The sequence below is a fragment of the Aythya ferina genome, assembly GCF_964211825.1.
Source record: "Aythya ferina genome assembly, chromosome: 18".
Classification (NCBI taxonomy): domain Eukaryota; kingdom Metazoa; phylum Chordata; class Aves; order Anseriformes; family Anatidae; genus Aythya; species Aythya ferina.
In genome coordinates, this window is record NC_140317.1 from 335483 (window position 1) to 479661 (window position 144179).

Here is a 144179-nt window from a genome sequence, read left to right on the forward strand (position 1 = left end):
TTGAAGGGTAGACCATCCAGTGGATAAGGTATTTGCTCAATGGCTGCACCCAAAGAGTAGTAGTCAATGGTTCTATGTCCAGGTGGAGGCTGGTGACAAGCAGTGTCCCTGGAGGTTCTGTCTTGGGACTGGTGCTTTTCAATGTCTTCATCAATGACATAGATGATGGGATTGAGTCCAACCTCAGCAAGTTTGCAGACAAAATAGAATCATAGAGTCATAGAAACACAAGGTTGGAAAGGACCTACAAGATCATCTAGTCCAGCCATCCTCCTATCACCAGTACTACCCACTAAGCTACTAAATCATATCTTGTAGCACCTTGTCCAGGCACTTCTTGAACACTGTGAGGGACAGTAATTACATCACCTCCCTGGGCATGCCATAGCAGTACCTGATCACTCTTTGAGAGAAAAAGTTTTTCCTGATATCTGATCTAAATCTCCCCAGGTGCAACTTGTGGCCATTTTCTCGAGTCCTATCATTAGTTATCTGAGAACAGAGGCCGACTCCCTCCTCATCACAACCTCCCTTCAGGAAGTTGTAGAGTGCAATGAGGTCTCCCCTGAGCCTCCTCTTCTCCAGACTAAATAATCCCAGCCCTTCAGCTGCTCCTCATAAGACTTGTGCTCCAGACCCCTCACCAGTTTTGTTGCCCTTCTCTGGACATGCTCCAGGGCCTCGATGTCTTTCTTGTAGTGAGGGGCCCAAAACTGAACACAGTACTTGAGGTGAGGCCTCACCAAAGCTGAGTACAGGGGGATGATCACCTCCCTGGTTCTGCTGACTACACTATTCCTGATACAAGCCAGGATGCCATTGGCTTTCTTGGCCACCTGAACACACTGCTGGCTCATGTTCAGCTGAGCATCAATCAACACTCCCAGATCCCTTTTCTCTTCAACATGAAGCTGAGTGGTGCAGCTGATACCAAAGAAGGAAGAGATGCCATTCAACAGGACCTGGACAGGCCAGAGAAGTGGGTGCCTGTGGACCGCATGAGGTTCAACAAGTCCAAGGTGCTGTACATGGGTCAGGGCAGTCCCAGACAGGAGGACAGACTGGAATAAGAACTCATTGAGAGCAACCCTATGGAGAGAGACTTCTGGGTTCTGGTGGACGAAAGGCTCAACAGGAGCCAGCAGTGCGTACTTGCAACCCAGAAGGCCAATTCAATCCTGGGCTGAATCAAAAGAGGTGTGATCAGCAGGTGTGATCAGCAGGTCAAAGGAGGTAATTGTCCCCCTCTACTCTGCACTCATGAGGCCCAACCTGCTGTGATACATCCAGGTTTGGACTCCCCAGCACAAAAATGTGTGGACCTGTCTACACCTGTGTGAGTCTAGAGGAGGGCCACAAAGATGACCAGAAGGCTGGAGAACCTCTCCTATGAAGACAGGCTGAGAGAGCTGGGCATGTTCACCCTGGAGAAGAGAAGGCTCCAGGAAGATCCCATTGCAGCCTTTCAGTACTTAAAGGGGTTTTATAAAAACGATGGAGAAGGACTCTGTACTTGCATAGATAATGATTTGACAAGGGGGAATGGTGTTAAACTAAAAGAGAATAGATTTAGATTAGACATTAGGAGGAAATTCTTCACTGTAAAAGTAGTAAGACACTGGAAGAGGTTGCCCAGAGCTGTGGATGCCCCATCTCTCTAAGCATTGAAAGCCAGGTTGGATGGGGCCTCGGCCAAACTGATTAGTGGATGGTACCTTCCAACCCAAGACATTCTATGATTTTATGATCCTTTAGCAAGTTCCAGGGAACTTTCTACAATAACTTGCCAGCTGGCTGGACACAGCCTACCCCATTCACTGTTCAGAGACGCCATCTTGTGTTTGTTTTGTTCTAAAGTGTCCGTAAGTGCTTAGAAGTTGTAAATAGGTTAAATGCTAAATTAATGACAAGGAGAAAGAAATGGCATTGCTCTTTCTAAAAATCATGTGAATGAAGTGATGGTGCACAATGACCATAAATTAGCAGTTATAAAGCTAGCAGACTGCATATAACTTAACTCCTTAGGACATAATGATACTCTTAAGTTCTACACACCGAGATGCTGTTTTAAAACAGGAGCCAACAGTTGATTGTAAGAAAATATAGGCTGATAAAAAGGACTTTATTATACTGAAAATAGAGAGCAAAACTTGAACCTTGAAAAATGAAGGCTCATTTGGTATATGAGGTATACAGAAAGAAGCATTCAATATTAAGGAGAACAGAAAAATTGACTTTTCCTAGGGGTCTCATTGGGAAGATTCACATAACAATGAAGAAAAATTCATGCCCAATATAATTGGTACATATGATTCTATATCACAGGGAAGCTCCAGGATGAAGCCAAAGTAGAACAGCTGGGTATGCCTGATTTATGAGGACTAAAAACAATGCTACTTTCCCATCCTTAATGTGACAGTAGATTATTCTTAGACCAATCAAATTTTTCTGACTCTTTCTGACACAGTTGTCAGAAAGATATATAAAGAATTACATATGTGAGTTGTGTGATGCCTACAACCTTCCAGATTTCCAATTATCTTCCCAGCTTTTTCAAATGAGTACTAATTACAATGAAAACTCCTTCCTCATATTGACCTTTCTTTCACTTCACAGCAAAACCTACCCATATGCTTCAGGTGAAAACTCATGACTCATAAGCTGTAATACACCAATTTTCCTGGAAAGATTATACTTTTAATAACAAACTTTTACAAGCCATGAAGACATGCACAACATGTGAGCTGCTTTATTTGCTGCCCTGCTGTTGGTGGGGTTTCCGGTGTGGTGGTTTTTTTTTGTTTGTTTGTTTGTTTTTTGGTTGGTTTTGGGCTGTGGAATTGTTGTTGTTGTTGTTTTGTGCTAATAAAAAAAATAATAAGAGAAATCCATAGTGCTCTGAAATACTAACAAACTCACATACCTTGTATTAGCAGTTAGACTGATTAAAAATCAGAGGAGTAGAGAACTTGTATCATTGTTTTTTTGTTTGTTTGTTTGTTTTTTGTTTGTTTTGTTTTTTTCTGAACTACAACACCTGAATCTGCTTTTCCCACACTAAGACTTCCTTGAAACATCCATGGGAATATCTATTTTTTAATTATTATCATTAAGAAAAATATCCAATGCAACACAAATGTACATTTTATTAGTTAATACTAGTTCATTCTGATCTAATATTATGATTCACAGGATGTCTTGAGATATGGTTCAAATTTACAGAACTGAAATAGTGGCCAGGTGATGCAAGTCTTTTACTGGGTGTGCAGGGTCCTCTGTAGTGTTGTGAAAAGAGTTCACATACACATTGCAAGCTTTCTCTGGAGCTGCATGATCTGGAAACTTGTATTTAATCTTTAAGCTCCTTTCCAGTGTTTTTCTTTTGTGCTTGAATTCCAAAATAGTTTTTGTATATTTGTTAATAGTGGTGACAGCTGCAGCCATACAGCAAGCGAAGGAAGCCCATGCGAGGCTATAAACAAAAAGATTTATTAGAAATTAGCAGAACATTTTCATATCCAAGATCTTCAAGTTTATTTTAGAAAATAATGCACACAAGTGATTGTATCGGTTTATATTATGGAAAGAGGAGCATGGTCAGGGAGGAAGTCAGACATTTGGTTAATGACCATCCATATACCTGACTTACAGAATGGACCTCTCTACGCTTGTAACATTCACATTTAATATTCTTGTTTAATGAAACCCTGACTCTAATTTCTCTGTTTACTCTGTTTAGGGTTCAATATCAGTAAGAGGAACTGAGTAAAAATGGGAATACTTAAAAAAAAATAAATTGATAGGTGCAGTTACTGAGTCTAAAAATATCACAGGTGCCACTGAGAAATAATGTGTGCCAGTTATCCAGAAATATTAAAAAGATGGTACAATTTACTAAAGATGCAGGAAATGTCTGCACCACTGAGTGGGCAACACATGCTAGAGGTGTAAGATTAGCATGCAAAAGTATGGTCACAGTAGAATGAATTAGAGTTTACAGTGGAGAAACTTACCAGAGTCCTTAACATGGCAAGGTCAGGATAATCAAAATGTGTCCATTAGTGGAGAAATCAGTATAAGAAACTCTTGTTAATTTATCATTTGCCTCATAGCTGTTTGTTCCCATATCCTTGCTGTAGTTCAATGAACTCATTTATGTTTTCTTTTTAAATAACTCTTTCCTTCTTTATTTCTTTTTTCTGTTTGAGTGTTATTTTTAGCCAAGATTGGTTTCCAGGGTAATCAGACATCCAGATGTCTTGAGAGAGTTTGAGAGCAGTGGATTATGGCATGTAGATATGTAGGACCTCTAGGAACAGGAAGAAGAGGAAGCAGCTTAAGCTATATTTTCTCCTGAAGTCAGCCAAAATATACGCTGAATTACTATCTCAAATCTGAGGATAAGTGGAAGTGCTCTTGTAACAAAGAAATAGCAAGAATAGGGAAAAGCCAGCAGAAGCAGACAGAATGCTTCATCATTCAAACAAAGCACAGATGGGACAGCAGACCTACCTATGGTTATATGTAACCTATGGCTTAAAACAACCATGTTAGAGAGGAGTTGAAGATGGCAGCAATGACACCAAGTTTTAGCCCCTGAGATTAGATGAAAGTGGCAGATCTGCAGTAGGCCTGACTCATGTAGCAGGTATTTTGGCTGAATAATTGAAGCACTGTAGCTTTAGTAGTCAAATTGATATAACTGATACTTCGTGTTTCATGCACAGCTTTTGTTAAAGATGCTGTTCCTGATCAATCTGTTAGAGCCCTTTGAAGGATCCAGTGAAATAAAGGGAACAAACTGCTTTCAAGAAAACTTTTAAAAAGGCCTCTTACCAAAGACTGAATGAAATTAAGCTCTTATGAACAGGTGCTCCTATATACCAATGCTGTGTCAAAATATACAAAACAAAGGACAGGAGTAAATTGTTTCTTTTGACAATGCAAAGAAGGTATTGGTGGGATTCTTCAATGTTTTCACCAGAACTTTTTATTTTCCATAAACAGTAAGGAAAAGAAACATCGACTAAGGAGATCCAAGGAAGGACATAAGCAAATGATGTCACTGAGAGAGGCAGAGGATAAAGTGGAGTTTGGCTGCAGTGGAAATTTAGCTTCAAGAAGTTAACTGTTTGAACTCTGCTCAGAGACCAATGGCGAAGGGGAGATCAATCAGGTCAACTGAAACAAGAGTAACTATTAAAGAAGTAACTAGTTATTCCTCTGGAAAAAAATAAATACAGATAGAAGCTCAGCTGGATTATTTTTCCTATCACTGCACAGAGTATCCCATTTGAAGTATGTTACAGGAATTTAGAACAGAGCAACTCTTTAGAGAGAAAATGTCTCTTGATGTAAGGATGCATTGATGTGAGAAACACAAGGAGATGGAAAGACTCACCAATAACAGAAATATCTTCCAACCTCCAGGAAAGCTACCAAAGAATAGAAAGAGAAATATGAAGAGATTTATTGAAAAGACATTCAGGGCCACCAGAGACTGAGCCTACCTGTCACTACCAGTTCCTGTGTTTTAAAGGAAAAAGGTCTTCATGCCTTCTGAGCCAGGTGGAAGAAAAATCATCGCTACATCGGCTGGATGTGGAGAGGGGGAATCTGTAGCAGGTGGAAGATCCATGACAGAAGATAAACAGTTCTCCTGGGCATAGCTGTTCCCCTGAGTCTGGTGGTTGAGATGAAAAGCTGCTGCCATTGGCCTGATTCCCTGTTTTCCTTGACTCTTAGGAAGGTGATGTTAAGAAGTTCCCAGTGGTAAAGCAGTAAAGTCTTTTCCTGTGCCATTGCCTGTCCATGTCCTTGTCATGGTTTTGGTGACATTGTTGGCCACAAGTGGATGCCAGGGTGATTAGAAATGGAGTGTTAGTTAAAATCACTAATGCCCATGTTTTGATATCTGTTCTCTTTCCTTGCATAAATAGTGTAAGAAACCTTCCCCTTTCCTTTCCTTTCCTTTCCTTTCCTTTCCTTTCCTTTCCTTTCCTTTCCTTTCCTTTCCTTTCCTTTCCTTTCCTTTCCTTTCCTTTCCTTTCCTTTCCTTTCCTTTCCTTTCCTTTCCTTTCCTTTCCTTTCCTTTCCTTTCCTTTCCTTTCCTTTCCTTTCCTTTCCTTTCCTTTCCCTCCCCTCCCCTCCCCTCCCCTCCCCTCCCCTCCCCTCCCCTCCCCTCCCCTCCCCTCCCCTCCCCTCCCCTCCCCTCCCCTCCCCTCCCCTCCCCTCCCCTCCCCTCCCCTCCCCTCCCCTCCCCTCCCCTCCCCTCCCCTCCCCTCCCCTCCCGTCTCCTCTCCTCTCCTCTCCTCTCCTCTCCTCTCCTCTCCTCTCCTCTCCTCTCCTCTCCTCTCCTCTCCTCTCCTCTCCTCTCCTCTCCTCTCCTCTCCTCTCCTCTCCTCTCCTCTCCTCTCCTCTCCTCTCCTCTCCTCTCCTCTCCTCTCCTCTCCTCTCCTCTCCTCTCCTCTCCTCTCCTCTCCTCTCCTCTCCTCTCCTCTCCTCTCCTCTCCTCTCCTCTCCTCTCCTCTCCTCTCCTCTCCTCTCCTCTCCTCTCCTCTCCTCTCCTCTCCTCTCCTCTCCTCTCCTCTCCCTCTCCCTCTCCCTCTCCCTCTCCCTCTCCCTCTCCCTCTCCCTCTCCCTCTCCCTCTCCCTCTCCCTCTCCCTCTCCCTCTCCCTCTCCCTCTCCCTCTCCCTCTCCCTCTTCCTTTTTTTTAAAACTTTTGTTTTAAAAACAAAACAGCCATTGGGAGAGTACTTATGGGAGGCTGGAGATAAAGGGTCATGCAATAATAAGGGAGGTCTAAATGTAGGTTATCAGAAGAGGGACAATATTACACATGGAAGGAGATAAGAGGATAGAAACCAAGGAAGACAACTGGAGGGAGGAAGTGAGGTACCTCTATGTATGGTTTTATTTTCTTCTTAGATTATCAAACAGGGTAACATAGCTACCATTTAGGCTGAGTAACAGAAAGAATGTGAAACTTGATAGAAAAAAGGAGCATGCAATTGGTTATGAAAAAAAAAGACAACAGAGACACCATCTTCCTCAATGTCTTTCTGTATGCATGTACTGATGTCTTGGAAAGTTTCGTGATGGTACAAGCATTTCTTTGGGCATTCAGTGGTCCTGCATAGAGTAACTAGAAGGCAGCTGTGAAATCTTCATCTGCTAAGTATGTGCCATATAGTGAAAGGACAGGTGCTCAGGAGGGGAAAGCTGACTGTAGTGGCAGAAGAGGTAGATGTGACAATGTTGGTGATAGTTCTGACAGTTGAGCTGGTACTGATATGTAGACAATCAGCCTGAGCTGTGCTATAGTGACCCAAATGATTGGGCCTGATGGACATCTGAGTTAACCAAATACAGTTGTTCCTATTATTTTTCTCAGTTATGGCTGGGAAAATGACAGCTGTTTCCAGCTAGTGCCATAAGAACATTCAAATGTTCATTATTGATCAAATTTGAATGGATTTCCAAAGGTACAACAAAGACATCTCTACAGGAAAAATCCACTTCATAGTCCTTGTTTTTAACAAGTTCACTAGACCTCCTCAGAAAATGATGCAATTATTTACAGGGTCAAAAAAAATGTACTTTTACCCAAGTCTGTTCGTAAAAATTTGAATAATTTTGACTGCAATGTTCCAAATACAACAACCTGAGGCATGCACATGCTAAAGAAACATTCATCCTAAATGGATAAGGCCAGCAAAGTTCTAAGCAACTTATACAAGGTAGTCTTCCTGGGAAACAAAGGTACCGAACCTGGGTCTTATAAAAATGGGTAATCTGATGTGTGTGGAAAAGAACCTCTGCTTCACACAGAACAGTCAGAGGTCTAAAGGATGTCTAAAAGTACTGTCTAAAGGATGATAAATGCAAAATTCACATGCTTATACATTTGATGCAATAATCTAAGACTACTGAATTTGGACAAAAACAGCTAAATATTGAACTGTGTTCCCAGGACTGAAATAACATAGACCCATTCATTATAGTACAAAAATGTCTTGAATATAGGATGAAGTGACTGAAATGTAATGGAAGAACCAAATGTAAACCAACAAGTACCAAAAGGACCAGCCATAATCCCACGTGTGAGGTCTCCAGTCTTCAGGACCAAGATTTACAGTCATTTGAAATACAGTTGTATACATCATGTGAGCAACCATGCCCAGAAGACCTAAAAAATATAATGAAAGACTATTAGAAAAGGTAAACTGATGACATTCTTCTTAGTCGATTTATTGCAGTTGTCCCTTGAACTCCTAAAGAATATTTTACAAAGAACCTGTAAGACACTGAAAAATACAAACTGTATTTATGTGTCATCGATTTACCAGTACAACCACTAGTACAATCCTTTGACACGTACTTTGTATGCTTTGAGAATCTACGGGAGCAGTGGGACATGCAGTCCTTAGATTTTGAAAAACAATAAAGTTATTTGTTATCACCATCTGAAAACCTACTACTTAGTAATTCAGCCCTAAGCAGGAATCAGCCATAACAACAAAGTCTCAATCAGTTGCATTGCATAGGTCACTTTTCCCTCATTTTCCTGTCTTTCAGTGGAAAGATTTTCAAAGGCACAAGTAATGTTTGTACCTTTGTAATGCTTGTACCTGCACTTTTGCAGTACATTAAATGCAACAAGATTTATCAACATTATTGAGGTGAATGAAAAATTGAAGATCACTAAATGACTATTAAAAAACATTGAAAGGCTCAATTGTGAAAGTAGCATATTTATTAATTTAATTTTCAAAATTCCTACAAGGTCTCTTCATAAGCCTAACATTTTATTTTCCAGCAGTGAACTTCCCTATGAACTTTTTTGTTGTTGTTGTTCCTAGCTACATTTACAAATCCATAATGATCTTAAAATTATCAAACATCCCACTGTCTAACATACATGAGCTTCTCAGAGCTGACAGCCCCCCACCAAACTCACAAGACCCAATTTGTTAGGTGTTCCCAAAGTAGATCTTTTTCATGAATTCTTACAAAACAAAGCAATTGATAGTACACAGAGGCTCTCAGTCTAGTTCATAACAAGTGAGGACTAACCATGTTCTGTCTTCAGTAGTCACTAGGAAATGTCCTTCCCTGAAACACTGGTACTCCTTGAAACAGGCAATCAAGACAGCTCTTCTATACAGTATAAAGCCAAAGGGCGTCATAGTGTGAAACACAACTTTGGTAGTTAGCTGACACCCTGATACCACATTCCTTAATAAACTGAAGAAAGATGTTAAACTGTAGATGTAGGGATTAGAGGACTGATGTCAGCTATAGAATCAGTAAGGTTGGAAAAGACCTCCAAAATCATCTGGTCCAACCATAAGAATTGTTCATTTCTCACCAGAAAGATGGCATATCATAGTCATTTCTGAGTTAAAACAAATATTTCTCCTAAATCACAGAATCACAGAATCACAGAATTTTCTAGGTTGGAAGAGACCTCAAGGTCATCGAGTCCAACCTCTGACCTAACGCTAACAGTCCCCACTAAACCATATCCCTAAGCTCTACATCTAAACGTCTTTTGAAGACTTCCAGGGATGGTGACTCAACCACTTCCCTGGGCAGCCTGTTCCAGTGCCTCACAACCCTTTCAGTGAAGAAGTTCTTCCTAACATCTAACCTAAAACTCCCCTGGCTCAACTTAAGCCCATTCCCCCTCGTCCTGTCACCAGGCACGTGGGAGAACAGGCCAACCCCCACCTCGCTACAGCCTCCCTTGAGGTACCTAAAAAGAGCGATAAGGTCACCCCTGAGCCTCCTCTTCTCCAGGCTGAACAAGCCCAGCTCCCTCAGCCGCTCCTCGTAGGACTTGTTCTCCAGGCCCCTCACCAGCTTCGTCGCCCTTCTCTGCACCCGCTCAAGCACCTCGATGTCCTTCTTGTAGCGAGGGGCCCAAAACTGAACACAGTACTCGAGGTGCGGCCTCACCAGAGCTGAGTACAGGGGGACGATCACCTCCCTAGCCCTGCTGGTCACGCTGTTCCTGATACAAGCCAGGATGCCATTGGCCTTCTTGGCCACCTGAGCACACTGCTGGCTCATATTCAGCCGACTATCCACCATCACTCCCAGGTCCTTCTCTGCCTGGCAGCTTTCCAACCATTCCTCTCCCAGCCTGTAGCTCTGCTTGGGGTTATTGCGCCCCAGGTGCAGGACCCGGCACTTGGCCTTGTTAAACTTCATGCAGTTGACCTCAGCCCATCGGTGCAGCCTATCCAGATCCTCCTGCAGAGCCTTCCTACCCTCAAGCAGATCGACACACGCACCTAACTTGGTGTCATCTGCGAACTTACTGAGGGTGCACTCAATGCCCTCGTCCAGATCATCGATGAAGATATTAAAGAGGACCGGCCCCAGCACCGAGCCCTGGGGGACGCCACTAGTGACTGGCCTCCAACTGGACTTGGCTCCATTCACCACGACTCTTTGGGCCCGGCTATCCAGCCAGTTTCTAACCCAACGAAGCGTGCGCCAGTCCAAGCCAAGAGCAGCCAGTTTCTTGAGGAGAATGCTGTGGGAGACGGTGTCAAAAGCCTTGCTGAAGTCAAGGTAGACCACATCCACAGCCTTTCCCTCATCCACCCAGCGCGTCACTCTGTCATAGAAGGAGATCAGGTTTGTCAGGCATGACCTGCCTTTCATAAAGCCATGCTGACTGGGCCTGATCGCCTGCTTCCCCTGCAAGTGCTGCATGATGACTCTCAGGAGGATCTGCTCCATGAGCTTTCCTGGCACTGAGGTCAAACTGACAGGCCTGTAGTTTCCCGGGTCTGCCCTCCGGCCCTTCTTGTAGATGGGCGTCACGTTTGCTAGCCGCCAGTCGATTGGGACCTCCCCTGATAGCCAGGACTGTTGATAAATGATGGATAGTGGCTTGGCCAGCTCCTCTGCCAGTTCCCTCAGTACCCTTGGGTGGATCCCATCCGGCCCCATCGACTTGTGCACATCTAAGTGCCGTAGCAGGTCACCAACCAGTTCTTCATGGATAATGAGGGCCACATCCTGCTCCCCATCCCCTTCCACCAGCTCAGGGTACTGAGTATCCAGAGAACATCCGGTATTGCCGCTAAAGACTGAGGCAAAGAAGGCATTGAGTACCTCCGCCTTTTCCTCATCTCTTGTAACTAAGTTTCCCCCTGCATCCAGTAAAGGATGGAGATTCTCCTTAGTCCTCCTTTTTGTGTTGATGTATTTATAGAAACGTTTTTTGTTATCTTTAACGGCAGTAGCCAGATTGAGCTCCAGATGAGCTTTGGCCTTCCTAATTTTGTCCCTGCACAGCCTCGCTACTTCTTTAAAGTCCTCCTTAGTGGCCTGCCCACTTTTCCAAAGCTTATAAACCCTCTTTTTCCTCCTAAGATCAAGCCACAATTCTCTGTTGAGCCAGGCCGGTCTTCTTCCCCGCCAGCTCGTCTTTGGGCACGTGGGGACAGACCGTTCCTGCGCCATTAAGACTTCCCTCTTGAAGAGCGCCCAGCCTTCCTGGACCCCTCTGCCCTTCAGAACCACCTCCCAAGGGACTCCACCAACCAGTGTCCTGAGCAGCTCAAAGTCAGCCCTTCGAAAGTCCAATACAGCGGTTTTACTGGTCCCCTTCCTGGCCTCGCCAAGAATAGTGAACTCCACCATTGCGTGGTCACTCTGCCCGAGACAGCTCCCGACGATCACGTCCTCCACCAGTCCTTCTCTGTTTGTGAAGAGAAGGTCTAGCGGGGCACCTCCCCTGGTAGGCTCACTAACCAGCTGCGTCAGGAAGCTATCTTCCACGCTCTCCAGAAACCTCCTAGACTGCTTTCTCAGGGCTGTGTTGTGCTTCCAGGATATGTCAGGGAAGTTGAAGTCCCCCATGAGTACAAGAGCTGATGATTTTGCAACCTCTGTCAGCTGCCTGTAGAATTCCTCATCCGTCTCCTCATCCTGGTTTGGCGGTCTATAGCAGACCCCGATCAGGACACTAGCCTTGTTGTCCCTGCCGATCCTAACCCAAAGGGACTCGACCTTGTCATTCCCAACCTCGAGTTCTACAACCTCGAAAGACTCTCTAATATAGAGAGCCACACCACCACCCCTTCTATGCTGCCTGTCCCTTCTATAGAGCTTATAGCCAGGCATTGCAGCACTCCAGTCATGAGACTGGTCCCACCACGTCTCCGTGATGGCAACCAAGTCGTAGCCTGCCTGCCGCACGATGGCTTCCAGCTCCTCCTGTTTGTTACCCATGCTGCGTGCATTGGTGTAGATGCACTTCAGCTGGGCCATTGCCTTATCCTACGGCCTTGCCATTGTTCCCCCTGGCACAACCCCAACAATCCTAGCCTCAGCCCCATCCCCCTTCCTACCTAGTTTAAAGCCCTCTCAATGAGCCCTGCCAGTTCCTGGCCCAGGATCCTCTTTCCCCTAAAAGATAGGGACCCGTCTGCGGCCATCAGGCCAGGTGCTGAGTAAAGTGCCCCATGATCAAAAAACCCAAGATTTCTGCATTGGCACCAGCCCCGGAGCCACGTGTTTAACAGGTGGGCTTTCCGTGTCCTCTCTGAACCCCTCCCTGCCACCACAGGGATGGACGAAAACACCACCTGCACTCCCGCTCCATCCACTAACCGACCCAGTCCCCTAAAGTCCCTTTTGATAGCCTTGAGGCTTCTCTCTTTGATGTTATCACTGCCCGCCTGGACTATCAAAAGGGGGTAATAGTCAGAGGGGCGTACCAGGTTGGGAAGCTTCCTGGCAACGTCCCTGACCCTGGCCCCAGGGAGACAGCAGACTTCCCTACGGGTAGGGTCAGGCCGACAAATAGGGCCCTCTGTTCCCCTAAGAATCGAGTCACCAACAACAATAACCCTCCTGTCTTTCTTGGTGGAGGCAGTCCTGAGGCGCGGAGTCGACCTCCTCGCCCCAGGCATCCTCCTGGGAACATTTGCTACCTCTTCCTCACACACCGGCCTCTCAATCTCTAGGGCCTCAAACCTGTTGTGTAAGGGCACCTGGGAAGGTGGGGCCGGAAGAGGAGAGCATCGCCTGCGATGTCGAGCAGGGACCTGTTTCCATTCCTCCTCAGCTCCCAGATCCCAGTCTGGTTGCCTAGAGATGTATACACTTGAGTGTGAACATGAGATCTTTCACTGGAGCTCCCTCCTTTTAGCTCTTGTATAAGAATAAAATTTCACACTATGACTTTTTTTAGGTCAACATATTCTACATCAGTTAGAACATACATTATACATTTTATACAGTCTGAGCTAAAGACTGAGGGAAATCAAACACTGGCACACAATGGTTAAATATTATAACTGTTTTCTTAATATGTGTGTTTTCACAATAGTTAGAATTATGTAGCTACAATTTCCAGTAGCTGAATTTTAATTTGCATTTTTGTGCTAGAATAAGGAACATGTCATTATAAGAAATCACATCTTCATTTCAGATTAGAGTGAAGGAAACCTTAAACCCTTTCCTTGATAAGGCAACTAGATTTGATTTATATTTACAACAGATTTAAACAACTAAGACATGTTTTTCAACTTTGTATTATCTCAAGAAATGTTTAAAATCAGGGAACATCTGAAATAAACAGCATCCAGTAAAATCTTGCTGTGTAACCCTCCTCCTGACCTTTTCTCAGTGCAACAAGGGATAATAAGAAAGGAAGGCAGCTACACACACGAATATATAGGAACACAACCCTTACTGATAAATTATATGGGAGGCAGTGATAGAAACCAAACCTGGTCAGTCAGATTCATTGATGAGGGCATGTGAGAATATGAACAAAATTATTCCAGTAAGAATATCTGATGGAGGAGATTGTCAACTGGGAAACTAATAGAAAAGGTAGAAACCAGAAAACAAAGTACACAGACTTGACAAAATAAATATGGAGACAATGACAAGGAACAAACCTCTCAGTCACTCTAACTGATTAGCTATCAAGAAACTATAGGTGCCACTTCAAGAAGGTCAACTGGGACTTTGCAACTGATGATCCTATAGACCAAGGGGCTCAGGACTGGGAGGGGTGTGGGATTGGTAAAGCTCTGCAGAACCATGACAGTATGTGCATGGGAAGGAGAACCAGTGAGTAGCAAAAGGGTGGGGGGTGGTGCAGACTGTAGTCAGGCTGTGTGTGAAATTGGGTCAGTCAAGTGTGCTTGTCTGGCAGAGCCCTGCATCTGATCACTGCAGTCTGTCCTACCATCTTTTCATATGAAAACTTTCTCTTATGTATCTCTCTGTATATTTACAATGTCTATCCTGTCTGTATGTGGGCTGCAAAGACTAAGTGCCAGCTACGCGGAGGTCTGTATGTATGAGTGAAATTTGGTGCCAGCTATTGGAGTCAAGCATCTATTTGATGCTTGACTCCAACAGTCAAGCAGCTATTGGAGTCAAGATGGAATCAGGCATCCCTGTCTGTGGTGCCAGCTACAGAAGTGAGTGACAGTCCTAATGTCAGTAGCTGGAGGGGCCATAGCTCTCTGGTTCTAGGGAGGGTCCTACAGACTTTGAGCCCCAGGTGCAAGCTACTGGGGTGACCAGTGTGAATGAACTGGGTGCCAGCTCCTGGAGTCAGAGCGAGGGTATGGGTGCCCCTGACCTGTGGTGCCAGCTACTGGAGCCTGTGGGGGTCCTTCACTACCAGCTACTGAAGCAAGAATGATAAATGTTCCCAAAAACAACTGTCAGCAGAGACAAATGTGACTGTAAGCATGATATGTGTGTGTATATGACTTGAAAGGATTAAGTACCAGCTTCTTGGAGGCCAGTCTGAGTTGAATTTAGTGGCAGCTACTGGATTTAGGCTGGGGTTGTGGGTGCCTGGCCTACAGAGTCAGCTACTGGGACCAGTAGGGTCCCAGTGCACCTGCTGGAGTGAATAGGGTCTTCTACTCCCCCACACTGGGGCAGGAGAGGTGTGTGTTCCCAAACCAACCACTGGGGAGAGCAGGGAGGGGGAAAGGAAAGGGGCTGACATGGGTCAGGTGAGAGCCAGGTTCTGCACTGGCAGCCAAAATGGGGCTATGCATCACAGCCTCTATGCGTGGTGCTGGCTTCTGGGGGCTGAATGCACAGACAACCTGGTATAGGGAGGTTGTCCATGTGCATTCACCAGCAGACTTCAAGCTAACCCAGTCAGCAGGACCTCAGGTTTGGGCTGAGGTGTAAGGAGAGTGGAGAGTCAATGCTGGTTCTTCCAGGGATATTGCAAAGTTGGAATGTGTATGAGAGCTGCATGTTAGCTGCAAGCATCAAGCTGGACCAGCCAGTGAAGAGGGGAGCCATGATATAGGTAAGGGGGTCAGGGATCTAGACTGGCATGCTGGACAGACAGAGGGGCTGTACTTGGAGACCCATGAGTGTGTGTGTGCTTGCAAACCTAGAGAGTGCTGTATGTGTGACTGCACAGGTCCTGTGCCAGCCCAAGATGAGGAAAGGGACTCAGCTGTCTGTGTTTATGTTTTATGTGAGTCCTCTGTGGAGGACTGCCTTGTTCAAGGCAGTGCCTTATCTGTGGCTGTGTCAGTGTTCTCTGTGTGTCTGTGTGTGTCCTGTGTGTCTCTGGGGCACATGCTTAGCATTGCTATTGGCTGAACCTGCAAAGGGGAAAGGCAGCTGTGTCTCTTGGTCTGAGCAGACACTATGGGTCTACGGGCACTGGACTAGGCTCTGCTGGCCAAGATGGTGGTTTCCACTGCCAGAGCGACTGGAGGAGGTCATCGCGCTCTTTACATCACTTAACAAAGCTTACTATCCTTTCTTTCAAAATAAACTTGACAATGGATCAAGAGATACAGGTAGAAATGTTTCTCTGAAAAGGTAGGCTTATTTAATCTATTATTATTACTGTTATTATTATAGTCAAGTTAAAAATCATACTGTTTTACTAAGTCTATAGCTGAGGTTCAAAATACAGAAAATCTCTGATCAATAGGAGAAAAAATATTTTAAAACTGTTTTTCAGGGAATCTACTGATAAATCACTAGTCAAGAAAGATAATGGAGACTAATTTGAGTAATTAGTAGAATTGGTGAGAAAAAAAAAAAAAAAAACACACATTTTTTTACCACCTAGACACCTTTCAAGAAAATCATTCAGAAGAAAGGAGATGTTCCAGCAGGTTCTCAGAAATCATAGAGTTTGGGTACCACTCTCTGTCCTACAGGGAGCTGAGATAGAAACATGAAAATGTGCAAATGTTACTAAAAAAGAGGAAAAAATGACCTGCTGTCTGTTGCAGGTGGGAGCCTAAAAGAAATTATGAAAAACTGTAGCAGTTGAGACTTTATATGTGGCATGAATAAGCATTTCCAACAGTAAAGCTTGGATTACTTTTCCCAGAAAGGTCACAGAAATTTTTTTTACTTTTATTTTTTTTTAAACTGCAACTTTCCTCAGTAACAATTGTTTAACATAGACAAAATTACAGAGTAGTTCAGGCTGGAAGACACCTTTGCAAGTCTTCAACCTCCAGAGCTCAATAGCTCAATGCATGGTCAATGCTGAGTTCAGGCCAAATTGCTCAGGTACTGATATATTAACTTCTTCACCATGAGGACAGACAAGCAGTGGAATAGACTCCCCAAAGAGTCTGCAGGTTTTTAAGATCCAGCTGGATACAGTCCTGCTCAGCAAGCTTGTCCAATCTCAGAGCTGGCCCTGCTTTGAGCTGGAGGTTGGCCTAGGGTACCTTCTGAAGTTTCTTCCAAACTGAATTTGCCTAGATCTCAGTGATTAAATAGCACTGGATTAAGAAGTAACATGGATAAATGAAACAGTGTCTCCATAGGTATTGTTATAGTTTTTAATCCTGGACACTGTTATTAGTCTTCAGTTAGAAATCTATCAATGTTGAATTTTCTTGATGTAATAAATTGAGATATTATACTGTACCTGCAAGTATGGTGACTACTGCAGAAAAGGCGTTGATCTTTAGCCCATCAATGACACTATGATAGCAACACATTTCTACTGACATAAGAACAACTCCGGTCAGAAGCAAAATGTTATACAGTAGCTCTGCTACAATAGACAGCCATAAAACCCCTGTAAAACCAAATTAATAGCACTGATATTATAAGCAGTCATTCAGTATTTTCAACATTTATTTCTTCTTCTTTTATATTGTTTACACAAACTTAAACAAATGGTCAGAGACTGTGAGGTTGTTGTTGTAACATCTATAGGAAGACAAACATGGTCAACACCATAAATTGTTATTCCCTCTGCAGATTTGGCCATTTAGAAGAAGAGCACTTGCATGTTCCTGCCGTACACTTAAGTTTACAGTACAAGGTCAGGCAGTAAATTTTTTATACACAGTAGTTACCCTAAAATTAACTTGAACAAAATTAATTTTAAAAAGGGGGAAAATTTTTAATAAATGTTCATAAACAAAAGAATTAATTTCCAGTTATCTAGTTGTTGACACCACAGCTACTGTGTCCAGACTATACCAAAACAGAAGACATTCATCTAACAAACTTCAAAGGCCACATGCACAGCCACATGGCCTGAGGGTCTAGTCATTAACTAAAATATTCCTTTTGTGTTTAGTTTCTCACCAGGTAAGCTCTTGTTTTTGGACAGAGAAGCCTTCATGTGCCCAAACGCTCTCCAGATTTCACTGAGATTCATGGTTCTGGGTATTGCTTAATTCAGTTCTCCCTGGATATCTGTTGATTACATCTTACTCAAGAAGTTAATCTTCCTTTGAAAGATTATTAGCCTGCTGTTTTATTATTAACATGATAATGTCCCATTGGCTGGAGCAGGCAGTCTTCTTGTGTCCATACAGTAGCAAGAGCTGGCCAACAACTGATTGCTGAATCTCACAGACCATCTTAAGAACAAATTGGTATGTCTTCAGACGTCTAGTTGTAGATTCAAATAGTGATCTAATATGCATTCATATGCATATATGTACTAGGTATATATATATGCTAACAATCATAAATTTAAAATGAAAACATTGCTAAGATGTAATTTATAAGTAACTACTATGGATTATTATTGTCAAGCTATACATGGGCAAGGTCTATTTCTAAAACAAATTTTTGTCTCAGTAAAAAAATAAAATAATAAAATAAAATAAAATAAAATAAAATAAAATAAAATAAAATAAAATAAAATAAAATAATAAAATAAAATAAAATAATTTTGTTCAGGAACTCCAGATGTTACATTGTCCAGCAGTGTGGGCTTCCCCAGCTATGAGAACTTGCATCTAAATATTCTTGAATAGTGAGCCATTGTTACACATGCACTGGGTAACTGTGATAACACCTGTGTACATTGCCTTGTCTAAGGATGATAAATTCAGAAAAAGTGAGACTGATGCATCCCAAGTCTTGTGTACACTGCAGTCATACACCTTTGCTGATCACAAACTCTTTTCCTTTGTGCAGGACAAGAGCCTTTATTTCCACACAGTAATTCACTGCCCAGGGTTAGCTTCACAGTGTGGTTATCAGGTACCAAGGTGCTGTATTAGGTCCCTTGATCTAACTTTTGGATGCCTGTGGCCACTCTCCTGGTCACAGAGATAATTTCTTCTCTGTGCCCACCAGTGGTTTCATGTGTAAGTTGCTCTCAGGCCAGGGCCCACAATTCACCCCTCCTTTTCCTTTTAGAAGATCATGACTCTGTGGCTAAGAACCATACTATATGGTTTTTCATACTATAAACAGCTCTCATACAATAAACAGTTATAATTATTTGTGTATAGTGACATAGATGCAATAGAGGGAGGGAGAGCTAGCTTTCAGATATCATCTTTTTTCCCCAGGGGTTGAAAACGTGATCTAGAAAGTAGTCCAGTGCCAGTATCCTGGATATGCAATTTCAACCCCATGGGGAAGAAGGAGGATTTTTTTTTCAGGACACATCACTTCCAAAACGATTGATTTAACCATTTAAATTATAAGGATTACATGGGAGGGTTGCTCTTTCAATAGTATCTGCAAGCATGCATTGTAGGAATAGGAACTGTTATTTGAAAGAACAAGGCTAACTCTATGCTTTTAGGAGGTATCTCTGGGTTGCAAAACCTTGATGAATGGAAATTCTTTCTTATAGTTCTGTGTAGGGTGCAGGAAGAGGATTCAGACTGTCATCAAGATTGGCTCAGTCCACAGTACTTCTCTCCGAAGTCCCCTCAGCACATTGCCTGGCCTTTTTCACATGCTGCCTATCCTTCTGCCCTCTCCAGGCAGTATAGTGCCAACCCCAAAGTCCTAACTCTGAATTTGGAGATTTGAGGAGAGAGGTGGCAAAAACTCAGAAATCTTGATTTTCAGTTCTCATAATTAAAATATACATTTTTTAAATTTCCCATTCAAATTGAGTAGATTTGAAAGACATTGACTCAGATTTCAAGTCCTGTGGACTTTATTTTGATGTTTAAAAACTAAATAAAGGACAAAAACTGTGTGGGATTAAAACACACTTTTTTTTTTTTTTTTTTTCAAAACAACATACGGAGTATTTATATTGGTTAATGTGATCAGGAACATTTTATTTATATTTAAAAATTGCATATTTACCTCGATCAGCAGCTGGAGCTAGACTGACAAAACTTCTACATTTCTCACCTAAAAAAAAAAAAAAAAAAAAAAAAAAGAATTAAAATAAAACATACTTTTAAAATAAAATTAATTATGATTATATATTCTGTATTGATCTAAAGAAACAGATTAATAGAATGCAGAAAATAAAAAATATATCACAAACATACAGATTAAGATGACCACGATAAGCTATTTCTGATGTGTGTTTGTACACACAGAGTCCCTGGTACGTGGACATTCTCCTGGAGCTCAGATCTTTATCCATTCAGGCTGTTTCAAGGCAGAAACAGAGTCACACTTTTGTGGTAAAGTTAGAGAAAGGCTTATAATTTTATTTTTTTTTATCCAGAAGGTTGTACCTGTGAAAGTCAGAACTGGAAAACTAATGATTTACAAAACTGCATGCCATCCTGCCTGTGAAGGAAGAACTGTTTGCCGTACAGCAACAAGACTGATGCTCACACAAATTTCTTACAAGCTTGACTGCTTTGTTTTTTTGTGTGTGTGTTTGTTTTTTTTTTCCTATAAGCTTTGATTTTCAAACCCATGTGACCTCTTGACCCCTGTGCAGCTGCTTTGAACAAAGCTCTTGTAATTAATTTTGCTCTGCTCTGAAAATACAGGGTGGTTTGTTGTTTTTATTTTTTCAGCTGCTAACTGCACCATGTATGAAAATAAGAACTGCCGTAGCAGACAGACCAATTCCAGACGGATTCCATGATCCCAGCAATATCCACCTAAAAGATGTCTTCACTGGTAGATGTCTTGCTCTGATCTATGACATCTACCCCCTTAAAACTGCATGATGTACAAGATCTTCTGGCAGAACTGGTCCTTCAAGAAAGTCAACCATTAAAATATTTTCATTTTGTTGCACAGATAGCTGACGACTCCTCTGAAGTTTCATTCAATTTGCCACTGCTAAACTAATCAGAATGATAAGTGGAAAAATCAAGTGCTGATTTGTATTTACCATACAAACACTATTTCTAGAACCAGTTAAGCAATTCACATACACAAAGATCCAAAATTAACTTGAGGTTCTCTTTTATGACAATTTGCATTCATTCCACTGATATTTACATAGCAAGAATGAAACCCAGTCGAATGCCTTCTTTCATGATTAGTGAGTCTCCAAATTATGTTATAGCAAGGTGAAAATAACCTTCTTGTGCTTCCCTTTATTGAAGGTGAGATCACAGTAAGAAAATGAAAATACCTGTGCTTAAGAGGAAATCCATGAAAAAACTTAGGTATCACAGAATTAATTGGTCAAATGAAAATCCATTTTTTAATATATTTTTTTTCAAAGAAGCATATTGTGCTTTTAATGTTGCACCTGTAACATCATTCAAGACAAATATGTTCACTTTTGCCTAGAGGAGTAACAACATCAGAAAGAATAAAACACTTCCCTGTTAAAGTAATTTAACTTGCTGTTTTATCTAGAAGTGTATGACGTTTTTCATCTGTACTATAATCTGTCACTATAAAGTTCTTTACAGAAAATAATATATATATTTTTTTTTAGGAATTGAACAGAAAGTACTCTCTAAGATCCCCCTTTCCAGAGTAGAGCAACTTTTTAAGGATACTTTTTCTTTTAAAATACATACATGATATTGCAGGAAAGAGGAAACTCACACCAAATAAATAGAAAAATCTCTGATTAATTTCTGAAGTAAATGTACATATTTCTACTTACCTTCCCCATTTATAATTTCTTCACAGGAATACCAGATCCCAGCATGAAACTTTCGGTCAACAAACTTGTCATCTCCTGTCTCCCAGATATATTGCACAGCATTACTGTTGTTGGCATCAGGGCTGTTAAAGCGGATGCAGTGATCCCCTTTGTTCTGTTCTGTACAGAAAGGTTTGGCAACTTTTCTTGTCCCTTCACACCAGTAACTGCTGCTGAATGCTGTAATAGAGAAAACTAAAGAGAAAAGACTGAGAGAAAATGCTGCTGAGGCTCTCTGCTGTCTTGCTGTGCCAGGGTCTAAAACTGGCATCCTTCAGGACTGCAGTATTAATTATTCTAGAAACAACCTATTATAAAGCTATGTCTGCCTGGTGAAACACCTGCCTGTGTTTACTATCCCAATCTTTTTTCCTGTCAGCAAAGTGTACCAGCTTAGTAGTTAAGACAGAAAATAGAGATATGGGCATAAGGAGAAATCATGTGGCAGAAGAGATTAAGGATATAGGACAGTGTAATTTGGCACTAATATCTTGTGAAAGAAATACGAGGAGAAGAGATAAATTATAGTTTGGCCTATGAATCATAGGAGAAAAAACACAAAGAACACAGAAGCATAGGAAGTACACCAATATACGATCAGAAAAAAAAATATTTACAGAAATAAAATTCACATACTTACCTCGATCAGCAGGTGGAGTCAGACTTATGAAGCTTCTACATTTCTCACCTATGAAAAAAATAAAATTAACCTTGCAGTTCCAAATGCTCCTGTTACACAGAACATTGAATTAAATAGAATACAATCAAGAATCCTACTTTAAAGAAGTTCTTAAAGAGATGAAAACAGTTGCTAAGTTAGAGCATTTCACGGCATTACATCGTTTCCCAAGACCACTGGGAAGGTGAGCACACTTGTCTGAAGTTCTACCAGTTACAAATGAAAGTCATAAGTTACACATTTTAGCTAAGGACAGTATTCTGGGCACTGGCCAGTTCACCTCCATGAACACATAATTGAAACCTTGATACTGTTAGGTGAAAGAGTAGAGAAAAGGCTGTATTGTCTTAATTTTGTCTGCCCATCTGTTTGTTCACTCTGTGAAACAGCTATTTTTTCCTTCACCTAAGAAACATTTTCCATCTTGACATGTTAGAGATGTGTCTTTTTCTGCCTATTTGATAATGCAAAGGATTTTAAACTTTTTCTTATGAAATGAGTGAAGAATTTTGTGAAACCTTGTGTGGAACAGTTGTTGCATAATGAGATATTAAAAAAACATTTGTGCTAAAAGGAACAAGGGACAGGGTCCCTGCAAAACAATGCACAACCTACAGGAACATGAACAGGTCAAATCCACCTGTCCCTGCTGTGTAAGTGTATGAATATTATTATAAAAACATGTGATGAAAAAAAAAAAAAAAAAAAAAAACAGAAAGAGCAGGAGTGTAATTAGATTATCACTTTGACTGTAAGGTCAAAAACATTCACTAAGGGAAAGTGACACCACAGGACAGAGGTGTATCTTTTAACAAAACCCATTCTAATTTTTAAGACAAGAAGCTGCTGGGGAAATAATGAGTCCATAAAACATCAGTACTTAGTCCTCCTAAAATTTGCAGGCAGAGGTATATATATGGCCTCTTATGTCATTTGTTTATTCTTCCTATCATAGGATTTCCACTTTCTTTATGATTGTGGGAGTGATGCACATAAGCAAAGGACTTTGAGGACCTCCTTAGTTGTTTTGTAGCCTCATCCAAGGCCTAAGAAAAATGGAGGGAATGTTTCCACTCCCCAGCTGCGCAGAGTTCCTATTTTCACTTATGAAAAATTAAGCTTGAGGAAGTAATCAAGATTGCTGGTCAGGTATCTTCCTTTCTTGAATATTAGCACTTAACCATTCATTAATTAGTGGCATTTCCAAAGAGAGTTTGTCTTTAGATCAACTGTAAAATTACATCTGGAGTGAAGGCAGGAGCATGTCTTAAAACAAAATTGATCCATATAATTGCTCTTTTTTATGAGCCTGGCTTACAGATTCCTTTGTATTCAATGTATCTGACAACTTGAACAACAGAAATATTGTTGCATTCTTAGTACCCATTGATATATTGATATGATTATGTGACAAATACGGAGCATTTTTTTTTTTCTTTTTTTTTTTTTTTTCCTTTGGCACAAATCCCTTTTCCTTGTACTGAAAGTCTCCTAAAATGCCATTATGTGCTACAGAAAGGTGTAGTCAAGATGAAAGATGCTGAAAGCAGAGTTTAGTATATGCCCTTTCTTGCATTGATAGATCACCTGGAAACCATATTAGCACTACAAGAGAGGAAGGCACCTGTTTACCATATTCTGGATTATGATTTTGGGGTTTAGTAGAGCACTCCAACAAAACTGATGGTGTTAGAGGTATCAGGAGATGCAAAAACAGCAAAACCATAAATGATGGTGCTGAGGAAAGCAGGAGACACAAAGGTGGACCTTGGTGTGAGAGCAAAAAAGAGATACAAAACCTCGTAATGTGGGTCTCCTTCATTGACCTAGCCCTGGGTATTTTTAGCTCTAAAGAGAGACCACAAAGCTTGATCAAGCATAAATGATGATTTTAGAAAGTGAATAGGTAAAAACAACTTGTAGAAGTTGAAAACAGAAAACAGACCACTAGCTGCCGGGTACCAGCTATCAGTAGAGCAGATGGGAGGTATTGCACGGTCCTGAAAAATATCAAGGATGTATTGTAGAAGATCCTGTGAATCTGCTCATTTAGGTTCTAGGTATGCTTCATGATTTCTTTAGCATCGAGATATATATGGTGGTCTCAAGAGAGCTCCAATGCCAGAGCATTATTCGGGTTTGCTGTTTGTAACCTACTACAGAGTTAGTTGATCTTACTCACATGACAATTAGAAAATCTGCATTTATCGCTTGTAGCAATATACAGCTAAACAGTTGCTCTGGGTGTTGTGAGGTGCATCTTCCTGGTCCTTATAATTACTGTTAGGTGTGGCTTTGGGAGGTTGTATACACAGAAGAACAATTCCTGGACACAGGCACAATAGTGACAGCAGTCAACGCCCTTGCTGCCAGGCCTCTCTAGAGTAGGATGGTCCATTTCCATACTGAAATGTTTGTCTCCAGAGCACTTTCTCGTTCCATGTCCCAGCATATTTATGTACCACATCCAGGTTTCATATAAAGATTGCATATGGTTATACATCATACCCTTCCACCCCTTGATTCATCTAGACAAAACCTTGGGCATGTGAGTGGGTAGTGAGTCAGGACACACCCACTGCTGATAAATATTTAATATCCTTATCAATGACATAAACAATGGGGTCTAGTGCACCCTCAGAAAGTTTGCATATGACACCAATTTGAGTGGTGCAGTCAACAGAACAGAAAGAATAGATGCCATTCAAGTGGACCTGGACAAATTTGGACCTGGGCCCATGTGAACCTAATGAAGTTGAAGGTGCTGTACCTGGGCTGGGTCTTTGCCCACCATGAGTACAGACTAGAAGAACTCATTGCGAGTAGCCCTACTGAAAGGGATTTGGTGGTTCTGGTGGATAAACAGCTTGACATGAGCCAGCAGTGCACGCTTGCAGCCCAGACAGCCAACTGCACCCCGGGCTGCATCAAAAGATCAGTGACCAGCAGGTTAACAGAAATGATTGTATCTCTTTACTCTGCCCTTGTGATACCTCCCTTGGAGTACTGCATCCAGGCCTGGGGCCTCCAGCACAAGAAGAATGTGGATCTATTAAAGCCACAGAGGAGGTCCTCAGAGGAGGATCACAAAGATGTTCAGAGGGCTAGAACATCTCTCCTATGAAGAAAGGCTGAGAGAGCTGTGGTTGAACAAGAGAAGGCTATGGGGAAGCCTCATTGCAGTTTTTCAGTACTTAAAATGGGCTTATAAAAAAGATGGAGAGCAACCTTTTGCTTAGGCAGGCAATGGCAGAACAAGAGGGAATGGTTTTAAATTAAAGAGGGGAGATTAGATATTGAAGGGAATTATTCACTCAGGGTGGTAAGGCACTGAATCAGGCATCCCCAGGAAGCTGTGGATGTCCCATACCTGGAGGTGTTTAAGGCCAGGTTGGATGGGGCCTTGGCCAACCTTGGGAGGCATCCCTGCCCATGGCAAGGAGTTGGAACAGGATATCTTTGGTTTCATTCTACCTAAGCTGTTCTATGATTCTATGGTTCTATGATTCCATGACTGCTGGACAGGTTGAATGATTGTATTACAGAGTTTAGATATAGCCTATGTCTAGTGTTGAAAACTGGGCTACCACTGGCTCTATGGTCTTAGTGGCATATCTCTGCCCCTTCTTGCTCAGCTGTATGGGAAAGGTACATAGAATCTTCCTGTACCAATAGCAATTCTGGAAATGCAGAAGAAGGTAACACCTACCTGACTCTCCATGCTGTCAACTCAAAGCATAAACCAGACATGAAAATTATTGTACTGCAAATGGACTTTTTTCATTTCATGAGGCTACATATCATATAAAGTTATTAATATTTTCAGGCTTTCCTCTGAATCTAGAAAAGCTGCAAAAAATGTTTTGAAAATTCAAGCTGAAATTCATTGGCAGCTTCTCAAAACTTGCAGCTGACATTGTGAGAAAACTTTGAACATTACAAAAACTGCAGTAAAACTTGAACTGCTGGTTAGATTAGGTTTTGTATATTTAAAATCTCTTAGAGAAATATGTACTGGTGGTACATATTTGATGAAGTATGATCAGAAATGATTAAAACAGCTATTACTGAGCAGCTTCCTATCAACTAACTTGATTCAGAAACCTTCCTACATTTTTTTTTTTTTTTTCATTCTGGGTCATCTTTTAATAGTTTCATGTGGTATGTATAAATATATGTATATATTCATGGAGCTGTATTCCATTCTTGCAAAACCACTGGCAAAATTCCCATGAAGTTTCAAGGGAACAGGATCAGCCCTTTAATGTTTTAATAGTTTTGTGACTTCTTATTGGCTAAGGGACAAGCTGCAGTAAGCAGACTTTCTGTAAAGTTTAGAGAAAATTATCTGTGCCTTTAATCAGAAAAAATACAAGACTTAGTCGGAGTCCATCAAGCCTAGACATTCTTGTAGACTTCCAGGCTTGTTTGTAAGAAGATTCTTGAAACGGTTACACTTGTAAAAGAAGATAATTTTTGTTGTTGTTGTTGTTTTGTTGTTGTTTTTTTTCTTTTTTTCACAGGACTGGGTGATATATTTGATCTATAGCAGAGGGAAATAGCAGCATATTGGGTACAAAATTATTAGAATGGGCATGATGACACTTTTTGGTCTCTGCTCCACCATGGGGCTCTGGTCCAGAATATCTGCTGGACCTGCCAGCTCTGTCATGATATTATTTCTAGTTAAACAGGTAAGCTAATTCAATAATTAATAATTAGCAGTATAAAGCTATCACACAGTATTTTAACCTTCACTGCATGTTTGTTTCAAAAATAGTTCTGATATAACAATTAATGTTAAAATGAGTTATGAGAAATGTTGACTGAGAAGCTGTAGAATTTTGTATCGTAACTCATTCTGAATAGGTAGTTTATTACAAATTTCTGCTATTAACATTGATTCATACAGTGAATAAGTTGTGTTTACTTGTGTTTATACAATTTCTTTTCATAACAATATTGATCATTATTATTTTTATTTTACAGCTTGCCTCAGAGATCAATTTCATTCTGAAATATGTTTATTTTCTACTATTTTTTGCACTTGTATTCTAAAGTCACCTTAGGTTTGTTTACAGAGCTACAGCTTAGCCTTTTAGACATATATGAAGAGTGAGTGTTACATCTCCAATGCAAGTCGAGGTTATTGGTGTTGTTCTGCACCTCAGCTTCTTAAGAAGGCTAGCAAAAACTATATACAATATTTACTTTTATTTCTTGTGGAGCTTTAGCAAACTGTTCACTTCTATTTCTTATAAATCTATAAAAACTTAAAAGCATGTTTCTTCATCTATATTGTCTTAAAATTTTAAGAACTTTCAGTATTTAATGATAATATCTCTGTGTAATTCACTTAAATGCATTTTTCTTTTTCTTTTTCTTTTTCTTTTTCTTTTTCTTTTTCTTTTTCTTTTTCTTTTTCTTTTTCTTTTTCTTTTTCCTTTTCTTTTTCTTTCGCTTTTTCTTTTGCTTTCTCTTTTTCTCATTTTCATGTTCATTAATGTGTACCATTAGTTCAGTAACTTTAAAACAAAAAATCTTAAGATGTTGTAGTAAGTTCCAATTTGTCTAAAAAAAAAAAAAATCTATATAAATTTAGGGTAAATTTATATGAAATAACTATACAAGAAAATGAACACAATATATAGATTTATGTTAAACCGAAAGTAGTAAGTTATTTCTATCCACTTGTCCTACACTTAATTCCACAGGAAATATATTTGCATGTGTATGTGCTGTAAAGACTCTAATTTTGCTCCTTTTCCTTTTTTATCCTGAAAAAAAAAATTACCAGGAGACACATATTTTGATATTTTATTATTATTTTTTTATTAGAAAATATTCTTATTGCTTTGGGATAATTGAATCTAGAACTTCTTTCATATAAATGAGAATAGAACTGAAGCATCTCTCAGTTTTTTGAGAAGCTTTGAATCCATAGTCTTGACCTAAGTGCTGGTGCCATCAATATTAACGAGAAAATCTCCCAATGAGTTTTGTGAAGTCAAAGTTTTACAAGACTATAAATCACCGTGAGTTACTTTATTGTAGTGTTTCCTGTAACTTGTTTACAACAGATCATGTAAAGAAATGTGTATTTTTTTATATTTAACAATAAAGAAAAAACAATAGTCATATACCACTATATCCACATGTTCTAGCAAACACCTCTAGAGATATGAAATCAGAGTAAATCAGGATGATGGATGAAAGAATGAATAATCCTTTGAACTCTTACATTATTTCTAATTCATTCCAAAATTTTATTATTTTTTTTCTAACCATAATAGCATTGTCCAAATAAACAAACAGAACCATTTCATTTTATTGTTGGCTTAGTATAAGAAATTTAAAAGGTGAAATCCTGATTAAAATGTAGTCAGTTATTTAAAAAAAAAAAAAAAAAAAACAGATTTAAATCAGTCCATTTGCAACTTTGGAGGTTTATTATTTTAATCCACCTTTTAAACAAGAGCTTCATGCAATGTTCTCTGCTTATTTTTAAGCAGCTGTGTCAACTTTGTGCACCTTGTGTGCTCTGAGTGAACTAAATGAACTTAAAGACCCTTCCAGGAAAGTCTGATAAAATTTCAGTGCCAGTGAACTTTGGTGCAAGCGTTTAGGACTAATGTGGTTTATATATTACCAGCAAATTGTCAGACATTCTGAAATGAAGAAATGTCCAGTTTAGGTCAAAAGGTCACAGACTTTCTGAGCTTCTGTCTTGGACTTTGGTATTCAATTTCTTCTGAGCTTAAAGTTCTGTTTAAATGCTAGAGTGCCTTAATGTCAACTGAAATGTAAAACTGAGACAAAAAGCCATGTTTAGCTGCATGTTGTCAGAAAGTGAGATCACTTTAAATTTACCTAAAAGCTTGAGAGCATGCATTTAAGTTTTGGTAGCAGAGTAGCACAAAATTTAAATCACAATCAAACCTCATTGGGATCTCTAATCACAGACCCATTTCAGATGCAGAGTGATGTGTCATCTCTTTTTAGAACACACCCAGAGAACTAGGCCTTCACACATGGTGAAAGCAGGAAAAGTCCCTATGATCACAGCAGTTATTGCTGTACTCCTCACATTGACTCAGGCTGTAGATCTTCCTCTTTCTGAGAGAACCTGCACTCCTTTCTGAAGAATATTAATGACACAAATATAAGATACAAAATCTGTATCCTTGTCCTGTCTCTTTGATATTTTTGTTGAATCCTTTTCACTTAGCTAAACAGATACAGGACATCAAGGTGTCTCACCTCCTTAATTTCCCTTAATTTATTTACTTTTATCAGAGAGTCTTATGGCAGAAAACCAATCATCTCACAGACATTTACATCAATAGTGACCGGGTATTGAATATCTGACTCTGCTTATTGTTTTGCAGAGAATGACAATTGCATTAGGAAAGGAAATGAATCTGCACTTATACTTAATCAGTTCCTCCATCTTATTAACTGAGTTTCTTCATGCCAGCTTCTCAACTCTTTCTCTAGTAATGGAACCAAACAAGCAGCCAGGTCGCCATTATATGGCTTTTTCTGTTTCCTTATCTGTTTAATGCATTTGTTTATTAGAAACAGAAGTGCTATCTCTTAAATCAAGCAGTCTTTTCCACAAGTGCGTCATCTTCTATTTGCCTCTTTGAATGAGGTTCACTGACCCAGGAGTGTACAAAGAATCTCCCCATGCTTTCAGCATTTTGAGACCCACATGAGGGAAATGTCAAGATATTTATTTTGGAAACATGCATTCCTTTCTCATAGCTGATGTAAATATTCTCTCCTTATCTTACAAACCCATCAACTGAAGAATAATTATAGTCTTTCTACTCCCTGGAATTTAAAGCACAGTGTCTGGAAATTAGCTGAGCTTCTCAAAGCAAAGCAGAGAGCAGGCAACGTCTTACATAGCAAAAATATGCATAGGGTGTGGTCTCATATAACAAGTAGCTAATATTCACCAATGTTCTTGTTTGAAAGTAAATAAATACAATATTATTTATTTTCCAACAAACTTAGCTTCAAAGAATAAGGTACAGGTGCCAGTCCTTGGTACATCACCTAGCTCAGACAAGCCCAATACAAAAGCACAGATGTGAAAGGCAGTTTCCAAAAAGGGGGTAGTCCAGACAAAAGGAAATGGATTTTCCCTGGTGAGCTAAAAAATATTGTTTGGTGTAAGGATAATTGCTTTTTTGAAAACTTGTACTTAACCCACTATCCAAATTTTGAGACCACTTCTAAAGTATTGTGTTCAGATTTGGCCCACATGCTCCAAGGAACCCACTGAGTTGCTGGAATGTGTTCTGAGAAGAGCAACAAAGCTGGTGAAGGGACTGGAAAACAAGACATATGAGGAGTAGCTGAGGGAACTGGGGTTGGTTAGTCTTGAGAAGAGGAGGCTGAGAGGAGACCTCATCTCTCTCTACAACTGCTTGAAAGGAGGCTGGAGCAAGGTAGAGGCTGGTTTCTTTTCTCAAGGGACAAGTGGCAGAATGCAAGACAACCACCTCAAGTTGCCCCAGGAAAATCTTAGATTAGATGTCAGGTGGAACAGGCTGCCTAAGGAAGTGGTACAGTTGCCATCCTTGGAGATATTTAAGAGATATATGGATGTGACACTCAGGGATATGGTTTAATGGTAGTGTTGGTTGGTGGGTGGACCTGATGATCTACTGGGTCTTCTACAATCTAAATGATTCTACAATTTTGTTATTTAATGTGGTTCTGCAGCTTCTATGCTGTCCATATAAATGAAACTATGTTCTCTCATGCAGCCCACCAGGATTTGTACATCAAAGTGCTCATTTAGGGAAAGGAACAGCCAAGAGGACCAGATGGGGTCTTGACATTGCAGAAGGGTTGATTTTCCAGGCACTAAGAGGGGAAAGTGCAGAATTCACTGTCACCAAACTGAATAAATCCAAAGTTGAGCCTATACTACACTACAATAGTAAAAGAGAAATTGGTTTTGAAGTGCTCCTCTTTCTATTCTCTTTAAGCAAACCACATAAAAGTAGTTATTCCAGATTATATTCTCCAGAAATCTAACTTTTCAGAGGAGACAGTAAAACTGTACCATCTCTAGGCAAAGAGGATAAGATAACTAAGATGAATGATTGAGTGTTTTTCAAAATGCTTAGGAAAATAAAAGTGTCTATAGCACAGTTGCAGGTGTTGGAGGAAGAAGTGTCTGTTGAAGTGCTCAGGTGGAGCACAAAATGCATTGCAGAATAGATAACAGCAGCTAAATATTATTGTTTGTTTATTATACTTTCAAATTATTACTGAAGTACTGAAGTAAGGTTGATTATCTTTAAAAAAGCTGTAACAATAAACAGCCCTCAAAACTGTTATAAATCAGATTCATAAATTAGTCTAGCAAAAACAGAAACATAAATAAGAAACCTACATGAGAACGGTTAGCTGACTTTGGCATAAAGTGATTGTAAAAGGCTTGGAAAAACTGAAGAAGTTTTGAAGATCAGCACACATTTTCTACAGTGGAGGAATTGTCTTTTTTTCTTTTTTTGGTGGTGGTGGTTTCTATGGTAACAGAGTACCATGGCAATACATTTCTTGCTCAGGCAAAGAAAACAACTAATGAAATTTCAGTAAGAGTCTCCTAGAGAAGGAAGGCCTTTTTCTCCCTGCTTACCTAACTTGTCTCCATTCTCCTACCCTCTCCTCTCCTCTGTTCATAAATTTGTTACAATGGAAGGAAACTACCTCAGTAAAACACCACAAGGCTCTGATTTTCCTCATGCAAGGTGTTCTTACTCACAGGCCAAAGCATCTCTGCTGGAAAAAACAACTACTGGATGGAACAAATATAAACAAGAATGCTTGAAAATGCTACAGGAATCAACTGTAGATGCTGGTAAGGAAACAAGCAGAACAATCAAAAAATGTGTTAAGTAACATTGCTGAATATGCAAAATTCAAATTATTTTACTTGCTTTGCACAACCGTGTGCCTCTAAATGTAAATTCTAAATGTAAACAGTCAGCCGTAACTAGACCTACAGACATGCAGTCATGAAGTTAATGGCTGTTTTTGTCCTGAAATATATTACGTTTTTATATATAAAACCAGATCATATACTGAAAAGAACTACTGAACAGCTGGTCCTGAGCTACCATTATGATATGTCACAGAATACACAGTCAAGAAATGGCTGCTACCCATTACTTGGATGAAACACATCATTTAGTTGAAGGAAACCTATGTTCACTCCCCTTTTCAGCCTGAAGGAAAGTCAAAACAATATTCCTGGAAACTGTAATAGCCATAAGACAACAGGTCATCAAGGGAAAATGAGATGACTCCCATTTCTCATTTAGAAACTAAGCCATGGTAGACAAAAACACAAAACAAATGAGGTAAAGCATAGTCTGTTTTTTGCCTAGTCAAGGCACCTGGGGCCTGCTCTCTTCTCACAGGACTGCTTATGCTTTTTGCAGTAATGTAATTAGGTTAATAAACTAAGGCACAGTAAACAGGTTGCCCCGTGATCACCTGGCACCTGTAACCTTTAGCTTGCAGTTCCTTATATATTCTCCCAACTCTGTAACTCGGATTCTTAGCTCAAGAGCAGAATAGGTTCAGAGGACAGTGTCTTCTCCTGAAAAGTGGCAGAGGGAGGACCTGAGTCCATGTCTCCTACCTCTGTGTGTGAGCTCTTTATTTATTTTTTTAATTATTTTTTATATTTTTTTATTATTATTTATGCTCTTTAGCAAAAGGGGAGCTCATAATCTGCAATTATTTTACACTAAAAGTATAAGTTCTGCTCAGCTAGGTGTCTGTCTTCAGGAGAGGATGACACAGGCTCTGTCTGAGTAGTGAGTAGTTGGAGAAGTTCCAACTCCTCTCCTCTCCTCTCCTCTCCTCTCCTCTCCTCTCCTCTCCTCTCCTCTCCTCTCCAATTTTGTGTCCCTCACGAGATATTGGTGAAATGAATGACAAAAATGCAGCTATAGATGTTAACAACTATTCAAGGCAAATAAAGTCACAAGTTCAGCCTCAAAAAATATTATGGAACTATTAAGAATGCAAATATTGCCCTTGTATTTTAGCAGAAGCAGGCCATAAAGTTTCTGGTGAGATAGCCCACAGCTGTATTTGTTGTTCTCTATATTCTTCTTCCCACCCAAGATTCTCAAAGTATTGCTGAGTGTTATGGAAAATGAACCAGGATATATTCTTCTACCATGGATGGGCAGCAAGCTTTAATGTTGAGAGAAGAGAATTTCAACTTACCCTGGAAAAAAAGACAAAAGGACAGAAAATAACCAAGAAACTAGTGCAGTCATTAATGCATTTTATTTTATCTTACTCTAACATGACTGAACTATTTCACTTCTGCATTTTAAAGTGGTGTATCTTAACCTTAAGTCCTGTGAGTGACATGACATCTTAAAAATGACTGAGTTTTTCTGAGAGATTGTAAGCTCTCTATCCTCTAGTTCCCCAGGTTCACTATCAGAGAAGTTTATAGTTTTCTGTGCTGAAAATTGGTGTCAGAGCAGTCATGAAAAGTAGAATATTTTCCATTTATCAGCTAAAACTATGTGGCATGTACAAACACAGTGGCATGTACAAACACAATTCACATACCTGGAATCTGTTACATTTGGACAACAGAGGCCCCAGGCTGATTTTGAATAACACCCTTAGTTCATAATGAAGCGTGTAATACCTACTGCTGTTTTGTACATCCAGGGAAGGACAGCAGCTATTTCTGCACTGTGCACCAAACACTGCACTGTGAATGCACAAAGTTTATGTTAAATCTAAATAATTTCTGTCTAGAACACGGGTCTCTATATGATGGGATTTGTATCCACTCCACACAGAATGAGCCTGTGTGATTGCAGGTTGTGAGAAACACTCTGTAGCCAATAACTTAGGCTCAGGTGAGGATCTCAGTGAAGTAGTAATTTATTCGCGATTGCAATGGCGGGTGCCCCACAAGCAGAAGAGAGCGCATCTACTAGTTCCAAAACACAGTTTATATACCTTTTGATGACAGGACCCTCCCCTGTTTCCCCACTGAGTGGGTAATCCAGATTCACAATCTATCTGATGCTTCACAAACAATGCATGGCCTTCAGTCGCCGGCCTGTTAAATTTCAAATTTCTTTTGACATTTTTACTGCTTGAAGTGGTAATGTTTCTTCACTTATCTGACTTGACTTGACACCATGATTTTCACCTAATTGTCCTAAGGAGTCTGATTGTCTGCATTTTACAAGGTCGCCTGCTAAACTTTCTTATCACTGTAAGCATATCTCAGTACCACATTCCCTCCTTCTAAACAATGTAACTCTGCAAAAACAACATTTCTATTCCCACAATTCCCCCCTTTTCTTTTTTTTATAAACTGTTGATTTGTGCAAAAACTCTTTTTATTTTTATTTATTTATTTATTTATTTATTTTAAGTGTAATTTGGTAAATATTTTTCTCTTCTTCACTTTCTTTGCTCTCCATTTCCTCTAATATCATTTTATCTGAGTAGGGTGGTGGATCTATGGTCATTTGTTTCAATAATGCGGTTTCCATTAACCACTGGACAAGTCCCCTTACACAGGGAATAATGCAACAGCCAATAGCCGTCAAAACTCCTGCTACTACAATCAAGGATGTAAATATGGACATTACCATTCCTTTCCATTTACCAAACCAAGATTTCAACCATCCTGTAATGGAAGTGTCTGCTCCCGAATTTTCTGCCAATACATTGGCAAGGGTGGTAAACCCTTGCAATGCTCTTGTTACTGTGCCATCCGGGGCAGTATTGTTAGGGATAAAAGTACAACAATGGTTGCCCAGCATCACGCATACACCACCCTTCTCCATGAACATCATATCTATTGCTATCCTGTTTTCCCAAGCCATTTTGCTGATGGCATCTAGTTGTTCAGCGATTCCTCTCATCGCATCCTTGGTATAATTGATGAATCTCTGCTGATTATAATAGAAATAATTAATCTAATCCACATTTTTATTGATTGTTACCCACCAGAACAGTAACTCAAACCCTGCAGCAATTTAATTTCTGGCTTTATGTTCATCCGGAACTCCTCTAGGTACCCCAATAGAATCTATGTATACTCTATCATCAAATGATATTCCTAAGCCTCTTTTACTTCTTCTGGGTATTTGTGATGTTTCTCTTTCAAATGCCAGGATGAAGGGTATAGCTAATTGAACAAGTGCACAAGTGCCTTCCCAATTAGATGGTAGGGTGGACCGTAAGATCTTCCCTCCACCGTACCACCAGAGATCTGCCCTGGGGATCTCTAGTCTTGAGCAGTTTCCCATCAAGTCCTTGGTAGCACAAGGCAAATTCTCCCAGATGCCAGGTAGCACTCACACCCTGCCGTGAGAGGCAAGCTGTATGGTTACCTATAGCTGTAGAGAATGCAGGGGGAACAGTGATATTGCTATCATGCAAGGAACAGCAAAGAGAGACTTACAGGCCTCATTTCCCCAGGCAGTCTTTTCTTGGTACAATGCAATCATACATCGCATCCCTTGGGAGTCTTCGGTTCACCCCCATGGGAAGGGCACTATCTGGGCAATGGGTCATCCCGAGGCACAAGCATAGCAGTAGCTACGGTTGAGACTCTGGACAGTATATTTGACCCATTCTATCCAGGCATTCATATCCCCATACCCTGTTTGAATCTCAAATGTTTGAACTGCCACATTTCAGAGGGCCTCCTGTTTTCTCTCCTGTTTTCTCCTTGAGTTTCTCCCTTTCTCTGATGGCAATAGAGGATCATTTCCATACAGCTATTCTCAATCTGGCTGTTGGGTCTCTCCCAGTTATTTGTTCTGTCTGCTCAATTGTCGTTGGGCATTTAAGTCTCCACAAGCTAACACCTCAGAAACATCAAACGTGGCAGATTGTGGTACACAACCCTCTGTCACAGTCACCCATATTTTGATGGGGTATCCCGTTTTTGCTATTATTTGGTCATGCCTTTTCCAAGTTGCCAATTGACCGAGGCCTTCTCTGAGGCCTAGAATCACTAAAAACAAAATTAGTAATCAATTTTTCCCTGTCATTATTTTTAAACCTTAGGTTTCCAAATAATTATCAATACAAAGAATAAGATGTACACTACTACTATAACAACCCCCCCTTGGGAGCACTGCAATTTGCTATAGGTCTGTCCTTTCTCTCAATCACAAGTCACACTCGTTAGTTATCTGTGAAAATAAAAGGTTAGTTTACAATTGTAAGCTCTTATCCTGCTCAGAGTCCACTATGAGATTTTTCTCTTCAATTTCAACTTCCAACAAGTCTTTTGTAGGAACAGCTTCCCAGGTACTAGCATCGACGGATGCTTTCACTCGAGTATAGTGAGTCCAACCTTTTTCCGCAGTTCTTACGGCTGTTTCAGTGGTCAGTAATTGTCCTTCCCATTCAGGCCGGAGTTGACTCTTGCCAGGTCCGAATCAGGACCGGTTTCCTGGGTGATGGTGGTGAATGGGAAATTCCAAAGGTGGGGTTTGAGCCAACAACCTACAGGTCCTGAGAGATGACAAAGAAGAGGACAACCCCAGAATACAGTTCTTAAGAAAACTCTCTTATTTTGAATTGTGGTATCTCATCCCTTTTGCCCAGATAGGGCAATCTGAACAGCATCTCATATGGTGAAATTCCTATATCCTTTCTTGGTGCTGTTTAAACCTGTAGGAGTAAGCATTTTACCCAAGGAAGTTGGGTTTCTAACACTAGTTTAGTTAATTGCTTCTTTAATGTCTGATTCATTCGCTCCACCTTCCCAGAAGAGGAGGGGTGCCAGGGGCTGTGAAAATCCCACTCAATCTCTAAGGCCTGCTTTAACCCTTGCAGTAAAGCTTACACCCATCTAGTCGTGTGGTCAATTAGGACAAACAAGTAACTCAGTAAAGTTTACCTGTGTACTTTGGAAAGGTCAAACCCCTGGCTCCCGTCCCCCTCTAGATGGGTTACAGAACACCTTTTTATTTACCTTTTGACATATGGTACATCCTCTACATACGTGCTTCCCTAAAGTGTATATTCCTACACAGACATACTTTCTTAGCACAACATCACACATTGCTTGCACCTCCTAATGACTCTTCTGATGTAAAACAGTTAATATTTGCCTCATTATCACTTTATTCAGCATTTCTCTCCCATCAAGGAGTATTGATTTTCCTTCAGACTTCATGGCTCCTGATTCCTTAAAAAAATCTTTCTTTTAAAACTTTTTAGTTCTTTCTTAATTTTCAACAATTCCCTGAATCCTCTCTGCATTTATTCTTTGTTTTCCTTCAGACATTAGATGCCTTAAATACCTGACTTCTCTTTCTCCATATTGTAATTTATTTTTCAATAATCCCAAGCCCTGCTTTCCCAGAAAGTTGAATAGCTTGTTAGTAGCTTTCTTCACAACTCTTTTCTCCTGTCGTGACAATAGAAAACGATCCACATATTTGTTAACATTAATACCTCCTTGGGAGGTTGTAATTGCTCCAAAATATTTTTTTTTTTTTTTTTTTTTTTTTTTTTAGAACTTACCCAAACGGATAGGTGGCCCTATAAACCCCTGAGGTAAAATTGTCCACCTGTATTGTTGCTTCCGCCCCCATTTCAGGGTCTTTCCAGTCAGAGGTGAATATATGTTTGCTCTCAGGGCCAGAGAGCACTCCATTAATAACGCTGTTATTCCAGTCTAACAATTTCCTATTTGAATGCCCAATTTAATCATCAAATCCCTTCCCAACAAGTTAGTCCCTGCCTTGGGTACATACAATAATTACCCAGTGATCATTTTATCCCCTAGTCTCAGCTTGGTATCCCCCCAAAGTGGCACTGTTATCCCAGCCCCTTCTGCCCCCATCACTTTTTAGGGTTTCATTAGTTAATTTAATCCCTGATACTTTACAAGCCAGTAATGACCTAGCTGCCCCAGTGTATTGGGTTTGATGGCAAGGTTCAGGGGGTGTGAGGGGTGTGGGGGTGGGAAACTGCAGTGGCAGCCCCCGTGACAAAAACCCAGAAGCCTCCCCGTGGCAGATAAGGGACAATTTCATCTGGCCCCAAAGGGGCCCACTGCTGCCCAGAGCCAAGTCATGAGCAATACAGCCCGTGCCTCTGTGAGAGCACATCCACGAAAACAAACAAACAAAGAAACAAACAAATACCTGCTGCTCAACAGCAGTTGGGAGAGTGAGAAACCCCCCCGCAGACACCAAAGTCAGTGCAGAAGGAGGCGGAGGAGGCGCTCCAGGCACTGGAGCCGAAGCCCCCCTGCGGCCGCTGGAGAGGCCCCTGGTGGAGCAGGCTGTTCCCCCCTCCCCGATGCTTGGGAAACTGAACAAACACCACAGCAAATATGCAAATATACCAAAACTTCTAGACTGTTACTTAGATAATGCCTACATCCTCTTTCCCTGCTCATGCAACTTCAAACAGCTCTGTTAAATACTACATGCCACACCTTTAACACCTTCAGCAACCCTTTTAACACTTCCTTCATCTTTCTCCAGCCTGTACTTTTCTAATACCAGCACCAAAGGCTCAGTCAGGGTCCAACTTAATTCCATACCTTTTCTCTCCAAGATACTGAAACAACATATCAATATAGCATATTTCATCCCATTTTCCTTCTTTCCTCCTTCTTCCACTCCAGATATTCCTATTCGAAGTTGCCAGCCTGGCCACACTTAAAACATCTTATGAAAGCCTGTCCCTGCTAGGACTCGGGCCACAACACAGGCAGCCTTCTTTGCCTGCCATTCCTTCATCTCTCTTCCTCTCCTTTCCATCCTGGCCCTGACTCCCCCTGAAGATTTTCTTCATCTTTCTCCAACCCTCTGCCTCACTACCCGCTGCACTGTCAATACCATTAGTTTCGATCTCTTTTTTTTTTTTCTCCTTCTTATCTCCCCTCCAGACACACACCTCCAGGGCCTCCCGCAGGAGGGTCCCCCAGTGACTGTTCACTACATCCCCCCACCTTCTGAAGCATTTTCTGCATATTTTGCCAGGCTTTAATCACACAATGAACTTTCAAGAGCCCTTGGGATACCAGGTCCTTAGGACTCATCCCCGAGTACTTTCTCATTCTGACCCCAAGTCTCTCATATGATTTCTGTGTTGCACACTATTATTATTTCAGCCAGGATTGGCAAGTGGGTATTTCTGCCCTGCCGGTATTACCCCTGGTCCTGGAGGATGAGCTCTTTCCCATTCTTGTATAGCAGCTCTCCTCCTGATCATTCCCATTTCTTTCCCTGTAAACAACATACTTATAGACATAATTCCCTCCCCCAAGAGTATAAATAAGGTTGTAGGAACTGGTCTAATTGTTCAACTAGGCTGTTGGGGTCCTCGAATAAAGACTTCCTCTCCTTCTTAAAAGTCCTAACCTCTCTGCTAATAAGGAGGAGGGGGTAGTTCACCTAAGAGGATACACAGTTAGTGTTAGTACTGTTAGTATCAGGGAAGGCAAAATTCTCAATATATCTTCTACCTTGTTCTAATTCTTGCCGGAGCCTAGAGTACGATCCTTCTTTAGGGACAGTGTTAATTACAGTCCCTGTCTCCCTTCCTGGAGTGACTGCTGCTGCCACCAGTTCAATATTAAGATTATAGGGAGCATAACTTGGCTCCTTCTCTGAAAAAGGAATCTTATTGTTTACACATAAATTTAAAGCCTGAATTTTCATCAGACCCGTATTTTGGCCAAAATACTGCTGTTTCCTTAATTGGTTCTTTTGTCCAGACTGATACACAATATTTAACCCCCCTTTTTTTTTTTTTTTTTTAATTATTTTTCTTTTACAATCCCTCTAATTTTGGGATTATGTTTCCAATTTCTTATCATTCTTCAGGAAGAACTATTAGTAGGCACTCCCCCAGGGATATCTCCCTGTCCCCTGGAACTCATATTTTCCCATTTTTCCTAACCCTCGCCAGTATGTGCTACAGAAATTTCCCTTCTGCAGTGTACCACACACCAACGTACTGAAAAATGGGGTTGTACCGCAAAGCACTTCCCCGTGCAAGCGTTACCGCACACCTATGAGTTTACCAGATTCCCTGGAACTCGCACTTCCCATCTTTCCTAACCCTCGCCAGTATGTGCTACAGAAATTTCCCTTCTGCAGTGTACCACACACCAACGTACTGAAAGATGGGGGTGTACCGCCAAGCACTTCCCCGTGCCAGCGTTACCGCACACCTGAGTTTACCAGATTCCCTGGTGTACTTTCAAGCACTGCCCCATGCAAGGATTACCGTACACCAGATTCCCCTGGTGTAGTGCCAGCACTTCCCCGTGCAAGGGCTTACCATACACCAGACTTCCTGAGACTCTCCACAGAGTCTCACCCGACCCCCAAGGCAATACTTAATATTTCTTACCTTGGTCTGTGCACAGAGTTACCGGATCGATTCTTAAAAACCTGGAGTGCCTACCTTCTTCCTTTCCCCACTACTTCACGGATCCTGCCTCTTTAACCAGTCTCGGGCCCTCTGTCAGCTTTCCGCAGAACCGCCACCGTCGATGCACAGGACCGCTGAAATCAGCGGGGCATGCCTTCCTGCTGCTGCGGTGGTGGAGCTCCCCAGTAGGTGACTGGATCCCAGACGAGCCCCCAAATTGTGAGAAACACTCTGTAGCCAATAACTTAGGCTCAGGTGAGGATCTCAGTGAAGTAGTAATTTATTCGCGATTGCAATGGCGGGTGCCCCACAAGCAGAAGAGAGCGCATCTACTAGTTCCAAAACACAGTTTATATACCTTTTGATGACAGGACCCTCCCCTGTTTCCCCACTGAGTGGGTAATCCAGATTCACAATCTATCTGATGCTTCACAAACAATGCATGGCCTTCAGTCGCCGGCCTGTTAAATTTCAAATTTCTTTTGACATTTTTACTGCTTGAAGTGGTAATGTTTCTTCACTTATCTGACTTGACTTGACACCATGATTTTCACCTAATTGTCCTAAGGAGTCTGATTGTCTGCATTTTACAAGGTCGCCTGCTAAACTTTCTTATCACTGTAAGCATATCTCAGTACCACATTCCCTCCTTCTAAACAATGTAACTCTGCAAAAACAACATTTCTATTCCCACACAGGTTACTCAGTATTCATTGTTTTTCATGATTATCCATTTCCTAATTTTTTTTAAAAATATTTATTTCACAGAATCACAGAATCACAGTGATTCTTGGTATTTTCTTTTCTCCCCAGGAATACATTGCAATGGAACATTTGATCAGTTTGTTTGCTGGCCTTACTCACCCCCGGGAAATGTCTCTGTTCCCTGTCCTTCATATTTGCCATGGTTGGAAAATGGTAACGTGAAAGTAATAACTTTTCTTGGAATGTATGTTGGGAATCCAGATATAGGACAGATGGTTCTGGTCTATTTTGTTCCTGGCTCTTGAATCACAAGGCGCAAATTCACAGTAAGGTTCCTGCATAACCACTTTGAGGATGAGTTTATCAAGTGTGACCAAACTTCTCCCTAATGCTGATGCATAAGAACTGAGAATGTATTTTTTCTTCTCTCCCACTTTGTGTGTCAGATTGGTCAGTTTAATGCCTAGAGAGCTAACCTGGCAACAGAATGGGACCATATCACAGCAGAGCAATTTCTCAGGAAGTTGGTCTGTAACTAACACAGACCTTAAGATTCCTCCTGATCTGACCTTATCTGGAATTCCAGGATCCTTTTTTTTTTTTTTTTTTTTTTTTAAATTAAAAACAAACAAAAAACACCACCAAAAAAACATCTTGTATAAATTATGTCCTTCAAGAAAACCTTCCTCTCTGTGCAGTGTGCCAGATTGCCAGTAAAAGTGGAAAAGCCATTTTCTGCCTGGGGAACCTGTTTCAACTCCACTACTTGTTAGACCACACAAACTACACTGGGCACGGACAGCAATCCTGCCACAAAGCTCCTGCTGTCAGAGCAATGTGTGCTCTAAAAACAGTTCTCTCAATTCCAGTTATTCTAAATAAAATGAGATATTCTGGTGGTTGCTCCAACACATTTTATATATATTTATTATATTTATAATTAAACACTTGTGAATTCAAGAATGAATGAAAAAGCTCAGGTCTGATTAGAAATCATCTAATGATTTAGGAAGGCATCTGTTGAAGACAATCTTAAAATGAGGTCAAGAGGCTAAGAGAGAAAACATGGAGAAAATGTGGAGACACTGAAAAACAAACATCAGCCAGAATCTCCATACCATTTTTCTGATGTTATGGGCAAATTCTAATTTAGTATAAACTACAATACACTGAAAGCCAAGAAAGTTCCAGCTGCTGATAGGGTCCCAAAGCGCGTAAATAAAACATCAACCACAGGTGCTTTGAAATTCAAAAGAAAGATAATTCCCCAGTTAAGTCACAGTCATCTTCATATAATTTTTGCAGCACAGCATAGGCAGTGTTGACGGAACTTAGGAACATAGTGAGGAAAAAGAATTAAAATGAAACGTGGGCTTATCTTTTGGATGGAGTAACCATGTTTTTTGTAACGATTGAGTATATATTGGGAACTGATTTTTGCAATATTATGTTCCAACTTTCTTCTGTGTAAATATATTAAAAATATATTGTCAAAAACAAAGTAGAAGATGTGGGTGTTTTTGGTGTTTTTATTTGATTTTTTTTTTTTTTTTAAGGTACTATTGCTATGGTATGAGGGAGAAATCCTTGAAATGTGCATGAAAAATTATATCTTTATTTTGACCTTTCAGACTAAACCTCTGTTTACTTTCAGGAAGTGCAGGAAATGTATACAGAGTCTGCTTGGATGAAGGAATTTGGCAAACAAAGGAAAACTCCACAGACATTTGGCGTGATAGTTCAGAATGTTCTGAGGAAAATCATTTCAGAAAAAAAGTAAGTATGATGTTTTATATTATGGTTTAATACTTTAATCTTCTTAATCCCTTATTGAATAACTGATAAAACATTTCTATTGAATACCTGCAAAAGATATTCACATTTTATTTAGATTACCAAGTAGGAAACCTGCTTAGAAGAAGCAGAAGAGGAAAGATTAAGGAGGATTCCTGCTTTAGATGAAACAAATTATTTTCTGTTCAATCCACTGTTCACATGTGCTGAATTCCTCCTAATAAAAGGGAAGGGAAGGGAAGGGAAGGGAAGGGAAGGGAAGGGAAGGGAAGGGAAGGGAAGGGAAGGGAAGGGAAGGGAAGGGAAGGGAAGGGAAGGGAAGGGAAGGGAAGGGAAGGGAAGGGAAGGGAAGGGAAGGGAAGGGAAGGGAAGGGAAGGGAAGGGAAGGGAAGGGAAGGGAAGGGAAGGGAAGGGAAGGGAAGGGAAGGGAAGGGAAGGGAAGGGAAGGGAAGGGAAGGGAAGGGAAGGGAAGGGAAGGGAAGGGAAGGGAAGGGAAGGGAAGGGAAGGGAAGGGAAGGGAAGGGAAGGGAAGAACCCTGTGACTTTCCTAGCAAGTAGCTTAATCTCAGAGGACCCCTGTTCTGCCAAAGTCAGGCAGCTTCATTCCCCACGGCCTCCTGAGCTTTTTGGTACTTAATGAGCTGTTAACTGGTCAACTGAAAAAGTTTGAAAAGCAAACCCTTATTTTCCATTTGCCTGGAATTTCACCTCATAATCTAGCTGGCAGCAGACTGGAGGATTTAACATAACACAAATTCCATCCTGCTTGATACAGCATACAGCCCCAGCACTGGGCTTTGACAGAATGGGAAATTACTATCCTGGGCTGAATATAGAGCATAGTGGAAATACCTTGACAACACTCAGCTCTTAGTAGTGAAGATAAAATTAAAATATTTACTAATCAGCTTTGGGTTTTGAAGCTGGGAATCATCCTTACTACCTCTGTGTTTGCAAAGAAGCCTGGCTGCATGTTCTCTGTGAGAAAACACTTTGCAACTGCATATGCTCGCGTTCAGTTTTCATGTTATGTTTTAAGCAAAAAGGAGTTCAAACAGGAACCCAGGGGTCAATCCTGCTGCCTGCTTGCCCAACCATGCAATGACGTGCAACAAATGCAGCAGAATTTCAGATAACAATAAAGTATACAGTTTACCTCATTTCAGTTTCTTGTAACTTCTTTTGCCATAAAGTTCAGCTTTACTGATGTCAAAATAAAGTCTCCTAGATGAACACTATTACCATTGAATGCTTTATAATTCACCTTTTGTTACTTTGGTGAGCACTTTAATTTTTTATTAATTTACTGACTATATTATTAATTAAGAATTTATTGATCATATTATTTATTGATTACTTTATTAAGCACTGCTATTTCAGGATCCACATGTTACCAAGATCTTAGTAAGCTATAGTGAGTATATGGATTTCCAACCTCACAGTTTATTCAAGTGCAATAAAATTCCATGAGTACTGAGGGCTTTCCATTGTCTATTGACTGTTCTGGATTGTAACTTGTGGGCAGAAAATTACCACATTAAGTCATCATGTGTGAGGTTTCTCTGAAGGCTTTCCAATCAATTCTAAATGTGGATGTTAAGCATAACATGCCAACATACCAGAGCTAGTATCCACCCACAGTGGATTATTCACCCTGATTTCATATACTTTGGTTTTGAAAAAATGTCATAGCCAAGGTGATAACTCACCCTATTTCTTAGGTTCTTGCCTGTTTGAATCTTCTCATAGAGCTGAGTATGGCCATGCACCCACATTGTTCTTCCTGGGCACTTGCACTCCTTCCAAGAGAGTTTCTACCAGCAGGCACAGCTCACTCTGCTATCCAGATAGTACTTATTAGCATAAATTCATCAGAGACAACTAACTGGCAGGAAGAGAGTGTTAAAATCTCTGGCTGAACAAGTAGATAGTTCATATAGGAAACAGAAAAAACACTAAGGAAAAGAGACAAGTTCCAAGAAAATCTTTGTAGGGCAGATGTGGATTATGAAAATAACATATTCTGCATCTCCATGTCCTCTCTGTAGAGAAGCTTTTATTGAACTAGAAAAGCAAAATGAACATATGAGAGGCAAATACACAAAGAAAAAAATATAGCAGGAACAAATATCAAAAGAAGCGCTTCCCTTCTTTCTCTGAGGTCTTGCTCATGGCATAGAATCATAGAATCATAGAATGGTTTGGATTGGAAGGAATCTTAATGATCATCTAATTCTATCCTCCCTGCCCCATGGGCAGGGACACCTTCTACTCGACCAGATTGCTCAAAGCCCCATCCAGCCTGGACCCTAGTTTCCAGGGTCTTAATTTTTTCCCTTTTTAAAAATAGAGGTTATGTTTTCTCTTCTAGTAGTAGGAACTTCACTAGACTGACACGACTTCTCAGATATGATGGTGTGAGATGTAGCAACTACATACGCCAGTTCCCTCAGGACCCATGGATGTATCTCATCAGGTTTCATGGACTTATGCACCTTTAGGTTCCTTAGCTGGTCTCAAACCTGATCTTCTCTTACAGCGGACAGTTCAGCATTCTTCCAGTCCCTGAATTTGCCTTCTGGGGCCTGGGCTATGTGGCTGGAGCTCTTGTCAGTGAAGACTGAGGCAAAAAAGTCAGTAAGTATCTAAGCCTTCTCCATATCCTGTGTGACTGGGTCCCCTGTTTCCTTCTAGAGAGGGCCCACAATTTCTCTAGCCTTCCTTTTATCGCTGATGTACCTATAGAAGCCTTTCTTCTTGCCCTTGATGTCTCTGGCCAAATTTAATTCTAAAAGGGCTTTGGCTTTCCTAACCTGATCCCTGACTGTCCAGGCAATATCTCTGTATCCCTTCCAGGGCATCTGTCCTTGCTTCCACCCTCTGTAGGCATCCTCTTTCTGCTTGAATTTGGTCAGGAGCTCCTTGTTTCTCCACATAGGCCTCTTGGTGTTTTTCCCCAACTTCCTCTTTGTTGGGATACATCTCTCCTGAGTTTGGAGGAGGTAATCCTTGAATATTAACCAGCTTTCTCGGGCCCCTCTTCCCTCCAGGGCTTTGTTCCATGGTATGATACCAAGCAGATCCCTGAACAGGCCAAAGTCAGCTCTCAAAGTCCAGAGTACCAAGTTTGCTGTGCTCCCTCCTTGATGTCTTCTGAATAAAGAACTCCCCAAATTCATGATCTCTGCAGCTGAGGCTGCCCTTGAGTTTCAAATTCCCCACCAGTCCCTCTTTGCTGGTGAGAATGATGTCCAGCATAACATCTCTCCTCATTGGATTCTCTATCATCTGAAGAAGGAAGTTGTCATCAATGCATTTCAGGAACCTCCTGGATATGCCCTGCTGTGCTGTCCCTCCAACAGATACTGTGGTGTTTGAAGTCCTGCATGAGGAAAAGGACTTGAGGATGCGAGGCTCCTTCTATCTGGCTACAGGGGGCCTCATCTGCTTGGTCTTCTTGATCAAGTGGCACGCAGCACTCTCCCTGATAATGTTCCCTATCCCTACAATCCCTTTAATGCTGTCCCATCAGCTCTGTCAGCTCCTCATCTAACCACAGGCAGAGCTGTACACACTCCAGAAGCTCATTAACATAGAGGGCAATGTCCCTTCCTCACCTCTTCTCTCTGTCCTTCCTAAAGAGCCAGTATCTTTCCATCTTTCCATCCATTCTTGGGATCTGTCCCACCATGTCTCAAAGACATTCAAAGACATGCTAGTAAACAATAATTAAATCATTCTGTTTGTTGTGAAAGAAACGTTCATGGCAGAAGTCAGTCTATTTCAATGACTCAGACACAGCTGACTCTGAAAACTGTGCACACAGGACTGTTATGTAGCTGTGTCCTCAGGCCACACAAATAATAATTGCATTTGATTGCACAGGTGGAGTCAGGTAACTCTGCAACTATTAAACCAGTAGGATCCTTTTGTTGCAAGTAGTCGTGGCAATGACTAGCTGTAATTAAGACTCATGATGGTGTTTGTGCAAGATCTTTCTGGAAATTAGACCTTGAGTTCATTCTAATTTGAAAAGAAACTAAGGCTGTTCTCCATTTGTGTCTTTCCTGGAACGATTTCATGAGGATGTGCAGGGAACAGACACCAGAAACCCTCCCTGGCTATGCTGCAACACAAAGTTGGACTCAAAGTTTTCTAAGCTGTGTTCTTGCCCTGCTTACCTGCCTGCATGTATTGTATAGATACATTATCTTTCTTTTTTGTTCCTAGGAAGAAGAACATCAATTACTTACTACACTACAGCTGTTGTACACTACAGGATATTATTTTTCTCTCATCTCACTTGTATTAGCTCTCCTTATACTTTCTTTGCTCAGGTTAGTACAAATTTGCATGCATTTTTAAATTATAGACCACAGTATGCACAGTCTTGTTTTCATATATTTGAGTTTATTATTTAACTTCTGATACAAATTTATGGGTTTTTGTTTGTTTGTTTGTTTGTTTTTTCTAATAATAAGCCTTACAAAGGTAATTCCTAATTAAAATCCATTAATGGCAGCAATATGACTATAACAGTATTTAGTTGTTGTTGCTATTGTTTTAATTAAATGTATTCCAAAGGACTGATATATTTTCTTCCTACAGAAAACTTCACTGCACAAGAAACTACATCCATATGAATTTATTTGTGTCTTTTATCTTGCGTGCCACAGCAGTTCTTATAAAAGACACTGTAGTTCACAATATTTACTCCAAAAGACCAAATGATGAAGCTGGATGGATATTATACCTCAGTCCTGAGGTAACTTTTTAGTTCATTGCTAATAGTGAATGTGTGCTGTCAGTAGACATAACAGTTATGGTTTCAGAAGTTTGCCATGTGGCATCAACATTTCAGGTATTTGTTAGTTGATATTCAAATGCTAAAACTTTAGTGATAAAGCTTAGGGTAATCTGAAAAAAAAAAAAAACCACCTGTTTTGATAAATTATAAAATATTGATTTTATTATAAAGGTTTGTATAGAAAAGAAAAAAAAAGAATAAATATATATATTTAGAGACCTACATAAGCAAAACAATTTTATTACATCTGTAGTTTTAGGAGGAAATCTATACATTTATTTTGCACTTTCATATTATATTTATTTGCTCTAGATATGCATAGCACAATGCAATGCACACAAATCTTACTTGTGAGCAATGTTATCAAACTATGTACTTGCACTGAAAGTAAGAGGAAAATGTACTTTAAAGGCTTTCTGGAGTAGGAAAATATTCTAATTTTCTTACGCTTCTATACATAATGGAATAACAATGTCTTTCATTGCCACCACTGTGGATATATTACACTTTTATGATGTATCTATATAGTTTGCCCATGTTAGCAAGCTAAATTACCTGTAAGATGTTTATCACTTCCTAGCACAGGACTTCTGCTTGGAGACAATTGACTTAATAGCTCATCAGTAAATCTTACATGTATGATATGCAGGTCATGACAAAGAGCACATACCACAGCGTACACTGTCAATATCCTATCTCAATTATCAGCTCTTCTCAAACTTTGTGGCCATCCAATATAGAAACCTTCAAACAGTTACACTCCCTTCCAACCTCTCTCAAGTAACACACAGAGTTTCAGAAGTACTACAAGTTTTGTTTCTCCTCATTTCCTCTTAAAAGTACTGAATGCGGCTTGATTAATCTCAGATTAATTCAGTAAGTCCTTTCTGGTTATTGGTACATAAGTTTGGAATATGTTCGGATGAATCATATAATCATACAGTATCTTGAGCTGGAAAGGACCCACAAGGATCATCTAGTCCAAATCCTGGATCCACAAAGGACCACTCAAAAATCAGACCGAATGTCTAAGATTGTTGTCCAAATCCTTCTTGAACTTCAGCAGGTTTGGTGCCATGACCACTTTCCTGGGGAGCCTGTTTCAATGTCTGACCACCCTCTCAATGAAGAACCTTTTCCTAATATCCAACCTGAAACTGCCCTGATACAGCTCCATGCTGTTCCCTTGGGTCTCAGGACCCAAGGTCACCAGAGGGATCACTGGTCACCAGAGAGAAGAGATCAGCACCTCCCCTCTGCTTCCCCTCATAAGGAAGCTGTAGATCACAATGAATTTGAAATTGTAACCAGAAATTAATCAGAGTAAGTATTGAACAAAAGAGCCAGTGTAGTGTCATTTTCTCCTGACCTACTTGTGTACTAGCAACACTTTTCTACAGAGTATAATTCATGAAATGAATACTCCTCAATTCTTCCCCTTGCTCTTAGTGTCAACCCCTGACATGAACAGGAGCCGCTCTGCCTTCAGCTCCTTTTTCCTCCAAAGAGCCATACACAGTCTAACTGTATCACAGGTTCTTTACTCTCAGAAAGCCCAGATCTCCCAAAATAACAGCAGCTCAGTATCTTGAAAGATATCTGACTGAAATACATATGTACCAAAACCACATGCTGGTTTTAAAATGGTTGCTAAACTAACATAAATAAAACAGGATTTGTCAGAGTTTTTATACATTACAATGATGACTGGTCTTTCATTCCTACAGATTTTAATAATTTGCAGGACTGTCCAGTTTTTCATGCATTACTTTGCTGGGGCAAATTATTTTTGGCTGTTGGTAGAAGGAACTTATCTCCATACATTATTGATTACTGCTGTACTCTCCGAAAGGCGACTGCTACAGACATATATTGTGATAGGATGGGGTAAGTACCTAACAATTTCAAAGTTCTTGATTCTGTGGCATTTTTTGTAAGTTATTGGTGGATATTTTGTAATGAAGAGAGAAAAAAAATGACTTTTTTGTTGTTTTGAAGTCAGCAATTGTTAATAAAAGTATATTAGAACTGACACACTAGCTGCAGGTTTGACCTGCAGGTACAGAAAATGGGTTAAATGTTTTATAAGATAAAATAGCTTAATAAACAGAATGAGAATAAATTTTTACTATATTTGACCATTTTTTCTGTCATTGCTGAATATTAAAGCACTATCAGCACCTTCACTTTCTTCCTTTGTAATAGAGCACCTACATGGTGAAGACGTCTGTACATTAAGCAATTGGCTTTTATATATCTACCTTGCTATCTCAACAAGTTCTTCAACTTCTAAAGTATGCTTTAAATTAGAGGACAGTGTGAAACTCTATATGATATGGGTCCTATATTTCAGGCATATTTTAACGCAATAAAGACATTGTAAAGTTAGTTACAAACATTTGAACAATTTTGTGTAAATTGTACTCTTTTTCTTTTTGTATGAGAGGTGTGTGTAATCTGATAGTTGTATTTGTTGCTCACTCAGAGAACATAATAATGGACAAAACTATTTGCGTGGACAAAGGGGAAAGTCAAGGCTTCCTAATTCCCAATTGTCATCTAAGATCTACCTGTACAACTTGCAAGTCTTGTAAGGCTTTAAATTAAGATAAAAAATGTACTTTTAGACAATACTTGGGTTTGGTGCAAGAGTTATTGATTCATATTCAGTGGCCTGACTTGAGGAGGATGGTAGGATGAAATGCCATATGAATAGCTTCTGACCATATAACTTTTATCAATGTATAGTTTTACAAGCTTGTTCACTAATACCCTTATATTTTCTAAAATTGCATTAAAAAAAAAAAAAAAAAAAAAGAAAAAGAAAAAGTGATTAGACTATGGTGGATGATTACATAGTTATAAATAAATTATTCCATATTTGCTCTGCTGTTCTGCATGCTAAAATTATCAACCCAGGATAAAGAGGAAAATTTTAAAGATATGTTTAAACTCAAAAATAAATGAAGCAAATGTCAGCTAAGACTAAAGTTACACTGATTACAGTTGGAATGAAGAAACATCTACATGTTTAAAATAATTTTTTGTTGATTGTTACTAAGACTGTAGAAAATTCCTTGTCAATTTGACAATAGTTCATGTTCTAGCTGTCTTAAAGTTGTACAAAGTTATTTCACAGATAATTCTGAGATTTTAATTGGATAGGATCTAAACCAAATGGACCACTGGAAGAAATTATTAGAATTAAGTGAATTTTAGATAAGGTCATTCTTCATACCTTTATAGCTGTATTTATTAAATAAACTGCATTTATTGAATGAGAACAATTGCTGTAGAAAATACCAACACTTTGAGAAAGATCTGAAACAGGGCTTCAGCATCAAATATACCACACAGGAAATCTATAAAAAAAATATATATATATACTAAATAAATTCAAAAATGTAATTTAAAACTTGTTGAAGTAAGTGTGTCGATTAACTCAAAATTATTTTATTCAATTTAATTCAAAATTATCTCACTGTGTAACATATCCTGACATTTTGATGTCAGATCAGAAAGAAGCTTTAACAAAAATCACTGCTTTCAATTCAGGAAGAATGTACAATGGGGAAAGGCAAGTTTTATTACATACTTGGAAGAAACTTTTTTTTTTCCTTTTCTTTTTCCACCTCTGAAAGAGAAATATTGTTATACTCTTCAATATAAATTTGTTTAACTTCATTAGATTAACATGATTAAAAACTTGTTGGAAATAGGTAGTTAATACTTATGATGAAGATTATTATTATTATTTACTGTACTGATTATTTACTCATCAATCATTTGGAACACAGTGCCCCAAAGTAAACGCCAGATACTCAAATGCAGTTTTTCCAGGTCCCAAGGCAGATGTGAAATTTCACATAAGCAATCCTTTTGTAACAAATTCACTCACACATTTGATCTGAGATGGATATGTGCAAATATTCCAACATATTACAGCTCAGATTTGGTGATGAAACCTAGGTACATACAGAGACATCTCTGTGCATGTTTTCTCGAGAGTTCATAGGGCACATAGAAAACAGAAACAGAAATATTAAAGACCTGCATTTTGGTATCTGGATAGAAATTTGCTGCTTAGAATTGTCTCAGAAAATTGGTCTTGCTCCAGAAAAAGTCTAGTTTCTGAGGGTAAATGATCATAACAATAAAGCAGATAAAAAAGATTCCTGCCATCTTCTCTCCATAATCAATGAGGAGTCCCAAATACTCTCAACCAATTTCCTTGTGCTTACAGGGAAATCAAGTAGTTAATATTAAAAATAAATAAACAAGTCTTTCCTTATTATCTAACCATGAAGTCCAGCTCTATATGATTAAAGCAGAATTCTATTTATTTTTTATTTTTTTTTCTATTCCTGTGCCATCTCCCAAACTCTGTTGTTCTCTGGTCCCCCAGTATGATTTTTGCTTTGTTTTTTTGAGGCCCATGCTCTAAGTACTGTTTCACTTAAGAGTTCCTGTGAGTTCTTAAAATCAGGTAGAATTTAAATCTTCAAATTTAGTCTACCTTATACAGAGTGAGATTTATTTTATATTATGAAGTTAAACTTAGGTAACTAATATCTAGACTCTTCCTAGAATTAAAAGGAAAAGAGAAGTACCTTTAAAAAATGAATTTTAATGCTTAAGAGAAGTAGGATATTCTCTTAATCTTTTCATGTGTGTAACTGTAGATATAGTCAAATAAGAACTTGTATTTCCTAAAGAACCCTTTTCTCTGGCCTTACCTGTATCCATCCAGAATGCTGCTATGAAGATTATTTTTCAGGGTTGAAATTTTTAACATGCTATCCAGTTTTTGGCATATTTCCTTTTCCTCTTTTAGTTATTCCTCTTCAGAAATTAACTACTTCCCTTCTTTTTCATGCTTGTTCCCATCCTTCTTTATCTATAAAAATTTTCTGTCAAACGATAACACCACTCTTCAATGTCCACTGGCATATAACTTCTGGGCTGTCTCCTTTATTGCACTTTATACTTTTGAGGTTCATTCTCACCATTCATTACTTGATTTCTCTGTTCTGTCTTACATTCCTCTTTAAAGATCCCGGTGCTATGATAGCTTTTAAAGTTTATGGTTCTGGCACACCAAGACCACTGTCTTTCATGCTGATTAGTGTTCTCTCATTGCTGCCTCTTTCTTTCCACCTCTCTGAATGCCATTGCACTGATCACCAGCTCACTGGCAGGTTTTGTTACTTGAACAACTGCAATAGGACAAGTCTGTTAAGAAATCTGATTACCAATGTAAGAGTATAAGAATTATCTATTTGTAAGTTCCCCTCAATTGTTCTCATTCCCATGTCATCATCACTGATTTCATAATGGCTTTCTTCCACTATTTTGCTGTTTCTTATTTATATTTATTAGAATTACTCCTAAGACAGGAGATCTGGTCCTTCACTTCTTACAAACATTTGAGCCAGCAGCATGCTTACACTTGCAGCTGCACACACCTCCTCAGCTAATCCCCAGGAACTGCACTTGATAATGTCCATTCATCCTCCCTGGCATCATCTTTCCCCACTGGAAAACTCCATATTCCCCTGTACATGTCATCTCCCTTCCCAAGTAGTCCATGCCCTGATTGTTCTCTCAGACCTACCTTCTACAACAAAATAAACTTACATCTAAGTGAGATGGTTTCTATCTCCATCCCCATATTAGCCATGCAGAGGTCTATTTTCACAAAAACATGGACTGGCTGAGGCAAGAAGGGACCTCTGGAGGTCACATGGTCCAACCTCCCTGGCTCAAGCAGGGAGACCTAGAGCCTGTTGTCCAAGACCATGCCCATGACCGATTTTGAATAACTCCAAGGTGGGACACTCTTCAGCCTCTCTGGGCAACCCATGCCACTGCTTTGTCACCATCAAAGTCAGTAAGCGTTCCTGATGTTTAGATGGAGCCTCCAGATTTTCAGTTTGTGCCTATTGCTCTAGTCCTGTCACTGGGCGCCATTGAAAATAGCCTGTCCCCATCCTCTCTGTACTCTCCCTTCAGGTCTTACAGACTTATAAGACCTCCCCTCGAAGCCTTTTTTTCTCCAGACTGAACAAACCCACCTCTTTCAGCCTTTCCTCCAGTCCCTTCAGCATCTTTGTGACCCTCCAGTGCACTCTTACTACTATTTTCGTGTCTCTCTTGCACTGGGGTACTCGGCACTGGACACAGTACTCCAAGTGTGGCCTCACCAGTACAGAGTATTACCTCTGAGAGTATTTTGTATCCAACCCTTTCTACACACTGCTCCCTCCATTCCAGCTCTCCTCACAGCCTTAGCTAGCATTCCCAGACTCATGAATAGTCCTTTTTCTGACTCATATCTCCTCTTCATTCCACCAGATAATCTGTCCTGTGTTGTTGAGCTGAGAATCCAGCTGAATAGATGCCTTTTGTAGTTCACATTGCCTTGTGCTTGAAGCTTGTACTTGCACATTTATAGGCCACTGGAACAGTGTAGTAATACTTAATTCAATATTTTTTTCACTCTGTGGTCTATGATCTCCAAGAGGGGGGCAACAATAGGGGAATGGGGACCATGGATTAACTTTAAGGTGTCCATGAAAGGTAAGTCAGAAAAACAAGCTTTTGTTAGTTGTGTTAACTAACCAGATAGAATTCTGTCTCCACTGAAAATTGTTTAAGGTTCAACAAATGAAAAATGTTAATAACCAGTACTTTAGGTAGTCTGTGATGCCTCAAGTGCCGATTGTTCTGAAATCTCATGGCCAGGGACTTAGAAGATTAAGACTAGTCAGGAGTGTATGTAGCCGTGTATCTTTGTGTGTATATATATATTCCAGTGGTGACAATTTCTATACTGAAAACAGGATATTCAACTGTAGAATGAAATTCCTTATTGTCTTTAAGCTCCAAATGGGGAAATACAAGAACAGGTTGATTTTTGTACAACATCTAAATGGAGTACTGAAAACCACATGTCTTTGCACCACACACAGTTGTAGTGTATCTTTATTTTATATGAATCATTCTGTAAGCTTGGCTGTAATCAACTCCTTTTCTTTCCAGTTGTTCCTATTCTGTTTGTGGGCCCGTGGGGAATAAGCAGATCAAAATTGGAGAACACGGGGTAGGTTACTAAAGGAAAAATGTCTTAGAATACAGGTTTTCAGTTGTGTTTTTTTTTTATTATTTATTTTTTATTTTATTTTATTTTATTTATTCTGGAAACCTTTGACCGTAATTGACACTGGTGTTGACAACTGGATTATATGGGTTATATTAAGATTATACTACACATATTAATACTTGTTAGATTTTCTAGGTTCATTTTAGTCCTTTCACAGTAAACTAGTAGGAATTCATGGGTTCACAAGCATAAATCAAGAAAGAAAATGAACGTTCACTGTTTCTCAAATGCAAACTATTTTATTCACTGTTCATGAATATGAACATGGAAATTACATGAAGCAAAATTTCAACACAAACATCTTCACTAAGAGTATCTTGTTAGCAAGAAATGAAGACCAGTGCTTTCATTGGAGACCATCTGTGGTTTGAGTTTAATTAACATTCACTGCCATCATTTTGGAAGAAAAAAAAAACAACAAACAGTCATAACAGAAAATGACAAAACTGATATTCACAAAAAGCTGTTATTAGATGAATGTATTTAATATTCTGTGAATTAAATAGTAAGAGTAACCTGCACCAGTAGGCATCAGTTTTCCAGTCTTATGGTTTTCAGCATTTCTGTTAATGGCATCACATAGACTTTGTCTTTCATATATGATTTTCTTTGTTTTATTTCCCTATTTTATTTGTGGATCCTAGAGAGTTTTGTTTGAAATAGCAGTATAGTTATTAAGCAACATAATCAGGAACTGAATCAAATTTGCCCTCTCATAGAGTTACATGTTATATAGACCATAGTCCCACAGGGTTACAAGCTAATTAGCAAGAAAGAACATTTTCATATGAAAAATTAGAAGGTTGAATCAGGAGAAAAGAAGACATTTTCCTGCTGACAGGAAGTTAGTGAATGACTCAGTTTCAGGGTCAGTTCTATTCATCATTTTTACCAGTAATATGGATGCAGGATTGTAATGCATCCTCAGCAGTTTTGCTGATGATATTGAACTGGGAAGTTCAATATCATCAAAAACTCAAAAACTCCCAGGAGGGACAAGAGCATGAAGAGGGGTCTAGTTAGATTGGAGCAGCGGGTGATTAGCAAAGGCTTGAAACTCAATAAAAAAAGTGTAGTGTTCTGTGCATGGGACAGTGTAATGCCAGACACAGAAACAGACTGGGAGATGAGTGGCTCTAGAATGGCCCAGCAGAAAGGGATCTGGGGAGTTTTGGTCAACAGGAGGTTCCACATGAGCCAGTAGTAGTGTGCCCTGACAGCCAAGAGGGCAAACTGCATTTTGGGGTGCATTAAATACAGCATGGCCAGCCAGTAAAAGAAGTGATTCTCCAGCTGTATTTAGAATTTGTGTGGACTCAACTTGAATATTCCATGCTGTTCTGGCCTCCAAAATATTAAAAGGATATTAAGGTCTTTGAAAGTGTCCAGAATAGAGCAACAAAGCTGGACTGGAAGGCATGTCATATGAGGAAAAGCTGAGGGCACCTGTGTTATCTAATCTGGAAAAGAGAAAGCCAAGAGGTGACCACATTGCTCTCCACAGCTACCAGAGGAGAGGAAGCAGGGATGGAGGTGCCGGTCTCTTCTACCTGGCAACTGATGACATAATGAGTGAGAATTGTACAAAGTAGTGCCATGGAAAGTTCATGGGAGCCTGTTCCAAAGTGCAACCACCCTCACAGTGAAGAACCTCTTCCTGATGTCCAGCCTGACCCTCCCCTGTGGCAGCTTGACACCATCCCCTTGGGTCCTACCGCTGGTCACTAAAGTTCACACCAGATATAAGGGAAAAATTCTTTACACTGAGGGTGGCCAAACACTGGTTTCCTAGTGAGATAGTTGATGCCCCGTGCCTGTCAGTGTTCAAGAGTCATTTGGAAAATTACCTAATTAATATACTTTATCTTTCAGTTAACCAGGCAGTTGGTCTTAATGGTCTTTCTAGATCCTTTCCAGCTGAACCATTCCATTCCATTCCATTCCATTCCATTCCATTCCATTCTATTCCCAGAGACAGGATGCATACTTTTTAGTTAGTCAAAAAGCAGTCACAGTTTGCAGCTTATCCTTTTCCAGTTTATGGATTTAAATGACTAAATTTCAGTAAGATTTATCCCACTACGAAGGTTCAGTGCCACATAAAGTTATTGTGGGGATCCAAAGAATCATAGAATACCCTGGGTTGGAAGGGATCTTAATGACCATCTAGTTCCAACCCCCTGCCGTGGTCAGGGATGCCACCCACTACATCAGGTTGCCCAGGGCCTCATCCAAACTAGTCTCAAACACCTCCAAGAATTGGACATCCACAACTTCTCTGGGCAACTTGTTCCAGTGTCTCACCACTCTCATAGTAAAGAATTTCCTCCTAACATCTACTTTAAATCTCCCCACTTTCAGTTTAATCTGTTCTCCCTTGTCCTATCAGTACCTGCCCATGTAAAAACAAAAACCAAACAAACAAAAAAAACCCACCCTACATCTTTTTTATAAGACCCCTTTAAGTATTGAAAAGCTTCAATATGGTCACCATAGAGCCTTCTCTTCTCCAGGCTCAACTACCCGAGCTCTTTCAGCCTTTCTTCATAGAATAGGTACTCCAGCCCTCTGATCATCTTCATGGCTCTTCTCTATCAGACTCACATCTTTCTTGTGCTGGGGTCCCCAGACCTGGAAGCAGTACTCCCAGTGAAGTCTTACAAGGGCATATTAGAGAGGGACAAGAGTTTGCCAAGTACACAACCTATGGAAACTTCTCTCAAGATCCTAATGGAAAGATTTTCAGAAAACATAGCAGTTGTTGGTGAGACTCCGCCTATTTTAATTCAATTGCTCCTGAATGTCACCTAAAAAAAATAAAATTTGTCAAATTCCCTTTGAAATATATACATTATTTCAGCTTTCTAATTTATTTATATGAAAATAATGTAATTATCATTCAAATTATTCTGCAGGTGCTGGGGAACAAATGATCACATGGGAATCTGGTGGATCATCCGAGGACCTATGTTGTTTTCCATTACAGTAAGAATTATTTTATCTTTTCCAATATCATACACAAATACGGCTTTTGTGACGCTTTCTCCCAGTGTAATCCAATCCTTGGACTGGAGGACATGAGATAGAAAAGACTGTAGATGAGATCTCTTACTTCGTGGGGCTAGACATAGCTTCACTTTGTCTATCTGTAAGCAACAAGAATTTCAGTAATAGTCTCTCAAAACACTGCTGTGTATCTATGCAGTGAATTCTGCACAGTTCTGCACAAACACAAAGCCTTTTGCTGCTCATAATTTTAGCCTAACTTCATGCAGTGAGCAGCTGACTTTGGAGAGTCCTACAATGTGGTGAGCATCTACAGAGTAAATTCATGTGATAACAAGGACAGAGAGAACTAGCAACAGAAAGTAAAAATGGTCATGGAGAGAAAGCTCTTATCAGGCATCAGAAGAATGGAATAAACTGGAGCATGGCTTGATAAGACTAAGGTACAGTTTAAAATAATAATAAAATTGCACAGAAGACTAAACTTGAAATTGGGTGATAATGAAGAGATGAAAAAAGCATGAACAGAACAATTCATGAGGACATAATTGTGAGCACAGATTTTTGATAGGTGGGGCTATGGTGTCTATCCATAATTATCTTTTTTTTTACAAAGCCAGCAAGGCATAAAAGGATTAGAGGAATAGGTGATTAGTTTAGCATATTGTTAATCTTTCTGAGATAGCAAATGTACAGAAGAGATGTTCTTTACTTATGCAAGGATTGCTCAAAGTGCAATACTGAGGCACTGATGCATGTGGAAAGAACATTGTTTTCTGTTACAATGGAGAAAAGCTGTAGAAATTATTACTTTTGCAAAGAAACAATGGACTGTTTTGCTGCTGCTGAGTTGGAGAAAGCCATAGGAGAGAGAAAGTGGACATAGATGTGAAGCAGAGAAACACATTTAACAAGCAGTCAATGAAAAGTAAATAACTTGAAGGGCAATAGAGCTCTTTGTCTCTGTCTGTCTGTTTATCTCAAAAAGACAGTGGAGAGAAGAGCCAGAAAAGAAAGGGAAGAGGCCTGATTGTTGAGAAGAGACACAAGCTGAAAGTGTTCAAGACTGAAACTGCCCCAAAACTGAGTGAGAGTTCAAGACAGACAAAGTCCAAAACTGAGGGGATCTGAACCTATTTCTTCCTGGATATGTCTAATTCTGAAGGAAGACTGGATTGCCAATTTACATTTTTGGAGCTTGGGTAGAAAATAAACAGCTAGTGGAACATAACAAGCAAAAACAAATACTAGAATTTCTATTATATTAAAGAGATCCAAGAGTTTTACTTTTGTTGTAAGAATGTTACATTCATTGATGTTAGTATGCTCAACCCAGAGCAAGTTCCCTGAATAACATGAAACTAAACAGATCTAAGAGTTAGGAATGAATTCATAAATAATTTGAAGAATAGCACTTGGATGGAGAGTATCAGTAGTTTAAAAACACCTTTTAATAAAGATATTTCTGCATGATTTCCTGTTAGCTAGTGACATGGTAGGGCATAATCTTTGCTGGTGTAAATCAGTGCAAAGAACTGAGGAACTGAAAAGTTTGCCAATGACACTAAGCTGTGTTGTGCAGTTAACAGGCTGGAGGGAAAGGATGGCATCCAGAGGGCTCTTGACAGACATGAGAGGTGGGCTGGTGAGAACCTCATTATGCCCCTGTGACATAATGATGACTCTTTTTCCTCTGAAAAAAATCAAACCAAACCAACTTGAATTACTGAGATCTTACACTTTGGAACTCCATCTATTTATGTTTCCATTTTCAGGTGTCTGTTTTAAAGAGAATAATATCTCCTTATCGCCCTTTGATATTTTAAAGATCTATCTGTGCACATTTGTAGAGAACAGTATGAAAAGTGTATGATTTTTTATACAGGACAATAACAGGACTATACAACAAATGAAGACAAGAAAAGTAGTCCTGAATAAGTGTCCATTGACCAAATTGGGAAACACCATTCCATGTTAAAATTAAAACATAATTTTGTAATGGAAGATCACAAATCATAACATACATGTAAATCAGGCTGAAATAAGGCAATGTTAAATTTCCTAACTGCACAACTTGAATTATTTTTTTGTATAGGGCTTTTTGTTTGTGGAAGTAAAATAGTTAATGCTGTAAAGGCCTTTGCAGGCCACACTAGATGGGAAATATTGTCAGGTTAGTCTCAGTCAAGTCAGAACAATTTTATTAACATTGAGTTATTTGTAAATGGATGCACTGCCCAGAGCTTCCTTATCTGGTTGACTAGAAAGTACTTATCTAGAGAATTCCAAGTGCTGCTGTTGTTCAACCACATCCTGCCTATCTGACTAATTTTGGTGAAAAGTTTTATAACTTAAAGGTACATTAATGCTATAAGTGTCTCACTGGGAGAGAGCACAGCCTATCAGCATAACCTGTCACTACTGCTCTGTGCTCTCTCCCAAGGCTGTACTAATAACCTGCTTCTGTTCTGACCTGAACACAGTTGCATTCTGGTTATTTAACATCAGGTTTTACAAATATTTAATGCAAATTTTATGACTCTTTTATAGCCATATGAATAATGACATCAAATCTTGTGTAAACAACCAATATATATTTTCTTTCAAGGTTAATTTTGGCATCTTCTTAAAAATTCTAAGGATGCTGATTTCCAAACTGAAAGCCCAGCAGATGAGCTTTCATGACTACAAATACAGGTATGTAATAAACACGAAGAAATCCTAGTCTTTTTTTTTTTTTTTCTTTAATGCGTCAGAATATTCCCAATGTGAACTTGCAAACTACACATTTACCTACCACCACCAATGTAAAAGGTATTCAGAATTTGATATATGAAAGCCAAATAGGGAAACAGGTTCCACAAATAGTTTCTCATCTGAGTAAGGAGGATAAGTTATTGCCTGTGTGCTGAGCATTATGGGTATTTTCTCAAGGAGTTTGCAACGCCATAAGACTTCTGCACTCATGTAACTAGACTATACAAAGATAGTCTTAACTGCTGTGACGCTTTTATTTTCCTTGATTGTGACAAAGGGCCCTCAAAAGAAAAGGAGGTTCAGAAGATTTGTGGGACATTCCTAGGTGACACTAGCATTTATGTCTTTTTCACAGACACAGACACCATTGATTGAAGAATATCCCTCTTCTTCTTGTAAATCCAGATGAGAAAGCTAGCCTTAGTCTGCACTCTTGCTAGCCTTCCTGTGTTGTTTCCTAGCCAGAGTCTCAATGGTGCAGCATGTCTTACATGAAGTCCTAGAACTGACCTCTGCACGAACATGTTCCCACTTTATGGGAACATCAAGGACAGGTTGCTCAGCAAGAGCAGGTGAACCAGAAGCAAAGGACGACAGCAAGGCAGGCAGGAGCAGTGATCTAATTGACAAGGGGCATAGACTCATAGTACTATAATGATCAGGGCAGGTCCAATGAAAGTAGTCAAGATAGTCAGTTGTCCAGTGGTCATCAGACAAGTCCATAGTGAAGGACAAGAGAGCTGCAAGGTCAAGCCAGGAAATCACATGTAATATGAAAACTGCAATTAAACAAATGGAAACCAGAGGATATGCTGTTTTACATATTTAATCTCTTTCCAATTCTTAGTATCATTTGTTATTAACAACTTTGTGAAGCCCTGTCTCCTACTACAGTCCTACCTTACTTATATGAAGTATTTTATTGTCTAATGCAACTTAGGGGATATGGCCAACCTTTTTAAGGGATATGGCCAACCTCTTTTTAGTGGTCTGTGGAGACAGGACAAGGGGTAATGGCCACAAAATGGAGCACAGGAAGTTCCACACCAATATGCGAAGGAACTTCTTCACAGTGAGTGTGACAGAGCACTGGAACAGGCTGCCCAGGAAGGTTGAGGAGACTCCTTCTCTGGAGATATTCAAGACCCATCTGGACGCTTACCTGTGCAACCTGCTCTAGAGAACCTGCATTGGCAGGAGAGTTGGTCCCAATGATATCTGGAGGTCACTTTCAACCCTTACAATTCTGTGATTCTGTGAACTGGATGGGGGGGGAGTGGGAGGCCATTCCAGTATTAAGTTCCTAGTAAATTCCAATATTAAATCCTCAACAAGGAACCTATTTCCATATTCCATATTCCTTCCCATCAGTGCTGAGTACTGAGGGACAATCGCTTCCTTAGTCCTGCTGGCCACACTATTTCTGGGGCAGGCCAGAATGGCATTGGCCTCCTTGTCCACTTGGGCACACTACTGGCTCAAGATCACGTGTTGGCTGTTGACCTAGTTTACTCCTGGAAACTATGCTAAGGCACATGGAAAATAGGGAGGTGATTGGTGACATCCAGCATAGCTTCAGAAAGGGCAGGTCACGTCTGCCAAATCTGATAGCCTTCTAGTAGGGCGCTAAAGCATTGGTGGACCTATCTGAAAGAGCAACTGACATCATCTACCTGGACTTGTGCAAAGCATTTGACACTGACCCACATGAAATTCTTGTCTCTAAATTAGAGAGACATGGAATTGACGGATGGACCACTTCGTAGGTAAGGAATTGGCTGGATGATTGCACTCAAAGTGTTGTGGTAACTGGCTCAATGTCCAAGCGGAGATCAGTAACGATTAGTGGTGTTCCTCAGAGGTCAGTATTGGGGGACCAGCTATAACATCTTTATAGGTGACATGGACAGTGGGGTAAGTGCACCCTCAGCAAGTTTGCCAATGACACTAACCTGTGTGGTGCAGTCAACATGTTGGAGGAAAGGGATGGCATCCAGAGAGACCTTGACAGACATGAGAGGTGGGCCTGTATGAACTTAATAAGGTTCAATAAGGCCAAGTGCAAGGTCCTGGATCTGGGCCAAGGCAATCCCAAGCACAAATACAGGCTGGGTGGAGAATGAATTGAGCACAGCTATGAGGAGAAGGACTTGAGGGTGTTGGTTGACGAGAAGCTCAACATAAGCCAGCAGTGTGTGCAATTGCAGCCCAGAAAACCAACTGTATCCTGCGCTGCTTTCAAAATAAGCATGGCCAGCAGGGCAAGGGAAGTTATTCTCCCCTTCTGCTCTGCTCTCGAGACCCCACCTGGACCACTGCATTCAGCTCTGGGACCCCCAGCACATGAAGAATATGTACGTATTAGAACGAGTCCAGGGGAGAGCCACAAGGATGATCAAAGAGATGGAGCACCTCCCAAAATATTTTATGATGATTCTGTGATTCTATGACTAACACTCCAGGTCCTTTTCTGCTGGGCACTTTTCCAGCCAGTTGTGCCCACATCTATACTGTTTGGTTGAAAGTCATGAAATTGGATGCAGCTCATCAGTGTAGGCTATGCATATCTCTCTGAAGATCCTTCTTAGCCTCAAGCAGATCAATGCTCTCACACAACATGGTGTCAGCTGCAGACTTACTGAGGGTGCACTTGATCTTCTCATCAAGATCACTGCTTAAAACGTTAAACAAAACTGAACCAAATACTGAGCCCTGAGGAACACCACTAGTGACCAGCTGCCAAACAGATTTAACTCCATTCACAACAATTTGGGCCTGGCCATGCAGCCAGTTTTGTACCCAGCAGACAGTACATCCATTCAACCCATGAGCAGCCAGTTTCTCCAAGAGAAAGATATGGGAAACAGTACCAAATGCATTGCTAAAGTCCAAATATACAACATCCACAGCCTTTCCCTTGTATTGTTGTTCAGGTTAGTAAGGCAGGACCTGCCTTTCATAAACCCATGCTGACTGGGTCTGATAACCTGGTGGTCCTGTATGTATTGTGTGATGACATTCAAGATGACCTGCTCCATCACCTTCCTTTACACCAAAGTCAGACTGACAGGCCTGTAATACCCCAAATCCTCCTTCTTGCCATTTTGTAGATGGGCATCACATTTGCTCATCTCCCTGGTTAGCAGAAAAATAATTTCTGGAATATTTTCTTTGTAGATTAATTTTAACCTTTTACAAAGGATGTTAAATAATACCATAATCAAACATTTTCTTTTTAAGATTGGCAAGATCTACACTTGTTCTGATTCCATTGTTGGGGATTCATGAATTTATATTTACCTTCATCACTGATGAACATGTGCAAGGACTTTCAAGATATATCAGACTTTTCATTCAGCTGACAATGAGCTCATTTCATGTAAGTACTCTTTTGCAAGTACTTTTTAGGGGTCAGATATCCACATATGTATGTTGTTCACATGTAGATACCACAGACATATAGTATTATTTTTTAATGTTATACTCCAGCCTGTAACGTCTTTAAATATATTGTAAGACTGAGATGATGAAAAATTCACAGAGAGAATTTCACATGTGAAAAATCTTCTGGAGTTCTGGTGAGATTTGTCAGTAAGCTTTCATGGGTGAAACAGATAGATGGACTAGCATCTGCAGACAGAAAAAAAACTCCCCACCTTGGAAACAATTTTTCCACAGTCAGTGGAGTGTTTTAAAGATATTTGTGCACTTGACTCCCTTTTAGAACCCTGCCTTTGTAGGGTGTAAGTATGAACAAACTTGAAGCAGTGAAGGAAAGTGTAAAGTTCTGGCAGCTCTGCACCCTTGTATCTTGGGCTGCAAACATGAAGGTGTGAAGGAACCACACTCAATTACATTGGTTAATGCTAAGTAGTCCAAATTCCACAGCTAGCTATTACTGAAAATGAATGGTGTTTCTTAGATAATCACTTATGCACAAGTACACATATTTGACTGTAACTATTTGTTTTACAGTTCAAAAATGACAAAGAATGAAAATGCCAGTCATTCAGGACTGTACATTGCTGTCTGCTTCAATATGTATTATATAAAGTTGCTGAGTAACGAGTATTTTTTTCATGTAGTACTCCTGTTAAACTACCTTCTTAGCAAAGTTGTCCTTTGCCCATGAAAGATGATATATAAGAGATCAGTGAAAGCACTCTTACCCTGCTATATCTTCCTGCCTTAAACATCTTGGTGATATAGGACAGTTATCTTCAGGTCTCCTTTCTTTAATGTGGTGCTAAGGAAGATCTCTACCCAGAAATCCTTATTACTCACCAGTTCACTTATTTTTGACATACCTGTGCCCTCTGCTATTTTCTGAGACATGAAGACATCAAAACGCTTTCCCCACAATTTATTGTAATATTTGCATTTAACTTGTCAGTATGCACTGGTGGATGGTGTATGCATCAATGATTTGACACTGTTACTGAACCACTAATGAAAAATTTCGCACATAGTTTGAAGGGGAAAACCATCCAGGCAGGCAGAAGGGAGTTCATCTAGAACCATCCCTAAGAGGACTGGCTGATATTGTGTGGAAGTGCATGTTCCTCAGATAAACATATCCTTACTTGGAGAGATTGCAGTGTCTAGATGTTATTTTAAGCAACACAACCATATTAAGTGAAAACTTTATTTACTGGCTTTTAAAATAAGACTGATATAGAAGAGAACTTACTCAACCCTGCTAGAAACTTCATTTCATTTAGAGAAACATGCAGATGCTCTGACATATGGCAAGTTTAGAAGAAAAAAATTACATTTGTTTAATCTGTATGTCTTCTCAGTAGTTTTAAAGCACAGTTAAACTGTTTTGCTAAATAAAACAAGTTATCTGGGATCTCATCTGGAGGTTTTAACTCAAACATTTTCAAAAATCAAAAAATAAATTCTAAATAAGAGTTCTTTTCTAGCTATCACACAGAATCACACAGAATTTCTAGGCTGGAAGAGACCTCAAGATCATCGAGTCCAACCTCTGACCTAACGCTAACAATCCCCACTAAACCATATCCCTAAGCTCTACATCTAAACGTCTTTTAAAGACTTCCAGGGATGGTGACTCAACCACTTCCCTGGGCAGCCTGTTCCAATGCCTAACAACCCTTTCGGTAAAGAAGTTCTTCCTAACATCTAACCTAAAACTCCCCTGGCTCAACTTAAGCCCATTCCCCCTCGTCCTGTCACCAGGCACGTGGGAGAACAGGCCAACCCCCACCTCACTACAGCCTCCTTTAAGGTACCTCTAGAGAGGTCACCCCTGAGCCTCCTTTTCTCCAGGCTGAACAAGCCCAGCTCCCTCAGCTGCTCCTCGTAGGACTTGTTCTCCAGGCCCCTCACCAGCTTCGTCACCTTTCTCTGCACCCGCTCAAGCACCTCAATGTCCTTCTTGTAGCGAGGGGCCCAAAACTGAACACAGTACTCGAGGTGCGGCCTCACCAGAGCCGAGTGCAGGGGGACGAACACTTCCCCCTGGCCTGCTGGCCACACTGCTTCTTATACAAGCCAGGATGCTGTTGGCCACCTTGGCCATCTGAGCACACTGCTGGCTCATATTCAGCCGACTATCAACCATCACTCCCAGGTCCTTCTCTGCCTGGCAGCTCTCCAACCATTCCTCTCCCAGCCTGTAGCTCTGCTTGGGTTTATTGCGCCCCAGGTGCAGGACCTGGCACTTGGCCTTGTTGAACTTCATGCAGTTGACCTCAGCCCATCGGTGCAGCCTATCCAGATCCTCCTGCAGAGCTTTCCTGCCCTCAAGCAGATCGACACACGCGCATAACTTGATGTCATCTGCAAACTTACTGAGGGTGCACTCAATGCCCTCGTCCAGATCATCGATGAAGATATTAAAGAGGACATTAAAGAGGACCAGCCCCAGCACCGAGCCCTGGGGGACGCCACTAGTGACTGGCCTCCAACTGGACTTGACTCCATTCACCACGACTCTTTGGGCCCGGCTATCCAGCCAGTTTCTAACCCAACGAAGCGTGCGCCAGTCCAAGCTAAGAGCAGCCAGTTTCTTGAGGAGAATGCTGTGGGAGACAGTGTCAAAAGCCTTGCTGAAGTCAAGGTAGACCACATCCACAGCCTTTCCCTCGTCCACCCAGCGCGTCACTTTGTCATAGAAGGAGATCAGGTTCATCAAGCAGGACCTGCCTTTCATAAACCCATGCTGACTGGGCCTGATCGCCAGCTTGCCCTGCAAGTGCTGCGTGATGACTCTCAGGAGGATCTGCTCCATGAGCTTCCCTGGCACTGAGGGCAAACTTACAGGCCTGTAGTTTCCCGGGTCTGCCCTCCGGCCCTTCTTGTAGATGGGCGTCACATTTGCTAGCCGCCAGTCAACTGGGACCTCCCCCGATAGCCAGGACTGCTGGTAAATGATGGACAGTGGCTTGGCCAGCTCCTCTGCCAGTTCTCTCAGTACCCTTGGGTGGATCCCATCCGGACCCATCGACTTGTGCACATCCAAGTGCCTTAGCAGGTCACCAACCAGTTCTTCATGGATAGTGAGTGCCACATCCTGCTCCCCATCCCCTTCCACCAGCTCAGGGTACTGGGTATCCAGAGAACAACCGATATTGCCGCTAAAGTCTGAGGCAAAGAAGGCATTGAGCACCTCCGCCTTTTCCTCATCTCTTGTAACTAAGTTTCCCCCCGCATCCAGTAAAGGATGGAGATTCTCCTTAGTCCTCCTTTTTGTGTTGATGTATTTATAGAAACATTTTTTGTTATCTTTAATGGCAGTAGCCAGATTGAGCTCCAGATGAGCTTTGGCCTTCCTAATTTTGTCCCTGCACAGCCTCGCTACATCCTTAAAGTCCTCCCTAGTGGCCTGCCCACTTTTCCAAAGATTATAAACCCTCTTTTTTCTCCTAAGATCAAGCCACAATTCTCTGTTGAGCCAGGCTGGTCTTCTTCCCCGCCAGCTCGTCTTTGGGCACGTGGGAACAGACCGTTCCTGAGCCATTAAGATTTCCCTCTTGAAGAGCGCCCAGCCTTGATGCTATGATGCTTCTTTATTTCAGAAAGTGGGGCGATCTCATCATCTTGGCCACCTGGTGCATATGGACTGCACATGATAAAATACTGGCTTATGGTATATTAAAGACAGTTATTTAATGAGACATTTATCATATTTTTATTGCCATTAGAACTGGAGGACAATTATGAGGCTTACACATGAATGTACCCTTTCCTATTGGATAGCATGCCAATGAATATTTCTTATGAATTTCTGCTGCTTCTTTTCGCTTCATATTCTGGTCGTTTAGAAGGTGTATGCCTTGGAAGTCATGAAATAGAAGAAAGATTTCTAAGAACAAAGTTCTATGTATGGCAAAGGAAGAAGCATTAAAAATATCAGGATATAAAACAAACAGCAAACATGAGTACACAGCTGAATTTGCCATCAACTAATGTGAATTTACTGTGTTTCTCCCTGTCATTGCATGTTCTACTTTTGCAGCAGCAGTGGATTTAATTCACACAGAAATTTATGAAACGTTGTTCAACGTAGAGGTGCCATCAGTACTCATAAAGCTTTCTCCTAATTTGGTGACTTTCCACATTTCTGGTAATGGGTGGTACAAAGCTTGTGACATAGCAGCACCAAGTAATTCGGCTCCTATTTCTGCTTGTGGTGCTTGTGGGTCCAAATTCAGAGCTCATGCTCAGAATATATACGAGCAAACAAACAAACACGGCAGAGAACTGTATTTTCATGGAATTTCTACCCAAAGAGAGAATAATTTCTAAAAAAAAGGCTGCTTTTTAAACCACTTAACTTGTTTTTATGCATCAGAACCTTTCTCTGTGGAACAATATTTAGTGATTTTTTTTTCATATTTCTGTGAAATAACCCAGATGCAGAGAATTATTTAAAAGTTACATTAATAAATGGTATAGCAAAAGTACCTAGATCTTGCAACCACAATCCAGGTGAAGCACGAAATAGGGTAGAATTAAAATACAGGGATAAAGCAATTGCAACTGCTACTTCTCCTGCCTTTATTTCACTGATGTGGCAGACAGACTGTTCTTTTTCACACTTACTGGACATATGTTTAAAGAATAGGTGGTTCCAGACTTTTCAGGATTGCTAGAAAAATTCACTGTTGGCTCAGACTGTTACAGGTCAATGAATAAAAAATATTGAAGCTGCTGTACACATTAATTTCTTTTTAAGATTTTATATGAGAAAAACAGAAACACCTCTGGAAAAAAAAGTATGAATGTGAAAACAGATGAATGATATCAACTGGTTATGACACCTTTTTCCTTGTTATATGAACATTGCCTTGGGACTGATAGTCAACAACATTTATTCTCTTCATCAAAATCTGTGCGATAGATGTGTTTAGACATACTAAAGGAAGTTCATTTCCTGAAGCAATTGCCATAAATCTGTACATTTGTGCCAGACTGTTAGTCTGAGATGCATACACATAATCTGTTTTGATTTGAGATCAAAGACAGGGAGGAGGAAAATGGGAGGGGTAATTTTTGGCTTATCTTAAACAAGTTTGATTTCTAAAATTTCAAATCTTTTTTTTTTTTTTTTTTTTTTTTTTTTTTTTTTTCTTAAGGTGTTTACTTAAATCTGTTTCACAGGAGAAATGACTTTTCAAAATAGTCAGAACACACAATATATTTGCATTTTTGGATACAGGTCTAATAAGTCTAAAAGTAGCAGTTTCAGTATAACAGTGGTAGTCTTAAAAATAATGTTGTAGTAAAATGTAGATAAAATGTAAGATCAGATAAGGTTGTATAGACTCTGTTCTTTAGCATCTGCACCAAAACACCTGCAATTGTGCCTTAATTTTGCTAAGGCACCATAGGAAAACAAGTTAATAGGTACTTCACTAATAAGAGAAGACAGATAGCTAGTTTCCATTCTGAAAATTAGGAAATGTTGTTTATATTTATGACTTTAATACTAATGACATCGCTAAACTGAGACTTCAGGTATCTAACTTATCTTTATTGTCTGTCTCTTACAGGGTTTTTTTGTAGCAGTTTTATATTGCTTTGCCAATGGAGAGGTAAGAGTCACTTAATTATATGTTTTTAATCGATAAACAAAATATACTGACACCAAGAAGGATGAAAATACTGACTAGCTCTGATTATTTGGGAACATACTTGCATTCTTTTAAATTGATGTAAATATTTTGAACAAAGAAAGCAGTAAGGCCTCTCAGGTCTGTATTCAAATTTAAGGTATTAAATTTGAGGTATTAAAGGTATTAAAGCTTGTGTTATTATGTGACACTGTGGAGGTATAAATGTCTGTGAAATAGCACTAAAGGCTTATTATCAGGTACCTAAACCCCATTCATTTACACAGATGAAATCTCAGACTTTGTGTTTGACTCTTGCCTTGCTTACCCCTGAAGTCTAGGCAAAGATGCAAAATTTGGAGTGCTTTAATATTAAAAAAGAACAAGTTGAAAAATATATTTTCATATGTGCACTTCACAGGACATCTCTAAATTTGATATGAGGCCATTTCTTGGCTGGAGATTGTCTTTTGCTAAGCCTCAAGAGTAATATGGGGGGGGTTGTTTACTCCACTGCAGAATTTAGGCTGATCAATAATGCCAATTTTGCAAGGATATGCCAGCAGAAAATCACAGAACAAGTCAGGAAGGGGCTTCAGGAAATACTTAGACCAACTTCTTGCTCGGTGCACTGTGAAGACTGAATTCAGCTATTTATCCTAATGAGCTTTGAAAATCTCCAAAGAAAGGTTCTACCATCTCTCTTGTCCTCTGCTCTGGTGCTTCACTGCTCTCAGAAGGAAACATATTTTCTGTAGTTCCAGTTAGAACTTCTATTTTCTTTTACGACTGCTGGTTCGTATCCCTACAAAGCAACTCGGAGCTCAAAACCAAATGCAGCATTCAGATGTGGCCTGTGGTAGTTTTATTCTGCTGGGCAGCTGAGCTCTACCACAATTACTCTCTCACTCCCCCTCCTCAAAGGGAAAGAGGGAGAAAATATGATGCAAAGGGCTCAAGGATTGAGATAAGGATGGAGATCACCCAACAATTATCATGACAGGCAAAATAGGCTTGGAGTAGGGAGGTTAGTAATTTTTTTTTTTTTGCGTATTACTAGGAAACTAGAGAAGTGAGAAACAAAGGAAAGAAGCCAAAAATAACTTCCCCCCATCCACTCTCTTCCACCTGCTCCCCCTGAGCAGTGCAAGGGAATGGGGAAATGAGGCCTGCAGTCTCTGCTGCTCCTTCTCAGTCACTCTCCTCCCCTGCGCTGTGGAGTCCCTCCCATGGGATGCAGTCCTTCCTGAACTGATACTGCATGGGCTTCCCACTGGCAGCGGCCCTTCAAGAACAGCTCTAATTTTGGGTCCATACCATGGGCCCATCCATCAGGAGCACACTGCCCCAACATTGCTTCGCCCATGTGCAGAAGCTCCTGCCAGGTCAACAGCTCCTGTGTGGTCCCCTCTCCATGGGCTACAGGTCTGGCCCAGAGTCTGCTCTCGCAGGGGTTCTCCACAGGCTGCAGCTTCTTTCACGCAACATCTACCTGCTCCACTGTGGACTCCTTCATGGCCTGCAGTGTGAAAACCTGCTCCACTGTGATACTTCATGGGCTGTAGGGGGACAGCCTGCTCCACCAAGGGCCTCTGCACAGGCCACAGGGAAACTTCAGCTTCCATGGCTGGAACATTTCCTGCTCTCCTTCTTCAATGACCTGGATGTCTGCAAGGCTATTTCTCTTTCCTCTATCTCCTGGCTGCTGTTGTGCAGCATGATTTTTTTTTTCCCCTTTTCTTAAATATGATCTCACAGAGGTGCAAACAAAATTGCCTATTGGCTCAGCTCTGAGCAGCTGTGGGTCCCTTTGGAGCTGGCTCAGACTGGCCCTTACCTAACATGGGGCAGCTCCTGGATTCTTCTCACAGAGGCCCCCCTGCAGCTCCCTGCTACCAAAACCTTCCTGCATAAACCCACTACATGGCCTTACAACTACTGAGAAAAGGAGGATAATTTCTTCATTCAAATGGTTGTGCTATACAGCCCAGTGTACTGGTATCATAGAATCACAGAATATCCTGACCCACGGACCCATGAGGATCGAGTCCAACTCCTGTGTCCCCAAAGGGCCACCCAAAAAATCAGACCAAGTGACTAGGTGTCTGAGAGTGTTGTCCAAATACTTTTTGAATTGCAGCAGGCTTGGCACCATGACCACTTCCCTGGGGAGCCTGTTCCAGTGCCTGAACATTCTCTTGATGAAGAACCTTTTCCTAATATCCAGCCTGAACCGCCCTTGTCACAGCTTCAAGCCATTCCCTCAGGTACTTATCAGAGGTCACCAGTGAGCAGAGATCAGCACCTGCCCCTTTACTCCCCCTCATGAGGAAGTTGTAGACTGAAAAGAGGCCTCCTCACAGTTTTCTCTTCTCCAGGCTGAACAAACCAAGTGACTTCAGCTGCTCCTGATACATCTTCCCCTCCTCTATCACTTCCCCTTCACTATCTTTGTAGCCCTCATTTGGACACTCTCTAACAGTTTTATATCTTTCTTATACTGTGGCACCCAAAACTGCACACAGTGCTTGAGGTGAGGCTGCACCAGTGCAGAGTATAGTGGGACAATCCCTTCCCTTGACCAGCTAGCAATGCTGTGCTTGATGCACCCCAGGATACGGTTGGCCCTCCTGCCCTCCAAGGCACACTGCTGGCTCATGTTCAGCTTGCTGTCAACTGAAACCCCCAGATTCCTTTTTGTGGGGCTGCTCTCCAGCATCTTGCTCCCCTCCTTCCCCAACCTGTATATATAGCTAGGGTTGTCCCTCCCCAGGTGCAGAATCCAAGACTTGCTCTTGTTAAACTTCATGTTGTTGGTGATTGCTCAACTCTCTTATTTGTCTAGATCTCTCTGCAAAGCCTCACCAACCTCGACAGAGTCAACAGCTCCTCCTAGATTGGTACTATCTGCAAACTTGCTCAAAAAACCTTCAAGTCCTACTTCCAAATTGTTTATGAAAACATTGAAGAGGACTGGTCCTAAAACAGAGCCCTGGGGAACCCCACTAGTGACAGGTAACCAGCCTGAGGCAACCCCATTTAGAAGAACCCTCTGGGTCTGACCCATCAGCCAATTGTTCACCCATCTTATTATGCTTTTATCTAACTGTATTCTGGTCATTTTGTCTACAAGGATACTGTGAGAGGTGGTATCAAGTAATGGACCAATATTATCTCTTGTCCTTTTGCTGTTAACATACTTTAAAAAGCCCTTTTTGTTGTGCTCCACAGTACTGGCCAGCTTCAACTCTAATTGAACCTTTGCCACACAAATTCCCTACCTACAAAGGTGAGCGTCATTCTTGTAGTCCTCCCTTATCTCCCTATATTGCTTCCAGTAGCCATACTCTTTCTTTTTCCACCAAAGCTCTTGAAGAAGATCCCTGCTCAGCCAGGCTGGCCTTCTGCGTCTCCTGCTCAACTTCTGACATTTTGGAATTTCTTGTTCCCGCACTCTTAGGAGGAGGTAGTTAAAAACTGACCATCACTGTTGGACCCCAATGCCTTTAAAATCAGTTTCCCAGGAGAGCTCACTAGCTATTTCCCTGAGCAGTCTGAAGTCTGCTCTCCCCTAGTACAGGCTTGAAGTTTTGGTGTCAGTTTTCCTCCTATCACCAAAGATTTTGAATTTGACTACATCATGGTTGCTATGACCAAGCTGGCAACTTCACCACAAAGACCCTCCCTGTTTACAAGGCACAGGTCAAGGAGGGCACCTTTCCTAGTTGGCTATCTTAGTACCTGTACCAAGAAGTTATCATCAAGGTGCTTCAGGAATGTCCTGGACTTGTTTGTCTCAGGTATGTGATATTTCCAGTTGACATCTGGCAGGTTGAAATACCCCATAAGGACAAGGGTAGCTGATCTAGAAGTATCTCTCAGTTCCTTAAAGAATAATTCATCAGTGTCATCATCCTGGCTAGGTAGACTCCCACAGTGACATCTCCTTTATTTGCTTGTCCCTTGATCCCAGAAGCTTACCCAGAAGCTCTCAATTGCATTGTTGCCAAGTGCAAGCTCCATAGAATCCAGTGATTCCATTACATAGAGTGCCACACCCCTGCCTCACCTGCCCTGCCTGTCCCTTCTGAAGACACTGTAACTGTCCACTGTAACACATCAGTCACAGGACTCTTCCCACCAGATTTCACTTATGCCAATGATGTTGTAGCTCTGGGACTGGACCAAGGTTTCTAGATCCTCTTGCTTGTTTCTCATGCTGTGTGCTTTTGTATAGAAACATTTCAGATGTGCTTCATTGAACCCAGCCCCTCATGGGGCAGACTGAAGGGTCTTGCTAGCTTGCAGTCTGTCAAATGTTGGCGTTCAGTCTTATAAGTGGTGGACCTAGTTTTGTCCCTTTTCCCCTTCAAATCTAGTTTATAGCCCTATTGATCAGCTCTGCTAACTCCTGGGCAAAAATCCTTTTCCCTCTCTGAGAAAGGTGCTCCCCACTGGAAGCCAGTATGCCTCGTGTCATGTAGACCTTACCATTGTCAAGAAACCCAAAATTATACTGGTGGCACCAGCCTCAAAGCCATGTATTGATCTGCTGGGTCTGGCTGTTCCTTTCAGTATTGATTCCCACTACTGGAAGGATGGAGGAAAACACTACCTGTGCACCTGATCCTTCAAGCAATTGCCCCAGAGCCAAAAAGTCCCTTTTGATCACTCTTGGACTTCTCTCTGCTACCTCATTACTGCCAATGAGAAAAAAAAAAAAAGGGGGGGGGGGGGGGTAATTATCAGAGGGCTGTACCAGTGATGTATCATCCTTGATTGCTGTCACAGTTGTATGCAGCTTTTACCATTATCACACTGACTTGCTACGGGCCACTTCAGGATATGAGGCTTATGTAGGCTGTGGAATTCATCTCACAATTTTAAATGTTTTCCAACTTGAAGCCCATTGTTTACACTTCCCTTATAGTCCACATGGGTACAGATATCCACTACTTGTGCTAAACTGACACTTATCCAAAATCCGTAGCATTTAACAGCCTGGCACAGCCAGCTGATGTGGTACACATTACACTGACATTTGAACACAACATTGGACACCTTCTTAAAGGCAACAGAGGAGATGAGCTATGTAGAAAAAGTAGGGTGTATGCTCCTAATATTTAACAAGGAAACCTGGAGCAATTTCTGAACTGCTAAGTAAAACAGAGAGCCGACACTTGTCTGCAGCACAAGAGCACTTGTCTAACATTTATGGAGGGCACAGACCTACTAGCATCTCTCAACATCAGTTAAAAGTTGTTCTTTGGGGCTTTTAACTCCTCAGTCAGCTGAGCCCTCAGGCCGAAGGTCCTGCTGGTAAAGCAAGGGGACATTCAGTGCAAGACATTCCGTACTGAGAATTTAAGGCAAGCTGCCAAATAAAAAGCAAAACAAAGCAAATATTCAAGCATAACACTCCGGAAAAGCGGCATGGTCCTCATTTCCATAGCCCTTGGACTTGTCTCCTCCTCAGCTCATCAGGTAAACATGAAAGTCAATTGAGTTCTTCCTTTACACACACATCAGGATCACAGTATATAAAATTACAGAGAGAGATTCAGAGGCTACAAAAACCTTTCCTAAATTAGAGTGAAGAAGTCTCCAGGCTGTACTCTGAAGATGGACAGCAAACAAGTCCATTTCTGCCATACAAGGACCTCAAAAGCTGTGAGGTGACACCCAAAGGGGCAAAAACACTTCCACAATCCCTCTCATTTTATGATTAGTGTTTGGATTAGCAGACTGCAGGGTGGTTACAAGTCATCACCATGGACGTACATTTTTTCTTCTTCCCCCAGGTGAAAGCAGAACTCCAGAAACAGTGGTCCCGCTTCCTGCTAGCAGAGCCCTTTGGTTGTAAACTCTGCTTTCTTGGAGAAAACATAAAATACCTCAGGAAATGTTCACAGAAACAGAAAAAAAAGCACCCCAACAGCAAACACTTGTGCCTGGAGGAGAGTGAGCCCTGGGGCATGCAACTCCAGCAGGTTCTGGCAAACCAGAGGACAGATCAATGCTCAGAGCCAGGCTGTAGGCTTCCATCTCATCTGCGGGCAAGTGTGTCAGACAGCAGTGAAGGAGAAGTCACCACTGGAGAGACAACTGAGGAAGTGGTCTTCGAGGAAAGTGAGATTTAGAAAGCAGACCACTGACAGCACCTATCAACAGCCATGGTATTTTGAAAGAGCCTCTTCTTTCACCTCCAGGCTGTACAGACCTCTGACATGCTTAATGCAAAGAGAAAGCAGACATATTACTTGCTAGCAGTTAATACCCCAAATGTCCCTGTTTTCTTAATCTGAGAAAAATCTGAATGTTCCTAACCTGTGCAGCCAGGGTAGAAGAGGCTCATTGAATCAAACAAATCCTTAGGGTCTACTAGTCTGGATGATAAATGATGCTAAGAGACATGTACACAGGGGAGCAAGATATATGCTGAAAATGAACAGATTCTGGTCATTGTATCCCCTATCAGCTTCATCCATACATGTCCACCATTCTATTCACATAATAGAGAAGTCATTAGTTATTTATTTTTCTCTCTCTCTCTTTTTTTTTTTTTTTTTTTTTTTTTTTTTTTTTAGCTGTATATTTCATAGAGATACTTGATTAGAAGACTTTTTCTCTCTGCCAACTGAAATCATTCCCCATCTCAAAAAATCAGTTTCAGGTCAACCCAGATACGTTTTATTTAAGCAACATGGAATAATTTATATATATAAAAAGCTCAGGATGAAACAAACTTTTACTTGTATGTTTAAACTTCTTACCTTACAGTTAGTGCTGGAAAAGCCATTATGAAATGAAAGACCAAAAAGGTTTTGTTCTTTTTTTTTAATGCCCAAATGAAACATTTTGACACACATTTTTGTTTTATTTTTGTTTTCGCTGTTTTATGACACAAGCCAAGCACTGTGATGCATTTTCAGGTTTGCTCTACCTGTCCTGCAGATATCCTTTATGATTTGGCCCAAATAATGACATTTATGTCATTGGGGGAAATGTGCTGCTTCCAACTTCCCCCTGAAGTACCCAAAATGGATAATGGATAATGAAAAAATTTTGATTGTTACATATAGCTCACCTGGAGACCTGAATAATTCAGTTTTTTTAACATTCAATGAGACAGTCTGCAAGTCTTTCAGTATGTCAAGTCACTTGACATACCAAAAGAAGAAAAGGAAAAGGCAAAATAAAGATCAGCAGACAATATTTACCTACAATATAAATGCATACCCCAGGCATAAACACATGTAATTACCTAGCTCACATCTAGTTACATAGCATTTGTTATGATTATTTCCTGTGCTTTACTGGCAAACGCTCTAAGTGCTAGCATATGTCATAAAAACAGATGATATTTTACAGTCTTAATGGTTCTATGATTATATGAAAACATCAAATATCACCTAAAAAATGTTCAGGGCTGCTCATGGGCTCCATTATCCCACCACTCCTTCTTTCCACCAGGTGCCAACAATGCAGGTGCCCTGGCTTTCCCTGTGTCTGCATCTCCCCATGGTGCAGTTTTGTCCTTAGATCTCCACTGACAGCTTTACAAATGGCATTTTTCTGAGATAAGCCGCCTATGACTTTGATGTGTTGTTTGAGCAGACTCAGTTTATGAAGCTTATGTAACTTAGTAATGCTTTTTGAAGTATTTGTCGGTCTGCAGGTGTTCAGACCTGTAAATATTACCAGCTGTGACACACTACTTTCTTGCAGAGACCATATAAATTCATTGACTAACACTAGACCAAGACTATGTTTTAACAAAAATATTTCTGGTACTTTTAGAAAAGCATTTCTTTTACATTTTTATCAGTGTTAAGAATTTAGCCTCTTTAATCAATACAAGGCTGTATGTTTAGATAAAATATTAATTAAAAGTAAATATTAAAACATTTTGAAAATATATATTTAGTTTTTAAAGCTTTTTACTAGAACATCCACTTTGTTTATATAACATTTTATTGCAATGGATCACAAGCACCAGACACTACATATCTTCTGATGCCTTTTCCAATTTAAAAAAGACTGATTTATCCCAGAGGCATTAAGATATTTAAAAGCTTTAAGTGCTTTAGGATACATTTTACTTGGGAGCTAATAATGTAAAAATTGTAAGAACTTTGTTATCTCTCAGCAAAATACCTTTTATTTTAGAGCATTTTTAGTGGTCAAAACTAACAAACAAGTTTTCTATGCTCTCAACAGCAGGCTCTGGTGAGTTGTGTTTTCTCCTCTCCCTTGATAGAGAAGGACTCTTTACTAGGGTAGATAACTATAGGACAAGGGGGAATGGTCTTTAAAAGAGGCTAAATTTAGATTAGACTTTAGGAGGAAATTCAGTGTAAGGGTAGTGAGACACTGGAACAGATTGCCAAGAGAAGTGGATGCCCCATCCCTAAAGGTGTTCAAGGCCAGGTTGGATGGGGCCTTGGCCAACCTAGCATCCTTGTCTCTATTGGCAAGAGGGTTAGACCTCTTTAAGGTCCCTTCCGACCAGAGCCATTCCATGATTCTATGATTATGTGCATGATCTTTTTGTCTTTTTTAGTTTATAAAAATCAACTATTTTTGCATGTGTAGGCCCTGGAGGCCAAGTAAAAACCATCATCATGTGAGTTCCTTCAGAAAACATGTTTTTAAGTATATAAATCAACAAGTTTCATCATCAAAAATATAGCTTTATTTATTGTATCAGTAAAGTATAAAAGTTGTTAAATATGGATGGCCACACACATGATGTATCTTTACAGAAATATTACAAGCGCCTCAATTTTAAACAAAACATCAAGCAGTTTAGAAGACAGCAACAGACTTGAAAATTTCAACATTTTAAAAGAGTCAGCTGCTTTCCTCTTAGGTTTAGATGTAGAGCTTATGGATATGGTTTAGTGAGGACTGTTAGTGTTAGGTCAGAGGTTGGACTCGATGATCTTGAGGTCTCGTCCAACCTAGAAATTCTGTGATTCTGTGATTCTGTATGAGAAGCTCTGCAGCTAGGTCCTGCCTGGAATCCATCTCCCATCCCTTGTGGAGTTCTGAGGCTGCCAGAGGGACGCTGCAGCCAGAGAAAGTGGCAAAAGGAGCTGTACCAGACCCTTTGGGTGGGAGACAAAAGCCAGACAACTAGCCAGGCTTCCTACAAGCAGACAGATTGGAGACACAGAAAACTGTTTAGAAATGCCTTGGGATAAAGGACAAGAAATGTGATCTTGCGCTGATGAAAAAAGAGGTGCAAGAGATAGATCAATATGAATTACTGTTTCTTTGTGATTAATATTTTGTGTAAATTATTTCATTTGCACATAGGTTATATAAGGTAACATAGTGTTCATCCAGAAATTTATGTTTGGGCAGACCTAGTAATAGGTTTTTTCTCTTAATAAATCCACCTTTACTCTCCAGGTTACTACTGTCTTCATCTTACCAGAAAGACAGATGTGAGCTAAAGATTTCTTCCTGCTTGATGAGAGAGGCCATCCTCCTGTTGTCCTGCTGAGTGTGGTCTCTGCTGTGTCAGTAAAGTAAAGTAAAGTAAAGCAATTGGAATGTTTATGGTTAGGATATAGAGACAACCAATGACAAAGCCTGACTCCCACAATTTGGAAGTTGTCTTATACAAGGATTTTGTTTTCCATCAGAATTTATGGATCAGGCCCAGTCAGCATGGGTTTATGAAAGGCAGGTCCTGCTTGACGAACCTGATCTTCTATGGCAAAGTGACGCGCTTAGTGGATGAGGGAAAGGCTGTGGATGTGGTCTACCTTGACTTCAGCAAGGCTTTTGACACTGTTTCCCACAACATTCTCCTCAGGAAACTGGCTGCTCATGGCTTGGACTGGCTTACGCTTCGTTGGGTTAAAAACTGGCTGGATAGCCGGGCCCAAAGAGTTGTGGTAAATGGAGTCAAATCCAGTTGGAGGCCGGTCACTAGTGGCGTCCCCCAGGGCTCAGCACTGGGGCCAGTCCTCTTTAATATCTTTATCGATGATCTGGATGAGGGCATTGAGTGCACCCTCAGTAAGTTCGCAGATGACACCAAGGTAGGTGTGTGTGTTGATCTGCTCGAGGGCAGGAAGGCTCTGCAGGAGGATCTGGATAGGCTGCACCGATGGGCTGAGGTCAACTGCATGAAGGTCAACAAGGCCAAGTGCCGGGTCCTGCACCTGGGGCGCAATAACCCCAAGCAGAGCTACAGGCTGGGAGATGAGTGGTTGGAAAGCTGCCTGGCAGAAAAGGACCTGGGAGTGATGGTTGATAGTCGGCTGAATATGAGCCAGCAGTGTGCTCAGATGGCCAAGGTGGCCAACAGCATCCTGGCTTGTATAAGAAGCAGTGTGGCCAGCAGGCCAGGGGGAAGTGATCGTCCCCCTGTACTCGGCTCTGGTGAGGCAGCATCTCAAGTACTGTGTTCAGTTTTGGGCCCCTTGCTACAAGAAGGACATGGAGGTGCTCGAGCGAGTCCAGAGAAGGGCGACGAAGCTGGTGAGGGGTCTGGAGAACAAGTCTTATGAGGAGTGGCTGAGGGAGCTGGGCTTGTTCAGCCTGGAGAAGAGGAGGCTCAGGGGTGACCTTATCGCTCTCTAGAGGTACCTTAAAGGAGGCTGTAGTAACGTAGGGGTTGGTCTGTTCTCCCACGTGCCTGATGATAGGACGAGGGGGAATGGGATAAAGTTGCACCAGGGAAGTTTTAGGTTGGATGTTAGGAAGAACTTTACCGAAAGGGTTGTTAGGCATTGGAACAAGCTGCCCAGGAAAGTGGTTGAGTCACTATCCCTGGAGGTCTTTAAAAGACATTTAGATGTAAAGCTTAGTGATATGGTTTAGTGGAGGACTTGTTAGTGTTAGGTCAGAGGTTGGACTCAATGATCTTGAGGTCTCTTCCAACCTAGAAATTCTGTGATTCTGTGAAAAAGAATAAATAAATAAAACAGAATCTCAAGCCCAGATTTGCCTGTGGGGTTCATCAGAGCTCTCCCACTAGATGTATTGTGGTAACTGATCTGATTCATATGAATAAGGTTTACGTAGTTGTTGTGGTTTAACCCTGCCAGCAGCTAAACACCACACAGCCATTCGCTCACCCTCCCCCCTCCCTCTCTGGGACAGGGGAGAGAAATGGAAAGTGAAGCCTGTGAGTTGAGATAAAGACAGATTAATAAGACAGGAAAATAATAATAATAATAACAATAATAATAATAATAGTACAATAATGATAATAGTACTACTAATAATAATGTGTACAAACAAGTGATGCACAATGCAATTGCTCACCACCTGCTGACCGATGCACAGCCTAACCCCGAGCAGTCCGGCCCCCTCCCCCGGCTAGCCACCCCTATATATTGTTTAGCATGACATCAGATGGTATGGAATACCCCTTTGGCTAGTTTGGGTCACCTGTCCTGGGTCTGTCCCCTCCCAGCTCTTGCTGCACCCCCAGCCTGCCCATTGGCAGGACAGAGCAAAAGGCTGAGATGTCCTTGGCTCAGTATAAGCACTGCTCTGCAACAATTAAAACATCGGGGTGTTATCAGCACTCTTCTCATCCTAAGCCAAAACATAGCATTCTACCAGCTACTAGGAAGAAAATTAACTCTGTTCTAACTGAAACCAGGACAGTAGTCTTAACAATCTCTTGTGAGAAATGCGTTTTTTTTTTTGTTTGTTTGTTTGTTTGTTTTTTTTTAATATGTTTTACTACAGATAAAATACAATCTTCCAGACACAATGGCTCCTTCTATGGCCTGAGATGTCAACTATGTGCTAATTATAAATGTGCACTCAGGTTCTTTGTCTAAGTAAATTACTTCTGCATATCAGGATCTGTTTTTCAAAGGTTCAAACAGTAAAGCACAAAGACCCCAGTCTAGAACAGCCTTTTTATTTGTCATTTGTCCCTTGAAATCACTAACATGGGATTGGATTTTTGAAATAGAGAATAAATCTGGCAGATTAAAAGAGATGTACCGGTGTATTGGGTTTACTTGACAAGGTTTAGGTAGCAGGGGCCTGCAGGTGTGGCCTCTGTGAGAAGAGTCCAGAAGTTGCCTCATGTCAGATCAAGCCAGTTCCAAACAGCTCCAAAAGGGACCTGCTACAGGCTAGAGCTGAGGCAAGAAGCAACATTGGTTGTGCCTCTCTGAAAGTGTATTTAAGAAAGGGAAAATAATGTGCTGCGCAACAGCACCTGGGAGAGTGAGGAGTGAGAAACAGCCCTGCAGATACCAAGGTCAGTGAAGAAGGAGGGCAGAAGGTGCTCCAAGTGCCAGAGCTGAAGTTTCCCTGTGGCCTGTGGAGAAGACCATGATGGAGCAGGCTGTCCTCTTGTGGCCCATGGGTCCCACATGGAGCAGTTCTCCACACTGCAACCCATGGAGGAGCCCCTGGTGGAGCAGGTGGATGTGGCCTGGATGAGGCTGCGGCCCATGGAGAGCCCTCGCAGGAGCAGGCCCGGGCCGGAGCTGCAGCCTGTGGACATCCCATGCAGCAGGGAACCTAGGGGGAGCTGCCACTCATGGGGGACCTATGTTGGAGCAGTTCTTGAAGAGCTGCTGCCTGTGGGAAGTCCATGTAGGATCAGTTTGGGAAGGATGGAATCCCATGGGAGGGTCCTGACATAGCTGGGGCAGAGAGTGAGCATGGAGGAGTGGTGGAGACGAAGTGCTGGGGACTGACTGCAGGCCCAATTGCCCATAGCCCCATGCCTCTCGAGGGGGAGAAGGTAGAAGAGGGTGGATTGGGGGAAGGTGTTTGTAGTTTGCTTGTAGTTTCTCACTGCTCTAATCTGTTAGTGATAGGCAGTAAATTATATTAATCTCCCTTATTGAGTCTGTCTTGCCTGTGATGGCAATTGGTGAATGATTTCCCTGTCCTTATCCCTTGAGCACTTTTCTACTGTATTTGGCCCTTTTCTTTTAAGGAAGGGAAGTGAGAGACTGGCTATGGTGGAGTTAGCTGCCCAGCAAGGTAAAACCACCACTGTTCTGTCATGCTTGATGTCCTCACTTCCCAAGGCACCAAATAAAAGTGAAGTAAAACTAAGTCCCACCTGCAACACCTCATTATATTCTATGAAAAAAAAAAAAAAAAAAAAAAAAAAAAAGCTAATTTGCAGAGGTCTGGATTCTGTGAGACACTACAGTACTACTGTTTTGTTCCAGTGCAAACATGAGTCAATATAACAACCACTATTTTTTTAAAGAGATAAAAGACAAATTTAATAAAAAAGATAAAGTATGCCATGACAACCTGTCATAACTACATCATAACTACAGTTATGATTGTTTACAGCCCTCTTCCCAACAGGACATTGAGGTTGGAGTAGGAGGAGAATGGTCTATCTTAGCTACTAATCAGACTATGAAACAGTGGCAAATTGATATCCCTACATCTCCAGCTTCAAGTGCAGGAGAACAAAATGGTGATGTTGTACTTCTGGGTCCCTGTGAACATTCTATATAGCTGTGCCTAATACCAGAACTGGAAGAAGAAAAGCCCTACCAAAGGCATGTGCCATCCTTAGCAGTCTTGATCTTCATGAGTGTTTAGACTTTGGTGGAAACTGAAGATGTGTGACAAGTGGTACAACAGCAGTACGAGAAACACCAAACATGGCACGCATCTTCAGTAGGTCATAGTCCACAACTGCCAGGGCATCATCCCCTCACCTCAGGCTTGATGTCATGTTCATCTGCATGGCAGATCAGACCACTTCCAGCTTGACTACACTGTGCTTTACAACCTATTGTCTCTGGGTCCATTTCTCTGATTCCTTTCAGCACCAGCATTTGGTAGTACTGGCAAGTCAAAGTCTGTTTACTGGCATCGGCAACCTGATGACAAGAGCTGCATTTAGGTACTTCTGGTGTCCTCAGATCACCAGCTGTCTACTGGGCTAATGTCAGTTTGTGTCTACCATAGCAGTTCTTACTTGCCTGTCTACTCAGGCATTCCCATCTGTCACTTCAGGTAAGGAATTGCAGAGCACAGGAACCACCAGGAGAAAAAGCAACCTAAATAATGTGCTAGGAATTATTGGGAAAGAAGTATACAGCATTATGTTAACCTCAGTGCACCTACACCTTAATACCTTGTCCTTTTCTGGTCTTCCCAATTGGAGAGGATACATCAGAACTAGGTCAGGCAGAAAACAGAAGGGTCTGGGGACCAGAACTGCTCACCTTGAAGAAAAAATGGCTGAGGCAAGAGAAAAGGAATCTGATGGTGAGATATCAGATCATGTGGACTACAGAAGGCAAGTAGCTGTCTCTTCCGTACAAGAACTAAGATAATAAACTAACTTGGTGAGGTGCAGATTACATCATTGTGCTTTGCAGCTGTTTTCTTCATAATGTTATGGGAAGTTTATAAAAATCAGAAGTAAAATCATGGAAGAAAAAAGTCTGCCAAAGGCTGTTTAAATGCAAAACTGCACAACTGGGAAAGAGAGTCCCTAAACACAGATCACTGGGGCTCACAGTGTAATCTGGGAAAGTATCACAATGTATTTCAATATAAAGCTTTCATCTAATATATCCTCCCTGAGAAACCAGTATTTCCTGGTCACTGTCCAAGCCAAGATACTGGGCTACATGGAAATTTTGGCCTAATGCAAATGTTTACTCTTCAAAGACTTGAGAGGTAAGTTATTTGTAATTTGTTTCAGCAATAGGGAACAGTGGGAAAAAGCAAAGAGCTGAAAGAACTAAAAAAAGGAATTGACTACGTATGTCCTTCCATGTAAGCACCAAAGTAACTAAGCAGTTAATTATACGTCTGGAACAAGTATTTGCTAAAATCTGTAGGCATTTTAATGATAATGTGAACATGAAACATTACTGGGAAATGTGAGCAGTGCTAGAAAGTTGTCCTGACCCAACACTGACATCAACGATGACACCTTAACTGAAGAAAGATCAAGCAACCTTTCTCCCCTTTAAATATGCTTACCAGAATCTGAAAAGGCATTTAGAGAGAGCTTCTGAACCGTGTTCCTGTGAGCAGAGAACAGTCATTGTTGCCACACTGCAGACTTTAAATACATGTAAGCAGTTGATGCAAAAAGAGAATTCTACTCTCTTCCAGCAAACAGAGCCAAATGACACAGTCTTAAAGTATGTGCTAGGCCTACAAAAAATCATAGAACTGTAAATGAAATTACTATAATTTATGCTATAGCTCCAGGAGACAGAGTGTTCACTTTTTGGCTTTATAAAACAGCAAGTCAAAATAAAATTGGCGCTAGAAGTTCTCATCATGTACTTTCAGGGACGTGTAAAAAAAACAGTGCAAACAGACCATACAGCATTAACCAATGAAGCTAGACTGTTTATCCCTACAATAAATACTTCACTGGTGCATGTTTGTAATTTCTTCTTTAATTTGTATAAAGGACTGAGACAGTAATTTAGACAAGGAAGAATTTTTGAGTAAGAAATGTGACATTAGTATATCTGTGGTTTGTCTCAAGATAGAAGAACCTGACTGCCAAAACTTCACTCACGTATGAGGTCAGATTCACTGTAAGGAATACAAACAGCCTTCCTTGGGCTTGGCTTGACTTTCAGATCTGAAACTGCCATTGTATTTAATAGAACTATTAGAAATGGTAGTTGGTAGCTGTGTAGCACACCAGGAAAGATTACTAGAGCTAAAAAAACATTAAACCATTTGCATCAATTTGGCACATGGTTTTGCCCCTTAAGAAGGGCCTCACAAAAGGCATGTGTCACTATAAGCTGTGAGAGTTCACAAAAACTTTTAGCCAATTTTGGTTATAGAAGTTTAACCTTTGTTTGACTCACACTGGTAGGCTGCTCCTATTCAGTGGTCTTGTCTGAATTCCTCCATGAGCAGTGCAAATCACCATGAGAACCGCTGACCTTCTTCAAACAGATTTTTTTCTCTGTCCATTGTAAGCCTCGCAGAGCACAATTGTCTCTTCCTGTGTTACATGCAGTGACCAACATAGATGGATGCAGACAGGTCCAACAGATCATTGCCTGTCAGGCCCCCTAAGTGCACCAATAGGACTTAACTGCCCTGACCAGCCTGACATGGACGTCCTCTGTCCACAGTTCAAGGAGTACCATTTAAGTTCAGGGCTGAGCTATGTTTTAGGTGTCTGACCTATGCTATAGGTGCAGCTGTTTCCAGGCCTGTCTCCAGCTTTGTCTCTTGAATGGACCTCAGACCCATGTTGTAGCCTCATATCCTAGTCCTGTGCCTAAGCTCATCTCCTATCACACTTGACCAAAGTCCTTGGGTGGGCCTTGGTCCTGATTCATGAACTCATCTTGCCTTAGGGTGTTGATGCACCACATTACCAGCACCCTACTTCTTTCAAGCTTTTCAGAGCTGTGCCCTGGTGACAGCTGTGCTCACTGAGGGCTCTGCCTGTGCTGTGATCTGGGCCCCACAGCACAAGAAGGATTTGGGGCTGTTAGAGCAGGTCCAGGGGAGGTTAGAAGGAAATCTCTTCACAAACAGAGAAGGACTGGTGGAGGATGTGATTGTCGGGAGCTGTCTTGGGCAGAGTGACCACGAAATGGTGGAGTTCACTATTCTTGGCGAGGCCAGGAAGGGGACCAGTAAAACCGCTATGTTGGACTTTCGGAGGGCTGACTTTGAGCTGCTCAGGACACTAGTTGGTGGAGTCCCTTGGGAGGCGGTTCTGAAGGGCAGAGGAGTCCAGGAAGGCTGGGCGCTCTTCAAGAGGGAAATCTTAATGGCTCAGGAACGGTCTGTTCCCACGTGCCCAAAGACGAGCTGGCGGGGAAGAAGACCAGCCTGGCTCAACAGAGAATTGTGGCTTGATTTTAGGAGAAAAAAGAGGGTTTATAATCTTTGGAAAAGTGGGCAGGCCACTAGGGAGGACTTTAAGGATGTAGCGAGGCTGTGCAGGGACAAAATTAGGAAGGCCAAAGCTCATCTGGAGCTCAATCTGGCTACTGCCATTAAAGATAACAAAAAATGTTTCTATAAATACATCAACACAAAAAGGAGGACTAAGGAGAATCTCCATCCTTTACTGGATGCGGGGGGAAACTTAGTTACAAGAGATGAGGAAAAGGCGGAGGTGCTCAATGCCTTCTTTGCCTCAGACTTTAGCAGCAATATCGGTTGTTCTCTGGATACCCAGTACCCTGAGCTGGTGGAAGGGGATGGGGAGCAGGATGTGGCACTCACTATCCATGAAGAACTGGTTGGTGACCTGCTACGGCACTTGGATGTGCACAAGTCGATGGGTCCGGATGGGATCCACCCAAGGGTACTGAGAGAACTGGCAGAGGAGCTGGCCAAGCCACTGTCCATCATTTACCAGCAGTCCTGGCTATCGGGGGAGGTCCCAGTTGACTGGCGGCTAGCAAATGTGACGCCCATCTACAAGAAGGGCCGGAGGGCAGACCCGGGAAACTACAGGCCTGTAAGTTTGCCCTCAGTGCCAGGGAAGCTCATGGAGCAGATCCTCCTGAGAGTCATCACGCAGCACTTGCAGGGCAAGCTGGCGATCAGGCCCAGTCAGCATGGGTTTATGAAAGGCAGGTCCTGCTTGATGAACCTGATCTCCTTCTATGACAAAGTGACGCGCTGGGTGGATGAGGGAAAGGCTGTGGATGTGGTCTACCTTGACTTCAGCAAGGCTTTTGACACTGTCTCCCACAGCATTCTCCTCAAGAAACTGGCTGCTCTTAGCTTGGACTGGCGCACGCTTCGTTGGGTTAGAAACTGGCTGGATAGCCGGGCCCAAAGAGTCGTGGTGAATGGAGTCAAGTCCAGTTGGAGGCCAGTCACTAGTGGCGTCCCCCAGGGCTCGGTGCTGGGGCTGGTCCTCTTTAATGTCCTCTTTAATATCTTCATCGATGATCTGGACGAGGGCATTGAGTGCACCCTCAGTAAGTTTGCAGATGACATCAAGTTATGCGCGTGTGTCGATCTGCTTGAGGGTAGGAAAGCTCTGCAGGAGGATCTGGATAGGCTGCACCGATGGGCTGAGGTCAACTGCATGAAGTTCAACAAGGCCAAGTGCCGGGTCCTGCACCTGGGGCGCAATAACCCCAAGCAGAGCTACAGGCTGGGAGAGGAATGGTTGGAGAGCTGCCTGGCAGAAAAGGACCTGGGAGTGATGGTTGATAGTCGGCTGAATATGAGCCAGCAGTGTGCTCAGATGGCCAAGGTGGCCAACAGCATCCTGGCTTGTATAAGAAGCAGTGTGGCCAGCAGGCCAGGGGGAAGTGATCGTCCCCCTGCACTCGGCTCTGGTGAGGCCGCACCTCGAGTACTGTGTTCAGTTTTGGGCCCCTCGCTACAAGAAGGACATTGAGGTGCTTGAGCGGGTGCAGAGAAGGGCGACGAAGCTGGTGAGGGGCCTGGAGAACAAGTCCTACGAGGAGTGGCTGAGGGAGCTGGGCTTGTTCAGCCTGGAGAAAAGGAGGCTCAGGGGTGACCTTATCACTCTCTATAGGTACCTCAATGGAGGCTGTAGTGAGGTGGGGGTTGGTCTGTTCTCCCACGTGCCTGGTGACAGGACGAGGGGGAATGGGCTTAAGTTGAGCCAGGGGAGTTTTAGGTTAGATGTTAGGAAGAACTTCTTTACCGAAAGGGTTGTTAGGCATTGGAACAGGCTGCCCAGGGAAGTGGTGGAGTCACCATCCCTGGAAGTCTTCAAAAGACGTTTAGATGTAGAGCTTAGGGATATGGTTTAGTGGGGACTGTTAGCGTTAGGTCAGAGGTTGGACTCGATGATCTTGAGGTCTCTTCCAACCTAGAAATTCTTTGATTCTGTGAAATTCTTAGCTCAGAAGGTGGTGAGGTACTGCAACAGGTTGCCCAGAGAGGTTATGGACGCCTCATCCATGGAGGTCATAGAATCATAGAATCATAGAATATCCCGAGCTGGAAGGGACCCATAAGGATCATCGAGTCCAACTCCTGGCACCGCACAGGTCTGCCCAAAAGTTTAGGGCATGTGACTAAGTGCACAGTCCAGTTGCTTCTTAAATTCAGACAGGCTCGGTGCAGTGACTACGTCCCTGGGGAGCCTGTTCCAGCGACTGACCCCCCTCTCGGTGGACTTCAAGAATAGTTGAGCAACCTATCTAGTGGGTAGTGTCTTTGTCTATGGCAGGGGGTTGGAACTAGATGATCTTTAAGGTCCTTTGCAACCTGAGCCGTTCTATGATTCTATGGTCACTTTGCTCCTGGTTTGTTTCACACTCATGGAGTAGCCCTGCTCTTCCTGCTTCTTGACACCACCGCTGAGCATATTTTTCATATTTTATTGGGAAACATGACTATTTGTGATGAGTATATGTGAAACATTAGAAGATGTAAGAAGCAACTCCATTAGGGTGACACCAAGGAAAATGACTACACAGCAGGGGATTGTGTGGTCCCTTTCCAAACCTGGCATCCTGTCCTCCAACTGGCAGGCAGAGGTACTGAGTGCTTTCATGCTCCCAAGATTGTAGTTTCCCATGGTATAAAAGTTCATTACTACTTCTCCTTAGCTGCAGGTTATACCCTACCCCTGTGGTGTAAATGCCTGAAGTAACTAGGAAAATAAAACTAACATTCACAGTTTTAAGGAAAAGGTACAGCATTGAAGAGGCTTTCAGGGTAGGGCATAACTGCTTTATCTGAGCGTTCCCTAGGCTCCCAGCCTTAGATGCTATCGCGCTGGGGAAACTTGGTGTGCTAGCTCTAAGGAACAGCACGGAGCATAGAGTGGAGTGGAGACACCACGGCTAGGCTCTGTAATCAGATGGGACCTCGATTGTTCTTGTGCACAAAGCTGCACTTTTTGCCACCCTAAGCCAAAGACCTGTCATGTTTTGACAAATGCTGTACCCTAGTGTACTTTTTGCTCATTATAATATCATTATAATACCAAAACACACCTCCATCCCAAAAGCTACCCGCCTCCAAGGTGCGACCACCCCTCACTGAGCATGCGCTCTGAATTTCTCGGAGCCTATTGCTTTAAACGGAGACGGGAAAACTTTACACCAATCATAACTAAGATATGCTTGACTAGAGCCACTCAAGCTCCACCTAAAAGATAGAAAATAATATAAATTGGCCCAAGAGAAAGGGGATGTTAGGGAAGATACCACCGTCAGGGGAGATACCATCCCGAGGACAACATCCTTAGGACCTCCTGACTCCTGGGATCAGTCGACGGGCTGAGCCTCTCTTCCCCCCCCCATTGGGACGCCTTTGGGTGAGATCTGAATACTTGCTTATATATCTCTATAGAGTCTCTGATCCTTTTTAACGCGTTTATTTCTAGGCTGCACACCTGTGACACCTGTAAACACCTGTAACATCTGTAACACCTGCAACACCTATAACCTCTGTAACATCTGTAACATCTATAAACATCTATAACACCTGTAACATCTGTAACACCTACAACACCTATAACACCTGTGTATTTTATGCATACTAACTTGCTTTTGCAGACAGTCACTATCGCCGGCAATCCAAAAGAACCTGATTATCTGTTGCTGTAATAAACCATACTTGATTGCATTGTGATAACTCTCATTGAGTGCAACGAGGGTGAGGGTGGTTATCCGTGATAGTTCAGTGTTCTGAATCTAACCAGACCCCCAGGCGGTTAATGCATTTTTGGTGAATGTCCGAACGGACCCCAGATGGTTAATGCGTTTTTGGTGAATGTCTGAACGGACCCCCAGGCCGTTAATGCATTTTTGGTGAATGTCTGACTGGACCCCCAGACGGTTAATGTGTTTTTTGGTGAATGTCTGACTGGTTCAGTAACCTGAATCTGACTGGGCCCGTAACGGTTAATCAGCTACACCCCTTAACGCGACAACCCCTTAAGCAAAGAATCTTTTGCAGATCCACCACTGCCCTGCCCTGGAAGGTCTTAAGTCCAACAACTTCCTTTGCCTGGAAAAATACAGTCCTGTCAAGGATTGCAGATTTGGGTTGAGAAGCAACGCTGGAAGTGTGGTATGTAATGTGGCTGCAAATGTGGTGTTGTCCTCTGATGACTATACTTGCAAAGAAAAGGAACCAGTTAGAAATACGTCACATCTGTCACCTCCTCTTTCCTTTTTCCATTCCAAATCAGGATACATTGCAAGCATGAGTTAATACAACAACAAAGCCAGGTATTAGAAAGCAATCAGCTGACACATTTGTGGGCAAGACATAACAGCTTTTTATTCTGTCAGGCCTGTGTCTGCACATGCTCCATCACCAGTCCTGACAGCATACCTGGTAATATTCAATGCAGTTGCAGTTTTCTAAGTACACTCAAATCTGAAACCCTGTAAGGCAAAAAGAGAGACACACTGACATCTTGTGTAAGACAGAAACATGTACTCCAAAAAAAAAAACAAAATCTGCACTGTAAAGGCAGAAATGGCATTGAACTGTGAGGGAAAGCAAAAGGGCCCTAGCAAATAATTCTGGAGTTCTTCCTCAGGTAGTAAATTGCATGAAGGGAAATAGTCTATGGAAAACCTATGCCAGACATAACTCCACCTCCTGTATTTTAAAAATAAACACCTAGAAGCAGTTTTCCTTATGTTCATGAGAAATTGCAGAATCATTTTCCATGATATTTTTAGATATATTTATTATGCTAAATAGATTTAAACTTAGTCCTAAGTAGATTGTTTGTTTCTCTGTTTGTCTCTATCACTATTATTTTAATTAGTCAAGCACCTGGGGTGTTTCTTGTCTAACAAAAACAGAGCCCGTGCCTCTCAATCTGAACTTTTCAGATCTCATATGTAAAACAGATCAGCACATACACAGAACAAGACTCTGCTACATTCACCTATGGGGCAGAAGCAGATGGGTGGAAGGGTTTTGCTGGGGCACGTCATGTTTTAACAAAAAAATCCAAGCAAAACTGAGGCTATGAGTTTTGCCACATTACTGAAACTCACAATTTCTACTTCTTTCTGCTCTGTTGTCAGTGATAGCAATCCTTACATAGCCAGGGGAAGGGTGCACAAGCATGTACCTGGTGGTGCTTCCTTCAGACTCCTGCCTTGGTCCATATAGCTGTAGGACCTTCTGTGATCAGGGGCTGAATCTCTGTATTAAGCAATGCTTGGAGTAAGATCTTTCTCACAGCAACTAGATCTGTTTCAGAGCAATGCAAACTTCTGACATCATTCTGACGCATAAGGGTTTGCAATTTGACTGTGCAGTCTGAGAGGAATTATCACCTTTCATTTGATCTGTTAGTTAACTTAAATGCCTCTAGCAGGAAGGATTTGGGGGTAAGACAAGCCTTCCTGACTTGTTTAGACTTTGGGTGAAAGAGGGAAACCCACAACTGCAGGGCACAAAAAAGAGAGGGGAAATACAGATACATTTGAAAACTAATACAGGCTGGGAAGAGACATGAAGAGCTCTTGAGAGGAAGGCTACACATCCCTTCAGCTGAGTTAGTAGTGGGCATTTAAATTAAGCCTTTAGCTTCTAGGCCACAAACTATGGTGCAAAACCCCAAAACGTGCATATGAAAAGAGTTGTTTATTTCTACAGCATGCAACTAGTACAAGGTTGATGTCTCACAAATACGACACAGTTAATGAAATTTACCTTGGTTACTGTTCAGTTCTACTAACCTACTGACTACTCATTTTTTATCACACGAGTCAAAAATAAGTACACCTCATGAAGGACTTGAGAACACTTACTTCAAAGCAGGAAATAATTACTGAACATTCTTCAGAGTCCAGACCAATATAAGTAAGTAAGCACCATGGTACAATGCTTTCTGGCTGACCATTTGGTAGAGTGGGATTATATTGATAAAAGATTAACTTTGCTTTTATCTGCAGGAGCATTGCTGGGGCTCTAGACACTCCCAAGATTTGGCTGTTTGGAAATTGTGGATGGTATGAGTAGGCATATGGGAAAGAAAATGTAGAAATAACATTTTAAAATGTAGATCTACATAAACATTTCATTTAGGTGACAATGTATTGTTTCTGTGACGAAAGGGTCAGCTGTTCCTGGTGATAAAAATGCTAACTCTGCTTTCCAGGCTTACTGGCTGTATTCAATATTCATCTACAATGTATTATCATTGTGGGAAGGTCCTGTCTGAAATAACAAATAAATCAAAAATATTTTTCTCAAATCAATTAACAGGGCCTTTATCACATATGGAAGGTCACTGCACAGTCAGAGCCCTGAAACAGGTATATCTGAAATACTAAATTTTTCTGCAAGTTGCATGACTGTCCAAAATCAATAATGGAATTAATGGAAATACAGTATATAACATCAAAAGTTCATGCTTAGATTCAACAGCACAGGATGCATACTGGACAGTATATGTAGCTAACAGTGAGGCTTAATCCTGAAATATTCTGTGCAAAGGAGAGCCAAGTAAAAGCCATCATTCATTACTTACTGATTATGTGCTAAGTAATATGATCTCTTAGTTCAGATGTCTCTGTGGCAGCAGGCCACTGGAAGCACATCATTGGGGAACTCCCCCAAACCTCCTCCAACTGGTCTATACACAGCCAGGTTAAGAAATGATCTCCTACAGGCTAGACTTCTGCTCACAGCCTGCCAGGTGCTATTTGGCACAGTGCAATTTGCATTCCCTGCAGTTTTTGGGATTGTCAGAACAAAATCTATTCTGATTAAAGCATTTTTCTTTGACTAGCAGGGCTCCCATTAGATCTGTCAGTAGGGCCATTAGATCAGAATCTTCCTTTGAAGAGACTTGCAAATGGGCTTTATGCATCCTGCCTGTGGTACATGGCCAAAAACAGCAACACAGGAAGCATTCTGTTCTCAGGTCACTTAATAATTGAATTGCTCCAAAATTCTACCTTCAACAAGACTAATTTATTCCACCCCTGAAGGCAGTTCCTTTGTGAAGGAACCTTGCACAAAAATAATGAAGGTGGTGAAGAACAGCACCTAGAACAAATTGGACCTGATTCAAATCACTTCCAATGTCCATTTAATATTTTTAACTTGTAAGGACTTATCCAGAGATTTCCAAATCAAGTTGCTGATTAGGAAACATCAGGAGATGCAGATAGAATTGACAGGATTTTATTTATAAGTAACAGGAATGTCAGAAGCATTAGGTAAGGGCTTGAGGAATAAAGCATGTCTACTTATTAGTCATGAAAGAAACCTGAAATCAAATCACTTCACTGATACCCTTCCACCTTTTTTTCTATTTCTGAGGAATGTGAGAGGGTCAAAAGCTTACTTGTACTGTGAGATCCAAGCTTTTTTTAAGTAATTATTTTTTTTTTTTTTGAGTAATTATTTTGAGTAATTTTTTGAGTAATTATTGTTTGCAAAAGACTAGCACGGGTGTTTGTGTGCAAAATGAAGTAAAATCTTCTGCCCTTATATCCAAATGTCATAGACTGTGAGGTTGACAGCCCAATCATCCACTCTGGTCCTTGACTATAACAGTTAAGAGCCACCCCACCAGCATAGCAAATGTCACGAGTTGTAAAGTATCTCCTCATCTGCAGTTTCAGAGTTGTATTGTCCTCCACACTTGAAAATGCTGTTTGCTGATAAGGTGCAATGAAGTGTACCACAGTATGTTAAGAATTGCTAAGCATTCCCCAAGATGGTCTACACCATGCACCAACATCTGAAACAGCATTCTGAGATATTTTTTTTTAGCAGATTTAGACTACTTTGGGCAAAGTGCAAATGTACAGCTTTGAAAACCAAGCTTCAACCTAGAACTTTTGCAGTGTCTTACTCCTTTCCTGTGAAGAGTAAGCACAGTTCTGCAACTACTTACCACATCAATGTATTAGGAATTTCCTTTACTAGCAACTCCTGTATTCCTTTATCTTTAAAAACACATCATGCAAGTATAGGACTATTCTGCAGGTGGGTGAAGAAAATGAATTTTTACATGAGATCAAAACTGGAAAAATTCTTAGGAAGAAGCTCCAGTGAGGATTATGAGATGCGTGGATAATGCCTTTACCTTCAAAGTCAGTGTATCACATGCTGCTGGGAGAGTGAGCTCATGTTCTGCAGAACTGCGACACATGCTTGTTCTGTGCTCTGCTTCTCCAGCAGTATCCCACTTTGGAGACAGTTGTTGGACTACATAGAATTTTGGTAAGGCTAACTTTGACTTTGCTAGAAGACCTGCCGGCATGCATGTTAACTCAACCATTCAAAGTAGAACAATTTATTAAGAACATTTTGCAACAGTGCTTTCTCTTCATCTAAACTTCAAGGTAAACATGGGACTTGCAGGTAAAGGACTGTGTAGAACACTGACGGAGCACTTAAACCACACCCATTTAATGGCAGCTGCTTTCATGCCTGTTCATGAATCAAACCCACTTAACTACTGCTTTTTAAATAGTTTTCTATATAAAATGAAATTTTAACAATTGTACTCATCTGAATATCATGCAAAGGTCTGAAAAGGATATGGGGGTTTTTGTCTCTTTATGTAACCCTAACCCTTCTATGTAAAGTACATTACACCTGATTGATGTGATTGCAAATTATAGCTATGTTACACTAGCATCAACAAAGCAGTAAATGTGCATATGACACTCCAGGTGTACTTTGATGATATTGTATTCAAAAGGCGTGTGACTTTGGTAGAAGAAAAAACAGTCTGGTATATACAATTCCATGCTCAATGTGTCTCTGTACAGTTTATTTTACAGGAGATGAGATGAGCACTGTGGTGCATATAAACTTGCAGAACAATATAGGAAAATACAGTTTAACCATATGAAATAGTTTTACAGTAAGACAAACATTATGTAGTGGAAATGCCTTCGATATCGAAGGACAAGATCCATACTAACATAAAGTAGCTTCCACCAAACTCTGCCAGTTTACCCAAGCTGAAGATCTGCCCCTTAATTGCTTTCTGCATTGAACTTCTTCAGGTTGGTGATTCTTTCATGTACCTTTATGGAACAAACCTCATCCTATAATTTGCACAATGATGCAAGATTTACTGATTACCCAGACAGAGACTGCATGATCCATAAACTATTTTAAGAGGTCTAGTCAGCCAAAATTTATGGAATGTTACAAAACTCTGGTTAAACATCTTTAAAAAGAAATTAGTAGTGGCGAGAGACATCTTTTCTAAAATTTTAGAATGTATTTAGCAAATTACACAAAAAGGACCAAACAAGCAACCATATTTTAGCAGAAAACTCTGTTTTACTGTATGACTGGTAATCTGGCCTACCCTTGAATCCTTGCTGCCAGAATGTCTGCAAACCCGTTTGTTAGATTTTTCACTGTCTTGGGCTGCTGGAAGAACGGAAATTAAAGAGAAGAAAACATTTGCCCAATAATAGAACCTGTTTGTTTGTTTGTGTTTTGTTTTTTGTTTGTTTTTAAATTTCATTTTAATGAATAGAGGTTTCTGTCCCTAAGAGAGATTTTGTCATACTGTAGTAACAGAGTGGTAAATGGGTATCAGAATTCCTTATGTTGTTTTGAAAATCTCAGTCATCCCATCAAAACACTTCCAAAGGAACAAGGGATTTCAGGTCAAGCATTCCCAAATTCAAATGACTAAGACTGTCACATCATGCAGATGTGAGATCCCTGAAATTGCTGTTCAGCTTTGGACTTCCAGTACCAGAAAAAATGTTCCAAGCAACTGCTTTAAAGAAGAGTCAAGGTTTGTTTTTAAAAAATAGCATTACTTAAGCCCCAAATGCTACTTGAGTAAACTATACTTTATGCAGAATTCCCTGCTTATTCCCTACTGAGACCCCTATACTGAAACCATTATACCATTGTGTCAGAAGATTAAGTTAAAACTGTCTTTCAATGCAGTTAAGTCTAACATGGCTAACATTTTCTTCTCCATTTTCAGCACTATGATTTTATGATGCCTGTGTTAGACTGTAAATGATCAGTGATATAAAGGCAGGAATATGTAAATGTGAATGCCCTAAAAGAGTGCACAGTCCAGAACAAGGAGGAAGGGTTGAAATTCCTGCACAGATCTGTACATACTGGCTGCTCCTAAGTTCTGAAAATTTTTAGGGTCAATCTGTGTATTTTATATGGTTGTAGCATGTATAATTTAAAGAGGCACTTCAAGAGGAACAACTAGTTGAATTTTAGTAGGGTTGTGATACAAGCCATTATTCAGTTATTTATGAAATCAGTAGCTCTGAAAGACTATATATATTCAAAACTATAGTCTCGTCCACTCACTGAACCTGAATATAGCAGCTGAAAAACATTTGTTCTTAATATCCACTGAGTTTGTCTCTTACAGTACACCTGAAACAGTTCAACTTAATGTAAGTTGAGGGAGTTAAATTTGAGTGTTTCAAATTTATATATACTTTTATGTAATTAGAATGCTATTATTGTAAGACAAATTTTATTGGTCTCTAAAAGATTTTGTCCATGTACAATTGCTAGAATCAGATATTTCATTAGGCACAAAAGGTTTCTGCTTTGAGAACACATGGGATTAGAAATTTAAGTTAAATTGTGCTATGTGTCGGTCCCTTCAAAAAAAAATCTCCAGGGAGAAAAAATAAACTGTGACTTGCACAAAAAGGAGTCATTGCACTTCCAATCCTAGTGGCTGTTTAGAGAACTCCGAAACAAAACCTAAAACAACATCTCCAAAAAGCAAGCACTTACCAGCCTCGGAAAATATCCAGAAACGTGAAGTTTGGTCAGCACATAAAAGCAAAAGAAATGTTCTATGAACATTCAAAATCAAAGAAGATCTTGAAAACTGGTGTATATCAGTAATGAAGGAGTGGATGTAGTAACAATGAAGTTGAAGAAATTAAAATTGACAGATGCTCTCTTACATAAGATCTACTATGAGACAATGTAACGAATAATATTTATACAACAGTTCTTCTCAGGAAGACAAGGACTTGCTGATGTGAAAGATGACATCATAATTATGTAAAAGAAAGACTGTTCTCCAAGCTCCTGGAGAATACCTGCAAACCAGGCTTGACACATTTCTGCCTGACTTACAGCCAGTTCAGTGCCGTGGCACAGGACATCATACTACTGTCAAATCCAAAAAACATTCTGCAGTCATCAGTGTGGTATTGCCACATATCAGTCTGCTGCTTGTACAATCATATGCTAGTCAGAGAGCCCTGTATCAAGGAAGAGATACAAGGCAACATTTCGTTACTGATTTTCATATGCTAAGCAAAAGTCAGTATGAGCCTTCTACTGGAACCATCAGGGTTCTGAGGGTGATGACTGCCTAGCATCAAGCTCAGATTTCATTGGGGCAATTAAATATTTTACTATCTTATGTGTACACATTTTACTTTGAATCTGCCTGTGACTATCGCTCACCTGGTTAAGAGGGACCTACAGGTTCCTCCGTAAAACGTCAGATGCCTCCACCATGCACAGAAGGATACCAGTCAGCTGCTCCTGAATACTGTACGGGGGGAATGCCCATACAGGAAGAATTATTCACAGCAATGCTTCAGAAACCACTATGTCTGGGACCTGATTCTTCTGTTTGAACATGTGCTGGATAGCAAAACATCTACAGACTTTACATAAGGTTCAGTGATCAGGAAAAAAGACATTGTTCTTGCAAAGTGGAAATGTAAGAGTGACCAGGACTGCTTCCAGGACATCAAAGGCTTGACTCACATCTCTAGGAATAGGCCCAGCAGGCTGCACTAGTGCAAGACAGCACACTGGCTATTACAAAATAGCAAATATTTTTTCTATTCAGAATGAAGCAATCAGTTGATCACACCAAGAAGCCACATCAGGGGCTCCTTCAAAGTGCTGGTTTGGATTTCTAAGGTGCTTCATAGTGAAGGACCCACCTGGATAAGCAATGCTCTCTCTCTCTGTGATAAAACAAACAGATGGTCAGAGCCACTTTATCACTTATTTTGGGAATAGAATCGTTAGAGCAGCAACAGGAGAGCGGTAAGCTCTAGAGCCATGCTCCTACAATAGCTTATTACACACAGAGCTGTTGGGAACTGCATAGAGCAGCTAGGTCTCATACATTAAGTATTTGAGATTCTCATTTCTTAATGTTTACCTCATTGAGAGACTGAGGAGAAAAAAAAAAAAAAAAAGGAAGCTTGTGAATTTCTATTCAATACCCTTATTTTCAAAGTCTCTGGTATCACCTCTGTGTGCCCTGCTGACTTCCTAGAAACCTCTGCCAGCTAAACACTTCCAAAGAGCAAGGTAAAAGAGTGTACATTTCTGCATAAGGACTACGGAGGCTCACTTCCAGCAAACATTTAAAGAATGATGTAAAAAAAGGTACAAGTTTAAAGATGTTCTGAGAATGTATGAGTAATTATGACTGCTACCACCATGTAAAAGCTTCCTGTGAATGCTTTAAAGAAAATTCCTGTTCAGAAAATAAAATATAAGAAAATAAAGTGACTTGCAGGCAGATGACTGTCCCAAAACAGCTACGCTGGCTTGCATTGCATCATGGGGTATGATTCTATGGGGTTGCAAAATTAACAAAAAGCAGTTAATTCTGCAACAAGAAACTGAAGATACATAACATTTAAAGAGAAACAGAGAACAAGTTTGCACATCACCTGCTACGCATGAAAGAACTAATGATTTCAATATATACTGTTACTGTGCAATATGGAAGAAATACAGCTACCCCACAGCAGCTCAAGTAGGACTGTAGAGGGAAAAAAAGAGTTCCAAGAACATAAGAAAAATATAAGAAGGATTTCTGTATGTCTTTCAATGCTCTTATGATCTTTTAACATTAAAAAAAAATAAAATAAAAATTAAAGGCATCTCTAAAGATCTCAGTATCAAGTAATTACGGAATGGCTGAGGTTGAAAGGGACCTCCAGAGATCACTTCATCTGTTAGTTTAACAGCCCCCCTGTTGAACTTCATGAGGTTCCCAACAATGCAACTCTCCAGCCTGTCCACGTCCCTCTGAATGGCAGCACAGCCCTCTGGTATATCAGCTCCTCCTCTCAGTTTTATGTCATCACTAATCTTCCTGAGGGTGCATTCTATTCCGTCATCCAGGTCACTGATGAATAAATCCAGCAAGACTGGACCCAGTACAGACCCTGGGGGAACACTACTAGCTTACAGGCATCTAAGTAGACTCTGTACTGCTGATCACAACCCTCTGAGCTCTGCCATCCAGCCAGTTCTTAATTCACCTCACTGTCTACTCATTCATCCCACAGTTCCTGAGCTTGCCTATGAGGATGTTATGGGAGACAGCGTTGAAAGCCTTGTTGAAGTCAAGGTAGACAACATCCACTACTCACTCCTCATCTACCCAGCCAGTCATTCCATCATAGAAGGCTTTCAGATTGGTTAAGCATGATTGCCCCTTGGTGAATCCATGCCAACTACTTCTGATGACCTCCTTAGCCTCCATGTGCTTGGAGATGACATCTGTTCCATCACCTTTCCAAGGATGGAGGTGAGGCTGACTGGCCTGTAGTTTCCTGTGTCCTCCTTCTTGCCCTTCTTCAAGACTGGAGTGACATTGACTGCTTGGGGCAGAATGGCTGGAAAACTTCCAGAGGAAAAGTACCTGGGGGCATTGGTTGATGCTCACCTGAACGTGATAAGGCAGTGTGCCCAGGTGGCCAAGAAAGCCAATGACATACTGGCTTGTATCATGAATAGTTTAGCTCACACTGGTAATCGTCCCACTGCACCCTGCTCTGGTGAGGCTGCACCTCAAGTACAGTGTTCAGTTTTGGGCCCCTCACTACAAGAAGGACATCAAGGCCCTGGAGCATGTCCAGAGAAGGGCAACAAAGCTGGTGAAGGGCATGCAACACAAGTCCTATGATTAGCAGCTGAGGAAACTGGGGCTGTTTAGTCTGGAGAAAAGGAGGCTTAAGGGAGAACTTGTTCTCTCCAACTACCTGAAAGGAAGTTGTGGGGAGCTAGGGGTCAGTTTCTTCTTGCAGATAACTAGTGATAGGACAAGAGGGAATGGCATCAAGTTGCGCTAGGGGAGGTTCAGGTTGGAAATTAGGAGACATTTCTTGTCAGGAAGAGTGGTCAGGCATTGGAAGGGGTTGCCCAGGGAGGCGGTAGAGTCACCATCCCTGAGGGTGTTTAAGGAAAGGCTGGATGTTATACTTAGGGTCATGGTCTAGTGAATAATATTGGTGGTTGGGGGATGGTTGCACCAGATGATCTCAGATGTCTTTTCCAACCTTAATGATACTATGATTGGTTTTCTTCCAGTCCTCAGACACCTTTCTTGTTCTCCATGACCTTTCAAAGATGATGGAGAGCAGCCTACCAGTGAAATAGCTTTCCTACAAGAGAACAACTGACGACTTACAACACAAGTTCAACATATAGAAGTGACCAGCAAACAAGAGTTACAGATGTGAGTGAATCTGGAGCAGGTTGGAAATCTGAGAATTAGGCCTTTTTGAATCTTGCTCTATGAAAGCAACTGGAATCCTGCCAGTGATGAAGAGTGCACTTGGCCAATGTTGCAAATGACTCATTACTTTCAGCTCATTAACTCAAACAGAAATCAGCTAACAGCATTAGATCCAGAATCAATTCTGTTATGAAAAAAGTTAAAAGAATACCTCAGAGAAAGACTTACAAGGACTTTCTATTGAGTTAACTGTGCCAGAAGAATATACCTTAGAATATACAGGCAGACTAGTATAGACAATGAATAAAATGTAGGCATTCTGTACAGTAGCTGAAATTACAGTTGCAGAACACCTCACCTGTTCTAGCACCTGAGTCAGGACACCCATGGGATTCAAAGCCACCAGAGATCGTAGAGCCCTCTAGCTCAGACAGAACTCAAAAGCTCTGCTTGAACTGGAGATCACCAGGGAACCAGAAGCTTGGCAGCATGATACAAGTACGTATGTGACAACATTGCTTAATCATAGAGAGGGAGCTATGCAGGAGGGGAAGGCCTTCAAAACACAGGCAGCTTCAAAAAACAAAACAAAAACAAAAAACAAAAAACAAAACAAAAAAAAAAAAAAAACAAAAAAAAAAAAAACAGAGCAAGTGGAGCTGAAATAATAGAATCATAGAATATCCCAAGTTGGAAGGGACCCATAAGGATCATCAAGTCCAACTCCTGGCACCACACAGGTCTACCCAAAAGTTTAGACCATGTGATTAAGTGCACAGTCCAAATGCTTCTTAAATTCAGATGGGCTTGGTGCAGTGACTACTTCACTGGGGAGCCTGTTCCAGTGTGCAACAACCCTCTCAATGAAGAACCTCTTCCTGATGTCTAGCCTAAACCTCCCCTGCCTCAGCTTGACACCATTCTTGCAGGTTCTATCACTGGTGATTAAGGAGAATAGATCAGCACTTGCCCCTCCACTTTTGGGCCCTCTAATATATTAACAGCAACACTGATCAATCAGTCAGAAATAACAGTGGAAGAAGAAAACGAACACCTTTTAAAAAACAGTCTCTAAACTACCAACCACTGTGCCAAGAGCTGTGTTGAATTTTTGGTAAGGAAAAAACTGTGTTTCAATACATGATGATGCAGAAGTGCTGGGCATCTACAGCTACACTTAATGCAGTCTAGAATCACAGATACATGGTACCTTTGAAAATCAGGAACTAAAAAGATAAGTATAATTTAGCTACATGAGCTTGTTAATTAAATATAGCTAAGTCTCTGATATTCAACTGAAGGAACCAACAGAGGGCAATTTAAACTTGAATCCCAAACAAAATAGTAGAGAGTTGTCTTTCAAAAGATACCATAAGAAAACATCTTGCATATGCAGGGAAGATTTAGAGCATCTCATTTATTTCTTGGTATATAACTTCTTTCTGTCATTGAGCTAATGAGGTAGGTATAGCACAATAAAGTCTTTCCTGGTAAATAACACTTTCAACTTTATCAATTGGCCTAGAACAGAAACAGTGACAATAATGGGTTTATGTATCCCTGAGAGGGAGTATAAAACAGGAAGAACAAGAGTCCTCTCTATAGATATGGGGGAAAAGGGCCATGGTGGGAAACTGTTATATGAAATGTATTTGCACAACGCTGCTGCAAGATATGCAAGTTTTACAGATGGGGAAGCCAGAAAGTTAATTGACTTGCCTATGGTCATGAAAGCAGTCAGTAACAGACCTGGGGTTCATGATTAGGGCTTCCTTGCCTCCTACATCATGTTCATTTACCTACTTGCTGGCCAGAGGAGACACTGCATTGTTGTTCTAACATAGTATATACGATAGTCATGCAAGGGATATAGCACAAAGTCACTTAAAAACACAGTTCTCTCTGTACCAGAAAGCAGATTTCTTCTGGAAGCTGCGTGCAATTGAGAACCTTTGGTGGGAAATGCACACCTGTTTTCTTCACCTTGGAATGTTTGGTGTTTAAGGCTTAGTTAGCACAATGAAGACCATTTTAATGACTAAAAGTAACAGAGATAGCCAGTACAGGCATAAATTACAAGGTGCCTGGTAGTGGAACAACCTTTTCCATATGCTCTTCTGACCCCTAAAAAAAACATTACCCTGGTTAATTCATCACATACAACTATAAGAACAGTCTATATTTCCATGTCCACAGGTCGGATATCTCCAGTTTTGTGTTCTTTTACCCACAATTCCCTGTCTTTGGCAGGATCCACTTTCCGAAGCAACTGATCCACGAGCTCTACTGTCTGAAATAAACAAAACAAGAATCAAAATGTCAATGGTACATTTCAAGTGGATACAGTCATTGCTCTGAAGTGCAGAACTGCTTTGGGCATGCCTGTGTGGCATTTGCTGACAACTAAGTACTGCATGTACTTGAGGCCAGGGGCCAACAGCCAGAATGGGAAGCCTTGTAAAATGAAGCAGAAAAGAGGCAGGCTTGCAGTGTCAGGCAGAGACAAGCTTCCTACACCAGGCACCATCCAGTCAGACTCTTGAATCTAGATCTGCAAGATATACCTTAAAACAAACACAACCATATAGTGCAGGTAAACATACATTCTCTGTATTTAAATATTTGAAAACTAGACCTTTTTAAAAAGAAAAATATACTCCCTCTCCCAACAGTGAAACCGTCTATTTACCATCTTTCATTGAAAAAAAAAAAAAAACAAAACGACCTTGAGGTATAGCATATGTTGCTGGGAGAGCTGGTAACAGCTCTTGCTGGTCAAATGAAATTCAATACCCCAGCTAAACGCTGTGATCCAGTAGTAATGACATGTAAGCAGGATCAGGAAGTCTTGGAGGAACAGGACTAGAGGGTTGCACTATAGTACTGCTTCAAACTTAATCTGACAACATACGCTACTTCCACATCTCCTTTTGGTATCAAGTTAGTCAGATCAGGATAGGGACCATTCAGCTCAGATGAAATGCTGTAAAGACCAAAAGGGTTAAACAGAAAGCAGACTTACACTTTGGTTGAACATGTCTGTCTCGTGCCGCAGCTGTGTATACTGACAAAGGTGCTGCCGAATCATCTCCACCCTTTCAACTTCTAGTCTCTCAAGCTCCTGAAGAGGAAAAAAAAAAAAAAAAAAAAATCAAGTCCACATTTTTCTTGGAAGCTGATCTGGAAGGCCCATCCTCCCAAATGATGACATACAAAAGGTTGCCAGTCAGTGCAATACAGCCCCAGGGTCATGCTTGGGAACTGAATTCTGAGGTTCCCCCTGAATTGCAAAGAAGAGTCAGCAAGCAACAGAAGTCACTTTGGCCTTAGCCAAAGGACAGAAAAGAAGTGTAAAACCTTGCATTGTACTGTTTTCAGGGATACTGCAAGCCAGGAGGGAATCTGTTTCCTGCAAGAAGCTTTGCATGTTTGTTGAAGTTACGATTTGGTGATTCCTTGGCGAACCAGGAGACTGTGTCAAGGTATGTGACTCAGAGGGCCTATCTTCTTTCTAACCAGACACCTGATAGCAGTGTTATCTGTTCACTAGACGATGAGTTAGGACAAATCTCCACCTTGCCCAGCTGACAGCAAGAATCACAGAATACCCTGAGTTGGAAGGAACCTATAAGGATGGGTCCAACTCCTGGCACCACACAGGTCTACCCAAAAGTTTAGACCATGTGACTAAGTGTACAGTCCAAATGCTTCTTAAATTCAGACGGGCTTGGTGCAGTGACTACTTCACCGGGGAGCCTGTTGCAGTGTGCAACCACCCTCTTGGTGAAGAACCTCTTCCTGATGTCTAGCCTAAACCTCCCCTGCCTCAGCTTGACACCATTCCCACCAGTCCTATCACTGGTTATTAAGGAGAAAAGATCGGCACCTGCCCCTCCACTCCTCCTCGTGAGGAAGTTGTAGACCACGATGAGGTCTCCCCTCAGCCTTCTCATCTCCAGGCTGAACACGCCAAGTGACCTCAGTTGCTCCTCATACATCCCCTCCCCTCTAGGCCCTTCACCATCTTAGTCACCCTCCTCTGGACACTCTCCAACAGTTTTACATCCTTTCTGTACTGTGGTACCCAGAACTGCACACAGTACTCGAGGTGAGGCCGCACCAGCACAGAGCAGAGCGGGACAATCACTTCCCTCGACCGACTAGCGATGCTGTGCTTGATGCACCCCAGGATATGGTTGGCTCTGCTGGCTGCCAGGGCACACTGCTGGCTCATATTCAACTTGCTGTCAACCACAACCCCTAGATCCCTCTTGGTGGGGCTGCTCTCCAGCGTCTCGTCGCCCAGTCTGTATGTATAGCCAGGGTTGCCCTGTCTCTGGTGCAGGACCTAGCACTTGCTCTTGTAAGCCCAGCAATGCTTTAGTTGAAAAGACAGGTGATTTCTAACTTTCCTGTTGATTTTTTTTTCTGCCTCCCTCTGCTCTGAAGGACAGCTAGGACTAGGGAGGGCAGTATGCCTCCTGGATTCTTACACTGTTCTGTGTGTCAAAATCTGCATTTAGTCCTTTCCTTGGCCATCTGAGTGGGAGTAATAGAACCAGCATGCCACAGAAGTTTATCTGTAAGGATACAAACTGAAATGGGCTTAACACTCCCCTCTGATGTATTACTAGAAAGTTCTGCATCCACAGGGACATCAGTGGGGTAAATCTTTACACCAAAATTGCATTCAGAGAGCATTTCTGATGTCTGCTTTTTGGGCACCACGGTGAGTGCAACCTCAGCATATAGAAGCAGGCAGGCTGCTTCATTGCCTTCACTGTGCTTACTGCTATTTATTAGATGTCTTGTGGGAAACAAATCCCTGATTATAGCATGAAAATCTCAGATGGCTCACTATCTGCCTGGGGAATAAGAAGAGCAAAGAAGCTCATGGGATGCACAGGACTGAAAAACTGATCTATTGCTGTTGCTGGCTGACGTACTGAGCTTATGGAAAAAAGTGGGCCAGTTTGAACTCAGACTCCCTTACTTAGGGCACATGTATGTGGGACCAAGAAACAGAACCCCTTGTCCTAATGCTGATGAGCATGTGACACAAAGAATGTGCATTGTATGTGTAACACAAACTTCCTGAAAGAAGGCACACAAGGAAACACAAATCTTCAAACTCTGACTCTCTTGATTTTGTGTTGTATATGAACGGATCGGATGCAGATTGTTTTTGAATTTAGATCTTACATCGTTTATACTGAGACATATATTCAAATGTTTCTCAGCTTCCATTTCACAACAAACCAACCTACTGTGCAGGCTACAGACTATGACAAAAGCACTTGAGTTGTACTGATTCCCCTGAAACAAATATGCAACTTACATATGGCCACACCTCTGGCACTTATCAGTGAGAAAACACCAGTGCAGATAAGAGGAGGATCAGATCCCTTACATACGGGAACTGCCAAATTTTCCTCTCTTGTTCTGCTTTTGAGAATATATCTGCCTCCTGGATTTCCATGCCCCATCTGCCTTTATTTATTTAGTGCACATTAAATATTGTACTGACACACTTCTAAATGCTGAGCAATTGACTCTGCTTCTTATTAGGAGGAGTTTGAAGTTTTGTGTTTGTCCAGTGAGGAAAATACCCACAGAAGATATTTTTATTTCCCACTTTTGAAAGTAACTGGCTGTCATTCAGAAGGGCTCTAAGGAATGGCATGAGGGAGGAGCCCTAAAGCCAATGTATCCATATTTCAAGGAATACAGCACATCAAAGCTAGAAGAGCATCTTTGTGTGCTAGTGACTAACCCTGAAGGCATATGCCCTTAGGGTGAATACTGTGAGCTGTGTTAGCATCAGAGAATAAGAAAAGTAAGAAATTAAACGATATCTCTACTGAGCCAGCAATACTTGTGAAGAAACTTTGAAACCACAGAAACAAAAATTCATTAATTTATAAATGGATTCAGTGATTTAATGTGTGTCTTTCCATTTATTCCTTGCTCATTACTTCATCCTTCCTGCGGACAATTCCAGCATTCCTACCCATAAGCAGCTCTGAACTGGTTTAGAGTCTTCTGCAATGAAACAATTTATTCTCCCTTACCCAAATGACATGTTTTTCTTAGAACTGAGAACACAAGATACCACAGGAGATTTATCACCTAATTCTCACAATGCTATTCCCTGTAACTAGCTAAGTAATCAATGTTGCAAGTTATTAAAAGCTATTACAACTTTGCAATGCTATATAAACTTAAGATGCTACACAGAGTTACATACCAGAGTGGTGGTCACCATTTCCTCAAACCACTTGGACTGTGCTTGGTTATAAAGATCCACACAACGCATCAGATCATCTCCTGAAAAGTTCACGACAGCAGCACTTTAGTCCTCTCTAGCCAGTATTATGAAGCTTAAAAGAAAGTTGTAGTTCATGTATTGTATACAGATCAAAATGTTTTGAAGGTCAGTCCTGGCAGAGCTGAACACAATTGTTAGTTGGTATTTGTTAAGCACAATAAAAACAATTTGAACAAAACTTATGTAATTGATGTCTGTTTAAAGATCAGGTGATTGGGGTGAGAAACCATGAAGGAGAAAGAGAAGATTTTAAAATGAAAATATGAACACTAAGTAATATTTTATATAATGACCAGAACTATGAAAGATAGTTACTTCAGTTAAATTAAAGCCGGTAATAGAAAGTTATATATATAAAAAAAAAAATTAAAATGGGAAATCATAATATTGAGTTAGGGAGCTGCTGCAGGATAGCAACTCTGTAGTTCAGACTGCATTCTAAAACAGGTTTAAAACAGGAGAGAAGCATCAGGCTCAAGCTTTCTGAGATCAAGGGAAGCTTTTTTGCAGCAACCTCAACTGAGCTACACGCTCTCATATTCTTCTTCTCAAGATGCATAATTGCAGTCTGGCTCTGGCTTCCTCTCTTGTTCAGGTCAATAATCACACCTTATTGTGTTACTTGAAATTTTCTCCACTGTAGAGCTCTGCTCTGACAAAGAAGGTAAAGTGGGTGGCATGTTTGAGATTACCATTTTCTGACTAGTGTATTCTCTTTCTTCTTTAAATGAGGCTCAGTTATTCCTCCACTAATCGTTGTCTTGGTCCACAGTTCAAATTCATACAGTTCTTTTAGGAATAAAAAGATTTTTATACAGAAACCAGGGAAGAACTGAGCTTTAAGAACAGGACTACATAGACCAGAAAAGTGTCAAAGAAGTAAATGCATCTGAAAATTTGAGCCTTATGGACTTAAAAGTTGGTGTGGCAACCAAAGTCTATAAAAACAAATGAACAAACCAGCCACATAGGATTCAGGGCTCGAAGTTTGGCAATATACTTATCTGCCCAGACAGGGGATGCCTAGGCTGACATGAAAACTGTGACCTAGCAGCTCCCACACTCCAGAAGATTCTCTAGGTATCAGACTCCAGATATTCTCCACCCACCTGCATGAATCTGAGTCACTATACAGCCAGAAACATGAAAGTCATAGAACATATGACATGGAAAAAGCAATATCACTTAATAAGTGGTGCAATTATAGAAAGGGTGTGGTTTGAAGTAGTATCTAGAAGTCTCTAGTCCTAGTGCAGCAGGTCTAATTTCAAAGCTAGATCATTAATGCTGCTGCTGCATACATGTACATCCCAAGCACCCCAGAAAGGCTGCTGGGTAGCAATAACTGCGGGGATAAGGCCAATCCTCCCCCTTCCTTACACTGTTACACACTGTAACAGTGGCACGGTCTGGGAGAGTGATGGGGGAACTCAAGCCCAAACTCTTGGTTACTCCCTCCTTATGTTCATCTCTCCTTTGCTTGTTTGGTAAATAACTATTACAATTTCTGAAGACCCAAGTGAACAGAGTGGTTGTGAATTTGCAGAGAGACAGAAAAAGAACATTTATCAAGGAGTCTCCTGTTACTAACACAGCATTTGTTTCTCCTCAGATGGCTGCCTACACACACAGTTGAACTGCAAATGACTCTCATCAGTGTCCTCAGAACCCAGACAAGCCAAGAGAAGCCTTAGAGTCTTAAAACTGTTAAGGACCATTCTACCAAGAGATAGACCTATGAAAGGATGAACCACAGACGCCCTAGTTAAAACATATTTTTATCAAAGGCACGAACCGGGATGCACATGGATTCCATGAAAGTGATTTGACTCTATAAAACACATGCACAAATCACATCGAGTAGTTTCGTCTTCACTACAGTATAACACATGCTACAATATTCTCAGTATTCCTTAAATCATTTTAATCACTGAGTAACAGGAAAAATAGACAAAAAGTTCACTTTCAATGAAAAAGGCAGTGTAACAGGCACCCACATGGCTGTGGGTGACTGTGACTTAGGGAATAACCAAGGAAGGAACTACAATTTAAGGAAGAAACATCCTCAGTTGAGCAAAAATCTGTTACTACCTTTGGCACGAACTTCAGACAAGTGAAAAAATCAAATGCTGTCCCCCAAACAACTGTAAATAGGATTGGTCATATGGGCCTTAATCTTGCCAGTACTTGTGGTGTATGCAATAGTTACCTGAAGAACTTCTACAGAGAAGAAAAATCTATGAAGATAGTAGCAAAGACTGAAAAGGCTTGTCCCATTAGAGAAACAAGAACCACGTGTAGACACCACTTGGAAGACAAACCTCCAGAACTTGAGCTGCATATGAATCAGAAAAGGCTAAGGTCCTTTCTGTGAGAGAACAGAGGCTGGTACCACCTAGTTCTCTTTCATTGCAGTCATAAATGGCACTGAGCCATGAAAAATTAACAGTAAGTTTAAAAGTTAAGATTATACTTAGCTTGAACTATAAGCAGTGCTATGTTTCAGCCAGAAGTTCAGAAGAACTCAGGATACAGGGTGGGCCACACTACCTCCATATCCTGTACATGCTGTGTGGAGAGGAAGCCTGTAGTTTGCCTGCCCCTCTGAGAGCTCCTGGGGCTAAAAGTGCTTTGGTAAGGTATTTGAACATACCTGAAAGTGTGAATTTGCAGATCCACAATCACACCAAGAAAAGCCCCGAACTCCTTGCTTGCCATCTGGATCCCCAAGCTGATAAGAAGGTTCAGACTCCTCCTTGCTTGCTCCCTCTGGACCCACAAAACTTGCCTTCATGATTGCACACTAACTCAGCCTCAACAAGAGTGATGCAGAGCAATCTATCTTATCCCAGAACACCCCATAGTTTGCTTACGCTTCCTTGTGAATGGGCAACTATATGTTTATATCCCTGACTTGAGAGAGCCTAAACTACAGGTCTGCTGCATTCTGGACAAGCATCTGTCTGCTACCTGAATGGCAAGAGGTCCTCCTCTGGCAGATTTTCAACTGAACTAAATACAACCTGAATAAGTTACAAGCATGTCAGGAAAACCCTAAGGGATTTAAAAACAGAGACCTCAGGTACGAGACAGGCATCTCGCTGTCTCAGCAACATCAACATCAAGCCACAATACAGATGTTTCTGTCTGAAATCTGAAGCATATATGCAGGTTAAATAAGTTTACTGGACCCTAATTGCATCTCAAAATCACTTCAGGCTACTACAAATTTCTTTGGATCTGACTTTTCAAGTTTTTGTTATCCTAGCACATCTTTAGAAAACAAGTATAATTCACTCTTCTTTTTGGCCAGTTACTGTAATCAGACATCATTTTCTGATGTCTGACTTAGAAAAACCTGGCTTAGTTTTTTCTTTGAAGAGAATTCTTCTCTTTAGAGGATTTAAAACCAAACATATCTGTACCATACTTCACATTGACTTCATAGCTGCAATCTTAAAAAAAAAAAAAAAAAAAAAAAGAATGCAGATGGACAGGCAGTTCTGTCCCAATTTTTCCTGCCACAAGCTTCTTGGTGGCTTTCCTGGTGCAGCACTTACCTCCTGATGGCTCACAGTCACAGGTACTCACCTGCCTGAGTGGACTTCCGCCTTGCCTTTTTAATTTCCTCTTCTGTCTTGTTGCTGAGCTTCACCTCCAGCTGCTGTGTTTTCGCTTCCAGATCCTTCTGTCTCTCTGTCAAGGCCTTCCGGGCCTTGGATTAATTAAAGAAGATCACATGTTTTTACAGGAAAAGAGCTTCCAGCTGCTTTCAGACATCTATGACTTTTTCATACAAATGTGTCAGTAAAAAGTCAGGTTTCTAACCCAGTTTCAAGTACAAGGATTCAAGTTCCTAGGACACCATGTGGTGTTCAAAGAAGTGCCTTACTAGAATTTTTCACTGACCATCTGGACTCTCCATAGGTTTCTGCCTATCTGCCTTACTGTACAAAAAGCATCATCAGACAGTCATGTTCTTTAGCAACTTTCTCATTATTTCTGGAACAAAAGGGAGCTGTAGCTTCTTCCAACTTTGTTAACCAGTATCACCAAGATACTTCTCCACTTACTTCTCTCCTTAGGATCTGACTTGTTGAAAGAATTTCAAGTACACTGTAGAATTTATTTTCAACTACCCTCTGGTTTCAATATATATTTATCAGAAACTTTAACAATAGGTAATCTTAGACTTATTTTAGAAAAACTAGTTCAGGTTCATGACTACAGCAGTTCATAACATAGAAATCAATAACACGAGACCTGTTTACAACTGATAATTTAAATTACCTTACTTTAAAGTTCTTCAGGCTTTTAAAACCTGGTTTATCGGTATAATTACTGAAATTATACAGGCAAATTAGTGAAGTGTCTGAATTATAATTACCATATATGCATGCTGTCACCCCATTTGGTGACGCTGCCTAAATATATTTAAAAATAAAATAATAATAATAATTTAAAAAAGCTTTGTCCAGACTGTTTCACTTGTTATAAAATAGGTCTTATTCTTTCTTCAGCATCTAAAACAAAATTTGGATAATTATATGTTGTTAGCACCATGGAGTTTTCCTGTAACTTACAATGCTTATGAGGTGTTACTTGAATTTTTCAATTCACTTACAGACAGTGTTCTTAGCTCAGTAGGTCGAAAGGTGGAGCTGCAGGAAAGTAATATGGTGGGAAGCTGTGTGCTTCAGGCAAAAAGCGTACACAGCTTTTTCTCTTTTTTTTTTTCCCTCTCAAGACTTCTATTTCTGATTCATTCTTTTCAATATCCTACCAAGGATTGCGTTTCTATGCAGATGTGATGGTAAGTAACTAAGAATTTTACAGAAAAATGCATTCCGTGCATAAATACAGTCTAATAATCTTGTGTATCCTGCCACACTTCTGCCCCTGAGCAAACTTTCTCATGTGCACTCTGGTCCTTAATGGAAATCCAAACAACCTCCTGGATTAACAGAGAGAGACATTTTCCTCTCCAGGTCATACCCAACAGTATACTGGTTGAGGATACTGTAACAAACAGTCACACCATTTGGGGTAAGTGTCTTGGCAGCTGAGCCACAGTTATCTGTTTCCTACCAACTACCAAGACAGAACTATTTGTAGACAAAACTTCCTATTAATCATGACCTCAGCTACTACTGGATGGTCATATTAAAATAGTCCCTGAAACCAGGGTGCTGTTGTTTGCTGTGAGGCACATAAAACTGGAACCAGGAGAAGGTTTGCAAATTACTGTGCCAGGTTTTAGGCTACCCTTCCTTGGCCATCTGCTTCTGGCCATTGTACAAGAGGATACTGAGCCATGTAAGCTTTTAGCCTGACCCTGTTCTAGCTGTTCTAGTGCAATGCCTTTAAGATTTTGTGGGCAATACATGTAACTTCTTGATGCACATGAGCCAAGAGTATTTTCATCAAATGTATTAGAAATATATTATCCCAAATTGGAAAGGAGATGATGCAAGAAAAAGTTACTTCGGCAGTAACACAACAGCACTGTCTGCAGCACCCACTTTCCCAAAACACCAAACTATGCTTGCAGCCCAACAAAGAATAAACAACTGCAGAAAGCACTCAGCAGAAATCTGTGGTTTCTCACAGTGAAATAGAAACTTTCCACTTGCAGTTGTTTTTCTGTCCCAGACAGCATTATCTTATAAACTTTCCAGTTTCTATTCCCACCTTTTCAACTGCTGCATAGCGGCTGGCCAGTTGCTTCCGTAAGTCTGCAATATGGTGGTCACACTTCTTCATGTCTTTCTTAAAGTTCTCTCTGAAGTTGAGCAGGGGTTTCTCTACCTCACTCTGAAGCTGACAAAGAAAACACAAGGAAGAAATTGTGGTAATGAGGAGCTGGGCAGTAATTCCTGGCTCTTCTGCTGAGAAGAGCTCAGGACAGAGTGAACAATACAAATGCTGCAGACACAGGCAGCGTTTTACTGCAACACTTCTTGTACCCAAGACAACTTGGAGTGATGCTACTGCAAACATCAGCTCCTCACAAGACACCTCTGCTAAGTGAATATTTACTGAAGGAAGCAGAAAGGTTGAAGTTTTGTCTTCCTCCCCTGTTAAATTGTATCTCTCTTCTTAGAGGTAAGATCAAACTTCAGACGATTATCACAGTACTGAGGTGCTCCAATTCTGACCTAACTGATGCAACTTACCTCCCAGAAAGTACACAAGTAAAACTTGCTAAACCTGACTGCAGTAAGGTTACTCAACACATTGAAGTTACACACCTGCATTTCTTGTACAGTTTAAACAGATGCATTAAAGATACATTTTATTTATTTATGCTAAATATAAGGGAGCCTAGCTGAACTCCTCTAAATAATGGCAAGAAATCACTGTGAAATGGACTCAGGAAGACTTCCTATGCGACTGCAATTACTTATCTCTTACAATCAGGACTTTATAGTAATACTCAACTCTGACAGAGTCTGTATTCCACTGCTCTTTGACTTCTTGGAAAGGGATAAAGATATTTCAGAAGCAACCCACTACTTTTTTCTATTGTCCCTTCAATGTAGATGCTGGGCTCTTTCAACACAAGTGAGTCTATAATCACCTCACATGTCCCACAGTGGAGCAATATTACACAGTCCCCGAAACCAAGCATTTTTAGCCTTTCTGCAGTGCTATTTTAATGGAGAAGGAAACTTCCTTCATTCAAGCTCAGTAAAGCCTTTCAGTGGGGAGATTCTACAAAGACAGCCAAGACCTCACAGCACATCCTGGAGAAGTTAGTTAAGCTAGGCTTGATAACGCAGGTGGAGACCAGCACCAAGGTGATATAATATCACCTACAACTACATGAAGTTCAGCTGCAAAGGTAAGAGACAAATTATTCTTTGTAGGGCCAGGCAATGTCACAACAAACAATGGCCATAAATCGATCTTAGGAAGGTTGAGGTTGAATATCATTCAAGAAAAATATCACAAGAATGGTAGTGGGGCACTGGAACAGGCTGAACAGAGACGTTTTGAAATTTCTGTCCTTAGGGATATTCAAGACATCGCTAGACAAAGATGTAGCTGACTTGATCCACTGCAGGTGACAGGCCAGCTCTCACTGGGAAGCTGGACTAGAAAACTCTAAATGCTATTTTTATGACACTCTCCTCAGGATGACCCCAGACAAGCTTATAGAGATCTGTACAACCATGCTGAACCACAAAGTTGTGAGAAGCTCTCTCAATATCGAGGTACAAACCTATAGCTGTGGCCAGAAGCATTTCCAGTGCTCAATGAAAATAAGAAATGGCACAGAGAGAAGTTCAGGATAGCTTCTGTGAACTCCAGAGGCAATGTATCACAATTGATAGAGATGCCTGTTTTCAAACAAGCTAAGCTCTCTGAAAGCCCTTCAGATTCCCCCATCAGTAAATGGATTAACCTGGGTAAACAACCCCAAGATGAGTCAATCATCCTCAGTAAGAGAGATGGCAGCTTGACTTGTCTGACCTAAGCAGGCATTTTTGTAAAGACCCTCATAAAACTGCCCAGAGCTAGAGACACCAAACAGGAGTACATTTCAGTGGTAGTTCTCCTTGCCCAACAAAAAGTAAAGACATTTGTTTATTTTATGCATTTTATAATGGGACTGGAAATTTTGAGATCCTTAAAAAAAATGGGAAATGCATGACCAAGAGGCTCAAAATGTGAACAAACCAGCTTTCTCCATTTTTGTGTACAGGCAGTCACAGAGGCTTTTCAGTGATGGCTGTCAACTTCCTTCTAGCATCATTAATTGTCCTACTTGAACTTCCATCTTGCAAAGCCATAGCACAAGCTATCACACAGATTGACTGAGGCTTTTAGGTGTTGCATTATAGTTTACCATATTTATTCTTTTTTGTTAGAATATCTTGCTAAAAGACTTTGTAATGCATGCAGTGGATGAAAACCAAACAAGAAAAAAAAACATGAACTAGTTTCCTAAGATGACGAGAATTAAAGCATTACTGTATATAGACAAAACTGACATCTATCTATCACTAAATGGGTAAGATGCTACAAAGAACTTGAAATCTCAAAATGTTTGCTAAAAGAAGTTATCAGGTATAGGGCAGATACTGCACCACTATGGGAGAGACTTAAGCAGTAACATGCACACAACACCCAGGGTACACTTCTTCCCATTGGAAATAAATTCAGTAGGCCAACAGGGAGCAAAAAGTATTTCACAAATTACAACCTTGAAGTTGAAGTTTGAAGCAGAGCAGTGGATTACTAAGGTAGCAGCTGGTTGCCTGAGTAACATCTGCATAATCGCTTACAAACACTGCAGAGCTATAATTTTCCTCTAGAACATGGCTGTTGTGTTTAGATATCTGCATCTATATTGAACATGATCACCCACAGAGGTTAACATAATGTAACAGGATGCAAGAATATGTCACATGGTAGAAAAAAAAACAGATGAAATACAGTAATTTGTAAAAGAAATCTCCCTGGGCATCGTTTGAAAGAAGATCTAAAAATAACACTAAGTTTAAATTCTCGCCACACTTTTCAGAAACACTAATAACATGAAGAGGTCAGAATCCTGTTTTTCTTCCTTGCAGACAGATGCAATAGATTCTTGTGAGAAACCTTTTTTTTTTTTTTTTTTTTTTTAAATTTCCCCCTCTACAGAAGTAATCTGTACAAGCTCTAGGAAATTTTACTTAAACAGGCTGGACCTTTGATAACTAATTGAATAACGTTTAGAATCTTTTTTTTTTTTTAATGAAAAACTAAGGCTAGAAGTGTTTTAGCTTACTTATCAGGTGGATTAAATGAGCTATGATTTTGGCAGGAAAAAATGGACAGTTTCAAAAAGCTCATTCACCAGCTTTTTAGTTCTTCAGAATTTGTACCATATGCATTAAGTATTTTCCCTACTAGAGATACGCACACTGAAGGGGACACTCATATCAATTACAGGGCAAATATTTTTGCAAAAGGAAGAAGTAATAATTTACCTTAGAAGAAAATTTGAGATGAACCTCTGCTTCATCAGCGAGACTCTTCTTTAGCTGAGCCCAAGCCTCTCCCAGTGTGCTGAAAAAAGCCACAGTGCAACAATGATCAGTGTCGTGTTTTCTGCATATCCTCACAGCAAAATTAATCATACAGCTTCATATGACATACCAAAGCTTTGTAGCATATCATGCTCTGCAAAATCATGGAAAAGTGAAAGCAGAAATCTGAGAAGATAACTGATCTTTGTGACCAAGGAAGAATTGTATTTGGACTGTATGTGAAAGATCTCTGAAAACAGTGTTCATAATGATGATTTACAGAGATGCCAGTCTCTTTAAGCAAGATACTCCACTATCTTATCCTTCCCATAACAAGATTTCTTTTTTAATACTTAACATAGAAACATAGAATCATTAAGGTTGGAAAAGACCTAAGATCTTCACTAATGGAGTTTTTCCATTGCCTCTTCTGTTTTATATCTTAGATTTGATGAATTGGTTATATCACTTCTCTGTGGAGAAGTATTTGAAAACTATTGGGTCTCTCTCTCTACCTTCTTTATCCTTTAGACAAGTTATTTTCCAGACGATGGTCCTCTAGACCATCTCCAGCAGCCTAGATTCCTCTTAATGTGTCGTAACAAAAAATACATTGACTTCCAGCAGAGGTCTTCCAATCACTAAATTGGTAATAGAATATTTTCTATCAGATACTCTTTCTTTTGCATATCTCAGTACGATTGCTTTTTCAGACAACAGCATGAAGTTCTTGATGAATAAGCTTGTGATTCACTGTAACCAGATCCTTCTCCCACAAACTGTTACGTAACTGTATCTTCCACATTATGTGAAAGTATAAAAACTTGGTACTTTGTCCTTACTGAAATGCATCTCAATTTCTCTCAGTTAATTTCTCTAATTTTCCAAAATTACTCTGAACTGCAATCTTTTCTTTGAATTTTACATCATCCCTCATAGCTTTGTCTCATCATCTCTGATTTCAATAAACCCATTCTTTCTTCTATGATAGGTCATTAATGAAAATATGGAAAAAAGAATCTGGGCTTGGGACAAACCCTGTGGACTGTCACTCCACAGCTACTTTCTGTTTGTAAGTAGCGAATAGGATTTCATACCTAGTTTTGCACCTCAGCCTTTATTTAGCCCACATTTTAATTGCCTGCCTACAAGAATCTCTCGTTGTCAAAAGCTACAGTAAATTAAGAGCTATGATGCTGACTCCTTCTTCCACATGGCCTGTTATTCTGTCACTACAGGGACTTCGGTTGCTTTGGCACAGTTTCTTCTGTATCCACCCAAAATAACTGCTCATCATTTTGTTTTCCATTAAGTGCTTCTAAGTGCTAAGTCTAAGTCTAAGTGCTTGACTGCTTATTCAATCATTTTCTTGAGGTTATATAAAGCCAACTGATCTACAATCTCCCATCTCCTCTCTATCCCATAAACCTCTTTCCAGAGACAGTCATATTTGCCTCTTCTTGGTAGCCTAAAAAAATGTTTCATCAGCAATTTCAAATTAACGATCTGTAATCTCTGTCATTGCTCCTCTAAATTGAGTCAAGCATGGTGCCCACTGCAGCTGAACACTGAGAATGCTTCACTTACGTAAGTGCACCCAACTCTTCTCCTTCCCTAGTTAAACCCCAAGTCCCCTCCCATTGTCTATTTGTTACTGGCATTAGGTATTTGAGCTGCATGATGGTAGTTGATCTATTAAAATAAAGAAGGCATTTCAGCATCTAAGCATCTTCTGTATCTCTTAACCAACTACAATGAGTTAAATGTCTGTGGATTTTATTACTTTATGTGCCTATGCAACTGCACTATACTCACAGCAGCTTGGCCAGAATGATCACTCCAACACAGATTAATGCTACTCCTCACCCTCATGTCCCATTCACAAAAGATGGTGGGTGCTATTACCACCAGAGGAGGGTAGAGGATCCTGGAATAGAGCCCGTATTATAAGTTAATTCCATAGATGGCTGGACAGCAAAGGTAAAAAATGCTCTGTGGAGTATTACAGCAGCAGAAACTGTTATGTTCACAGAGCAGTTCATGAGGTCCCCTGACTCACAGCTTTTCAAGAATGAGAGGGAGACCCTGATGAATGTGTATTTTGAGAATGCTGGGTTTAAATCCCATGTTTCACTCCTTCAAGTCCTCTTGTTTGCTGGTATTCCTCCCTCACTTTATAAAATGGAAATTTTCCCCTTTCTGTGTCTCACCAATTCCCAGGATCTTCTCTTTCTGGACCTAACCAAGCACAGCACCAAGAGAAGAAATTCCAGGAGGACTTGTTTCTGTTCCCTCATCTTGCCACCCTTCCAGGTAAAGCACCACCAAGCAGTGTTCCTGGCTCCCTAAAGGGAGCTCTGAGCACTGCCAGGGGTGCTCTGTTCCTCACCCCCTTCAATTCCCTACTTTAACATTTTTAAACTTCAGTTCTCATTCCCTCTCTCTTTTCGTCTCCTGTCTCCTGCTTCTTCTTCCCCTTCTCCTGCTTTCTCAGGCCTTCCACCTCTCTCCTGTTGAGGGTAGTAGATAGTACACGGAGGATGTGGAAGAAAGCAGTGTTAGCTTTGTTAGGAGCCGGTTGACACCTGCCCCTAAAAGAGAAAGAACAGAAACCACGGTCAGTGCCATAGTCGGTGCTTTTTTGTCCTTGGCTATTGGAAGTAGAGCAAACAAGCCATGAAGCCTCACTCCTAGAAGAAACACACTGTGTCTGAACTAGGGTGAGCATAGTTATTTCTAGCCTTGGCTTTCAGTACTTAGAGGGCTTACATTGGAATAGACACAGCTAACTATTTTAATCCTTCAAGAGTACTATCTTTTTTTCATTATTACAAAAGAATTGCAATCCAGCCAAAGTGCATTGTCTTTTATCTATCTATAACTTCCAAAGTTATACTGTGGTTTGTTCTGCAGCCTTTGTTACTGAAAGAAGCACTGGTGCCAGAGAAACCCCACTGTATTTCTCACCAAGGCCTCTTTGATCCTTCCGTTTTCTGCAGTGAACATGCTTTCAGCAGTATATATATGTTTATATATTACATATATTCCTCCATATTCAAATTAATTTAGCATGTACACATGCTAATACCTAGAGGAACTACTGCTGGTTTAAACAAGGATAGCATTAAACACACCAGTGGAAATTCAAGGTTCTATATAGGTATTCCTAAAAATTTGCCATGAATATCTTCAAAAGAAAAATACTCCAAAGCAATTCTGTCTTCCCCAACACAAATGGGATGCTAAGCTAGATAAACCTCTACTGAATAAGAGAGTTCAGGAAAAATGCATGTTCCTGTGTGGGAGGAATGACTTATGTTAGAAATTTTCATCTTCTACAAAAGTCACAGAGACAAACTTACCCTTCTTCCTGAGCAGCCAAGGAATTCTGAGACAGTTTGGACAGATTTTTAGCATATTCCTCCTCAATCTTTATCCTACACAGAAAGAAAATACAAAGACAGCAGTAAGCAAGCATTAATACAGAAACTGCCACACATAATTTAAGGAAAATCTCTGCATTTCAAGGAATCTTGTAACAGGAATTTTCCTTGCAGTCTTCAGCACTAGTCTCAGGATCCCTCTCTCCCCCCTTTCATATGCTAAATATACAGCAGCAAGAGCAGATATATGCAGGACAGCATACATGATAAAAAGAGAAAAATCTACAGTTCTGGAGTGCAAATAACAAGGATAAAGTTTTTCCGTTGTATAACACAGACTGTCTGCAAAACTGGGCTCACTTGCAAAGCATGTGTTTCAGTGAGCTGCTAAACATGAGGTTACACATCACTGAAGCAAAGGTGAGGGAGCGCAGCTACACAAAAAAATTTATGTGAGCAATGCCACATCACTGATAATCAGGCTAGACTCAATCACTGGAGGCTGGTCTCCCACAAGAACAAAGATGTGACCTAGGGAGAGTAAGGATGAACAAATGTTTAGAAATTCACCAGCAGAAAGGATAGAGATCAACTCTACCTGATTAAAGAGAAGGAAACCAAGCAGACACATTACATCAAGTATTCAGCACATAAATGGCTACTCCATGTTTCCCATAATCCCTGAATCTGGGGTGCTGCACCTTCCCTAAAACACAGAATGTTTCATTCTCCCTGTTTCAGATGACAAAGCTGGTGAAGACATGGCAGAGGCTTCTGCGTACTACGTGCAGGATTGCAGCCCCTGCCCTTTAACTATCCCAACCGTAGCTGCATCAGGATCCTGGTCCTTCTCTGCATTCACTCAGCATCATCATTCCAGTAAGAGGAGCTGAGCTTGCCAGCAGTGGGGGTGACAAAGACAGTAGCTGTTGGCACATGACTGTTATGGGATTGGCTGCAGGGAGAAGATGAGAGTAGATGTTGAGTGAGGTAATGGGGGTAAATGCTTATTGCACAGCAAGGAGGGGAAGAACAGCCACTGGTTCAGAGGTGATGTGCACCTTGCTTGAAACCCAATTCAAGCTCCCTTGACATTTTTGCTGAGTCAAACATATGCAAGGTTCTCCTAAATAGTGAGAACTGCTTTGCTGATTTTCAAACAAGTTTGCTCTGTTTAGCATCTCTGACAGTGAGCAGTGTGACAACCAATCAGGAGCAGTTCTTGATTCTGTGCTGAGCTACAAATAGACAGAGGAAAAGGGAGACAGAAGGTTGGATATTTTTGGCATATCATTCTGCAGTAGCTAGTTGAACAAACACTGCTACACGTAATACATTCCAGACTAGAAGGGTCCCTCTGGCCAGCTAAGATGTGTCTGATATTCTGGGATGATGAAAATATGGTCTGAATGTCACCCCAAGATGCAGCTGGCTGAGGCCCAAGGTATTTACCTGCTCTCTGCAGCATTACAGCACAGCAGAACTACTGACCTCACCCAGCACATTGAGTCTTTTTCTCCACATCCTGTGAGAACAAAACCAACCAGCAGCTCAAGGCCAAATCTACAAGAACGTGACTCAGAAATTGCCTCTGTCACTCAGAGGTTCATGGTCTCTGTCCATGACTGACTGCCCAAATCTTGGTCAACATCCATGGGTCTTTGGTCTGGCTGAAGAACTAGCGGAACAAGTCAGGTCTGCCAGCAGCAACACAAGTCTCAACGCTGCTCGTCTCCCCTCACCCACATGACTATCTGCCAGTACTTTTCTCACATTCATTTAGAACACCTAACAAAAGAAAACATCCATTTAAAAAACAAACAAGCTAACTAAATCCACTAATTTTGCATCAAAACATACAATGGTTTAGGTCGTAAGGGACCCTGAAGATCATCAAGCTCCAAACCCAGCAACCACAGGCAGGGACACCTTCTACTACACCAGGTTGTTCGAAGCCCCATCCAACCTGGCCTTATATACTTCCAGGGAAGTGGCATCCACAGCTTCTCTGGGCAACCTGTTTCAGTGCCTTACCACCCTCATTGTAAAAAATTTCTTCCTAATATCTAATGTAAATCTCTACCCTCTTTTAGTTTAAAGCCATTGTTGTTGTCCTTTATCACTACACTCCCTGGTAAGCAGTCCTTCTCCAGCTTTCTTGTACTACCCTTTAGGTACTGAAAGAACCCCTATGCATGACCTTGTTTCCAAGCTGGTTGATCGCCAAGCCTGGTCCCAAGCTGCCCTGTTCCAGCCTGCAGCTCTCCCTCACCCCACCCCACCAATGCTGCTTCCTGCATCTGTTGTACCAACACCAATAAATACAGTTGCAATGTGCCAGAGGAAAGCTACAAGAGATGAAGGGCATCTAGCTCCCTGCAAAAGTGGGCACTTTCTAAGAAATATTCCCTGTGGAGCCTGGAAGGGGCAACAGCCCATTACTAAGGGAAGCAAAAGCCTCCAGAAGTCCCATCAATCTCACTCTTGGGCAAACTGGGAAGCACCTTCTGAATCTCCAGGGAATTACTTAGTACTGACACATGAGCATGAGAAATCCTCAACAAGCACATAAACTACCTGCAGTGTAGATTATTTAATATTCTCCCAAGATGTATATTATTTAATATGCTCCCAAGCACAACCAACATTTCATTTATGGGAAAAAAAAAAGGCTTAACTGTGTGACTAAACTAAATGAAGGACTGAAGTCTCAGGGCATAAACAAATTTGTCATTTGGCACTACTAAGAGGACAGGCTGCCTTGACAAGCAGGAAGGAACAAGTTGTTGGAGTCAATAGTTCTTCAAATTACAGTAAAAAGGCTACTGCTCAACAACCTCAGACAAAAGTGACCCTCAGCCTGGTGTCCCTTCACCTTTTGTAGCAAGAACACCTTGAGCAACTTAGCTTCAGCGGAAGATAAAAACAAGTCAAAAGTATACCTCAAAAAGGGAAAAAAATGCTTCCTGAACTTGGCCAAAATGCCTACCTTCGAAACACTGCATTGTGATTACTGTGAAACACCAACACAACAGATATACAGGGAGTCTTGAACACCGTGATCCTGTCTCTGGAAAGTCACAGAGTTGCTATGAATTATTCTAGCTTCACACAGAAAAAAAATGAAGTTTCTTGTTTCCACAAACTTATTCAAAAACTTCTACAATTTCACTCCTGTGTAGTCAGAAGCATCAGTTTCTAAGTGCAGTTTGATCCATATTGTCTTAACTTTATTAGTTCCAGTTGCACTTTTTTTTTTTTTTTTTTTTAAGTACATTGTGTGCTCACACACACATTGTTGGAGTTCCAGACATTCTATTCTATAGTGGATGAAGAAAATCTAGAGAGCTACAAAGGGAGGCAAAGATGATCTGATGAGACTACCGTAAGAAAGAAACTAAATACATTATGACAACATGGAGAACACAAAGAAGAGGTGGTAAGAGGATACCTGACAGACATCTAAACAACTGTCATTTGTGTGAAGAAAGTGACTATGAGTCTTTTTACCCTATTTCTCAAGATTGTGAGGCAACAATGAAATTATTAGAAAACAGAATTTCTTTCTTGCATATAAATGCATTGCAAAAGTCTTTGGTATAAAACATTACCATGGTCAAAAACAAGACTCAAAATGATTAGACAAACAGTGGAAGATAGGTTTACAAATACCTAGTGAACAAGGCAGACCTGATGTAAACTCTGGCTGTGAAAATCCCCAAACTTTTTGGGGGATTCCACTCAGAAGTTGGAAGGACAAAGACTCTGATGTTCTTTTCCTGCTAACCAGTGAGTACATGCACAGAGTAACGTCTCTGGACTACGCAGACCATTATCAGACTCAGTACAGACATTATGCTTGTGTTTCTTTTCAGGTGGCTAAATAATCTGCTATGTATTTTACACTTTCTAAACACACCTCAGCTCAAAACGTGCAAGTGGACAAAAACAAATTTCATTATATATTTCTTTCTTCAGAGCACCTTTTCTCCAATTTTCCCTGTCCATTCCTATCATGATTCTGCTTGTTTTTTTTTTTTCTTCCATCTTCTAGCTTTGCAAGTCTATGTTCCTTTGACAGCTGATCCTTCCTTCTACCTGCTTCCACTGCTCACATTTTTTCCAGGGATTATACAGGCAACTGTCTTACAAAGACATTAGGAACCAAGCATGGATTCTGGGCACTCTGCACCTCCTATATCAGACTGTCTTTATTGCCTGTGCTATATTTTGTATAGCTGCCACACTATTACTAAAAAAAAAAAACAACAAAAAAAAAACCCACCTTTTTAAATTTTTTTTTCCCTATTATTAAAAAAAAGCTGAGAGAAAGGAAGAAAAACCTCAAATGAAACCAACTATCTACAGGTTCTGCCCAATCAGACTGACCCACAAAATCCAATGTGGATGTGTTTCTTGGCTTGTTCATTGCTTCCACCACTATTTACATCAGCACAGCCATGCTGTGACTGCAGCAGTAGAGCAGGAAGACCATACCAGCTCAGCAGTAAGCACCAGTGGAGAATCAGTAGCTGAGGACAGCAGCCCCTTCAACTGGTGTAACTGCCTCCAAGACTAATGTGCTCTGCCCTTCTCTTGGGATTCAGCACCATTTCTTCCCTGTGGGCTGTTCTTGCGTTCTGAGAGTCATCCACAGATGATTTATACTAGCCTAGACACATGACAAGCTATTTCAAATGTCAGTGACATTACTTGTAACTAATGATGTCATATTATCTCCAGTACCTGGCAGAACTGTGCATCTATCAACTACTTGTTTGGTGCTGAGTGCATTTATGTCAGCAGAGCAATGGACCATTAATACCATTCTGGCATTTTCTGTTAGTAACATCTAACGTTATGATTCTGGGTTCACTCTAAATATCTGTATACGTAATTTAGCTCCACAACAAGCTTGAATTCCAAGTGATGTTTTCTTTACATCTTCTAGAAAACTGCGTCTATGCTCCACTGTCAACAAATTGGCAGAATTGTTTGGGTTGGAAGGAACCTTAAAGATGACATAGTTCCAATCCCTCTGCCCTGGACAGGGACACCTTCCACTAGGCCAGGTTGCTCAAAGTCCCATCCAGCCTGGCCTTGAGCACTTCCAGGGATGGCACATCCACAGCTTCTCTGGGCAACCTGTTCCAGTGCCTCACCACCCTCATAGCAAAAATTTCTTCCTAACGTCTAAACTCAATCTTTCCTCTTACAGTTTAAGGCCATTGCCCCTTCTCCTATCACTACTCTCCCTGACAGAGTCCCTCCCCAGCTTTCTTGTAGGTCTCCCTGAAGCCATTTCTTTTCCAGGCTAAACAGCTCAAACTCCCTCAGCGTCTCTTCACAGGAGAGGTTATCTGGCTTCCTCCTGATCTTCATGGCCTTCCTCTAGACTTGATCCAACACCTTCATGTTCTTATGTTGGGAGCCCCAGAGCTGAATGCAGCACGCCAGGTAGGGTCTTACAATAGCAGAGTAGAGGGGCAAAATCATCTCCCTTGACCTGCTGGCCATGCTGCTTTTTATGCAGCCCAGAACATAGTTGACTTTCTGGGCTGCAAGAACACGTTGCCAGCTCACGTTGAGCTTCTCATCCACCAACACCCCCAGATCCTTCTCCTCAGGGCTGCTCTCAGTCCATTCTCCGCCCAGCCTGTATTTGTGCTTGGAATTGCCCCAACCCAGGTGCCGGATCTTGCACTTGGCCTTGTTGAACTGCATGAAGTTAGTGTAGGCCCAACTCTCAAGCTTGTCCAGGTCCTTCTGGAGGGCAACCCTTCTCTCTAGGATGTTGACTGTACCACACAGATTGGTGTCATTGGTAAACATGCTGAGGGTGCACTTAATCCTGTTGGTTATGTCACCTACAAAGATGCTAAACGGTGTCCAGTACTGACCCCCGAGGAACACCACTCATCACTGGTGCTTCTCTATTTTTTAGACAAAATATTTTATTTCTAAATACCACCTCTACTCCCTCTACTCTGTTTTTCCCATATCCTGGTTTTCTCTCAACTCTGTAGCTTTAATTTTCTTGTTTCCTTCCATCTAAATGGAAGGACTATATGCAGTATGACTGAGACAGCTGAGACACAAGTGAGGGCTGGGGAAGACCACACAGTGTTAACAGAACCACAGAATCACCTAGGTTGGAAGAGATCTTCAAGATCACAGAGTCCAACCTCTGACCTAACACTAACAAGTCCTCCACTAAACCATATCACTAAGCACTACATCTAAACGTCTTTTAAAGACCTCCAGGGATGGTGACTCAACCACTTCCCTGGACAGCCCATTCCAATGCCTAACAACCCTTTCGGTAAAGAAGTTTTTCCTAATATACAACCTAAACCTCCCCTGGCACAACTTTAGCCCATTTCTCCTCATCCTATCACCAGGCACATGGGAGAACAGACCAACCCCCACCTCACTACAGCCTCCTTAAAAGGTACCTATAGAGAGTGATAAGGTCGCCCGTGAGCCTCCTATTCTTCAGGCTGAACAACCCCCCAGCTCCCTCGGCCGCTCCTCATATGACTTGTTCTCCAGACCTTTCACCAGCTTTGTTGCCCTTCTCTGGACTCACCTGAGCACACTGCTGGGTCATATTCAGCCGACTATCGACCAATCCTCCCAGGTCCTTCTCTGCCAGGCAGCTTTCTAACCACTCATCTCCCAGCCTGTAGCTCTGCTTGGGGTTGTTGTGTCCCAAGTGCAGGACCTGGCACTTGGACTTGTTGAACTTCTTACAATTGGCCTCAGCCCATAAATTTGTTGATAGATATTAGAGAAGCATTTTATGTGCTTTATGAATCGGTAGCACAACTTTTACAGTTTTACCAGTTTAAGCTCTGTGATTGATGTATATAAAGAATATCCACATTATGAAAAAAATATTGCCAGAAATAGTCACTTTGATGACAAAGTGCTAATTACCTTTCTCGAACGAACTCTGCCATTTCTTTCTGTGTTTGTTTGCCTTTAAGTTGTTTTTGGAGAAGAATTTCAAATCCCGACACTGTATTGTTCCCTTGTGAATCCTTCTTATCAGCCTGGAAGGAAAAAGGAAGTTCAAACAAAAGATAAGGGGATCAAAAGCACAGACACACAGTTCCCAGTAGCAGTGTGATTTCTCTCTGAGGAGTATGAGCACGCAGCAGTGGTGTCTGAAGAGCCTTTTGCAGAGAGGACCTTCTGTGACAAAAATTCTCATCTGAACACCCCAGTCCCTCTCAGAGGAATATTCCGATACTTTCCCCTTCCCTCTCCTCTTATTTCCCCTTAAAAAAAAAAAGGTTTTTAAAGCTGTTGTGGCCGAAGCACAGTGCCTTCCCTTCTGCCCATGGCCTTTCATACCTGTTAACTCTCCTGGGCTGGCTCTGGCAAGTATAAGCCCTGACAACTCAACATCCTGCAAATTAAAAATGGGTTCTGAAGCCAGTACAAGGGAACTGACACAGAAAAGGGGAGGATTCTGCTGCCCAATTCAGGGGTAATGCAGTCTTAAGTTACCTATAATAGACTGTAAAATTCTATGCCAATTTGCACTCAAAACACAAAAAAACAACACTGAGTCTGCACAGGTTTGCTGTAAAGCAAGGCAAAACATTAACTTGTTCAATAGGTTACCACAGTCCATCCCATCTTTCACCGTTTTTTTTTTTTTCCCATACATGGCCCTTTTAATTCCTTGCTCCACCAACTTCAGCACTGCTGCAAGGACTAACTGTCTCCTATCTCTGTTTTTCCATATTTCAGAATTTCATTTCCACCCTCTTCTAACAGACCCCTAGAACACTTCTGCGAGGATTACATTTTTTGCTCCAATACATTTGGGCACTGTATATTTGCACCAAGAAAAAAGCCACATTAATCAAAGTGTGAGACTTTAGGATGTATGGCCACAACAACAGGCACTGGGCAACAGGGTGTTACAAGCCTGAGACTGGAAGAGTGGAGTAGACTGAAGGAAGGCAGTCATGGCCAGATCATGAATCACAAGGCTGATTGAAAAGAAAGACTTGGGAGCAGATCTGTGGGAGGATAAAGAAGAAAGACAACTTTCACTCAAGTTCCACTGAGGGCAGGATTTGAACTAAACAAAGCAAAGATGCAGTTATCAAACTTAAATGGAAAGAACCAAGCAGGGTGGTGTCTTCTGAAAGACACACAAAAAATACGCCTATAAGCCATTTCTAATTTTGTTGCTTATTGGGATCAGAAGACTGGAAGAAACTGAAGAAGCACTTAATGATTTGGTTATGTGACCATTTGTAAAGCATGTTAGTGTATTTTGGCAAGTTATTGCCGTTAGTCATAATCTGCTGTGCATGCCTCACACAACACTGAGCACTTACAAGGGGAATGTTGCTGCAGTTGTAACTACACTGTTTTAAAATTGAAACTGATTTTTTTAAACAATGGAAACACTACAGTAACTGACAACTGAAAACACATGCAAAATTCATACAAAAGTTCATGAACTGGCTCTTACCTAACATGGGGGCAGCTTCTACTCTCTTCTCACAGAGGCCAGCCCTGCAGTCCCCCCCCACTACCAAAACATTGGCACATAAACCCAACACATCTCATCCTTTAAAAAAATAATTTATCATCTGCCTCCACAACATCCTGTTAGAGGGAGCTTCAAAATTTTGCATAAAATTTGTAAATGGGATACCTCTAGCCTCCATGTGCATTCATAGCTGTTGTGCTCTGAAAACAATGAAATAATATTCCCTGTCTGTCATACCCCCCCCTGCTGCGCAGCAATTTTGGCTGAGGTATTTTGAGATGTGTAGGTTTGTCGTACATACTACCCATTTCCTGACCAAAACTATCTCCTGACAGCCCATGCTGCCTTTCTGGACACTCTTCAAATAACTGTCCACATGGCTGAGTCTGGTTAGATGGCTTCTATGTGATCTTCACTGGCTTCTTCAATCTCCTTTGCACTGCCCTAGCACGCTGCAGTTCAGCCCAAATTCTCCTTCACGTTGTACCACAAATCAAGCTATTTGTTCCACTTTTTCTGAAGCTCAAGAATAACAAAATGGCATGTAGCTGGCTGCCCACTTACCCAGAAATAATCACAGTAGCTCCACTCGGAAGGTTTCAGCAACTGCTGCTCTGGCATTACATCAGGGTGCGGAAAAGTCACACAGTTTATCTGTAAGAAAGGAAAGCAGAAGAGAGTTAGAAGGTAATAAAATTTAGCTGATGAAAAATATGCAAATGAAAGATTATATACATGCACACCAATCAAAAAAACTACACTGAACATGTCAGTGAAGAAAAATTGGTTGTTGCATGGAAACAGCAGCTAAGTATTCCCAGAAAGCTCCTGTGAGCAAGCAGTAGCGTTGGCTCAAAGGACAAACTACTTGTTTCATAAGAGGAAAACCTTCCTGATTCAGAAGTGCCATACACAAAGTTCTCCTAGATCTCTTACAAAGCTGTGGAAAAATACCTGATACACCCTGAACATGCTCTGAACAAAAGAAACAATGAAGAGTACTGAAGGCACTGCTACTGGCATAGCATAGAATCATGAAATTATTAAGGTTAGTAAAAACCTCCAAGATGATCTGATCCAACCATTTCCCTACCACCAATATCAGCCACAAAATCACATCCCTGAGTACCATGTCCAACCATCCCTTAACCACCCCCACGGACAGTGACTCCACCACCTCCCTGGTGGAATCTCATCAGCAATTTTGGTTATGTTAGTTTCCTATGGGATTACAAAAAAGGTGTTGTTTTTTCATCACATAGCCCTCCAATCTGTATCAGAAACCTTTACAGATAAAAGTGGTGCTCCTGGAGAAAGGAATAGAAACTTTTAAATCAGTTAAGCTTCAGTGCACAGAAGCACACAGCAATTTTTGGGACAGAACCCATCATGCAGACATTAAACAAAGGCACAAAAATGTAAAAGTGCTCATTAAGTTATCACAGCAGAAAATGTAGCCTGATAAAAGCACAGTGTAAGTGAAGAACGTGACAGGTAGGGCAGAACACGCTGCAGAAAACTCTGGATGCAACTAAGCCCTTTTCAAGTGAAGCACCAGCAAGAGTCAGGTCTCATTGTCAGTACATAATGCTCCTGTAAAACTCCTGCTGGGCCCTCTTACTGTACCATCAGGTTCACTGGACACTAAGGATACTTGCATATTAATCAAAGAATTAACCAAAATTAGGGATGGAAAAGTATCACAAATGTAACTGTCTGTTGTTTGCTGTGGGTGTTGTGTTTTTTTTTTTTGTGTGTGTGTGTGTGTTTTCTTTATTTGTTTGTTTTTTTGGGGGGTGGAAGGGGAATTACTTAATATTCAAGGGAAAACCAAGAAAGGATTTTGGGCAGGCAGACCTAAACCTAATGCTTATAGGTCTTGAATCTGCCTTTGGACTATTCAAAGGGGATCAAAAAGGACACAGCACCCTGTTATGAAGAGCTGACTCTGTATAAATCCACCATACCATATCAATGCAGCAATGCCTTTAGCTGATACAAAACTGTTCCTGCAAATCCACATTGACTCTGCCACTGTTTGCCTCCACCAAAGTTTCAGTGGCTGTCCTGTACACAATCCAGCATCTTTCTCCAACCTCCTTCTTCAGAAGGGTCACTCATTCTTTACAGAGCATACTAATTCTTGTTTCAAAGCAGGCTCAGGACCCAGGCCACATGTTCCACAACATCCATCTACCCTGGACAATAGGAGCAGGTGAAAACACTCAGTTCTTTCACACTCCGTCATCCAAAGCTTCACAGATCATAAAACTCTGGCTCAGTTCAGAGCAAATTGTGCAGTGAAAGGCACCTGCATGACTATCTTTGTCACCACATAGCCTCCAGCACTAAGCCTACCTCTGAGGAATGTTTTACTGAATAAACCTTCTGCCTCAGCTAACATTTTCCTGTTCCTTGTCAGTTCAGTCATCTCAAGACAGCACTGCAAGCCTATCTTGTCCTGTTTTTTTTGGTTAGGTAGGTTGAGTTACCTTCCCTTCTCCATTCAGGGACCAGTTCTAAAAGCCTGCAAGCAGAGTCCACTGTCCCCTGGAAAAAGCCCAGCCACAGAGAGGAGCCTACAACTCTCCTGTGTGTGTGGCCAGCCCAAGCAGAGGTTTGCTGAGAAGATCTTGGGCACTGGAAAGTTCAGGTGCAAGGGGCTGCCAGCATATACTAGTTCAACACCCTGCAAGGAGAGGTCAGCAACGCTCACCCCATCAGGAAGTTCAGACAGATCAGTACAAAGGTCTTAAAAATAACAGCCAAAGACCCTAAGCAAATCACTAGTTCCAGACAGTGTCTAACAAGCACCAACCTGGATCAGTACCAAAAAGATACACAATGACAAAATACTTTGCAGACAACAGTAAGTCTCTGCTTGACTTCACAGATTGCCAAGTTCCATGACATCGCTAATCACAAGCTGCTCTTGTACCTTAGCATACCTCCCTGCTGACCATTTCTCAAATAAAATGATGTATTTTGCCTTAAAACATAAAATGACCTCAAAACCTACACACAACTGCTCTCTGTTACAGAGATGAACTGCTTGGTGTAAGTATGAAAAACAGTAGGTCATCCAGTAGCAAAGATAGAGAATGTAAAATATTGCTAGCAACAAAAATGTTATATGTAACCATGTTGAGGAATGGGATGGGAGGCACAGGTTTAAACACCCTCTGGCTTTGATACTGCATCTCACACTCACTGAATAAAACTTTGGTGACAAACACAGTGTGCATGAAACACTGCCCTGCACACAGCTACAGCATGTGCTTACACAACACTCCTCGTGGGTCTCCAGGACAAGGTACCACCTCCTAAGAGCAGTTGCCATGCTACAGTTACTTAGGTTGTGCCTCAAGTTAAAAATAGGCAGGAGGAGAAAGCAAAAGAGGTGAAAAGATTGTCTGGAGGTTTTAGAGACACTGGCAACAATTCACATCTCCAGTCATGAGCATCAATACTGCAATGTTGAAAGAAGCTATTCCGGTTTCAATCTCCCAGATTATCCTCTTACTGGTGGAGTTGCAGAGAATGTCAAGGAATGTCCCCCATGGAAATACGCTACTGAGTGAAGTTTTGTGTGGACCAAGATCATTTATTTCAACTGGCAAAGGACCAATGCTTGCCATCAAGACAATAATGCTTTCAAGGCAGATTTCTAAGGCACAACATTGTCACAACAGATGAAAAGGAGCAGTGTGGAATGCACCTCCTAATTTTATTTTGCATCCTTCACCAGATGACTGGGCATCACCCCTCTCTGCACATCAAGACACAGATGCGACAGATGGCAAGAAGCATATACAACACTAGTTGAGAAAGGAAACTGCAATGGAAATGCGTATTTCCTGCTAAAAATGTCACATGCCTGACAAAAATTAAACCTGTGTCATTTGGAAGCTATTTACTAAGACTGTTACATCAGTGATATGTGAATAAATAAATAAAATCACCAGAAATTCCCACACTCGGAGAGGTGAAGGTGTCCCACTGAGATGGACTGAATGCACCGCACTACTTCCATGTACACGGCAGGAAGAGAAATAGTGAGTACAGATCAGCAGGTGATGAAAGTAGGGTTAAATTAGTGTCTTTCTCAAAAAGCATTCTCCGATTCAAAGTTTTCTTAATAAATTAAACATTCTTCACTGCTCAGAAGTTTATGCTTAACTATATTGAAATGATGCTGAATTGGCTGGAAAACATCAGTTACGTTTAGTACCACATCCAAAAGGAAACTGGTGTCAGAATTTAAGAAGTACAATACAGAAGCTTTTGATATCCTAAAAAAAAAAAAAAAAAAAAAAAAAAAAAAAAAAAAAAAAAGGCAAAGAAAAAAGATTATTTGTGCAGTAAAGTTAACTTACAGTTTCCTACAGAGTCCCTGAGGAAGCATGACAATTTTCAAAAATCTAGAAATATTACTAAAACAATACGCAATTGTCTAGGAAATCTTATGACTCTTTCTTTCCTTTCATCACCAGATTTTCCTAGACTTAAACAAGAAGTCTTGGACTTAAATTTCCAAACATTTCTAAAACTTCACAATGTATCTCAGCAGGACAGGGATGACTGGGCAGGCGTTGAGCAGGACAAGGCCATGAGCTCTCATCCCATTTCATTCCCCTCTCAAACCTTTCTCTGAAATATTCCTTTCCTTGTTTCTAAAAGAAAAGATAGATGAAAAAAACACTCGTTTACCAGCTCAGTCCCATTGATGGTCTTTTGCCTAATGCTAAATCACTGTGTCATCAGTTACATTCAGAAAGTTTCTTCAAATGAAACACAACTCTATTCTCCCAGGACACGGTATCCCATTCTACCTTTTCCATTTAACTCTCCCTCACCTCCGCTACATGAACCTCAGCTTTCACAGGTAATTCTTGTCCAAAGGATTATCTCTTCAGAAGGCAGACAGCAAACCATCCAGGCTAAAACTAATGACTGAACTTTGAAAGTCACTGCAAAATCAATGCAAACCACAGACCTGCACTTCTGCTTTCTAAGTGAGCATCAACAATTTGTGCAAATGTCAGTTTCATAACAGTCTATGATACAACCCATCAGGGGATTCCTTTCCAGAGAAAACAGACTCTTAGTGTTGGTAATATTTGTTTACCAAAATCACCATATCCTTCATCTTGTTGAAATACTCCAGACCACAACTGTCTTCAGGATTTCCAGAAGCAAGAGTAAGTCACACTCCCAAACTGCACTCTGTAGAGAAGGCACTTGCACTTCTAAAAAGTCAGAAGCTAAGTCCCACTCCTCTGCGAGGCTACAGTTGCTGAGCAAGTGTCATTACCTGATGTTTGCAATTTACCTATGACAGGATTTGTGTTTAGGTGGAGTTTGCTAGATTGAGAACTCCAAAGTTAACGATCAAACTCCTCTTTGCAGGAAGAGGTTCTGCCTGAGCACTGCTACAGACCAAGAAAAAAACATTCAACAAGTCAAGGACATGCCTTGAAACTCTGCTAACAAGAGTATCCCAAAGTTAGCTGGAGCAGTGGAGAACAAACATAACCTCCATGGAGGGGGGAGGTAATTTACATTGCTTTACAGTCCATATGAGAATGCTGTTTTTAACAATGCTTCCTTGATGCAGGCAATGGCTTAGAGTAAACAGCTGTTAAAATTAGATTGGTTTTGGCCTCTTTGATTCATTATACTCAAAAGCTTTGGACTTCTGTTGGAGAAAGGCACACACAGGGATCCTTACATAACACACAACACTTCATTGCTTTGTAGACGCTACCAGATGGCACACAGGCCAACAAACATGACAGTGAAAAGCCTAAGTCTTTACCCTGTAAGCAGCAAGTACTTCAGAAACACAGGCACTCTTGCTTTTATGTTGCTCTTGCATTACAGTGCAACCCACCCAAAAGTCTCGTCCAAACCCTCTAGCCAAGATATTCAGCTTGTGGTTTGCTCCTACCCCTCTCACCCTGACAGGGAAGAGGCTAAGAATACATTAGGTGGCTCACACACATTCCCAATCACAGCCACCTGGGGACCCTACAGCAAATGAGCAGATTCCCCAGGACATTTGCCAATCTGCCCAAACCAACAGATCTATATTCACTTCATGACATACCACTCTCAATACTGTAATTAACAGTACATCTTCTTATGTTTAACAACTGATTTTGATAAAAAGAATCCTCAACAGTGTATCTGTTTTTTTCCTGAAAAATGTTGCTATGTGGCAATGACTGACCTGCGCTGCACTTAGAAGGGGAAACCTAAGCATGCTCCTTCCAAACCCTTGCTCCTGTCACCAGAAACCCAGGGAATCATATTCACCGAGGGACAAATCAACAAGCTGTATGTAACAATGCAGACAACAGCCTCCTTCCTGTAGTAACAGCTAACCATAATATATAAAATTAAACATTAAAATTATAACATTCCTTTTGTTGTCTTGTATTTTATACCTTGGCAATGCTCACAACTACAAGCATGCTTATTCCCTCTCCTTTCTTGGAGCAACTCAATTACTTTCTTATTTATCTTTATTATTTCCTTTTAAATAAACCATTGTACTTCCAGCCACTTCCATTAGTTTCTTTTGATATCCTTCCTGTTTTTAAACATCTGTCATGTACTGAGGAGTCCAGAATTTCACACTTTGTTCCAGATGAGGTAATCATTCATACAAAATATATTAAGATTTATAAACCCGATAGTGAGAACATCTTAACTGAACCAACTATATTTAATTATTATTATGAAAAGTAATGTAACAATAACTTCATGCTGATACCTAAAATCTTAGGCTGTATCAGAAATCTTCAGTTGCACTGGCACAAAAAAATACCTTTGATGTCTTTGAAACGCCAAAAATTGTTTTCTAGCAGGGCAATGACCCATCTCCTGCATTTTTCTATCCTTTCAGTGCTTCTTCAACTATTCAGGCTATTTCGGGGAGTGCAGAAGAACAGTTAAAAGCATAGTAAATTTTCTCAGGACACCTGATTAACAGCCAGAATCCTTAGAGAATGCCTGTTCCCTTTTTCAGTTATTTTCTTACCTTCTGGTCACCCCAGAATCACTAGAATTGAAGGCAAAAATCACACAGGAATTTGCACTCTGAAAATCTCCAAGGATGAGCAGAACTGAACAGAACTTCCTGAATTGGAAGGGACCCACAAGGATCATTCTAGATGGAGTTCCACCCTTTTGGTGGAAATCCCAAGCTTCTCATGGCACCGACTTAGTATTTAAACACTGCAAAAGTACTCGTGGTGAAAAATCCGCTCCTGCAGTCCATCCGGAACTTCCTCACTTCCTCCCTGCAACACCACCCGTCCTTCCACCGGGCACCTCCGGCAGCCTGGCTCTTCGCCTCCGCTACCAGCCGCGCTCGCCCTACGGCCACTACCCCGGAGCGCCTAGCACCCGTGGGCTGGAAAAGCAAAGCCGAGCACGGCGCCAGGCGCAGGTGCCCTCGAGGCGTTCCTGCCGCGCTGCCCCGAGATCGGTCCCCGGGATCAGCCCCAAGCGCTCTGGCTGTGGCTGACGAGACGGCAGCCAGCGACCCGCCCCCCCTTCACCCCGAGGGGGTGGCGCCGCAGACCCCTCGGCCCTGTCCGCCTCCGAGCGCTCAGGAAGGTGACTCGCAGCCACCCCAGGGGGCCGGTAGCCCACATCGGCGCGGCGGCACTCACCGTCAGGCTGCTTTCCTTGCTCTGCCTCCGCGGCGCCGCCGGGGACCCCGGGGTCTGTGGAGAAAAGTGGGGCGCATCGTCAAGGGCGCTCTCGGAGCCTAGCATGGCGGGCGCGAGCCGTGCGGGGTGGGCGCTAGGCCGCCTCCATGGCACGGCACGGCACGGCACAGGAGCTGGAGGCGGCTCTGCCGGCCGGCAGGGCCGCGCCCCTTCGCCGCGGCCGATGGTGGGCCGGGCCAGGCCGGGCCGGGCGGCGGAGCCCGCTGCCAGCCACCGAGGCGGGCCGCCGGCCCCGCCGCCTCTCGCCTAAGCCCTCGGGGAGACACCGTTCCAGCGCTCCGCCTCTCGCCTCCGCCGCGCCGCTCTGTAGGGAGCGGCCGGGGACAGAGTCGGCGCTGCGGCCGTAACGCGGGCGCGCCCAGCGCGGTGCACGCCTGCCCCGGCCGTGCGCGCAGCCCCGCCGCCTGGGCGTGACAGCAGGAGAGCGTGTGTCACAGCCGGCCTGTCTGCTCGGAGGCGGCAGGAATCGCTTCCACTGCGTGCGAGCACACGTGAGCTGCCGCCACCGTCGTGGTCGTGTGCTGTGGCCCCCACACTGCTCTGGCTCCCTTCCCTTGCTCCTGTGTTCTGGGGATTGCCACCCGCTATGAAGACTATGGGGACCACTGGGGATACTCTTGGTGGGGTAGGGGGGAATGTATCTGAGCTAGCCTGGGCCAGGGCTCTGCTGGAGCCCCTGAACATAGCATTTCCTTTGAGCTACAACTTGAAATTCAATGTCCAGCTAAAGTCACGTCAACAGTGAAGTGACCAGGGCTGAACATGTGAGGTTTCACACTGGCCTGCTGCTGGACTGCAACACACCAGCCAGGCAGTTCTGCTGCTCCATTTGTGCTGGTTGTGACAACCTGAACCAGCAGCATTTAGTTTTTAGCTGCTCTCTAGGAAGCTGTAAGTGAGGCCTGGCCCTGTGCCCAGCACAGTACAGTTCTGTTTTGTTCTCAGTTGTGGCTTTTTCCCCCTTGAGCTGTTTCCAAGAAATGTGGCTGAGCTTGCCCAAGGGATCTTGCCAGCATTTGCTTGCATGATGGCTGATGCCCAGGTCTAAGCGTCCTGGAGAATGTCTGGAAGCTGCTCTCCAGCAGAAAGCCTGTGCCAAGAACAGGCAAGGAGGCAGTCAAGGCAGAGCAGCTTGGGATGGCCCAAGACAGAGGTAGGAGAGGAACAGGCCAATCTGTAGAAGAGTCTGAAGGCCTAGAGAGCAGCACTAGAAAAACACCTTCTTGCAACCAACAATATGGTCAGATGTTTTCTTTACTGAGGACTCTTCTGCAAAAGCATCCACAGCTCCCAGGAACAGCAAGCTCCCACATGGGTGTGGACATAAGCTTCTCTTAGTACTAATGCAACCAGCAGCTAGTTACAGATGCAAAACTAGTTCAGAGTTCAAAGCACGAATGAGGTGAGGACTTCAGTTTGGGAAAGCTGGTAATGTAAGAACAATGTAAATAAAGTATCATGGAGGCTGCCAAAGTGAATGAAAGAAAGAATGAAAAGGATTTTTGTCAGTGTAATGGTTGAGTCAGCTAAGCAAGGCAGTGCATGAAAATAGACTCCATGTGTATCTCAAATGTGTATCTCTGAGCAAAACGATGACTTTAGGCAAACAGGTGAACTTGAGTGAGACTCAGCACCCTAAAAGAGGCAAATGTTAGAAATAAGGTTTGGGGGAAGTCAGTTAATCTGACCTGTGCACCAAGATACATGTATAGCAGGTATCTTGAGAAATTAGATTTGTTGCACAAGGATTAATATTGCTTTTTTAAAAGAGAAGTCACACCTTGCAAATTTATTTGGATTCTCTGAGGGAGACACAGCAGGCGTGTGGACAGGGTTGTACAGTAATGCACTATGTCAGCTTTTAAAATGGTTTTGAGGTAGGTGTCAAAACCATTGAGCTAGGTTAGGTGTCCATGTGCTCTGCCTCTAGTCTGTGTAAATTCCTCAGAGAAGAAGCAGTGTAAAAATTAAATGTGAAATGTTTCTAATGAATGTGAAAGAACAGGGAACCTGAAATGACGGATTGTATCACAGGAGATGTCATGAATTCACTGGGAAGGTAAAACCAGAAATACTGGCTCAGCTGAAAGAGCACCCCTGATGTTATGGGGCAACAGTAAAGGCCATGGACAAGAAATAGGGTGAAGGCAAAGGGGGACACTGAGCAGGCAACACAAAATTTAGATCAAGAAAACAGAGGGACACTAAGAGCAACAGGCAATCCAGTTCAGCATGGTAACTGCACACAAAATGTGCATTCCACTGTCAGTATTTAAATAGTTGCACTACAGGAGAACCTAGCAGTTAACAGAGAAATGAAAAAGAGAACTCAGGTCCTATACAACCAGGGGAAAAGAGCCAGCAGGCAGGGAAGTACAAAAGTGCTACCTAGTACCTATTCAACCGTTGCAGTTTTGGCAGAGAATGAAGTTTCAGTGCTGGAGCTGGAAGAGGGCCCTGTGGCATATGATGAAATGCAGGGAATACTCTCCTGGAGACAAGAGGTGGTGCAATCAAAAGTGCAAGGATATTTAGTAAAAGATGAGACAAACAGGCAGAGGAGAGTGGCTGTTGAGTCAGCATCTTGAACACTAGCCTGAGGTGAGATGGGTGTTGCACGGGCTATATAAGTCGCAGAGGAGGGCCTGTGAAAGGACACACAGAAATGGATGAAGTAACTGAGAAAAACATTTCAGACAAATTCTTTGTGAATAATGTCTTTGGGAGGGAAGGCTGGAGCTATGTAGTAGGTTTACGTGTCAAGGTTTTGGTAGCAGGGGACCATAAGGGTGGCTTCTGTGAGAAGAATCTAGAAGCTGCCCCATGTTAGGTAAAGGCCCTGCTGCTGACCAGAGCCAAGCCAATAAGCGATGTTGTTTGTGCCTCTGAGAGCATATTTAAGAAAGGAAAAAAAAATGCTGCACCACACAGCAGCTGGGAGAGTGAGAGGAGTGAGGAACAGTCTTGCAGGCACCAAGGTCAGTGTAGAAGGAGGGGGAGAGGTGCTCCAGGCTCCGGAGCAGAAGTCCCCTGCGGCCTGTGGTGAGGACCGTGGTGAAGCAGGATGTCCCCCTGCAGCCCACAGAGTACCACAGTGGAGCAGGGTTCCACGGTGCAGCCCGTGGAGGAGACCACGGTGGAGCAGGTGGCCCTGCACCGATGGAGGCTGCCACCTGTGAAAGACCCCTGCCAGAGCAGATTCCGGGCCGGACCTGTAGCCCGTGGAGAGGAGACCGCGCAGGAGCAGGTGACCTGGCAGAAGCTGCTGCCCGTGGGGGATCCAGGTTGGAGCAGTTTGCTCCTGACGGTTGGACCCTGTGGTATGGACCCATATCTGGAGCAGTTCTGGAAGAGCTGCTGCCTGTGGGAAGCCCAAGCTGGATCAGTTCGGCAAGGACTGCATCCCACAGGAGGGACCCCACAGCACAGGGGATCAGAGTGACCGAGAAGGAGCGGCAGAGACAAAGCGCTATGGACTCACCACAGCCCCCATTCCCCTGTTCCCCTGTGCCGCTCAGGGGGAGGAAGTGGAAGAGGGCTGATTGGGGGAAGGCGTTTTTAGTTTCTTTCCTTTGTTTCTCACTTTTCTAGCTTGTTAGTAATAGGCAATAAATCTTACTGTCTCCCTATGCTGAGACTGTTTTGCCCATCATAATTACTGGGCGATCTCCCTGTCCTAATTTCAGCCCTTGAGCCCTTTTGCATCATATTTTCTTCCCCTTCCTCTTTGAGGAGGGTGAGTGAGAGAGCAGCTGTGGTGGAACTTGGCTGCCCACCCTGGTAAAACCACCACGAGCTGCAAGAAAATACAATGAGAAAGACATGGACAGATCTGCACATCTAGAGGTAGGCCCACATTTTAGGCTAGAAGGGCAGGAAATTTTGGAGGGTCGTTAACAGTGACTGAAGGGATTTTTCAGAATCCTGAGGGATTTTTCAGAAAGGAGTGATAGGGCACAAAAATTCAAAGTATTTTGGCATTTTGCATTGTTTTGCCAGTTAGACATAAAGACTGACTTTTCTAGATGTAATGAATATGACAGATTTTTTTAAAGAAAATGCCTTTAAACATCCTACTCTGACAGACTCCTAAACTACTTAAGCAAACACCCACATATGACTTTGTACCACTGCTTGGATTTTTTCCCCAAAACTTACCTGGGGTTCCCCACTGGCTTTCCGGAGGCTCCTATGACCAGAGTCTAGTTGGTGTACTGGCGTCCCAGAAATGTGGTAGCCATTCACTGTAAGAACATGAAGAGTGAGCAGGCTTGCTGTAGGTAGCAAATGCATAACTACACATTTTAAAAACTAATCATATAATTGAATATAAATGCATGTACTCTACTGAAGATTAGCACACAGGCCCATTCTCCTCTCAGCATCTTGCAGTAGGCTTTTATCAGCAGTTATGACAGGAGTTAACTGAGTTGGAAGAGTCAAGGAAAAGAGGCCCCAAGTCATAGGAGCATAGACTGGTTTGGGCTGAAAGGGGCATTAAAGATCATCTAGTTCCAAACCCCTACCGTGGACAGGAACACCTCCCACCAGGCCAGATTACTCAAAGCCCCATCCAGCCTGGCCTTGAGCATTTCCAGGGATGGGGCATCCGCAGCTTCTCTGGGAAATCTGTTCCAGTGTCTCACCACCCTCAGAGTAAAGAATTTCCTCCTTATTCCTAATGTAAACCTACCCTCTTTTAGTTTAAAGTTATTATTTATTGTCCTTTCACTATACTCCCTGACTCCCTGACAAAGAGTCCCTCCAAAGCCTTCCTGTAGGCTTCCTCTAGGTATTGGAAAGTAGCTATAGGGTCTCCCTGGAGCCATTTCTTTTCCAGGCTAAACAGCCCCAACTCTCTCAGCCTGTCTTTGTAGGAGAGGTTCTCCAACCCCTTGATCATCTTTGTGGCCTTCCTCTGGACTCTCCTAATACTTCCATGTCCTTCTGGTGCTAGGGGTCCCAGAGCTGAATGCAGGGCTCCACGTGGGATCTTAGTAGAGTAGAAGGGGAAAATCACCTTCCTTACCCTGCTGGCCATGCTTCTTTTGATGTAGCCCAGGATGCAGTTGCCTTTCTGGGTTGCAAGCACGCACTGCCAGCTCATGGCAAGCTTCTCGTCAATCAACATCTGCAAGTCCTTCTCAGGGCTGCTCTTAATACGTTTTCCACCCAGCCTGTATTTGTGCTTGAGATTGCCTTGGCCTAGGTACAGGACCTTGCATTTGGCATTGCTGAACTGCATGAGATTTGCACAGGCCCAACTCTCAAGTCTGTCCTGGTCACACTGGATGGAATCCCTTCCCTCCAGAGCATGTCAGCTGCACTGCACAGCTTGGTGTCATTGGCAAACTTGCTGAGGGTGCACTCAATCCCACTGTCCATGTCACCCACAAAAATGTTAAACAGTGCCGGTCCCAACGTTGACCACTGAGGAACACTACTTGTTATTGATCTCCACTTGGACATGGAGCTGTTGGCCGCAACTCTTTTGAGTGTGACCATCCAGCCAATTTCTTAACCACCGAGTGATGGACGGACCACCATCAATGGACCAAAACTCAAACAGTTCCCATAGCCAAGTCTGGTAAAATGATGTGTTTGAAGAATTAGTCTATGTAAAAGCACTGGTTTAATGAAGACGGACTGTTAATTTCAAGAAAGCAAGCTTTGTAAGATGTTTATGATTTACGTACACAGGTGTAGGGTGCTTTACTTTTAGAAAATAGTGAGTAAAGAATAACGTTCATAGTAGGCTTAAATGAAGATACACAGCTATGTTACAAATCCTTTGGTTACAACAAGATGTGCATCCTTAAAGCATGCTTCCCACTTGGCTCAGCCAGTAAAGACAGGCATCAGTTTGAAAAATTTTGGCAAAAAACGTTCCTTTGGACTGCATTATTATCAGCTGACAGAAATGTAGCTACCACATGCTGCAAGACTTCCTTGTGCCCATGTTCCCTCAAGAGCCTGCAGAAAGCAGGACTGGAAAAGGCAGTAAGTCCTTCTCTCCTGAAGCCTGCAGCTCCAGTGCCTTGCTGGGCCACCAACTGTCTCATTGCTCCAAGGAAGGAGCCACCTCAGGTCTGAGCAGGCACTTCAGACAGGCCAGAAGATGCGTCAGTTAGGAAACAGCAGGTGAGATGTATCAGAAGGGAAAGCCTCACCACATTTGCTCTGCCACACAATTGTGTACATTAAATATAAATCCCATTCAATCACAGCATTTTCAGTTGCTTTGCTAACTTGTAGAGAAAGAGATTCACCCAAGGCAGTGGTCAGGCATGGCAACAAACAGTACCTGCAAGATTCTTCTGTGTCACAGGGCTCTTTGGAGTCCCAGGCATGCTGCTTGGCCGCTCCCAGGTTGTTTCTGTTGAAGGGAAACAGCAATGTAAGGATGATGGAGGCCTAGTACACCCAGCAGAGTTACATGTCTATGATATGTACAAATGGGTCTGACTCTCAGTGTTCTCTGATCCAGGTACCCCATGAGTAAGGTGTTTGCACCTCTCTGCACTCGCCATCTCTTCCCTTATCTTCCTGCCTTGCTTTCCAGCCCCCACTCACTTGGCAGCCTGCTAGGATCAGTGGAAATAGATTCAGAGTAGCATCACCAGTTCTTCCAGTGCAGGTGTACGCCAGGGCCACACTCAGCAGGATAGCAAGATACAGCTGCATGCAGAGATCACAATCTATGCAGAAAGCATTTCCAAGTGTAGTTAAATCAAGCCCAGGACCCTGTCTGCAGCCCCGTGCAGACAAGGAGACCTGCCCACCCACAGCAACTGCAGCACAGACAGCTATGCCTCTTATCCTGGGAACAAAGACCAAACAGTGGAATTGCCTTTCGACCTGTTCTTCGCATGGAATGCAACTCAAAGACATAGTTTTAGTGATGTAAACACAGACCACAGCACTTTTTTCCCCTCAAAAAAGCTATTTCCCTTGCAAAATTTTCTTTTTCTGCTTGGTTCTATGTCACACCACTTTTAATACTCAAAAGACTGCTGCTGCTGCTTTTTTCTTCTTATTCTCCTCTAGTTTAACCATTCTGCCTATTTTCTCATCAAATGCAAAATTATCTTTGGCCACATGCAAAGCATAGAGTATTTAATTGCAAAATTTCACAGAAGTTGCAAATGGCATAGTGGAGTTAGAACAGCAACTTCTTTAAAAGTCTAGCTCAAAAGCCCAAGACAGCAACATTCCTTTAGAAAATAAATATATATATTAGCATCAAACAAAAATAAATACTACTGCCTATCAATTAACTAAGAAAATAAGCAAGTTAGTGTAATCAAGTCAAAGAACTGCATTGACCACTTCGTTTCAAACTGTGATTCTCAGAATCCAACCAACAGCCAATCCTGCCAAAGCCTGAAATCCTACCTCTCTCAATATTCTGGATGGAAATGGGCAAGTGGCAACAGGACAGGAGATACTGAGAAAGCCTTTGTGTGTAACAGCATAGGGGCTGTCAGTCAACACTTGTATGGGTGGCACATAAGGCTCCCTATCCTAAATAAATGCTTATTTGAGCAACAAAAAAGATGGCAACATATTCTTCAAGAACTATAACAGGGCTACTGGGTAAAGAAGGAAGAACCATTTCCTCTCTCTTCATATATACATTCATTCACATACATACACATGCAGATGTATTCAAGGGTTGCTTCAGGTTCTTAATTTCAGGAAAGGGGATCCCAAAGTCCTTACTTCAGGAACTCCAGATCCCAGATGGGGGAAGGTGCCATCCTCCCAAACCTATCATGCTCACATCCTTGAAGACACATACCCTGCTTCTTGCTTTGCACTCTCTCCCCTTCTTCCCAAGACTCAGAACTCATGTCAAGCTTCTTGTCAGCCAACACCCCCAAGTCCTTTTCCTCAGCTGCTCTCAATCCATTCTCCACCCAGCCTGTATTTGTGCTTGGGATTGCCCCAACCCAGGTGCAGGACTTTGAACTTGGCCTTGTTGAACTGCATAATGTTCATGTAGGCCCAACTCTCAAGCTTGTCCAGGTCCCTCTGGATG

At 41.6% G+C, this 144179-nt stretch overlaps 3 protein-coding genes across 10 annotated transcripts in view; 1 reads left to right on the forward strand and 2 right to left on the reverse strand.

Moving 5' to 3' along the window:
- Positions 1-6896: 6896 nt before the first annotated feature.
- GSG1L2 (GSG1 like 2) lies at positions 6897-24760 on the reverse strand (the record flags this gene model as incomplete). Its single annotated transcript, XM_084492582.1, has 6 exons — positions 6897-8189; positions 16923-17075; positions 19574-19621; positions 21303-21536; positions 21982-22070; positions 24735-24760. 6 exons carry the CDS (start codon positions 24758-24760, stop codon positions 7999-8001), a joined length of 741 nt encoding a protein of 246 aa, XP_084348708.1. The 3' UTR covers positions 6897-7998.
- Positions 24761-26393: 1633 nt separating this feature from the next.
- GLP2R (glucagon like peptide 2 receptor) lies at positions 26394-79689 on the forward strand. Of its 2 annotated transcripts, XM_084492211.1 has the most exons (14): positions 26394-26450; positions 26544-26714; positions 31810-31903; positions 41272-41376; positions 42818-42939; positions 47188-47294; positions 47566-47722; positions 49492-49651; positions 54806-54866; positions 57842-57911; positions 60541-60629; positions 63930-64068; positions 69710-69751; positions 75571-79689. In XM_084492211.1, exons 2-14 carry the CDS (start codon positions 26610-26612, stop codon positions 75907-75909), a joined length of 1590 nt encoding a protein of 529 aa, XP_084348337.1. In that variant the 5' UTR covers positions 26394-26450; positions 26544-26609; the 3' UTR covers positions 75910-79689. The 2 variants fall into 2 exon arrangements, with proteins under 2 accessions (XP_084348337.1, XP_084348338.1); XM_084492212.1 differs by having other exon boundaries at positions 26408-26714.
- Positions 79690-95427: 15738 nt separating this feature from the next.
- The window catches only part of GAS7 (growth arrest specific 7), a 110577-nt gene continuing 61825 nt past the window's right edge, over positions 95428-144179 (reverse strand). For 6 of the 7 annotated variants that reach the window (XM_084492556.1, XM_084492555.1, XM_084492560.1 and 3 more), the window contains 12 exons: positions 142443-142514; positions 140297-140382; positions 136079-136132; positions 128961-129050; positions 126818-126933; positions 119858-119932; positions 116457-116535; positions 113170-113298; positions 111070-111193; positions 107398-107477; positions 104173-104271; positions 95428-103440 (listed from right to left, as the gene is read on the reverse strand). In XM_084492556.1, the coding sequence (XP_084348682.1) occupies positions 103327-103440; positions 104173-104271; positions 107398-107477; positions 111070-111193; positions 113170-113298; positions 116457-116535; positions 119858-119932; positions 126818-126933; positions 128961-129050; positions 136079-136132; positions 140297-140382; positions 142443-142514 (1118 nt within the window). In that variant the 3' untranslated portion in view covers positions 95428-103326. The remainder of the gene's footprint in view (positions 103441-104172; positions 104272-107397; positions 107478-111069; positions 111194-113169; positions 113299-116456; positions 116536-119857; positions 119933-126817; positions 126934-128960; positions 129051-136078; positions 136133-140296; positions 140383-142442; positions 142515-144179) is intronic. The other variant, XM_084492557.1, reaches the window with a different exon arrangement.

Bases quoted from the DNA above. Each gene is read 5' to 3' on its own strand.
- GLP2R (XM_084492211.1), top strand. From the start codon at position 26,610: ATGGGCATGATGACACTTTTTGGTCTCTGCTCCACCATGGGGCTCTGG. The intron at 64,069-69,709 runs GTAAGTACTCTT...TGTCTCTTACAG, and splicing joins TGACAATGAGCTCATTTCAT to GGTTTTTTTGTAGCAGTTTT. The intron at 69,752-75,570 runs GTAAGAGTCACT...TTCTTCCCCCAG, and splicing joins ATTGCTTTGCCAATGGAGAG to GTGAAAGCAGAACTCCAGAA.